This window comes from Myotis nattereri (assembly GCF_964212035.1).
Source record: "Myotis nattereri genome assembly, chromosome: 19".
Lineage (NCBI taxonomy): Eukaryota > Metazoa > Chordata > Mammalia > Chiroptera > Vespertilionidae > Myotis > Myotis nattereri.
In genome coordinates this window covers 13,277,458-13,399,872 of record NC_138095.1, presented here as the reverse complement: position 1 = coordinate 13,399,872, position 122,415 = coordinate 13,277,458, and the positions used below count along the sequence as shown (strand labels likewise).

The following is a 122,415-nucleotide window of genomic DNA, read 5'->3' as shown; positions in this document are numbered from 1 at the left end:
CCTGATAGATAGGGTTAGGGTGTCCTGCTAAACCGGATGGGCTGTGGTTAAAAAAAAAAAAAAAAAGTCGGGAGGACTGTAGAAGAGGAAGGCAATAGATGAAAGAGAGGCACTGTCCTGGCCGAGGCTGGACAACTGCCTGAGGGTCTGGACAAAGGCCAGAAGAGTAGGGTCGGCCTCCAGGAGCCTCCAGGAGCCGAGGTTCCCAGTGGGAGTGGGCCCCTATGAAGTCTCTCTGGAGAAGGTGACGCCCTCACCCGGGGCGGTGGAACAGATGAGGACTTTGGGGGAGCAGGAAAGGCACTCTAGGGATGGGACCATGTCAGTAAGGTCACGGAGGTGAGGTCCCGGGAAGCCAGTGGTCGGGAGGCTGCCAAGAGTTTCTACGTCCGGAAGGAAATTTGAGGACCAGACCCTGCCTTCTGGAGGTGGCTGTGGCCCTGAGAGCAGCCTTCAGCCAGGGCAGGCCGATGCCACGGTGGGTTGCAGAGCCTGGAGCGTGGGAGGAAGCACAGCAGGGTGCAGCCGGGAAGCTATCGTCTCAGGGGAGCAGGGAGTGAGGACAGAGGGTAATGCTGGTTGGAGATCTAGAAAGGGGGCAGGTTCCTCAGTACACTGGAGTGATGGATGAGGAGGGATGAGCCCAAGAGATGGAGAGAGACAGTAGGACCACCCCCGTCACAAGGAGGCTGTAGCAAGAGCAGGTTTAATGGACGACAAGGCTCACTTTGGCCCCAGGCAGGGTAAGGAGTGTGCAGATGTCCAACTAAGGACCTTTCTGGGAGAGTCAGGCTAGAGGTGAGGTTATGGGCTGGAGAAGGTGCACCAAGCCAAAACAAGTATGGGGAAGAGGAGAGTAGGCTGAGGGCAGAGTAAAAGGCACACTGGTTATATATATATATATATATATATATATATATATATATATATATATATATAGTGAAAGTATTACATTTGTCCCCTTACACACTGGTTTTCCACGGGGCACCCAGAGAGCAGGAACCCAGAGAGGGAATGGGAGGAGCGACCTCAAAGGCCCAATGGGGTCAGTTGTGAGGGTGGCCTCAGAGCGTAGAGGAGGCAAAGTCCTGCAACAGAGAGGCTTTTAATGTGTTCACCGGAGCCCTTTAATGGAGTCGCAGAAGCCAGCCTACTGTGCCTGTTGTGAATCAAGGCGAAGACAGGAAGACTGCAGGGGGGTGCCTTGTCTCTGAGATGTGAACAGATGGGACCACCGTTATAGGGGAGAGTACCTTCAGGGGAGCAGGGAGGAGCTAGTGGGTGGAGAGAGCAAGGATGAGTGAGGGGGAGGAGGCCAAAAGTGGTAAGTTCAGTGGTTTTAAATACATTATTTTTTTTCTTCTTCTATTTATTAAATTGATTGGAGTGACATTGGCCAACATGAACATATGGGTTTCAGGTGTGGGTTTCTATGTTAACAAGATCTGTATCCTCCACCCAAAGTCAAATCTTCTCCTGTCACCTTATATTAGGGGCCCTATTCTCCCCCACCCCCTTCCCTCTGACAATCACCACACTGCTGTTTGTGTTCACGAGTTTCAGTTTCATATCCCACATGTGAGTGAAGTCACATCGTTCTCTAGCTTTTTCTGGCTGACTTATTTCACAAGCATAGTGTTCTCAAGGTCCATCCATGTTGTGGCAAATAGCGCTATTTCATGCTTTCTCATGGCTGAGTCGTCTTCCACTGTGTATATGGACCACATCTGCTTTATCCAGTCCTCTATCTCTGGACTCCTTGGTTGTCTCCATGTCATAGCCACTGTGAATAATGCTGCAATGAATACAGGGGTGCATATATCTGTTTGAATACATGATTGAGTTTTTCAGGTATTGGAGCTTCTGTCTTGCTCTGCCTGCAGGAAGTGAGCCACCGTGTCATGGAGACACTAAAGCAGCCCTAAGGAGAGGACTCCATCATACTGAGATCTCTGTCAAAACCAGCACCAACTTGTCAGTCATGTGTGAGCTGTCTTAGAAGCAGATCCTCCAGCCCCAGTCAGGCCTTCAGAGGACTGTAGTCTTCTGAAGTCCAACATCTGCTTGGAACCTTAAGAGAGACTGAGCCTGAACCTGGCTAAATCTCTCCTAAATTCTTGACCCACAGAAACTGTGAGAGATAATATATGTTTTTATTGTTCTTAACTGCTTGTCTGTGGCACTTTCGTTTTCTGTGGTTTCAGTTACCTGTGGTTAACTGTAGTCCAAATATAGTAAATGGAAAACTCTAGAAATAAACATTTCATAAGTTTCAAATTGTGCACCTTTTTAAAAATTATTTTTTTTATTAATTTCAGAGAGGAAGGAAGAGGGAGAGAGAGATAGAAACATCAATGATGACAGAGAATCATTGATTGGCTGCCTCCTGCATGCCCCCCTCACCCCTCCACTGGGGATCCAGTCCACAATCCAGGCATGTACCCTTGACCTGAATCGATCCCAGGACCCCTCAGTCCACATGCCAACACTCTATCCACTGAGCCAAATAGGCTAGGGCTTGTGCACCATTTTTAAATTTTTTTAAAATATATTTTACTGATTTTTTATAGAGAGGAAGGGAGAGGGATAGAGAGTTAGAAACATCGATGAGAGAGAAACATCGATCAGCTGCCTCCTGCACACCCCCTACTGGGGATGTGCCTGCAACCAAGGTACATGCCCTCGACCGGAACCGAACCTGGGACCCTTGAATCCTCAGGCTGACGCTCTATCCACTGAGCCAAACTGGTTAGGGCTTGTGCACCATTTTGAGTAGCAGAATGATACCTCCCACTTCTGGCTTCATCCCACCCAGGAAGTGAACCATCCATTTGTCTAGCATCTCCACACTGTATACGCTACCTGCCCATTAGTCACTCAATAGTTATCTTGGATATCAGATTAGATCAGTGGTTCTCAACCTTGGCTGCACATTAGAATCACCTGGGAATCTTTTTATTTTTTTTTTATTTTTATTTTTTAAATATATTTTATTGATTTTTCTACAGAGAAGAAGGGAGAGAGATAGAGAGTTAGAAACATCGATGAGAGAGAAACATCGATCAGCTGCCTCCTGCACATCTCCCACTGGGGATGTGCCCACAACCCAGGTACATGCCCTTGACCGGAACCGAACCTGGGACCTTTCAGTCCACAGGCCGACGCTCTATCCACTGAGCCAAACCGGTTTCGGCGGAATCTTTTTAAAATTCTGATTTCTGGGCCTCATCCTCCGGAATGAGGATTTAAAAAAGATTCCCAGGTGATTCGAATGTGCAGCCAAGGTTGAGAACCACTGGATTAGATCGATCAGTTCAGCTGTGGTGGTACTGCAGTGCTTGCGTTCAAGCAACCCGTATTTTATTTAATGATGGCCTCAAAGTCATTCACATAACTTTTATTACAGTATATTGTTATAATTGTTTCTACTTCGTTATTATTTTGTTAATCTCTTACTGTGCCTAATTTAAAAATTAAACTGTAGTATAGGTATGTATAGGAAAAAACATAGTAGCAAACTATACTTTATTAGTAATTTAAAAATATATATAGTGTTACCAGACCAAAGTCTGTGTGCATGATGCTTCAAAAGGCCAAACTCAAAACAGCAGAGTTTGAAGTAAAGAAATGTTTGCTGCCCTAGCCAATTTGGCTCAGTTGATAGATAATTGGCCTGTGTACTGAAAGGTCCCAGCTTCGATTCTGGTCAAGGGCACATGCCTGGGTTGCGGGCTCGATCCCCAGTAGGGAGGCATGCAGGAGGCAGCCAATCAATGATTCTCTATCATCATTGATGTTTCTATCTCTTTCTCCCTCTCCCTTACTCTCTGAAATTAATAAAAATATATTTTTAAAAAAGAAAGAGACAAAAAAGAAAGAAATGTTTACTGATCAAAGAAGGTCAACCTAGAAGATGGGAGACCTAGTAGTACCTCAAATCCATCTTTTTTTTTTTTTTTTAAATATATTTTATTGGTTTTTTACAGAGAGGAAGGGAGAGAGATAGAGAATTAGAAACATCGATGGGAGAGAAACATCGATCAGCCGCCTCCTGCACATCTCCCACTGGGGATATGCCCGCAACCCAGGCACATGCCCCCGACCGGAATCGAACCTGGGACCCTTCAGTCCGCAGGCCGACGCTCCATCCACTGAGCCAAACCGGTCCTGGCCTCAAATCCATCTTAAGATAGTACAGAGTTCAGGATTCTATTATGTCAAGGGAGGGAAGATGGGAGGGATGAGAGGTGATTGAGGACCTGCAGACATCTGGGTGCCAGCAGGGTCTAAGGAAGCGGAACACAGAGCATAGTCTGTTGACCTGTTGACCCATCTGGATGTGAGTTCCGTCAAGAGGTTCCTGCGATCATTATTATTTTCTAAAAATATTTTTATTGATTTCAGAGAAGAAGAAAGAGACAGAAACATCGATGAAGACAGAGAACCACCAATCCGGGACTGGCTGCCTCCCACACGCACCCCACAGGGAACGGAGCCCACAGCCTGGGCATATGCCCTGACCAGGAATCCAAAATGCTCAACCACGGCTGGGCAACAGTCATTATTTCTGTACATACTTTCTTTATCTCCTCTGGAGAGGGAGGCACCTTCTGGTAAGGGGCTGTTTTTGTAAAACTCAAGCCTCAAGCAGAATTCCTCTAATGACTAGCATGTTTATACGCAAGACTAAGCAGAAGGTATTAACCTGAAGGCCATGGGAACAAAGCATGATTGAGCATGATGGAGTCAGAGGCTGGCCATTTTACTCCTTTACCACAGTATGTACAGAGTTCAGTACTATCCCTGGTTTGGTTTCAGGCAGCCACTGATAAGGGGAACTACTGTAATTTGTTATGCAACAGCATTAGATAACTAATATCTATAATTGGCAGTAGCTATTTCCATTTAAATAAAGTGCAAAGTGGCTCTAAAAACAATTCTACTCTGGGTATCTATTTTTTTTATTCAAAATGAGCTGTCAGCACTTGGGTATCTATATTGAAGAAAAAACCCCAGATGGAATCAAACCAGCATAGCAGAGGATATATATCATACTGTTAATATAAAAAACAACAACATTGAAACCTGTAAAGAATTTTTGTGAGTTTATTTGAGCCAAACTGTCGACATATGCCGGGAAGCAGAACTTGAAGGAATTGAAGTAATGCTCTGGAGAATGGCGGGTTACATTTGTATTTATACATTGCAATCAAAGGAAAGGGAAGTGGGTGAGTCACGTGAAATCCATTGGGGATAAACTAAAACTAGAGAGGCGGGAGAAAGCAAAGTAGGGAAACTCCTGGGATTGGATAAAAAGTAAAATGATAGACACATCAGGAACAATTAACATGATAATGAAGGCATTTGTGGTATCTGTCCTGGCACCCAGCACATTAGGTTGTGCCCCAAGGGGTCCAGAAAAAGGGAAGTTACAAGTTACCCAGACATTTCAAAGGGCCTGTTATTATAGATGCAAAAAGACAGAGAGGCTCAGTTAAGGTAAAGGTTGACCTGGTCAGTGAAGATACCAGTCTAGGATGTAACTACCCACCATAACTACTTTTAGTTAAAGTTTAATTTCAGACCATCCTTTGTGGTTACTTTGGGTCTCTGAGTTTGCAAGACTGCCATGCAGGCCTCCCCTGAGCTTGTCAGGTTAGCATGTGGCCCCTTTTATCCACAGCAACATATTTTCAACTCTGAAAAAGTGAATGTCCATAAAGTACAGTGCATTGCTTCTGTGGAAGGACCTGCCGTGGGTGATCTAGGGGCTGCGATGTAGCAATAACTCTTAAAAAATATATTTTTTCACTAATCTCAGAGAGAGAAAGGGAGAGGGAGAGAGGGATAGAAGCATCAATGATGAGAGAGAATCATTGATCTGCTGTCTCCTGCATGCCCTCCTGGGGACTGAGCCTACAACCCAGGCATATGCACTGACCAGAAATCAAACCATGACCTACCAGTTCATGGGTGGGCACTCAACCACTGAGCAACACTGGCTGAAATAACTCTTTTTTTTTTTTTTAATATATTTTATTGATTTTCTACAGAGAGGAAGGGAGAGAGATAGAGAGCTAGAAACATCGATGAGAGAGAAACATCGATCAGCTGCCTCCTGCACATCTCCTACTGGGGATGTGCCCACAACCCAGGCACATGCCCCTGACCGGAATCGAACCTGGGACCCTTCAGTCCGCAGGCCGACACTCTATCCACTGAGCCAAACCGGTTTCGGCATGAAATAACTCTTATTAAGTGACAAGGACAGCCCTGGCCAGTCCAGTGTTGTTTAGTAGTTAGAGGGTCAGCTGGTGCACTAAAGAATCGTGGGTTTGATTCCTGGTCAAGGGCACATACATGGATTGCAGGTTTTATCCTCAGCCCTCGTTCAGCATGTGCAGATATGTCTCTCTCTCTCTCCCCCCCCTGCCCCCTCCCTCTCTTCTTTCCACTCTTTCTGAAAAATCAATGGAAAAAATGTGCTTGGGAGAGGATTAACACACAAAATAAAAAAAGTGATAAGATACATAGTGAGTAGATACATAGTATTTATGTAAGAAACAACCAGAGCTTTTAGTATTGAAACCACCCACAGCCTTCAGCTCACTGTCTCCATCAAGATGACTTCTTATGATGCCTTGCTGTTCCAACAGGACTTTATTTGGGAGGATAAAGTTGCAAATAACTGTATTGTTTCTTTTAAGAACTTTCAGGAGAGAATCTATTTATCTGAACAATAGGCTACTCAACTAGTCACTATCAGAGGGATAGTCTCATCTCAGAACAACAGAGGTCAATTGAACACGTTCAGGGTCTGTTTACTCTTCAGGGGTTTCCAACCCTTCAGTTAGAGGTGTCCTTCATTCCTGAAGTGTTCTATCAGGAGCGCTGCCCCGTAATAATCAATTTCCAATATTGAAAGACCCACACCAAAAGCCTTATAAATATAGGGTGAGGCAAAAGTAGGTTTACAGCTGTTCCTGTGGAAAATTATATATATAAAAGGCTAATATGCAAAGTGTCCCCTTGGGAGTTTGACTGGGAGACCGGGAGTTTGACCACTTCCTATGTTATGCACTGACCACCAGGGGGCAGTGCAGAACGAAGGAAGGCCCTGGCTGGCAGCCAGAAGGCCCCAATCGGCCCTGATCACCAGCCAGGCTTAGGGACCCTACCTGTGCACGAATTTCGTGCACCAGGTCTCTAGTTAATAAATAATAATACAAGGATTGTGTTTTGTGTACTCACAACTGTAAACCTACTTTTGACCTACCCTGTATAAACATCTGGCTTTTGACCCCTGCTTCCCATACAATTCCATTTTCACACACAAAATTAACAATAATTTCTTAATATCACCAAATAGTCAATCACATTTCCCAATTATCCTGTACATGTCCTTCTTTGCTGCGTTTTGAAGTTTATTTGAATCAAGATCTAAACCGGGATCTCACATTGCAGTTATGGGATGCCTCTAAAGTCTCTTTTAATCTTTGGGTTCTCCTCCATGTTGTATTTCTCTTCTTGTTGAAGAAACTGGGCCCTTTGTTCTGTAGGTTCACCCAGGCTAAATTTCAGCTTATAATATGACTACAGGCCCAGGTGAATGAATTCCTGCACAGGTGGGGTCTGAATGGCCTGCCCACTGGTCGAATTGGGGTCAGGGAGGGCTGACTGGGGGTGGGTCCGGCTGGGAGGAGGGACCACAGGCAGTTGGTGGGCTGGCCCCGCCCCCTGGTCAAACTCTGGTTTAAGTCCCAGTCGAGGGACAATTTGCATATTACCCTTTTATTATAATACTAGAGGCCCGGTGCATAAAACTTTGTGCACTCGGGGGGGAGAGGAGGGTCCCTCAGCCCGGCCTGTGCCCTCTCGCAGTCTAGGACCCATCAGGGGATGACCACCTGCTGGCTTAGGCCCGCTCCCTGGGGGATTGGGCCTAAGATGGCAATCAGACATCCCTCTGGCAGCCCAGCAGCCCTCGGGGGATGTCCACTTGCCAACAGGGAGCAGGCCTAAACTGCAGTCGGACATCCTTAGTGCTGCTGAGGAGGCAGGAGAGGCTCCCACCACCACCGCTGTACTGGCAGCCATCAGCCTGGCTTGTGGCTGAGCAGAGCTCCTCCCATGTGAGAGCACCCTGACCACCACAGGGCAGCTCCTTCATTGAGCATCTGCCCCCTGGTGGTCAGTGTGTGTCATAGAGACCAGTCATTCCCAGTCCTTCTGCTGTTAGGGTCAGTTTGCATTTTACCCTTTTACTATATAGGATAGAGGCCTGGGGCACGGGTGGGGGCCGGCTGGTTTGCCCTGAAGGGTGTCCTGGATCAGGGTGGGAGTCCCGCTTGGGTGCCTGGTCAGCCTGGATGTGGCGATGATGGCTGTTTGCAGCTGATCACACCCCCTTCAGGGTGGGGGTCCCCACTGAGGTGCCTGGCCAGTCTGGGTAAGGGGCTAAGGACCGTTTTCAGGCTGGCGGGTGATTGAAGCTCCCAACCTCTCCTTTTTTTCTTTTCTTTTTTTTATTCTGGGATTTATTTACCTTCTATGGCTGTCACTGGAGCTGAGAGACAGTTTTAGCTCTGAGGCTTGGCTCCAGCTCTGAGACCTCGGCTGCTGAAAGCAGGTATCTGGGTTTGTTTGGGTTCCATAATTGTAACACTGTTGCAACTCCAGCTCTGAGGCCCAGCTGGCTGAAAGCAGGTTTCTGGGGATTGTTTAGCTTCTATAATTGCAACATTGTTTCTTAGAGTGCAAGTTCAGAGGCCGGCAGCGGCAGGCGGGGAACATTGGCTTCCTCCATCACTGGAGCCAGCAAGCCTCCTGTTCGCTTCAGCTGCCTGGCTGCCGGCCGCCATCTTGGTTGGCAGTTAATTTGCATATCTCTCTGATTAGCCAATGGGAAGGGTAGCAAAGTTACGGTTAATTACCATGTTTCTCTATTATTAGATAGGACTGGAGGCCCAGTGTACGTACGAATTCATGCACCAGTGGGGTCTCTTGGCTTGGCCTGCAGGATTGGGCCAAAACTGGCTCTCCAACATCTCCTGAGGGGTCCTGGATTGTGAGAGGGCGCAGGCCAGGCCGAGGGACACCGCCAGTGCACGATCGGGGCCAGGGAGGGACATGGGATGTTGGCCAGCCGGGAGGGGTCCAGGGCATGTCCGGCCCATCTCGCTCAGTCCCAATCAGCTGGACCCTGGTGGTCAGTGCACGTCATAGCGAGCGGTTGAGTGACCTTAGCATATCAGTAGCATAGTACACTTTAATTGGTTGAACGGCCAACTGGTTGACCGGACACTTAGCATATTAGGCTTTTATTATATAGGATGATGATGATGATAACCGCTGGTGGGTATGCAAACTGCTCTCTTTGAATGACAGGATTTATAATGTTCGGTTCTTATGTTTCTATCATGTATTGCCTTTTTTTGTTGTTATTGTTGTGCTGTTAATCCGATCCCAAGGCTATTTTTCCCACCGATTTTTATAGAGAGTGGAGGGGGAGAGACAGAGAAACACATACATGCCCTTGACCGCCATTGGACCTGGGACCATTCAGTCAGCAGGCAAAACCAGCTAGGGCCCCAAGATACAGAGTTTTAAAAAATTATTTTTGGGAGGATGAGAGCAAAAAAAGTTTGAAGATGTGAACAGCTCTCCTAGTAACATGAGACCTGAAACCTCGTAGGCAAGAGGAGCACTGGGAGAGGTGCGAGTTGTTTGAGCGACCCTGGAGGCACCCGGGATGCCCTCATGTGGCCGGAACTCCATTTCCCATAGGCCCGCACGTGCAACTCCATTTCCCACAATTCCCGCTCCGCTTCCGGCGTGGCCGAGGCGCAGTGGATAGCTTCCGGGTTTGGGCCTGGCGCTGCGCTTGTGGCGGCGGCGGCGGCGGCGGCGGCGGCCGAGTGGGACACGGGAGGTGGGAGCAGGGGGACCGGAATGGACGTTTCGGGGCAGGAGACGGACTGGCGGAGCGCCGCCTTCCGGCAGAAGTTGGTCAGTCAAATGTGAGTAGGGGCCGGGGCAGCGGACGGGATCACCGGACCACCCCCCCCCCCCTGGCAACCCCTCCCCCGCGCGGCGGGCGAGGCCCGGCCTCGACCCCGGGAGACTTAGGGCACCTGGACCCGCGGGGGCTCGAGGGCGCTGGGAGGCCGAAAGCGTCGGGGCCCCGCGTGTGTCCGAGGGCGCGGCCCTCCTGCGGCGATCCTCCTCCGGCGGTCCTCTCTGTTCTCGGCCGACACGGACTGCTTGGTAGCTTTCCTGGGGCCGAACTATGAAAACCACCGAGCCTTGGCTTATGAGTCATCGTCCTGAGCTTTCTTATTCGTCATTTGTGTGCTTTGGGTGCAGACTTTCCCCTGCTTTGAATCACACTGCATGAGAAAAGGAGACGGGACAGCCCACAGCGGCTTTAGCAGGTCTGGGTGCTTTGCGATTCCTCTTCCAGAAAAGCGTATCAGGATGAGAGAAAGATTGGAGGGAGGTGGATGGAAGGGGAGGTTGGGAGGCTAGCGACTTGCGCTGTGGGCGGTGGGCTGCGGGCCCTCCCCCGTCCCCATCTCACTCCCCTTCTGCCCCCCAGAATGGACCTTCGGGAAGGGTGACAGGAAGAAGCTGCCAGGAAGCTAGCGCGGGTTGGGAGGAGGGAGTGAAGAGCTGGGGTTAGTGCCTTCTGCTCAGTGTCAGTTGTTGAACCCCCGCAGTGCATGGGCTGCCAGGGCACCCGAGGCTTCACCCTAGTGGGACCCCAGCCCCGCACCACCCCCAGCTTGTTTCGTTTAGCAGGCTTTTCCTGAGCTCACTGGCATGTTGTGCTAGCCACAGATTTGCCTGAGATAGCCCCCCTGCCTTCAGGGAACGTACTGCACTACCGTGAAGGAACAGTCACAGTGCAGCCCTTCTCTTAGAGCAGCGGTTCTCAACCTGTGGGTCGCGACCCCTTTGGGGGTCGAACAGGGGTCGCCTAAGACCATCGGAAAACACATCTATAATTACATATTGTTTTATGCTTTCATTATGTTCAATTTGTAACAATGAAAATACATCCTGCATATCAGATATTTACATGACGATTCATAACAGTAGCAAAATTACAGTTATGAAGTAGCAACGAAAATAATTTTAGGGTTGGGGGTCACCACAACAGGAGGAACTGTATTAAAGGGTCGCGGCATTAGGAAGATTGAGAACCACTGTCCTAGAGGAAGAATTGACAGCTGGCTTGAACAGGCCAGGGGCAGCTGAATACACTGAGTTCTAAAAAGACAAGTAGGAGTGTGATGGGCCATCCTTTCAAGCTAAGGAGTGTGGAAGTGTGATATTTGCTGTAGGCTGAGCGTTGTGGGGTTTGAGGAATCAGGCGTTTGGGGAGATGATAATGGAATGAGGGTGAGCAGGTGCTGACATGTTAATGCAGCGCTAAGGAATTGAGCCTGTATTGGCATGTGGCCTGCTTTGAAGTGTAGTGAAAAGCCAGAGTTGGAAAGAGCCCCTGAGTCCCAGGAGATGGATCAGGAACAGAGGAGAGAGGCCAGTTAGGCCATTATGAGAGTTTTGAGCTCTTGGGATTTGGGGATCTGCCATTTTTCATCCTTGCATTTCCATTGTTTGATCACAGCCTGTCACATTGCTCCAAAAAGATGGTTGTGCAATGACCTAGTCAGGCTAGGGATTATAAAGGTCTGCATTATACACTGGTAGAAACTGGAAGAGGAAGATGTTTCCAGAGAAAGGGGAGAGTGAGCATTGACAGCCGTCCTTGATGACTAACTGGATGGAGAGGGTGGGTGCAGCCATGTGGAAGGAAGGAAGTGGGGCGGAATGCTGGAAACCTCTTAGTACAGAGAAGGAGTGGGCATTGTAGAGGTAGTGGCTCTGGGCACTGCTGTGGAATAGTTTGGGGACAAATTTGCAGGTATTGAGGAATCAGTGGACATTGTTTTTTGATGCACTGGAGTTATCTATAAGGTGAAATCTTGAGGGATGGCCCACTTCAGGCTCTAGCCAGAAACCCACCTCCCAACCCCGGGGGAAAGATTCCTTTTTGGGGAGCCTAGAATTTAAGAACAGGAAGAATGAGCTGCAACCAAAGAAAATGGGGAAGGTGGGGGGAGGTCAGACGGCTGGGAGGGCAATTAAAGAGTTTCTGGGTGTCAGGGACTGACTGGATACCTCATAATTCAGCTTCCTTTTGCTTCCAGGGAAACTAGGTTCCTTTTTCTTTCCTTTTTTGCCAGATTGCTGCTTGTGTATTTGTTTTCTATTGTTGCTGTAACAATTTACTACAAATATCCTATATAATAAAAGCATAATATGCAAATTGTCCCCTCGGGCATTCGATCTGGAGACCGGGAGTTTGACTGCTCGCTATGATGTGTGCTGACCACCGGGGGTGGCGCAGAACATGGTTGGCGCCAGTGATGCCGTGAGCTGCGACCTCTCGCCAGTTACCTGGAGGCGGGGGTGACAGGGATGGAGGTGCGGTGAGAATTCGGGGTGTCTGCGGAGCTTGCTCTCACTCCCTCAGGTACCCTCCCCCTGGATGCCAGGGCTGTGTGCTGGGGCACTCAGGTACCTGCGTGGCCTCTTTCTGGTGAGCTGGGCTGCAGCTGCAGGGACTGCAGGGGCCTGTCGGGCTCCCCTTGGTTTCGAGCAGGAGCCCGTCTGTGAGGCCAGCTGGGAGAGAGCACACTGCCCGCCCTGGACCCAGAGGCCCATGTTGCGCTCCTGATCATGGCGTCCAGCCGCGCCCAGCACATCTCCACATGGGGACTCGGGCACTGTGACTCAGGCTGCCCTCAGCGCATCTCCATGTGGGGACTTGGACACCGTGACTCAGGCGGAGGGGGGTGCATGGGGACCCTGGGGCCCAGGTGCTGCCCAGGGCCCAGAGGTCAGCTGGGACCTGCCCTTCCACACTAGACGCTCGCGTTTCCATCACCGGCCAGGCCTAGGGACCGCACCCGTGCAGGAATTTCGTGCCTCGGGCCTCCAGTAGTGTCATAAAAACAACATAAATTTATCTTATACTTTCTCTAGATCAGAGTTGAAGGTAGGCTTAGCTGAGTCGTCTATCTGCTTAGGGTCTTACAGGGCTCAAATCAAGATGGTGGCACAGGTGCATTTCTTCCTGAAGGCTTGGGGTAGAATTTGCTTTTAAGCTCATTTGGGTTGTTGAGGAAGTTCAGTTCCATGCAGTTGTCATACTGAGGTGTTCTCATTCCTTGCTGTTAGCCAGGGGTCAGTCTTTGTTCCTCGTGGCTGCCTGCATTCCTTAACTTTCATGTAGCCCCCTCCAGCAAGGGCGGGTTCTTCTGCCACGTCCCTCTGACTTTAGCCAGAGAAAATTCTCTACTAAGGACTCAAAGAGATTGGGCCCTCTGGGGTAAATCAGGATGATATCCCTATTTTGAAGTCTGTAACCTTAATTGCATCTGGAAAAGTCCCTTCTGCCATATACTGTAGCATATTCACAGGTTCCTGGGACTAGACATGGACATCCTTGGGGAATCCTGCTTACCACTGCTGGCATGAGCAGTTTCAAAGGTTGTCTTCCTACCCTGATGTGGGTGTCCTCAGTTCTCAGATTTGTGTTCTCTCCAGGGTTCACTTTGAAAGTTGTGATTCTTGGTGCCTTGATTTATTGTGTTCACAGGGTTAAAAATGAGGATTTGGGTTAGGATACTGGACATATTGTTAATTATAATTTTCTTTGGTGTTTATGCTGTTGTTTAAAAGTTGGCCATCTTGGGAAATGCTTTGAACCCAAGTAATTTATAGCTGAGTGAGGGAATAACGAAAGCGCAATGAAGAACTGAGAAGTTTCAGTGGACGGGAAAGCATCTGTAGCTGGTTCGCTGTCTCTGCTCTTGAGCATCTACCAAGAGAACAATGCTTCAGAGCGCGGGCTGAATAGCTCCCACTGAGAAAAGCCCCAGTGCCCCTGATGGCAACCAGGAAATGATTGTTGAGACACTGATTTCAGAGTCCTGACCCTTGGCTTTCTACTGCCTCTAGACTAGGAGTGAGTGACCTGAGGGATGAAAGTCCTCAGTCAACCAGCTGCTCAGGAGTCTGGGGCTTTCTCAGCAGCAACAACAGCACCTGCCATGTAATGGACGTGCTGTGCCAAGCCCTGTTGCAGGAATTGACATGTTAGCTCAGTGATTCTTCCTGCTTGCCCTTCCAGTGGATGTACTTACTACTATCATTTTTAAGATGAGGAAACAGGCATAGAAAAGAGGCCACTGCTGCTTGTAAAAGTTATACTCTGCATGTTATACTAGTAAATGAATGCTTGCTGAACTGTAGCAGGGCAGGAGAGGCTAACTGCTTTTTAACCTTTGACAGAGAGGTCCCACCTTTTTGGGGTAGAGTGGCAATGGCAGCTGGAAGTTAACCTGAGCCCAGTGCATTGGAAGAGCTGGCTAGAGAAACCTGCTGCAGGTGGGCCTCCTGTTGGCAATTTTAGCAGCTCCCCATTGGGTTGGACTTCAAATAGTGACTGGCCCCTCTGTAACTGTTTGGCAAAGCACTGTTGGCACAGCACTGTCAGCCCCTACAGATATTTGGTCTCTGCAGAGGCTGCAGCCAGTCCCAAACTCCACCAGCTTCCTTTTGTAGGTGACCCAACCCACCGACCACAGCTGCAGCCCTTACATCTATTTCTGACTGTTTCTGCCATTCCTGATGAGGTGGCTGTGGCTAGTCCAGGACCCATGTTCTGTGATGGGAAGGACTATGACCACATTATTATCTGTCACAAAGGACAAGGGGGGTATCTGCTCTCTTTAAAGCATTCCTCTGGGCAATAATATTGGTTACATACCCAGAAGATACATTTTAAAAGGAATTCCAGTGACTTGAAAAATTCAAACTGGAAAATTCAGAATCCTAAAACCAAGTAGTATGGTTAAAGACCCTGTGCCCGTGTACCTACCACTCAGCTTCAGATGGTCGACTCTTGCTAATAGATTCTGCCACCTGCCCCCAATTATTTTGATACTTGGAGTGTTTGGCTGCCCAGTGCCTGTGGATTCAACTCTGAGCCTGGCTCCTTTCTCCTGGCTCTGCACCTGCCTGTCCATCCCACCATACTGTGTTGCCCATGGAGCCTCACAGGAGCCCAGCTCTTTGTCACCCTAGCTGCTCTGTGTCCTGGTTCGTTTCCCTGCTTGAGACACCCTTCTTCCTGGGGCTGAGCACTGCAGTCCCATCCTACTCACCTTCCCAGGACGCTGAGCCTCCAGTTGCTCTCTGCTTTTTAGTCTGAATCTCTCAGGCCCTGAGCATTTGTAATCAGAGTTGATCCCTGCCCACCAGGAGTGCTGTGGCCCTGTTTAGACTGTGGTGATAGTGGGCTAACCTGAAGGGCATTCACCTTAGAGTTGAAGAAAGTGATAGCAGCCCTGACCGGTTTGGCTCAGTGGATAGAGCGTCGGCCTGCGGACTGAAGGGTCCCAGGTTCGATTCCAGTCAAGGGCATGTACCTGGGTTGCATGTACACCCAGTGCGGGGTGTGCAGGAAGCAGCTGATCGATGTTTCTCTCTCATCGATGTTCCTAACTCTCTATCCCTCTCCCTTCCTCTCTGTAAAAAATCAATAAAATATATTTAAAAAGAAAGAAAGAAAGTGATGGCAGCACACATGTGATGACACAGGCATCCTCACAAGCTGCTGCTGGGGCACATAAATGAGGTCATTTTTCTGGAAGGTTGTTTGGCAATCTGTTGATTCCAGTAACCTTAAAATGTACCTTTCCTTAGGTATTTCCTCTAAGGCTATAAGCCGGAGAGTGTTCAAAAAGCCTGGTGGTGATGAGGCTTGTCTCCACATCATGTCAGGAGTGGGACAGGAGAGACAAGTCAGGAGTGGGAGCTGGGTTAGATTTGTTATTGTAGCTGCAGATGGCAGGCTTGGTGCTGCTGTTAAAACCAACGTGGGAGATACTCCATAACACATTGCTACCGAGAAGAGCAGGTTAGCAAGCAGCACACCATGGTACAGGCTGAGTTTTTTAAATAGCTGTCCTTAGCTGATTGAGTGATTTTAATTTTCTTTGTAATTTTTAGTGCATATATGTTTCTGTCAACAATAAACATACATCCTTTGTAATCAGAAATCCTTTGAAGATGAGGTAGACCTGTCTGCCAGTGAGGAGGAGGTGGCTGTGGTCACAGACTGCTACCAAAAGGCAGAAAGTCACCGTGTGCTCTGCCTGAAGGGTAGTGTCCTCTCTCACCTGGGCCCTGAGTGCTAGCACAGCCTTCTTAAGATGATTCTATCCTTTCCACCTCCGCTAAAAAGCATTCCCCTTTCTATCTGAAACTATCCTTCCAGCTGACACTCCCTCTGTGCTGGTGTGAGAGCCACAGCCAGAATGCTCCCTCCTCCATGCATTGCCCTCTGGTCACCATCATGACTGGCTCTTCCTCTGTCATTCTTTCTCTTCCCTATTGGAGGTTTGGCATGCCCTTTACCCTCTTCATGGGGTGATGGCTCAGCCCACTGCAGTTCTTACTTCCTCTTCCGTGTGAGCCTTCATTGGCTGCATCCTGGCGTGAAATGAACAGATGAACTCTTTTCTGCTATCATTATTATTGTTAATTATTTTGGTTTGCAAACAACATTATAAATTCCTTGAGTGTAGGGGCTATTTTATACGTCCGCATCTCATTTAACTCCTAATGCCTTGGCTCAGACAAGAGGTGAGCACAGTAATTGAAGATAGGGTTGTGGAAAGCAGTGCTGTCTTCTATTCTTGCAGCCTGCCAAGATTTTCTCCATTAGTGCTACCTAAACACTGAACCAACCACTTCTCCTTCTGAGCCTTTTTTTTTTTTTAATTGAGACATTTATTTAAAGACAAAGGGGAGAGCAGACTGCTACTAGATGGTTCTGTTTAGTAGATAAGCAGATGAGTACCCAGAGAACAAAGAGGGATGCACTAGAACCTAGGCGGAATCATCTGGAAACCCACCATAAGGGAGACAGTTCTCTCCACTTTAATAATGAACTTCTTTCTAACCTAGGTCGGCGGGGTGGGGGGGGCTGGTAATGAAACTCTGGGATTTAATGAGTTAAGTATCTCGTAGTGGATTTAGGGTATTGTCTTGGATTTTCATGCTTGATGAATGGCAGCCGAGTCCTGTCTCTCTCCTTGTTCCTTCTGGACACTTTGGCCCCACAGGCTCTTTGCATGGGAATCTGCTAGAGGGATGGGAGCAGGTGGGAATGGGTGAGGTGTGATCTGGCTGCTGGTCAGCCTTTGAGCTGAGCAACTTACATCCAGTTTGGGAGAGGGACAGCAAGGCAGGTGAGTGGCATCGGCTAAGGTCCTGGACCAGAGAGGCTCCCAGCCTCTGGGGCTCCTGCACTTCCCAGCCTGTGTACCCCCTACGTCTTCCTGTACAAATTCCAGTGGGCATGGGAAGGCCATGCTTATTGGTTAAGAATGGCTTATTCCTGTCCCCACTGTCCTGTTCTGCTCTCCCCTTTTCAAATTCTTTTCAGCCCTCACCAGAGGTGACGTTAGAAGAAGTTATCTGGCTGCTGTGCTGTATATGGGATGGGGCTCCTGTTATAAAAGTAGAAAGAATGCTGGACTTACCCTGAGAATCCCTGGTGGATCACCCTGGGGCCTTCAGTCACCATAGGTCTGATTTGAGTCATGCCAGGGTGGACTCACGCCTGTGCAAGTGCTGCAGAATCTCTGCCAGGTGCTCTGTAATAGGAATTCAGGCTTGAGGCCGTTCAAGTCCAAACCCAAGGATGGGGCATGGGCAGGATCCTGGGGCCAGGGCTCAAGAGCTCTTGGCTTATCTCACAAGTAATTCTTACTTATTTTTAAAATAGGCTTTTATTGATTTCAAAGAGAGGAAGGGAAAGGGAGAGAGAGATAGAAGCATCAATGAGAGGAACATCAATCAGCCACCTCCTGAGCGCGCCCCGACCCCCCAGCACCAGGAATTGAGCCCACAACCTGGGCATGTGCCCCTGTAACCTGGTGCATGGGTCAGTGCTCAACCACTGAGCTGCACCCACCAGGCCCACAAGTGTTTTTTTTTATATTAAACTAGAGGCCCGGTGCACGAATTCATGCACTAGTGGGGTCCCTCAGCCTGGCCTGCAGGATCAGGCCGAAACCGGCTCTCCGACATCCCCTGAGGGGTTCCGGATTGTGAGAGGGCACAGGCCAGGCCAAGGGACCCCACTGGTGCACGATGGGGGCTGGAGAGGGACGCAAGAGGTTGGCCAGCCAGGGAGGGACTGAAGGAGGGCTCCAGGGCGTGTCTGGTGTGTCTCGCTCATCCCCTATCGGCCGGACCCCAGCAGCAAGCTAACCTACTGTTAGTGTCTGCCCTCTGCTGATCAGTGCATGTCATAGTTACTGGTCAACTGTCTGCCCCCTGGTGGTCAGTGCATGTCATACCAAGCGGTTGAGCGGCCTTAGCATATCATTAGCATATTACACTTTGGTTGGTCGAACGGACGACCAGACTTTTAGCATTTAGGCTTTTATTATATAGGATGCTAGTGGCCTGGTGCACGGATTTGTGCACATTGAAAGGAAATTAATTAGAAGAAATATTTTTTTTTTAAATATATTTTATTGATTTTTTACAGAGAGGAAGGGAGAGAGATAGAGAGTTAGAAACATCGATGAGAGAGAAACATCGATCAGCTGCCTCCTGCACATCTCCCACTGGGGATGTGCCCGCAACCCAGGCACATGCCCTCGACCGGAATCAAACCTGGGACCCTTCAGTCCGCAGGCCGATACTCTATCCACTGAGCCAAACTGGTTTCGGCTAGAAGAGATATTTTAATATCACTATCCACCCTTTATAGCAGAAGTGTCAACCAAATTCACGATTGACAATGACAGATCGAAACACATGTGTGATTGGAGCTTTATATGTATTGCTCATATGTGAGTCAACTTAGCCTTTTATAGATATAGAATAAACTTGCTTAATTAGACCTGCTTTCTGATGTAGCTAAACTTTTTCCAGCCCAGTGAAGCACTTCAACTTCTCTTTTAGGTAATTGTCAGCAACACAGCAGTAATTATCAACACAAACCAGATTATTATTGTAGATCACACAGGGAGAACAAAGGGTAAAACATTTAACTGCAGCAGTGTTTGACTATATTCTGTGCAGTGAGAAAACCTGAAGTCATTTTAAAGGTGCACCATTTCTTCTTTTCAGTCGGGTCGTTTCTAAACGTTCTAAATCTCCATTTTTTAGCTAATGAAAAGAAAATAAGATTCCACCGAGTCTCCTATCTACCTACTCCAGGACTTCTGTGAGGATCAAATGAGATGAGGCATGGGAAATGCTTCGCAGACATTTGGTTAAAGTGTGAAATGCTTGTTTTTCTTTTTGTGTTTTTTTTGTTTTGTTTTGTTTTATTTTTTTAAGTGTGAAATGTTTGCACCTGGCTGTAAAGCAAGTTGTGTTCCTGGGCTGAAGAAACTGCAAGGAGGCTAGTTGTTGCTAAGAAGAGGAAGCCGGGCGTTGCTATGTGACGTCATTACCTGGATAGACACTTAGCATATTAGCCTTTTATATATATAGACTAGAGGCCCAATGCATGAAATTTGTGCAAGAGTAGGCCTTCCTTCCCCTGGCTACCGGCACCCAGGACCCGGGTTTCCCTCGCAGTACTGGCTTTGTCCAGAAGAACGTCTTGTCTGATTAGCATATTATGCTTTTATTATTATAGATAACAAATCTACAGTGAATGATGTAAGGACATGTACCTTGAGCATGATGCCACCAGATGATTGTTCACACATGTAAATTTCCCCAGTACCTGCTTCTTGAACAGGTTTAGCACCCAGTAGGCTTCTTCCTGTGCTTCAGCCAGTGCAGACTCTGCCCCACTCCTCTGACTTCCCCAACCATGGAGACATTTGTTCTTAAACTTCCTGTCATTGGAATCATACTCCATGCAATCTTGAATCTGCCTTCTTTCATTAAGCATCATGTCTGTGAACTTTATCCTTGTAGGTAGCAGTTCTTATTTATCCCTTGTGTCATTCCATTGCATGACTCTACCCCAGATGACATTTCTGTCCTACTCTTAATGGACGTCAAGGTTACTTCCAGTAGTTGGCTCTGTGTATATAGTTTTGGATCATGTTTTCTGATGGGTACATGTGCTTACTCTCTGGGGTGTGCACCCAGGGCTGGGTTCAGGGGTGTGGCCTTTACCTGCAGCATGGTCTGCCAAACAGTTTTCTCAGGGGTACCAATTTATGTTCCCACAAGCCATGTAGGGGAGTTCAGCTTTAGACATCCTTGCTAACACCTGGCAATGTCAGGGAACCTGTCTTCATAACTAGCACCCTGTTGATTTTAAATGCACACTCAAATTTGATACCCACTCAATGCAAGTGACAACAGGAATGGGAAGAATGATTTAGGAGGAGTGAAACTATAAGGAAAGAAGCTGTAGAATTTAGTGACTGTGTGTGTGTTTAAATTCTTTATTGTTGAAAGTATTACATATATCTCCTTTTTCTCACATTGACCTCTCCCCGCCCACTCCTGCCCCCAGCAGATGCCCTTACCCCCCCCCCCCGTGTGTGTGTGTGTGTGTGTGTGTGTGTGTTGTTTGTACATACATGCAGGAAGAAGGGAGGAGAAAGACACATCCTTACCTGAGGATATTTTTCCATTGATTTTTAGAGAGAGGGAAAGACAGAAATATCGATGTGGATGGGAGAGAAACACATTGCTTGGTTGCCTCCTGCACATGCCCTGAACAGGGCCCTGGCCAGGAAGAGCCTGCATGTGAGCCTGCCCTTGACCAGAATCGAACCCAGGACCTTTCAGTCCACAGGCTGATGTTCTTTCCACTGAGCCAAACCTGCTAGGGCCCAAGGAATTTTTTCTTTTATTAAAAATTGATTTAAGAGAGAGGAAGGGAGAGAGAAGCATCGATTAGTTGTCTCCCATACTTGCCCTGACCGGGGATCGAACTCGCAGCCTAGGTATGTGCTCTGACAAGGAGTCGAACCCACAACCTTTTGGTGTACAGGACAATGCTCCAACCCACTGAACTGCCCAGCCAGGGTGACTGGGGAGCACTCTTGGAGATAAGCCTCCTCTAGTCTCCTCTTCACAGTCATCCTGCATGTTTGACGTGAGCATTTTACTTATTGTTAAAAGCTCCATTACGTACTTTTCCAAACATTCACAGCAGTAGAGATAATACAAAAATGTTTCCCAGTTACTTCCAGAGTTAACAACACATGGTCATTGTTTTACCTATCCCTCCCCACCCCTTCCTGGACTGTTTGAAATAACATCCCAGACACTGTATGATTTCAAATGCCAATACTTGAGTGCAGATCTTTAAAAGATAGGGCTTTCTCTCTACTCCCAAATTCCACAAAATCATGTGAGATAAGCATTTTAATAAATTCTTGGGTTGGCAGAGAGTGTCAGCCATTCTGTGTGGTTGCCTGATAGTAATTGGGACATGCTTGGGCCTGGGACGGGGAGCCAGAGTGGTTCCAGGCCTGGAGCCCAGAGGCCATTGCCTGGACAGGGATCAAGAGGCCTCCTGGTTCTTTTGAGGCCAAACCTTAGAGAAGTTTGGGTAGTCTACTGAACTAGCTCAATCAAGTAACAACATGCCCTTTTAAGGCCAGTGGTATCTTCCACGTTTTTTTTTGTTTGTGTGTTTGTTTTTTAAAATTATTTTAGAGAGAGAGGCAGGGTGAGGGCTTAGAGAGATAGAAACATCGACTGGCTACCGCCTGCATGCCTCCTACTGGGGATCGAGCCCACAACCTAGGCGGGAATTGAACCGGTGACCTTTTGGTTCATGGGTCGATGCTCCAGCCAGGCAGACTGTGTTGTCTTCTTTAGGAGTAGTTCTTTTTTAAAAAATATATTTTATTGATTTTTTACAGAGAGGAAGGGAGAGGGATAGAGAGTTAGGAACATCGATGAGAGAGAAACATCGATCAGCTGCCTCTTGCACACCCCTTACTGAGGATGTGCCCGCAACCAAGGTACATGCCCTTGACTGGAATCGAACCTGGGACCCTTCAGCCCGCAGGGTGATGCTCTATCCACTGAGCCAAACCGGTTAAGGCAGTAGTTCTTTCATTGATACAGTTCATTGGGAATTGGGAAATCTTGAGAGCAGAAATTGGAGCACTTAATCAAACAAAACGAAGGTAATGGAGAAGAGAAAATGTTTTAAGTTTCTTGTGTTTATATGATTAAAAAGTTTATTTTTACAAGACTAAAATAACCCTTTTCTACATGTAGGTAGGTGGTTAACTTCTGAAATACATATTTTTATCTTGTTAAAAAAACACTTTTGCCCTGGTTGGATGGCTCAGTTGGTTGGAGCATCATCCGTATACCAAAATGGTTGAGGGTTCAATTCCCAGTCTGGCACATACCTCGTCCTGATGCGTACAGAAGGCAACTGATCGATGTTTCCCTCTTTCACTTTGATATTTCCCTCTCTCTCTCTCTCTCTCTCTCTCTCTCTCTCTCTCTCTCTCCCCACCCTCCCTTTTCCTCTCTAAAATGAATTTAAAAAGCTCTGGCCAGTGTGGAGTGTTGTCCCATCAACTAAAAGGTGGCAATTTCAATCTCTGTTTGGGGTGCAGGTGTGCTAGAGGCAATCAATCGATGTTTCTCTCTCACATTGTTGTTTCTCTTTGTCTCTCCCCTATCCAATAAACAATAAATAAAAGCAGTTTTTTAGAAACCCATATTTTGGGTGGGAAAAAAAACAAAACAAAACACTTTTATGGTTCTTTAAAAAGTCAGAGAACCAGATGCAGAAGTGTGCTAGCAAAGAAAAGGAAGACGTTACAGTCTGGGCTGTAGTTGGGCCAACATGTTTCCAGCTACCTGTGAGGTCTAGAAGGGCTCCCTCCCTGTCGGGGCCAGATGTTTGCTTTGGTTACTGCTGGTGACTGTGTCTCATTTTTTCCTGCCTCCAAGATGAAACCACTTGGGCCCTGGTGCACTAAATCACTGCCTGTTGCAAAATGGGAGAAGAGCAACAGAGGTGCAAGGAGGCTGCTCTGTAGCTATCTATGGACCTGGTCAAGGTTGCTGGACCAGCCTGAAAGGTCTTGCACTGGTGGAGGACAAGGAAGGGGCTTTTCCAACTGTGGGTATGGTGAGGTACCTCCTAGGTGTGTGGGGATGGTGGGAAGATTGCTTTGCCAGTACCTCTCTGACTGTACTCAGACTAAGCAGCCCACTGGGAGAACTGTAAAATGAATGTGTGGTAGTCTTTTTAGGACACTCTTGAAAGTCAAAATTGCTGATGAAATGGAAGCTTCCGCCCTGACCGGTTTGGCTCAGTGGATAGAGCGTCAGCCTCTGGACCGAAGGGTCCCAGGTTTGATTCTGGTCAAGGGCATGTACCTTGGTTGCAGGCACATCCCCAGTATGGGGTGTGCAGGAGGCAGCTGATCGATGTTTCTCTCTCATCGATGTTTCTAACTCTCTATCCCTCTCCCTTCCTCTCTGTAAAAAACCAATAAAATATATTTTAAAAAAAGAAAAAGAAATGGAAGCTTCCTGTCTCCATGTTGACAGAATAATGAAGTTTAGATGGGTGAGGGAGACATTTTTTCCCCCTATCTTTTCTTTTTTATCGCTTTGAGAGAGAGAAAGGAACATCGATTTGTTGTTCCACTTATTCATGCATTCATTGATTGCTTCTTATATGTGCCCTGACTGGGAATGGAACCCTAAACTTTCTCATATCAGGACAATGCTCTAAACAGTTGAGCTATCCGGCCAGGACAGAAGGTAGCTGGGGTTCATTGAGTATTTCTCTATGGCAGTATTTCTTTGTGGCACACTTTTTAGGTGAATTTTATCATTTAACTTTTAATTACTTTCTATTTTAACAAAATGATATATGCACATAAATGTTAAAAGTCAAGGAATTGCCCAGCCAGTGTGGCTCAGTGGTTGAGCATCGGTCCATGCACCAAGAGATTGCTAGTTCGATTTCCGGTCAGGGCACATGCCCGGATTGAGGACTCGATCCCCAATGGGGTGTGTGCAAGGAGGCAGCTGATCAGTGTTGATGTTTCTCTCTCATTGATGTGTCTATCTCTCTTTTCCTCTCCTTTCCTCTCTCTCTAAATAAAAAAAAAAACTAAAAAAAAAATCATGGCCCGGCTGGTGTGGCTCAGCGGTTGAGTGTTGACTCAGAAACCAGGAGATCACCAGTTCGATTCCCAGTCAGGGCACATGCCTGGGTTGTAGACTCGATCGCCAGTATAGGGTGTGCAGGAGGCAGCTGATCAATGCTTCTCTCTCATGGATGTTTCTATCTCTTTATCCGTCTCCCTTCCTTTCTCTCTAAAAATCAATAAAAACATATTTTAAAAGAATCATGGTGGTTCCCTACTCAGGAAGTCCTCCCCTGTGACTCTTCTTTCTTCCAGTGCATGTGCTGCTTTCTCTCTCTTGAGTCATCCCGTTTATGAGTTATATGAATTATCTGTTGACTTTCTGTGTAGCTCCCATTACACGGCCGTTGTCTCCTCTTCGCTCTTGGCCTGCCAGTGTTTTACCTTCTGGCTAAATGGGTAATGAATGCTTATGTTTTATGCTTACACAAATGATGTTCACAGCTGAGCATATTGGCATACTGTGATGTTTGCTTTCTTCTCCCAGAAAAACTTGCCTTCTTAAAATGTGCCTGGTTTGCTGTGTACCTGTGGTTAACTCTTCTCCTATCTTCTAGCTGTCTCTCGGTCAGTTACCCCTGTGCTCAGTGCTGGCAGGCTGTCAGTGCCAGCTTTTCCCCGGACTTCCCCTCCGGAGCCCTCACCGGCAGTGGCCAGAGGTGTGGTGAGGATGGCCCTCAGTGTGCTTGTGTCTCAAGCTGCATGGCTGCAGGACTCTGGTGTTGGTTCTCCTTTTATGTGTCCCGGGCCTTGTTCTTTTGGTTCACTCCTTTGTTCTGGAGAAAGCGCTCATGGGAATTCAGTTTCTGTAGGCTGTGGCAGTTTGCATGCATATGGACTTCTAGGTTGGACGTACTTCCTCAAGGGTTGAAAAGCATGGCCCATTCCACTGCTTTCTTGTTTCCAGTGCTGCTGTTGTGATGGCCAGTGCCTCTTGGTGACTTGCCTTGGAAGGTTCCTTTGAGTCATTTCATGGGAATCTAATTCCCTCCATTTCCTATGCTCACTCTTTGCAGTGTTTGAATGTTGGTCCTTTGGACCATTTTCTTTTTTAAATATGTTTTTATTGATTTCAGAGAGAGGGAGAGAGAGAAACATTAGTGATGAGAGAGATCATCGAACGGCTGCCTCCTGCATGTGCCCTGACTGGGAATTGACCTCCTGGTTCAAGGGTTGATGCTCAACCACTGACCCATACCATCCAGAACCATTTTCTTTATCTTTTTTTTTTTAAATATATTTTATTGATTTTTTACAGAGAGGAAGGGAGAGCGATAGAGAGTTAGAAACATCGATGAGAAAGAAACATCGATCAGCCGCCTCCTGCACATCTCCTACTGGGGATGTGCCCGCAACCCAGGTACATGCCCTTGACCGGAATCAAACCTGGGACCTTCCAGTCCGCAGGCCGACGCTCTATCCACTGAGCCAAACCGGTTTCGGCTTTTATCTTTTTTTTTAATCCTCACCCAAGGACGAGAGAGAGAGAGAGAGAGAGAGAGAGAGAGAGAAAGAAACATTGATTGGTTGCCTTTGTATGTGTCCTGACCAGGGATTGCCAGGGATTGAACCCGAAACCTGGATATGTGCTCTGACCAGGAATTGAATCAGCAACCTTTCAGTGTACAGGACTACGCTCAACCAACTGAGCCATTCCAGCTTGGCCCATTTTCTTTCTTTTTAAAAAATATATTTTATTGATTTTTTACAGAGAGGAAGGGAGAGGGATAGAGAGTTAGAAACATCAATGAGAGAGAAACATCGATCAGCTGCCTCCTGCACACCCCCTACTGGGGATGTGCCCACAACCAAGGTACATGCCCTTGACCGGAATCGAACCTGGGACCATTGAGTCCGCAGGCTGACGCTCTATCCACTGAGCCAAACCAGTTAGGGAGGGCAGTGGCCCATTTTCTTGATTTTATATCCGCTGTTACCCATCTCTTTGTCTTTTAGCTCTGCTCTTTGGGAGATTTCCTCAGTTTTACCTCTGACTTTTCACTGTAACATGTTTTTATTTATAAGAATGCTTTGTTTTTGTAATCTGATATTTTCTATTTTATGGCATCCTGTTCTTGTTCAATAGATGCAATGTCTTTTCTATATGAATAATAAATATAATTTCTTGATATTTTCTTCTTCCTGCTGAGTTTCTGATAGCTCCAAGTAGCATTTCTCATGGGGTCTTTATCTGCCACATTGGGGTGTCTGGGAGCCCTTGGTTGGCTGCTTACTCCAAGAAAGGGGACACTGTGAAGGTGAGTGGACACTGCACATACTGGAGGCTCATGTCGCTTCAGGTTCTCTGAGTCTTTCTTCTAGAATATGGTCTTCCAAATGCTGGGCTGAGGTGAAGGCCTGGGTGCCAGCATGCTGGGCGCTGCACGGGAGGAGGCTGCAGGCAGGTGGGCAGGTGAGTGAGTGGGTCTCAGCAGTTAGTGTGGATCTAGTCATTCGGATGGGCATGCAGCCTACTTCTTTCATTATCCCCCTGTGCCTTCTCCACTGGGTGGGTTGACCCTCTGGTCCAGTGGTTCTCAATCTTCCTCATGCCGCGACCCTTTAATACAGTTCCTCACGTTGTGGTGACCCCCAATTTCATTGTTACAAATTGAACATAATTAAAGCATAGTGATTAATCACAAAAACAATATGTAATTATATATGTGTTTTCTGATGGTCTTAAGTGACCCCTGTGAAAGGGTCGCGACCCACAGGTTGAGAACCGCTGCGTCTAGTCCAAGGATTTTCCATTTTATGCTCTTTCGGAGACTACCTCTCTAGTGGTTTCTTGATGTGGGGGTGGTAACCTAACAGTGTACGTGGGGGAAGGGATATGGGGGGGTCTTTCACACAGGACTCCTTCCGTTCCCCCTTGGTTCTGAGCCATGCGAATATCCGGGCTGTCACCTGGTTGTCTCTTGTCCCACTTTCTTGGTTGGCTTGCTGTGTCCATCACCACTTGGCCATCGTCTAGCTTTTCAGCCTCCAAAAGTGTTGGGGCCACCACTCTATTCTTCCATCTTTGTGGGTTTTTGTTAGAGAAAAACAAAAATTCTTTTTTCTGTGATTTTAGTGGTGTTTTGGGGTAGAACAAAATTAGATGTGTGGGTTCAGTTCCTCATTTGTTGTGGGGAATGTATTTATTGGATCGTGACTTAAGCTAGCTTAATTTAAGTCAAGTACCTCACCCCTCATATGGCTTTGTTCTTCTGTAGATAAGAGTTCCTCTTTTCAGGAAGCCAGAACATTACATTTGGAACTGTATATTTTTCACTGTGACTGGTCCTTTATCAGTCTGGTCTCAAAATAAATTCCTGATTTCAAAAAAATTTGGCCCCTAAGAGAGTATAATATTTGGGGGGGAATAAGCCAAAAAGAAAAAATATTTTTTTGTTTTGTTTTGTTAATCCTTGTCTGAGGATATTTTTCTATTGATTTCTAGGGAGAGTGGAAGAGAGAGGGAAAGACAGAGAAAAACATCGATGTGAGAGACATTGGTTGGTTGCCTCCTGCACACGCCCTGACCAGGGCCTGCGTCAGGGAGGAGCCTGCAACCAAGGTACATGCCCTTGACTGAAATCAAACCCAGGATCCTTTGGTCTGTAGGCTGATGCTCTATCCACTGAGCCAAACTGGCTAGGGCAAAATTACAGTGAAAAACGGATCCTTTCTGAATTGAAAATATGAAACCCATAGATGTGACAAGAGTCAAGGTTCTATTTCACTCTTTTTTTTTTTTTTTTTGTATTTCACTCTTAGTGCTGGTGTGGTAATTTGCTTTCCTTCCGGTGTATCTTCACTTACTTCCTGGCCCTTCTCCTGAAGGTGGGCTCAGGGAATTCCTTGGACCTAGAGCTGGGCAGATGTGCCCAGGTGACATTTAGGGAGGGTGGGACAGTTCTTTTTTATGCTGGCCTGAGCTGTGCCTTACCAAACATAGAGCACCCTGGGCTGCCCCACAAGCGCAGGGAGGTTGCCCCCAAACATGCAGGCCATTGCACAGGTTGGGGGTGAGGGTGGGATGGGCACTTCCCTGAGCACCCTGGAAAGGCAGCAGGGCTGCCAGAGCCTCATCCCTCAAATATCAGGGCTGAGCTTGAGCTGCTGAGGGCCTGGATTATCAGGGCATCTGTTCTTGTTTCTCTTGTAGATAGGTGGCTGGTAAAAGCGTGGTAGAAATCTTTTTTAATCTGGCAAAAAATTTTCCCCTTTATGGTGTCTACTATTTTTTTTACAATTCTTTTTTTTTTAAATTTTTATTGAAAATGTTACACATGTCCCCTTTTTTCTCCCATTGACCCCTTATAGCCTACCCCCACCCCAGGTCTCTCATATGGTGTCTACTTTTGGTAATGTGCTTAGGAAAGCCTTCCTCATCTCACTGTTGCATAACTATTCTCTTGTTGTCATCTGCTACATTTTTTTTATCTGCTACTTTTATGATTGGGTTTTTTACACACACAGGGTCAAGGGTTACAATACGAGCTTCGAGCTCCTGTCCCACGAGCAGGTAGGTGGCAGTTCACCAGGAGGCTTCTCTTGGAGGGTGGGTGGGGCTGGCAAAAACTCCTGCCCCATGAGAAGTCAGTGGGTTGATGGATATTGTGGTTCTCAAATCAGGAGAGGTTTCCTCTGGGCAGAATGAAAGTCTGTCACATGGATGGATGGGCAGAAGGTGTCCTGTGCACCTGAGGTCAGGAGACTCATCTGTGACTCAGGGAGGAAAGAAACTGCTTTAAACACCAGCAGGAGACCAGAGGAGCTCACTCTCCTGGGAACTCAAGCATTCATTCAGCAATCAGAAAAGAAGTTTGACCCCGGAAAGAGGGCAGCGTTGAAGAGGTGACCTCATGAGAGGTGAGAGGGCCCGTGCCTGTGAACCAGGACCGTCAGGAATGGAGTGTGGACGGGGGGAGAGCCTGGCAGCTGGAGGGCAGGGAAGGATATGTGAAGGCCCTTCTTAAGAAATGGGCAGCCCACAGGGGCCACAGAGCTGGGCACCCAAGGGGCACATTTCCAGGTGGTTCAGGGTTCCAGTGGGAGCACCTCTGCCTGAGGGAGCTGCACACGCTCACTGCTGTCATGTAGGAAGGAGGAGACAGAAATGTCATCACTTATTGGAGGTATTTTGAGATGCAGTCTTACTGTGCAGTGAGGTGGACTATTTTCTGACTGATTTATTCAGCACACATTAGTGCTTCTTGTGTGCCGGACGATGTTAGCTTTTGTAATCCTCAGAACAGCCCTGTGAGGTGGGCACTGTCACCATCTTCTCTCTGCATGAGGAACGCAGGCTCTACAAGGTGGTACCTTATCCAGGGTCACCAGCTGTGGGGAGGGCTTGTGAGGGGCCGACTGGGGCATTAGCACACTTTGAGCATATGTTCATGCATACCTTCCCAAGCACACACAGTTTGCTGGTTTTTTGCATTATCCTGCACTGATTCAGATTACAAGGACTAGGACTGTTTCAGTTGAGTTTTCCAATTTGGAGTCACGGGAAAGGTGAGGAAGAGCAGGACATGCTGAGGCTGGGCGTGTCCCCACATCCTGGCCCCTTCTGTCCACTATCCTGGCCACAGTCCCTTCAGAGTGCTCCTTTACGGAGGGGACGCACTTGGGGGATGGAGTTCCTCTCCCAAGACCTAGAGCTGGCGAGTGGCCAGGTTGGAATTTGAGCCCCGATCTGTATATTTCCGTAGCTCAGGCCCTTCCTCCTCTTTCTACTTCCTGCCAGGTCCAGCTGGCCAGCACTTCCGCCTGCCCCAGCATACGCTTTCTCCAGGCCACCCTGGCCTCTGCAGCCTGGATGTGCTTGTTCGAGGTCTGGTTTCCGTAGTGCCTGCCACACTGAATCTCAGCTTCCGCCTGTTATGCCTCATCAAAATACATGCTGTTAACCACTCCTTATGTTACAAATAGCTGATTTTTATCTGACACTGATTACTGCCTGTTAATACAGAGGTGGCTGCCACAGCCTCTTCACTCAAGGTGTTCATAGGACAGGGCAGCTGACAGGAAGCTAGCAGTTCCCACAGAGGAGGTGCCACGGGTGTGGCTGAAGTGACCACCATGAAGTAGGGAGTGAGGATACTCCAGCGGGAGAAACTGCAGGTCCAGCACACACAGCTGGTGGCATAGTGGGCGGTGCACTAGGCAGCAGGGCCTCAGGATATTGAGCAGAGTGGGCGAGGAAGCAGACTCCTAAACTGATGGGCTGCCTGCCTTGAGGTAGGCGTGGACATGCCTGAGTTGCTCCCCACACATACCGCCATTCGTGTGGCTTGGAGAGGTGGCAGGAGGAGAGGGGAGAATGGGATCTGGAGACAGGCTTGTGTGGGGGGGACCATCACAGGTTCAGGGAGAGATGGGGTGAGGATTTGAACTTTAGGGAATGGAGGTCAGAATTGGGAACTGAAGAGGGGGTTCCCAGGTTTCTGGTCTGGGCGATTCTAAGATTGCAGGGTGTTTTCTTGGTGTGTCACTGCCTTCTGCTCCGGCAGGATCTAGACAGTAAGGGCCTCCTCCTGTCCCCGTGTGATGGATCTGGTCCTCCCTCAGCAGGCTCTGGTTTAAACCAGATACCAGTGGAACCCTGACTGGGCAGACAGGTGTAGCTGTGGTAACCAGGAGGAAGCTAGACCGAGGGAGCTTGTGGAGCCCAGGTTGCAGCAGGAGGCTGTGTGCTCTTAGCTGGTGTCAGTCCTCCATTTTTAAAAACATATATATTTTATTGATTTTTTACAGAGAGGAAGGGAGAGGAATAGAGAGTTAGAAACATCTATCAGCTGCCTCCTGCACACTCCCTACTGGGGGTGTGCCCGCAACCAAGGTACATGTCCTTGACCAGAATCAAACCTGGGCCCTTCAGTCTGCAAGCTGGCACTCTATCCACTGAGCCAAACCGGTTAGGTCAGTCCTCCGTTCATTTTACTTTTTGTTGTTGTTGTTAATCCTAACCCAAGGCTATTTTTACCAATGATTTTTTTTAAAGGGAGTGGAAAGGAGGGGGAGAGAGAGAAAAACATAGATGTGAAAGAGACACATCGATTGGTTGCTCCTGCATGCGGTCAGAGCGCATGATCAAGCCTTCAACCGAGGTACATGCCCTTGACTGGAATCGAACCCGCAACCCTTCAGTCTGAGGGCTGACGCTCTATTCATTGAGCCATATCGGCTAGAGCAGTGGTTCCCAACCTTCTGGCCCTTTAAATACAGTTCCTCATGTTGTGACCCACAATAAAATTATTTTTGTTGCTACTTCATAACTGTAATGTTGTTACTGTTATGAATCGTAATGTAAATATCTGATATGCAGGATGGTCTTAGGCGACCCCTGTGAAAGGGTCATTCAACCATCAAAGGGGTCGCGACCCATAGGTTGAGAACTGCTGGGCTAGAGAGAGTCCTCCATTCATGTTAGAGGGCTGGTTAGGCCCAGGCAGCAGCCACCAGACAGAGCCCTTCTGTTGCGGTGCTAATGCCTCTCCGGCAGCCTTAGGTTTGGTGGTGGCTGCTTTGGTATTGGGACGTGACAGGACGGCCATTTAGGGTCTGTCCTTTTGAACTGACACCGGTTTTGCTCCCTGACTGACCCCAGCTGGGTGGCATACTGGGGCTTGCTTGTGTGGGGCAGACCTCATCTTGACCTGTTGGTTCTTTTCAGTCGAGTTCCTGAGGCTGAACCTCTACTCCGCTCCATGTTTGGGGCCATGTCCTTGTTGAATGGCAGTTTACCTTCGTTTAGAGACGGTCGCTGGAAGGGCTTTGTTTTTTGGAGGTGGAGACTGCGGAGTGGCCGTTCAGGCCCAGCTACTCCGTCAGGCCTCTGGGACAGCAGCAAAGCCAAGATTGGGGAGGCTGAAGGGGCTTCTGGCAAGCAGCTGGTTCTGCCCCTGTGCAGGGCTCCTCCCAGCATGGGACTGGGTCCCAGTGACCGCCTCGTACAGTGGACACGTTAGGTCCTGAGTGCAGTGAAGGGACCCCACACCTAAGTACAGCTATGAAATGTGGTGAGACATGCAGTTAAAACCCACATAATGGACAGGTGCCTCAGACACAATGTTTAGGTGACTGAATAGGAAAGGACAGGCTGTCTCCTTGTGGGGAAATGGAAGATACTAACAGAGTATAATCGCCTGGTTTATTTTTTCCCTTATCTTCGGTGTTATGGAGCATGATCTGCAGGCTAGAAATAGGAGCAAACACATTTTTTAAATTATGGTTTGCATAACTGAAAACAGTGCTCAGGGCACCTGTTTATTCTTCAGCCACCAAACACGCTCAGCCTGTTTGGGCAGGCTCTGCGTGTAACAGTGGAGGGGACAAGTGTATGACACGGGCATGGTGCTGCCTCACAGGGCCCTGGTGCCGGCCAAGGAGCAGCCTTTCTCTTCAACTCTGTACTGACGCAGCCGCTTTCATGGTTCATGGGCAGAACTGGACATTTATCCAGTTTCATTTCCTGTTGTTAAGATGTGTGTTCCAGCTTGTCAAGATAGGCCTGTTTCTGGCCTCCCATGTTCTCAGTGCTCCTCAGTCTCTAAGTCACGGACAGATGGTGCCCATGCTGTCCATGTCATCTGTGATGTTGCCCTAACCAGGACAGGATAGGGCTCCTCTAGCAGATCCCCTGGCATCTAGTGCCTTTGGGCCTGGTGAGGTTCCCCCACCTAAAGACTACTACAGTAAGCTGGCATCCGTGTCTTATTTCTGTGGATGTGCCAGGTTCTTTGCTGCAGTCAAGATGCATGGTGTCGGTGGGGCCTGTGGGTCTGCTGACCCTATAAAAGACGGCCAGCCAGCGGTTCAGGAGGACAGCTTTTAGCCCGCCAGGAGCCTGGCTAAGCCCTTGGGGATAGCTGCTTTTGGGCACTGAGCCCATTTGTGTAACCAGTCCCATCTTCAGAGACCTCAGCACCCCTCTCTGCGCTTACACCGTGGCTCCTGCCTTCACTTTCTACCCAAAGCCTCCCCATTCCGTACCCAGTCAGCTGACCAGCAAATGCCCCTTTGCTGTGTCCACTGCTCTGCTCTGGGTCACCTTGTTAGTTCCAGGCTCTGTGGCAGGGCTTGCCACACACTGTTGTCGGAACGTGGCAAGGGGAACATGGTCTGTCCTGGGGGGTGCAGGTGAGGCGCCCTTCTGAAGACAGGTCTGCCCAGTCACTTCTCTTGTTGGAAATGCTCAGTGACTTAGAGCCTCATGCCAGGTGGCATCTCAGCATGTGGGTGCCGGGTCCTCCTGGCCTGCCAGCCTCACTTCCTTATGAGTTGGATCTTGTGTTGTCCTCCTGCATTATTTTTCTCACCCTTTTCTTGTGGTCCTGGTTTTATATTCCCTGTGGGTGCATCTGCTCCACCTTGGGTGCTTTGTGGCAGGAACCTTTTGCTGCCTCCTATGCAGGCTTAATGAAGCAGATGGGGCACAGACCCCAGGCTCACACGTGTTGAATAAATTATCCAGTGGTATGGTTGATCAGCGTCATTTTATCTTTCTTTATGCATTAATACAGACTTGTCCCTCTCTTAGCATTTAGCCTCTTTTCTGGGATTTCTTTAAGGAGCATAAATCTGATTCTGCAGCCCCAATGTGCACACTCTTTCAGTAGCCTGGGGTTTCTTTGTTTGGAATGGTCAGAAAGCTTCCTTGCACCAGCTGGACTGGGCTTGTTTAATACACTTGGGTGAGGCAGCAGAGCCCTGACATGTTTGTTCATTTGTTTATCAGTAGGTCCAGTGCTCGGGAGACCTCTCCTGCAGGGAAGAAGGCAGTCTGTGAGCAGAGGGGCCAGGCCTCGGAACTCAAGCCTGACATGCCCCTTCCTTTCTAACAAATGCACATGTGTTCTTGTGTGTGTGTGTGCGTGTATGTGTGTGTGTGTGTGTGTGAATGTTTCCATCCAAAGGGAGTGTAAGCTTAGCTAATGTTCATAGCTCTGTCCCAGCAGAGTATCGGTATCATAAAAATGTGCGATAGGATCTCATCTTTTATTATACATATTGGCAAATGTGCTTTTAGGATGTTTTCCTCGTGTGTGTGGTCTGTCTCTTTCCATCCCCAGCTAGAAGCTGTTGGAAGTTGGGGCTTATGTCCTGGGTCCCACCTGGGGAACCTGCACATCTCACATAGGGACCTGTGCCTTGGGAGGGACTGAAAGATGGTTTGTTGTGGCCCCTTTGTTTTACAGAGGACAGTGGAGCTGGGATCCCACAAATCTTTTTTTTTTTTTAATATATTTTATTGATTTTTCACAGAGAGGAAGGGAGAGAGATAGAGAGAGTTAGAAACATCGATGAGAGAGAAACATCGATCAGCTGCCTCTTGCACATCCCCCACCGGGGATGTGCCTGCAACCCAGGTACATGCCCTTGACTGGAATCGAACCCGGGACCTCTCAGTCTGCAGGCTGACGCTCTATCCACTGAGCCAAACCGGCTTCAGCACACAAATCTTAATGCCAGAGTTAGGTGGGGACCCAGGCCGTTCAGAAGGCAGGAAGCAGAGGCTGGCTGGCCACTCGGCCTTCCCATGCCACTTTATTTTGTGCTGATTGTGGGTGTTCCCCAGGGCCTGGCCCCTCTGCTCCCTCCTTCCAGGGGTGCCTATTTTGCTTTGTGGTGCCACCTTTCCTGTTCTTTCCTTCTTGTGCCCCTGCCCTCTTACTCCCTTTCTCAGCTGCCTTTCATTGCTCTGCTGAGCACACCTCCCTTGTTGCCTTTCCTGGACCTCAGTGAGGCTGGTGTGCTGGGGGACAGGTCCCATCCACCCAGGGGCAGTTGATGTGCAGGGCTTCTGGCCAGGAACCCTGCAGCAGCAGACTCATAGGATGTCAACATCTCTTCTTTTTTTGTCTTTCAGCGAGGAGGCCATGAGAAAAGCTGGTGTGGCTCACAGTAAATCCAGCAAGGATATGGAAAGCCATGTATTCCTGAAGGCCAAGACCCGGGTAAGGCCCAGGTGGGCGGAGCCCACGGTGGAGAGGCTCAGGAAGGGGTGGGTGTGATGCAGACTCTGGAAGCTCCTCTGCCCGGGGAGTGGAAAAGGGGTGGCTACTCACCAATTGATCATGGGCACTATCAGCTTTGCCTGCAGCTCTCTGTGGGTCTTCCCATGTGTCTATGGTATAGGTACAGGGAGGTTACTGGGTGGACTCCCAGTATGCAGTCCCAGAGTCTGACCCTAGACCTCACCACCAGCATCCTCCATTTGTGGTTAGCACCTATGAATCCTGTAGGGCATTCACTCAGGCCCCAGCTTCTCAGTGTCAGCCCTTGCCTAAGCCCCACACGGTCCTGACATGTGTGCCCAGAAGAGTTTCTGTCCCCTTTTGTTAAGTGATGAAGGTGGTGCTAGTGGAGATTGAGGCCTTGATCGAGGAACCAGGCATAGGAATATTACTGGTGGGGTAGTTGGGGAGGATTTCCAGTGTGTGAGCTCTCATCCTGGGCTTCATGTGACTACCTCCTTCCATATGTGCACTCTCCCTGGGGCAGAGCTGTTTTAGTAAAAATGAAGCAGAATAGGCACAAAGAAACCAAGCTGCTCGTCTAATTCCACCCAGTTTGTGCAAGGTGGGGCTGACGCCCAGGGCTTTTGTTCTGCATCACACCTGCCCTGTTCTCCTTGTAGACCTGACCTCCAGTCCCTCCTCTGACGCATCGAGTGTGCTCTGAGCACCTTGTACCTGAGTGTGGTGTTGGGGCTCTAAGACATGCTGTGTGTCACAAATTAAAAGCAGATGTTATGGCCCTTGAGTGGATACTGGTTTGATAAACCAACTGTCAAGACACCTAGAGCTCAACTGGGGAAATTTGAGCATGGTCTGAATGTTTAGATGAGGTGAACATTTTGTGAAATGGAAAGGTAAAGATGACTGGCTAGAAAAGGCAGGTTCCAGAACAAACACCATCTATATAGTTTGGTCTTAAAGGTCAGAGCACATGAGTGTGTGTTTGTGAGCACACATAAGTGCAAGAAAGAGCTCTTGAGGCAGGAAAGGGAAGGTTCTGTGCCCTGGGTATATGAAAAAGCATTTTCTTTTTTTTTTTCTTCTTTTTTTTATATATTTTTATTGATTTTTTACAGAGAGGAAGGGAGAGAGATAGAGAGTTAGAAACATCGATGAGAGAGAAACATCGATCAGCTGCCTCCTGCACATCTCCCACTGGGGATGTGCCCGCAACCCTGGTACATGCCCTTGACCGGAATCGAACCTGGGACCTTTCAGTCCGCAGGCCGACGCTCTATCCACTGAGCCAAACCGGTCTTGGCAAGCATTTTCTTTTCTTTTTTTTTTTTTTTATAATAACTTTATTAAGATCTTTATATACTATACAATTTACCATTTAAAGTGTACAATTCAGTGATCTTTAGGATATTCACAGAGTTGTTGGACCATCACCAGGATCTAAGTTTTATAACATTTTCTAAAAGAAACTCCAGTTCCATTCTGTTACTCTCCATTTGCCCTAGATCTTTGGTCCTAGGCAACCACTTTCTACTTACCATTGCATGGATTTGCCTTTTTTCATGTAAATGCAATTATATATGTTTTTGTGACTGACTTCTTTCATTAGCATAATATTTTCAAGGTTCATCCATCAACCATGTTGTAGCATGTACTTACTCCTTTTAATTGCCAAATAGTATTTCACTGTATGGATATGCCACATTTTATGTACTCATCACTTGATAGACATTGTTTTCACCTTTTGGCTATTATAAATAATGCTGCTATGAACATTTGTGTACAAATTTTTTATTTATTTATTTTGGATATATATACCTAAGAGTGGAATTGCTGGATCATGTGATAATTATGTTTAACCTTTTGAGAAATTGTCAGACTGTTTTCCAAAGCAGCTGCGTCGTTTTTCATTTACAGCAACAGTGTATGCGGTTCCGATTTCTTCACTCCTCATCAACACTTGTTATTGGTTTTGATTTGCATTTCCCTGGTGACTAATAATTTGGGGCATCTATTCATGTAGTATTGGCCATTTGTATATTTTCTTTGGAGAAATGTTTATTCCAATCATTTGCTTATTTTAAATATATATATATATATATATATATATATATATATTATTGATTTCAGAGAGGAAGGGTGAGGGAGGGAGAGAGACAGAGACAGAAACATCAATGATGAGAGAGAATCATTGATATTATTGATTGGCAGCCTCCTGCACGCCCCACACTGGGAATCGAGCCCGCAACCCCAGCGTGTGCCTTGACTGGGAATTAAACCATGACTTCCTGGTTCATAGATGGACACTCATTCACTGAGCCACACAGGCCAGTTCCTTTGCCCATTTTAAATAGGTTTCTTGGTCTTTTTATTGTTAGACTGTTAGAGATCTTTATGTATTTTGGATATAGTCTCTTATTAGATGTATAATTTGCAAATATTTGGGGGATGGGGTGTTTTAATTGTTTTTAATTTGTATTATAATTAAAAGAGCTTTGTTGAGGGCTTATTGAACTATTTCAGATTTTGAAATGCAGAAGTTGCTGGTTCAGTATTTTTTATCCATCGTTTCATACCGAACTGCCCCAGATTGGTGGCCTCCTGAACAGTGCGTTATTTCCCCTGATTCTGTGCGTCAGGAACTGGAGCAGTTGGAATTGCCTGTCTGGCATTCTGCTGCTCTCACGTGTGACCTAGCTGGCAGCTTTGCTGAGCCAGACGGTCCATAAGGCTTCACTCGCGTGTCTGCACGCTGGTTTTCCCTCCATGTAGTGTCTCTGGCGGCGTAGCCTGGGCTTCTCACTGCATGGCAGCTGGCTTCCATGAAGTAGGAAGTGGAAGCTGCCTGTCCTAGTCCTGGGACATTGCGTAGATAGAGCAGGCCCTGACTAAGGCCAGTGCAGGTTCAGGGAGTTGGAATTTCTTCCACCTTTTGATGCGAGCCGCAGCGTGCGTGTGTGTGTACAGGAAGGCCAGTGATTGTCGGCAGCCCTCTTGGAGACTCACAGCAGCTGGGGAATAAGCTTCTGTCCCAAAGTGGGCATCTGGCAGGCAGCAGCCCCCTCACTGCCTTAGCCTTTGCCTTTCTGCAGCCACATACCAGATCTTAAGTTTCAGTCCCACATCTTCTTGGTGTGAGCGGGTTCTAAATCCCTACCTCTAAAGAGAGATATTTATTAGAGGTGTTAGAAATTTCCTGTGGACTGAAGGGTCCCAGGTTCGATTCCGGTCAAGGGCATGTACCTGGGTTGCGGGCACATCCCCAGTAGGAGATGTGCAGGAGGCAGCTGATTGATGTTTCTCTCTCATCGATGTTTCTAACTCTCTATCCCTCTCCCTTCCTCTCTGTAAAAAATCAATAAAATATATTTTTTTAAAAAATAAAGCGCCCAGAGTCTTTTACTAAGACATAATATACAGTAAGTGGGGCTCAGGAGCATGTTCCCAAAGCCCTTCACATAGAACCAGGACCAAGGTCTCGGAGCCAGGTGGGCAGATTCCAGCACACAGCATTCCCAGCACCATTCCCTGGCCCAGAGCAGGGGCACCGGCATGGTCTGCTCCTGGCTGAGGCTGCTCCACGGTGGAGTGGAGACTCTCTAGGCTAGACCAGGGTGAAGAGGCCTGAGAGGGAGCGAGGAAGGAATGTGACCACTTGGCAGGAGAAACGGGCACAGGACACAGTTAAGTCACGCTGCTGCCAAGGGGCTTTCTTGCGGGTTAAACACGTGTCCAAAATTCTTGCAAAGAGGTTGCATTGGTGGTATAGTGGTGAGCATAGCTGCCTTCCAAAATTCTTGCAAAGGCCAGGTTACTGAGGAACCACTGGGGTTTGCTGCAGGTCTGCTGCAAGCATTCTTTTCCACAGGAGACCCGGGATCTGAAACTCCACCTCCGATCTCTCCGAGGCTGGGGCTGTCATATCTCCAATCCCTAAATCTCTATCTGCAGAGCACTGACATCCTGACCAACCTCCCAGGGGTGAGAATTCCCGACCCCCATCCAGGATAAATCATGGTGCCTTCTACCACAAGGCACCAACCTCTCCAGGACTGCCCCAGGGTTCCAAGGTTCGGTCACCCCTTCTCTTTGGCCTCTTCCACCTCCCACTCCAGAAAAACAGAGAAATCACTCTTCCCCATCCTTTTCCCTCCTCTGAGGTCCCTCCCACCTTTTAAATTCTTTCACAGTCATTCTAATGGGGTCTCAGGTGGGAGAGACAGGTAACAAACATGCTGGGTGCCATCTGACCTCTCCTACTTGGCCACCTTGTTTCCTGAGCTTCCTGTAGCCTCTTCCACACACACATCTTCACTGTTAGCCACGCCCCAAACTGCCTGCCTTCAAGGAGCAGCCTCAGTAGGTGGGCCACGTGCAGGAGCCCTGACACCAGGGGTCCCTTCACTCCCAGCACATGGTCTTTCCTACCAGGATCGGTGAGGCCGTGGGAAACTGGGAGTGTTGACAACCTCCTAAGTGCCCATTGCGCCAAAAGAGACTCTCTCTTTCAGGACCTGCCTCCTTGGGTGTGCTTAGGACCACAGCTTTGCTTTTCCTCCCGCGCCTTCCCCCTTGTAGTTTCCTCTGTTGATTTCCCCTGGCTGAAAAAAGTGATGGGGTGAAGTGTCGTAAGTGTTTCCCTCCACGTCCTGCGTGGTTCAGGGTTCGGGTCTGGAAGAGGAGCCGCACAACAAATGAAAAAGAAAAGACACTAGATAATTTGGGAATATTGGGGGACCAGGCGAGAGAGTCCAACCCAAGAGGAAGGACTTCCACTGTGCTCAGGCCTCACCAAGCTTTTTATAGTGAGCGGTAAACAAGGTAGTGGTTACCAAAGTTACACTTTTCTTGTGAGTTTCACTTGTTTACACCATGGTTATACTTCCTGCACTTCCTCAGCCCATTAGATTCCCAGGTAAGACCTAGGGAGTGTTATAAGGTCAAGCCTAATTATGCTAAGAGGACTGTGCCCTCTAAGCTGGGAATTGTTTGTGACTTTGCCAGCAGGTCAGTCCGAGGCTTAACCCTATATCAGTTTCCCACAGTGAAGCTTGGAGATAGATGAAGGATAATAAAGATTTACAAAGTGTGCTTATAGTTTTACATTCACCTTGAGACCACTTTCATTTTATTTCCTTTTCCCTGGAAATAGTCTTATGACAGGTTCACTGTCTGTCCCTGGGCTCACAGGTGTGTGTCCCGGGGCAGTACCACCACGGCTCTATGTCTGGTTCTAATTATCATCTCGCCAGTCTGCTGCCAAGTGGATGCTCACTCTCAGTGACTTAGGAGAGGAGGGTCATGTGAGCAGCACAGGGCGTGGTGAAAGGCTTTGCCCTTTTGGGGCTGCCTTGATGGAAGGATGGGCATTTTGAGAAGGGAAGGATGTACAGCTTATGTGAGATAAGATTTTAACTCAGGCGTCCCCCTTGTTCACTGCAGGACAAACTCACATTAGTGATTTCCGCGGAACACCCGGTAGTGAGTGTCCTTGGTTGCAAAGAGTACAATTGGTGGAAGGCAGGCCCTGCTGAGCAGTTCCAGAAACACGCAGGGCAGCTGGGACAAAGAGGCCCTCGGCCGTGGCCTTCACCTGCCCCCCTTGAGTGCCCTGTGTCCTCTCCCTGCCTGTGCAGTAAATTCAGATTAACAGGGATCTCCGCAAGCAGAGCCAGGGGCAAACGTCCAGATTTGCATGTCAGTGTGACGTCAGCAGTGAAAAAGCAACAGGCTGGGTATTAAAAGCGAAAGTACTTCGATACAAATAGTGCCGAGACAAAGGCGGCCCGCCCATGACTACTTCTGAAATGCCTTGTGACCTTAGGACAGCTCCTCGTCCCCACTGGACCCACTCTGCCCGCTGCGGAAAGCGGGGGGCCTGAGCTGGCGCTTGGCCCTCTCGGTTAAGTGTTTACAGCAAGGTGGAAGGAGCAGCCGTTTGAAGTCTTGTTTTTCTGTTTCTCGGTGCCTTTTGTCGCCTCCTGCAGCTGAGCACTGACAGCCGTCCTCCGAGAGCCAGATTCCAGAGGAGGCCCAGCTGGGCAGAGCGTGGGGTGGGCCTCAGCCCAGCAGCCTTTCAGGAAGAGCCCTCAGCTCTGTGGCTCAGGAGTGCAAGGGGGAGGGGAGGGGAGCACACGGCTTCACTTCTTCATCTGGGATTAAACTGCTTCCTGTTTTCACTTTTAGGACGAATACCTTTCTCTTGTGGCCAGGCTCATTATCCATTTCCGAGACATTCGTAAGTAAAATTTTACATTTCTGGTTGTGATCGCTGTGAGAGGCTGACCCTGTCATGCGGTGGAGACTTATTTGGCCACAGTGCCTGAGTCAGAATGTCTGTGTAAAAGTGCCTGCTTTCTGGAAAGTTCTTCATTGCTTTGCATTTGATTCCATATTTCTCATCTCCCCAGAGACTCAGCCTGAAAAATGCTGATTTGGGCATAATGGAGATGTTAGCCTCAAAGTGGTTTAAACTGAACTGCTGCTTTTGCTTGTCCATTTAATCTTTTTTAAAAGGACTGTTGGCCGTGGTCGGGTGGCTCAGTCGGTTGGAATGTTGTCTGGACACTGAAAGGTTGCGAGTTTGATTTCTGGTCAGGGCACATACCTAGGTTCCGGGTTCAATCCCAAAGTCTGGGTGTATATGGGAAGCGGCCGATCAGTCTCTCTCTCTCTCTCTCTCTCTCTCTCTCTCTCTCTCTCTCTCCCTCCCTCATTCTCCCTCCCTCCCTCTTCCCCTCTCCCTCTCTCTCTCCATCCCTCTCTTCTTCTCTTCCTCTCTCCCTCCCTCTCTCCCTCTCTCCCTTCCTCTCTCTAAAATCAATAAACATATCCTCGGGTGAGGTTTAAAAAAAGAAACAATTCTTTAAAAAAGAAAAGGACTGTTGCTTTTATCTCCAGGCAGCTCTTCTTAAATAAGCAATTTACTCTGGAACAGAAACTTCTTTCCCTAATAGTTGGTTTTATTGACCCATGGAGGCCTGACCTAAATGTGTGTTCCTGTTAGGCTGGAAGCTTCTGAGGCCAACTTCCTGCCTCGAGCTCCCTGCCGTAGTGAGGGACACCCAGGTCCTGCCACATCCCACCTCCTGATTCCCAGGGTCCTGCTGTGGTTGTCAGCCAGGCCCAGCAGCAGCCATGGCACTCAGAAATGAGTGCACTGCATCCCTGGGTCAGGGTTTTCTGTGTAGACACTGAGTGTTCCTGGATGGCTGTAATCTGTAAAGGAAACGGGCTGCGGGGCGGGGCAGGGCACTCTGTGGTTTCAGCCAACAGCGCCTCTTGCCTGCCTGCAGCTGTGTTTCCACGGGAGATGGGCTCCTGACATAGCCTGTCCTTGGAGTGTGCACTTGGCAAGTCCAGTCGCTGTTCCCCTGTGGCTGTAGAGGCAGCTACAGATTCAGTCTCAGTAATCTTGGGCTAAGGAAGAACCCCAGAGGTTTTGCTTCTTTCCACACGAACTAGCTTTTTACCAGGACAGCCAACAAGGTGAACTTCACTTGATGTCATTTTCTTGCTCTGTCTGGGAAGGTTCTATGGCTTCTAGAACAAGAGGAGATGGAAGTAGGAGCTTGGAGAACGAGCAGCCTGGATGAACCATCCTGCTTTGTCCTGGCAAGGGACTCTGCTTGTCGGGGCTGGGCTGGTCTGTTGAGGAGGTGGCCCTGGCACGTTGGCACACACAGGCCTGTGGGCTAGGGTGTCCACAGCTGTCTCACTGGCACCTCAGGAGAGGGTGGAACTGGTGCGGCAGTTCCCCGCCTGACCCTAGGGCCAGTTAGATCTGACTTCCAGCCAGGTTTGGCCAGCCTCAGTTTCTCTAGAAAATAGAGATGCTGCCTCACGGCGTAGGTTGAAAATGGAGGTGTCATGGAGTTCTCAGCACCATCTGGGCCATCATGGATCCTACAGCCTTCCTGTTTGTTGCTCAGGGCAGGAGCTGAGACTATGGCCCGAGGAAGGAGAGCTAGAGTAGGCCCAGAGTGAGCCTCTGCCTGGGCAGTTCTTTAAGGCCCCAGGTTGGCCCTGGGGGGTTCTGCACCCTCTTCTCCCAGGCCCCCTTGTGCGTCAGCGCTGCCAGGAATGGGACACATACACACATGTGTGAGTGCGTGTGCGCACACACAGACACAAACATACACTGAAGCTCTGAGGTATGTTTTATCTAGTTTCTAGGCAGGGTGAGCTCAGTTTTAGCAAATGACCTCTGGGCAAATGCATATAAACGGACTTACTGTGAAAATATGTGGTTATATAAAACGTTGTTTATTTTGTTTTTGTTTTTTTAAATATAGATAACAAGAAATCTCAAGCTTCTGTCAGTGGTAAGAATTTTTCCTTTTTGAATTCAGATTCTTCCCCCCCTTGGATATGGGGCAGCAGGAATGATATTGTGGATGCCCCGTTTGCCTCCCACTAGAGGACAAAGTTCAGAGCGACCTCTGGCTGGTCACGAGAATTGTGGAGCTGTGCCGCATACTCCCCGTCCTTCCTCTTCCTATGCCCATAAGATGCTGCTGCCCCACTGCATTTCACTTGGATACAGTTTTTGCCCAGCAAAAAGATTATAAAAACTCACATAGTTATTGAGACATTATCTAAAATTTTGCTCTGGGAGAGAACTATTATTGTATATTTAGTATAACAGCATGTAGTAGTTCTTAGAGAGTAGTTGTGGATTATCTTAAGTTACATAGTTTCTTTGCAAGTTAAAAATTATCATTATTTTTTATTTTTTAATTTCAAGGCTTTATCACATAAGGGAGACCTGTCTGACAATTCAGCCTTGATTGATTTCACTGACCGAGCTGAGCTGCCAGTGAAGGAATTGAGATCCAACATGGCCAACTAGACTCCCACCTGTCAGGAGGGGAGCTAGTCTCCCATGCTGTTTGTCTTACCGTAGGCCGCAAAGCTATAAATGCCAGATGCCCATGCCTGCCTCAGATGAGCAAGCTGCACCTGTCCATGTGGGCCCTATCTCCCCTCGGGGTATCTCCATGTAGAGTGATTCTCAGCTAGCGGGGCGGTGGGATCAGAGTGCATGGCCAGGAGAACGTATTGAAGCATAGGGCTCTGTGGCAGGGTCTCCAGGCCAGGCCACCCCTGTTTGCAGCTAGTCATCTGCCATAAGCCTGCACTCATAAATGTGGGTGACGAGAGCATCAGGCTCCTTGTCTTGCTTCAGCATCGTTCACCGAGCTGAGTCTGGAGACCTGGGGGCTTGGTGAGTGTCGCAGTGCTCCTTGGCGCTTTGTGGGCCTTCCCCTCACTTAGCTTGGCCAAGTGATGGTGTGCTGGCCCCGGGTATAGGAGTAGTGTCCGGAGAATGCTCCTCTGTGGGGGTTCTGGTATACAGGGAGCCGTGTAATATCCCTGGAGAGCGTCTGCCTTCACCTTCCTCCCCTCCGCCTGAGGCTTGTCCGTGCGCCCCACCCCCCCCTCGTGCCCTTGTTTACTTGAAGAAGGGCCTTGTGTGCTCACCCGGCAGGAAAGGATTGGACAGCAGAAGGGGTGGGAGCTGCTGCCTTCCCTGAGGGCAAATCTGCCCTTCAATCTTGGGACCCTAGTACAGGCCGACTAGGAGCGCTCCCTGCCCAGGAGGCCCATGGCCCAGAAGCAATAATGAACACGCAGGGCGCCCCGCCCGGGCAGTGACAGGCGGTTCGGTCAGCATTGGGCGGCTTCCAGGACTCGGACCAGTGGGGCTTTGGGGCAGTGCGGCCTGGAGGCGGCAGGGAGTGGTGCCCCGGAGGCCCCGCAGCCGCCAGCGCCCCAGCTGGTCCCGGCGCGTCCCAGACGCTGTGCCTTTGTGTTCCCGCAGACCCTATGAACGCGCTGCAGAGCCTGACCGGCGGGCCCGCCGCAGGAGCAGCCGGGATCGGCCTGCCTTCTCGGGGCCCAGGACAGCCCCTAGGTGGGATGGGAGGCCTTGGTGCCATGGGGCAGCCGATGCCGCTCTCTGGACAGCCGCCCCCCGGCACCTCAGGGATGGCCCCTCATGGCATGGCTGTTGTGTCCACGGCGACTCCACAGAGTGAGTACCACCATTTTCAGAGAACCTGCCATTTTCTTCGGAAGCGGCATGCTTTCTATTCCTTTGCTTAAGGTGGTTGGAGAAGCTCCAAGGAGCTCTGTCTGTATCTTTGTTGGTGTGAAGAGAAAAGGCTCCAAGCCTTCTGTGGGCTCCCAGAAGAGTTAAGTGACACTGAGGCCCTCTTCCTACCCCGGGGTGAGAGTGGGGGACTCGGAGGAGGTTGGAGTGATCTGGGGCTCCGTCCAAGGGCTGGTATTTTGTAGCTGGAAGAGGAACAGTTATGTCTCAGCAGTGTTCTTGGTCATGAACAAGTGCTGCTAGCATCTCACAGCGCCGAGACTGCCCCGCTCTCAGGAGCCGCCTCTCCCAGTGCTGCCCTTGCCCTCCTTGCACTTCTCTGCAGCACACGGCCCCTTGTCTTCTGTACTCGGCTGCCCCTTCCAGGAGCGGGACTGTAGTTCAGGTCTTCCTTTCTTTCCAGGACCCCTCTTGATGGACCTTGGATAAACATTTACTTAGTACCTGGAATGTACTTCAGGACTTCAAAGTGATTCGACACTATTTTTCCTTAATAGAACATTTTATTTTTGGAATACTTGAGTCACAGGAAGTTGCAGAGTAGTGCCGAGTTCCCATGTACCCTTCACCCAGCTTCCCCAATGATAATATCTTAGTACATCATCAAAACTGAGAAATGAGCATGGGGACAGTGCTCAACTCAGGGAGACTATTCAGACGTCAACAGTTCCTATATGCATTCTTGTGCATGCACTTACATGTGTGTAGTTCTATGAGATTTTATCATATGTGGAATTGAGTAACCATCAGCACTGTCAGCATGCAGAACTGTTCCATCACCACCAACAAGCTGTTGTATATCTCTTTTTTTAAATTTTTTTTAATTGATTTTTAGAGTGAGAGGAAGTGAGAGGGATAGAGCGATAGAAACTTCGATGAGAGAGACACAATCAGCTGCATCCTGCACACCCCCTACTGGGGATCAAGCACACAACCCTGGCATGTGCCCTGCCTGGGAATCAAACCGTGACTCCCTGGTTCATAGGTTGTCGCTTAACCTATGTCTCTCAGCTGGGGTATCGTATACCTTTTTTTTTTTTTTTAATATATTTTATTGATTTTAGAGAGGAAGGGAGAGGGAGAGAGAGATAAAAACATCAATGATGGGAGAGAATCATTGATTTGCTGCCTCCTGTATGCCCCCTACTGGGTACTGAGCCTGCAACTTGGGCATGTGCCCTTGACCAGAATTAAACCCAGTACCCTTCAGCCTGCAGTCTGACACTCTATCTGCTGAGCCAGCCTGGCTAGGGCTGTTGTATACCTTTTAATAATCATACATGCCCTCCAACCCTAAGCCCTGGCAGTCACTGATCTGATCTCTATAATTGTGTCACTTTGCCAGTGTTTTATCAGTGGCATCATATAATGTCTGACTTCTTGAGATTGGCTCTTTTTATTCAGCATAATGCCCTTGAGATCCTCCAAGTTGTATTAATCATTCACTCCTCTTCATTGCTGAGTAGTATTCCATGAGTGTCTCAAGGACTGAGTGTGCTAAGTTTACTTATGCATTCACCCTAGAAGGACATTTGGGTTGTTTCCAGTTTGGGGCAGTTATACATAAAGCTGCTGTGAACACTTGTGTATGGGTTGTGGTGTTTCAATGTGTTTTTGTTGTGTATCCCTCATAGTAACCTATGAAGAGGGCAGTGTCATTGCCTCTGCTTTCCCCAGAAGGTAGCATGACCTGTAGCTGGGCTCAAACCCAGGCTGCCTGACCTGAGCGCCCTGTTCTTTGTTGGAGTTACTGTATTAGCATGCCTTGCTCTTCTCAGATGGCACATGTGTTCTCATTCTCACCACTCCTGCACTGGAATCTTCCATCCCCAGCCATCCTCTTCCTCCTCAGGTCTTCATTCTCTTCTCCTTACTGATATCTTGCCATCAGATTCTTAGGTCTTCACTTGGTTCTTCATCTTGAGCTCCTTTGTCCCCCTTTGTCATACCAGCACACCTGATACACACACGGGGTAGCTTATGGAAGAATGTAAAAGAGGTACCGGCCCTGGCTCCTTCTTACATTATACTCTGGTGTACTGGTTGAGGTTTTTTTTTTTTTTAAATCACAAACTTATATTTTATAATAAAAAATAGTTTTAAAATGTGTGAGTTGCGAATGCTCCTATCTATGATTTGTCTTACAGTCTCACACCTAAGACTTTGTCAGAAGTTCAGTGGCAAAAGCTTTCGTATCTTCCCCAATCTGACCTTGACCCACATCCTGTTTTCAGCTTCAGAAGGACCTGGTCTCCTGTGTGGCACTAGAGGAAGTTTGAAGTGGGCTCTCTACTTTCATGTCCTGCTGCTGCCTGTGGTAGAGACCTTCCCTCCCTACCTTTGACCTCTTGCCTGCCTGGTCTACCTGAACTATGTGTCATGGCCCAATGGGCATTTGGTCTCCCTTTCTCACATTTTTTCCAAATGCCACTGTGTGATTAAGGCCACTTCAAGCCATAATCCCAGAGGGCAGGGCCTTAGAGGTTTTGCCAGGGTTCTCAAAGGGCAGACTTGTGATAGTCTCCAAGTGACCCAGGTTAGTCATAAGAAACACAAACTTTGACTGTGGGTAAGGCTGTGGGCTGGGGTACAGGGTTTTAGTGAGACTTACTTGTCCCTCTGAACATTTTTGTTCCTCAATGAATTTTGTATCATGTGCATGTAAAAACCGACTTTAAAATTCAGTCCTATTTCTGGCTGTTTGACAGACTGGGTGCTGAGGAGCCCTCCTTCTTCTGGATAACTAGATCCTGGGTAGGCTGCATTTTGGATTGCTGGGCTGGCAGAAGTAGGGGATGCTCTTTCCCTTGCTGTGCCCTGGCTCACTGCAAGATAGGTGACCTGGGGGCTTGCAGTTTTGGGGTCCCTCCATCCAGCAGGATTTGTGCTAGGGCCCTTGGCATCCCTAGCACCCCCAGAAGCAAGGGCAGATTGGAGGAGAATGCTTCCAAGATTAGTACTGTTGGAATTGCAGTTAAGGTCAAGCATTGAGCACACAATCAAAGATCAGTAGGTATGAAAGGAAGCAAAGGCACCATGAGGAAGAACAGAAACAATAAACAGATGTGGAAATCCCCAGGGACCACACACATAGCCATTGTTGGGTATGGGCTTGGCTGCTGAAAGCATAAAGGATGGAATCCCAAATGCACAAGCACTGTGATACTCTCTGGAATGACCACGCAGATTTGAAAAGGAACCAAATAGAACTTTCAGAAGCTGAGAAATAAAATTCATGAAAGAAAAAGAAGTATGGGTGAGTAAACAGTGCATTAGATACAGCTGAAGAAAGACTTTGTGAACTAGAGCTACATTTAAAGAAATTCTGTAGAATGTAGCCCAGAGAAGCAGACATGGAAAATAGGAGGGTAAGAAATGTAGAGGACAAAATCAGAAAGTCTAATATCTAATAAAAGGACCAAGTGGAGAGAATGGAAGCACAGTAGTATGTGAGGAGATGATGGCTTAGAAAAGCTTAGCACACCCACACCGGTTAAATAAAGCATCCATGTCTTAACCTGTTGTGAACAGAATACCAAAGGCCAGAAGAGTCTCTTAAAAATGGCCAATTTCTGTAAGGAGCAAGAAGCAGACTCAGTGATGGAGTCAAGAAGATAAGAGGTGGTTAGGGTGCTGAGAATAGAGCTGCCAACCACAGTTATGTGCCAGTAAAACTTCCAAGGACTAGGAGGAAACAGACATTTTTAGATAAATAAAGCCTAAGGAACCTTCATTAAAAGGTTTTTAAGGAAATACTTTTATTTGCTCACCATTTCCTCTTCTCAAACCATCCTTCTCAACATGCCAGGTGTAAGATAGGAGAAGAAATATTTTTCATGTAAGGTAGTGAATCTAAACCAGTAATTCTCAATGATTTTGCACCCTAGGGAACATTTGGCAGTGTCTACAGACCATTTTGATATCACAACTGTGAGGTGGAAGCCAGAGATGCTGCTAAACATCTTACATGCACAGGACAGCCCCCCCATAACATAGCATTATCTGGCCCAAATTTCAGTAAAGATAAGGTTGAGAATTCTTGGTGTAAACAAATATTACCTCTATAAAAGAATAATATTCAGAGCTAACCTCCATATGGACCTGCTACATTCCAAGCACTATTTTTTTAAAAATATATTTTATTGATTTTTTACAGAGAGGAAGGGAGAGAGAGAGTTAGAAACATCGATGAGAGAGAAACATCGATCAGCTGCCTCTTGCACATCTCCTACTGGGGATGTGCCCGCAACCCAGGTACATGCCCTTGACCGGAATCGAACCTGGGACCCTTCAGTCCGCAGGCCGACGCTCTATCCACTGAGCCAAACCGGTTTTGGCTCCAAGCACTATTTTGAGTATTCTACCTATAATAGGTTATTTATTAGTCCAGTGTAGGAAACTGAGGCATAGAACAGTGACAGAGTTGGGATTTGAGTCAGGGTAGTCTGGGTCAGAGGATGTACCCCTAGTCATTATTCTATCCTGATTCTTATAAGTCTGCTGTGTGGCCATAAGTTGATAAACAGGGACCAAAATAAATGGAAGTCAGAGGGGGGAATATATCAAGGAAATCAGGTCTATTATGTTCACATAAAACCTACTTTAAAAAATAGGGAGGGTTTTCCCTGGCCAGTGTGATTTAGTTGGTTGGGTCGCATCCTGTGTACTGAAAGGCTGTTGCTTCGATTCCGGTCAGGGCACATGCCTGGGTTGTGGGCTCAATCCCCCATAGGGGCATGCAGGAGGCAGATGATCACTACCTCACTCACATCAATGTTTCTCTCTCTCTCTTCCTTTCCCTACCTCTCTCTCTTAAAAAAAAAAAAAATAGAGAAGGTTCTCAGGTCCTTGTATTTGGGAAAGAGATTAAAATGTGCCTAAACTTTATACTTTATTTAAGTGTACATGAACAGCCCTGGCTGGGGAGCTCAGTTGGTTGGAGTGTCATCCCGATACACCAAGGTTGCAGGTTCAGTTACCAGTCAAGGCATATACAAGAAGCAACCAATAAATGCATAAATAAGTGGAACAACTAATGGATCTCTCTCCCTCCCTCCCTCCCTTTCTTTCTCCCTCCCTCCCTTTCTTTCTCCCTCTCTCCCTCTCTCCTTCTCTCCCCCCCCCCCTTCTTTCTCTCTCTCTTTAAAGTCAATTTTAAAGTTATTACAGCCTGGATGATATTCAGAGAATTATGCTGAATGAAAAAAACTAACCATACTGTATGTCCCACTTATGTAACGTTTTTTAAATGGCAACATTTCAGAAATGGAGGACACCCTAGTTGTTGCCACGGGTGGAAGGATGGGGTTGCTGAAGCAGGTGGCACTCCTAGGGATCCCTATGGTGTTGGAATTGTTCAGTATTTTGACTGTAATCTACTCAGTTGAGAAAATTGTATAGAACTTAATATTCACACCTGCACAGATGAGCACATATTCTGACTGTGTTATTCTGTTATAATTTCACAAAATAGTACCATAGGTAGAAGCTGGTCAAAGTATACAATGGATCTCTCTCCATACATTTTTTAAAACAGCTTTATTTAGATATAATTCACATGCCATATAGTTCTCCCATTTAAAGTGAAACTTTGGTAGTTTTTAGTATATTCAGAGAGTTGTGCAACCATCACTCCAATCAATTTTAGAACCTTTTCATTACTCCAAAAGAAACTGCTCCATAGAAAATCTTATAATAGCCCCAAAGTGGAAACATCCCAAATGTCCATAGTTGATGAATGGATAAACCAAATGTGGAAAATCCGTATAATGAAGTGGTTTCCAATCTTTTTTTGGCCATGCCCTACCTAAGCATCTCTAAGATACTGATGCCTACCCTCCCCCCCACCCCTGTGACATATAAGTCTTTTTTTTTAATAAATATATTTTATTGATTTTTTACAGAGAGGAAGGGAGAGGGATAGAGAGTTAGAAACATCGATGAGAGAGAAACATCGATCAGCTGCCTCCTGCACACCCCCTACTGGGGATGTGCCCGCAACCAAGGTACATGCCCTTGACTGGAATCGAACCTGGGACCTTTCAGTCCTCAGGCCGACGCTCTATCCACTGAGCCAAACTGGTCAGGGCGTGACATATAATTCTTATTCAAAAAATGAACTATTCACATGGAGGAAGCCTAAAAGGCCATTAGCTTGGTCTAAACAAGCTCCCAAAGAACATGACATCCATGAAAGAGAAAAATAAAAGAATGAAAGTTGAAGTACTGAGGAAGAAATCCCTAAGAAATTGTTTAAAAACTAGAGGCCTGCCGAAACCGGTTTGGCTCAGTGGATAGAGCGTCGGCCTGCGGACTGAAGGGTCCCAGGTTCGATTCCGGTCAGGGGCATGTACCTGGGCTGCGGGCATATCCCCAGTGGGAGATGTGCAGGAGGCAGCTGATCGATGTTTCTCTCTCATCGATGTTTCTAACTCTCTATCTCTCTCCCTTCCTCTCTGTAAAAAATCAATAAAAAATATATTAAAAAAAAAAAAAAACTAGAGGCCTGGTGCATGAATTTGTGCATGGGTGAGGTCCAGCCAGCCCACTCCGATTGGGCCGGGGGGGGGGGCGCGGGGGGGGCTGTATGTGGTTGACAGGCCGGTTCCACCCCCTGGTCAAACTCATGGTTGAACTTCTGGTTGAGGGGACAATTTGCATATTAGCCTTTTATTATATAGGATATAGGATAATAATAAGCCTGGCCGGCGTGGCTCAGTGGTCATGGTTTGATTCCGGGTTGGGACACATGCCCGGGCTGTGGACTTGATCCCCAGTGTGGGGCAGCCAGGAGGCAGCCAATCCATGATTCTTTCTCACCATTGATGTTTCTGTCTCTCTCTCCCTTTCACTCTGAAATCAATAAAAATCTTTTTAAAATAATAATATGAAGTGATATGAAAAAAATAGCAAGTAAAGTTTCAATACATAATAGAGAACTGAAATGCATAAATATGTCACAATATATATTTATATACTGTATATGAGGCCCCTAGAGCCATAAGAAATGCAAAAGAATTCACTGTTAATAACTCATTCTCGGATTGCACCCCCTGTGGGGTATGTGCCCCACGTTGGGAACCACTGGTATAGTGGAATCCTATTTGGCAATAAAAATAAATGAAATATTGATATGTGCTACAGGATGGGTGAACCTTGTAAATATTATGCTAAGCGAAAGAAGCCCATCAAAAAAGACCACATATTGTGAGATTCCATTAATTTGAAATGTCCAGAATAGACGAAGCCATAAAGACAGAAAGTAGATTGGTAGTTACCAGAGGCTGGGCTTCTTGGCTATCCAAAAGACTTAGCTCTTTTCTTTTTTCTATACTATTATAGAACAATTCATAATAGTAAGTTCCATAATCCACACAAATGTTGCTCCCATCACATATGTTCAATCCCAGCAGCGGGTGGGGCAGCAGATGGTTTTACCACCCTCCCTTTCTGCACAGCCCTGGGCAGTGGGCTCTGCTGGCCTTGTATAGCTGGGCCTGATTCCGGGTCTGTCTCCAGCCCAGCTGCAGCTCCAGCAGGTGGCCTTGCAGCAGCAGCAACAGCAGCAGCAGCAGTTCCAGCAGCAGCAGGCGGCATTGCAGCAGCAGCAGCAGCAGCAGTTCCAGGCTCAGCAGAATGCCATGCAGCAGCAGTTCCAGGCAGTGGTGCAGCAGCAGCAGCAGCAGCTCCAGCAGCAGCAGCAGCAACAGCAGCACCTGCTTAAATTGCACCATCAAAACCAGCAACAGGTACCAGGGGCTCTTGTTCCTGTACTTGGCCCCTCCCGTGGTGTTGGAGCTCTGGACACGCACCAGCCATTGTGATGGGTGTAGGGACCCAGAGCCAGTAGTGGATCCTCCTGAAACCTGGTGCCTCAGCTTCCTTCTTCATGAGCTTCCCACAGAACCTAGAACATGGAGGAAAAATAGGCCCTGACTTGCTAGGAGGTAACCTGATCTCACAAGACTGGCCTCTCTGCCAGACTTGGGTGTCTAGCTGCAGACCTACTACGTGCTGGGGGCTGACTCAGTGGAGGCTCTGGGTGCAAGCGATTCATATAAGAGTTAGCTGAATCAAGAAGTGAGACGCACTCTCCAAGATGCATGAATGCTTGAGCCATCACGTGGGCTTGTTTGGTGCCTGAACACAGCACTAATCGACCTACATCTAGTGTCCTACAGGGTCATGGCAATGTCACATTAGAAGCCCTGCTCCTAAGAACACAGTCACCCCACCCCCCATGGTTTACAGTCAGCATCAGACATGTTAAGCATCTATTGTTAGGTCCGCTCTTGGCTGAGGGAGGGAATCCCTGAGGGGACCTTCACTTTTCTACCTCCTCCAGGCCTTGGCTCGCTGACTCCTTTTCTCAGTGGCCACCCTCTCAGAACCGACAGTGAGTCTTCAGTCCCCCCTTCATCTTCATCCTGAAAATCAGACATTGGCCATCTTCGTGAGGCTCGTACTATTGACCAGTGTAGGGACCTTGGAGATTTGAGTCACCTGAGCGTTTTTCCCAGCCTCCATAGAGCTGCATCCATATGTTACTCTTACTAAACTCTCCCAATATTTCCCTTGAATCTCCCATCCTCTCAGGTCTAGGGGTAGACCAGCCGGCGTCTGATGGCCAGGGCACAAGTGCACTCCTGGTGTTTCCTCATTGTTCTCTGTGGGAAGTGCTCCCTCTGCCCCGTGTGAGGACAGCCCCGGCAGGCTTCCCGGGGCAAGGCTGGCACAGGGCCCAGAGGCCGATGGGGTGACGGAGTGCTACTTGTTCTGCCCCTAGATACAGCAGCAGCAGCAGCTGCAGAGGATGGCACAGTTGCAGCTGCAGCAACAGCAGCAGCAGCAGGCTTTGCAGGCCCAGCCGCCAATGCAGCAGCCACCAATGCAGCAGCCACAGCCTCCCCCCTCCCAGGCCCTGCCCCAGCAGCTGCAGCAGATGCATCACCCACAGCACCACCAGCCACAGCCACAGCCTCAGCAACCACCAGTGGCTCAGAACCAACCATCACAGCTCCCGCCACAGTCACAGACCCAGCCTTTGGTGTCGCAGGCTCCGGCCCTCCCTGGACAGATGCTATACCCCCAACCTCCGCTGAAGCTTGTGAGTACCCATGACTTGTGGTAGGCCGTGGCTCCTCTCTGGTATCACATGAAGCTTGTGGCCATTAGCAGTTTCTGAAGCTCTGGCTATAGACGGCATGTCCTCTCTTCAAGCAATGGGACTCAGGTGACCCTTTCCCATGTTGGCCTTCATGTCTGGCTCAGCGAGGGAGTGTGCATTCCAAGAGCTGCTGCAGCCTGCACTGGGGGTGCCTGCTGCAGGAGTAGCAGTTTGTCTTCCAAGCAGCATGGCTGATTGTGGTGGTCGCTGTGGCCATTTTAAAATAATGGATGATTTTAGGATTGTTGATGACTAGATAGGTGACAGCACGTGCATTCTCACTGTGGGAAGGACCTGTCACCTCCATTAAGCATCCATGGCGGTTTGCTACTTGCTCAGAGTTTCTGATCAAAGATCCCTGTCATTACCATGTTTTTGAGGAGGGTATTAATATAAAATGTTACTTTCAGTCTTATTATGCATCTCTGTACAAAGCAAAAATCCAGTCAGTGACATTTACACAGAGGACAGAATATTGCCACCAAGTTAGGAGTAGCTACGTCAAGGGGCCATTTTTATGTGTGGGGTTTTTTTGCTCGTTTCCTTGGTTTTCATGGCTTTTTCTGTGTGTGACTCATTGAATGGAGTAAGGATAGGCCATGCCTGAATTGAGTGGCAAGTGAATAGAGGGCTCACAGGAGCAGGCTGAAAGGCTGGGGATAGTTGGGAGAAGCAGGTATTAGTAGACCTGCCACTTAGGAGCCATCCTTCTGCTGGCTGGCTATCCACTCTGGTTTCTTTTGAGGCATCAGGGCTCTGAGTGGGACTCTTATAGACTGTTAGTGTGCTTGGGCCCGAGGTTGAGAAGGCTGGGCTGTGTGGTTGGAGCCATTGCTTTGTTTGCAGGGATAGATGGTGATGACATCTCAGTGGGAAAGCTGTACTTCTCACCAGAGTTAGAGGAAGTGGGACTCCACTGTGCAACTCAAAGACAGGCTGGTGTGGGACATTGCTCATGAGCTAAAGGATAAGGAATGACTATTAAGGTGACATAATAACCAGTGAAGACATAATGATCCCATCCTCCTCATAAGAAGTTTCGAACGTCAAAGCTCCCCCAGAAGTAGTGGGTACTCTGCTCTCCGTGGCTCCAAATCGAATTCTCCCTTCCTCCCCCAGGTCCGAGCTCCGATGGTGGTGCAGCAGCCCCAGGTGCAGCCACCGGTGCAGCAGCAGACAGCGCCGACAGCTCAGGCCCCCCAGATAGTGGGTTCTGGAGTCCAGGTGAGGGCCATCAGAGCCAAGGGCTTCTGTAGTTAGCAGGTGCATGTCCACTTGCGAATGGAGCTGGATTTCCAGCGCTCTGTGGCGAGGGTCCTGGTTGGATCAGGGCCAGGTTGGTAAAGCGTGGGTCTTCTCTTCCCTGGCACTTGGCGAGATGATGGCTTTCCGGGAGCTGGTCCCTGGAGTCATGAGGTAGCCAGCTCTGCTGGATGATATCTGAGTCCCCCGGCTGCATAGTGCACGTGCCAGTCCCACCTCTCCTCTGATGTCCTTTTTCTTACCTCTCTCCTTCTTAGACCACCCAGTGGAGAGGGGAGTGTTGTAGTCTCATGCTTGCCTCACTCTGAGTACGGGGCTAGCAGGGGGTGGACAGTAGAAAGAGCGTGGGAATGGTGGCATCTGGCTCCAGCTGACAGCGCAGGCTTGTGCTGAGGTCCCTGCCAGGCTGACTTCTGGGGCTTACTCCTGTGCTGGGAAGTGTGGCCGAGGCCCACCACGTTCACCCTCTGGGTATTGGATATTGATGGATGGAGGAGGCCTTGCCCTGCCTTTTCGTAGTAGAGACCAGATTCTTGTTGGTTTCTGGGGGTTGGAGTTTGGCCCTGTGACTTCTCCATGGACACCCTCCCTTACCCTTGTGCTGGTGCTGAGGTGGGGGGACATCCAGTCTGGGGCCTCGGTTCTTCCTGTCTCCACCCAGTGGTAAGAGCACAACAGTCCAGCTCAGAAGAGTGTTGGCTTTAGATGGAGCAGACATACTAGTTGATGTGAGGCTAGAGCCACCCGGTGCCACACTGCACTCCTGCCCCGCTCGTTACCCGTGAGTGCGCAGGGCCACAGGTCGAGCACTTCTGGGGTTCGGTGTGTTCCCTTAGTGTCAGATGACATTTCCCTGTGGGGGACGCTCAGAAACAGTCCTTCCTGGTCCCAGCTGCGTGGCTGGAATTATAGGAAGCTGCCTGAGGAGAAGCTAGCCGAAGGGAGGAACCTGCGGTGTTTCGATGCAGCTGAGCCAGCCTATCAGCCTCTGGGGTCACTGCACCCAATGACCTGGCCCAGAGTTCCCCATGGCACCAGCGTGCCCAGACATAGTCCTGTGTGAGACACACAATGAACTTCATGTCTCTAGTGGGGACGGCGGCTGGCTGCCCTGTGTGACGAGGTTGGAGTCCATCTCTGCTGCCACTGCTGTATGCCACTGCTTCCTAGGGCTCCCTGTTCTTGGTGTCTCATGCAGAGAAGGAGGTGCATGGTCAGAACCACGGCCCACCCAGTCCACAGAAGCCACTGCCCTTGTCACAAAGGGACCCTCCCTCCTCTGTCCCAGGACCATTCTTAATGGAAACTTCTGGTTCTCGGGTCCAGTCTAGTAGGAGAGTGAGAAGCTTGACATTTTTTACCTTGCACTGGGCCATCCTGAAGCAGAACTTCTCTCTCCATCCCATTTATTGGTGTTTGGGAATGAGCTGCCATAGGAAGGTTGATGTCTTCCGACCGAGGTCCGGCCCCATCCTGCTGGTTTATTCCTAGGCTTCTTGCTCAAGGAAGTGTACTCCCTGTCGCTTCCCTGGCACCTCACCACCTTCCAGAAGCAGGCATGGTTGTTTGTGCTCAGTACCCTGCATGAGCCCGTGTGCAGCGCTGCTTTTCCCAGCAGTTACTCTGCCCTTTGCTTCTGCTGGAGGTCCCAGTCCAGCCAGCTCGGGAGCTTGGCTGTGGGCTCAGTCCCCTCTAGAGTAACCTTGATTTGTAACCTTCTTTACCTCCAGGTGGAGGCACAAGGCTGCTGGCAGGCAACGCTCAGCGGGGATGGGGCCTCTTTTCAGGAGGGGGACTCGTAGCTGGGGTGGATGGAGTACTTGAGTACTTGTGTGTGGGTTTGGTTTTATAAAGAATGAGCCTTCAGGTTTTCTTTTAGGAGCAGTGTCCACCTCATTCCTGGTGTGTCACAGACCAGCGTCGGGTAGAGTGGGTGAGAGGCCTCACCCTGCCCTGTGTGGCCCATGGTGGGATTCCCGGGTGCTGGCGGACAGGAAGCGTTCTTGAAGCCCAGGTGTGCGAGTGTCTGTGTGTGCCGTGCCTCAGCCCAGACGCAGAACGTTGGCAGGCAGTCCCCTGCCTCTGATCTGCTGGTTCACCTCTGGGCTCCTGGCAGGCAGTGCAGTTTCGTGGAGCCCGGTTGGCTGGCATCCCTGCATTCTATTAGTAGCGGTGTCCCCAGGGTGGACAAACCTTCCTGGGAGAATCTCTGGATTCACAGCCTTCCTTTGCAACCTGGACAAGACAAGGCTAGAGATACTTGGATCCCAGAACTTTAAATATATGTGATGACTGTAGAATGTGGGTAGTTAAGAGAACTATAAATAAGGGAAACATTTCAGACTAGAAGAAACAGTTTGATATCTTTTCTTTCCAGTTCTCACGTAGTGGAGGTCATAGGACATACATAGGATTTTGTGTATGGCTATTATATTACAATAGAGGTAAAACGTTTTATAATGAAAATATCTCAGTCAACATTATTCTGTAGGTAGTGTTCCTTTTATGAATATATCCTGCTGTCCTTAATTTATGTACTGCTCTTGGATCCTGAGATTATTTTCATTTTTTTTACTGTTACCAGGGATGCATGTCTAATGCATGGCTGGGTTTTAGATGGTTTCCTGATGCTTACCAGTGAGTCACTGGGCCATTTTGGTGCCCCTGAATTGTGTCAGCCAGTCGTCTACTAGGGGTTTAAAGATGCAAGCTAGTACTCCTATGTGGTGCCCATGCATTTGACATCAGGACATGGTGACCACGTGCCGCAGCTTTACATATGTGAACTGCTGCTCGCAGGGGCAAGTGCTGGTTCTGTGAAAGAAGTGCTGAGCCTGAGCTTGAGCTGGTAGCCCTCCATGCCTCGTCTCTCAACTCTGTCCCCTCGGCACAGAAAAGAGGTGCCTCGTCAAACACTCCATGGTGGGGTGGCCTGATGAGTGGCCAGGGCTCAACCAGGGGCTGAGTTCGGTGTGTGGTGTGCTACGAAAATTGGTGTGCCCTGTTATGTAGATGTTTGGTTCTCGTATGTAATGTTATTTGTGTAAATGAGAAAGTTGATGTCATTGTCACTACAGTGGGACTTATTAGGTCACACAGGGTAGCTGCACTAACTTCTGTTTCTTTCATAAATGCTACCTGTGACTGCATATAAAACCAGAACAGAATGTGTCTCCATTTCCAAACAGTCCCTATGTTTTTATCTTTCAACATTCTATTTTTTGGTCTATGGAAACTTAATTAGAACTTTTAAAAAATCTTGGTTGAAAGTATTACATAGGTCCTCCTTTTTCCCTCCTTAATCTCTTCCAGTCGCTCCCATCCTCCCCCAGGCCCTCACCACCTCATTGTGTCCACGGGTTGTGCATATATGCATACAGGTTCATTCCCACTCACCCCTCCCCTGCCTTCCCTCGGAGTTCAACAGTCTTAATTATAACTTTCAAGTTACAAAAGCATTATCATCAGAGATACTTCCCTGTCCTAGCCAGTTTTTCTCAGTGGAAAGGACATCGGCCTGGACTGAAGGGTCCCAGGTTTGATTCTGGTGAAGGGCATGTTCCTCGGTTGCAGGCTCGATCCCTGACCCTGGTCGGGACAGGTGTGGCAGGCAACCAATTGATGTTTCTCTCACACTGATGTTTCTCTCTGGCTCTCCCCTTCTCTTCCACTCTCTCTAAAAAGCAATGAAGAAATATCCTCGGTGAAGATTAAAAAAAAAAAAAAAATAGATACTTCCCTGATGTGCCGCCCTGTGTGGACGCTCTCTGTCCTCCTTCCAGGCCCTCCTGCCTACTGACCATGGAGGAGCCAGGCCCGCAGCCCTCAGCCTTAAGGATGGAGCTTGAATTCCTTTCTGGGTGGATGTGTGTTGGGAGGTAAAGAAATGTGGTCACTCAGCAGAATGGGAGAATGAGTTGCTGGGTGTTTGCTGCCTGGGTCATCTGATCTAGTAAACACTACTCCCGTGTTTTCATTAGAATTTGTGGTTAAAAGAAAATGAGCTTTTCCTCCCAGGATTTCTCAGTTACAAGAAAACCAGGCAGCAGCACATTAGATTTAAGCATTCATTCCTTATTACTTCCATTTCTTCATGGAAAAAATTTGCAACTCTCTTGTACCACCTGACTTACTTCCAGATCTTTCTCCCTCTGGCAAGAGCACTTTTTAGTGGCCACTGACCCTAATGTGCAACCCACTGGTGGCTGTAAATGGACACTGTTTACTGTTACCCCCATCTGCCCATGGGCTGAGAGCCGAAGCCAGGACAGAGCTGCTTTTGGCCCCACCCTGGGCTTGGGGAGTAGGTTCGGGTAAGAGTCATGTTTCCCCAGGCTTCCTGTCCTCACACCCTCCCCAACATCCCACTTTGTGTCTAAACTGGGCGGTGAGCGGTGGGCTCTTCAGGACCACCCTCGTGTTTGGCAGACACCAGAATACCTTCCTCGCCCCCCACCCCCAGGGAGTTCTTTTGTTGGGGTGGCTGCAGAAATGTCTTCTCCCAGCCCAGTGTGAGGGCTGCCCCATTCCCATCGTTATTGGAAGGCTCAGGTTGGAACCTGATCCTGCTTGTGTCACCCCCAGCTTGCGGTGCCTGCTGCATGGGACCCGTGAATGTGAGTGTGGAACACAGTTGTGATGCCAGAGATCTCCCCTCAGCCCCTTCCCCTGCCTCTGAGCTCTGGCCTGGCGCCCCCTCGCTGCGTGGACTGAATCGCCATCAGTGCCGCTTCGCTTCAGTCTCATGGACCGGCCCACACCCTCCTGGGACGGATGTTTTTGTTCCCCATGGTCACCCCTCTTCCTTTCTGAGGGGCTGAGTTGTTATAGCTTGGTTTCACCTGAAAAGTTGGGAGTGCATACAGGCCTATTCTCCATCCTAGCCCAGAGTGAGAATGGCCAGGCCTCAGGAGGCCACTGGTTCCCGGCAGTGCAAGCCAGGCCTTGACCTACGACAGTGCTGCCCCGATGTTCTCAGAAGCATAAGTTGATGAGGAGAGTGGTCCCAGGACAGGCTGGAATTCTGGAATTTGGAATCATCTTGTATGTTTAAGGACAGACCTGACCCATGTCCCTGGGGGAGGCATACCTCCTCATGAGCTCGAGACTTTAAGCGGAGGCCCAGGCTTCCCTTGCCCACCTCTCCCTGGTTTTAGTGATAAACTGGTTCCCCGGTAGAAACTTAGCCGCCTGGAGGAGACAGGGACAGTCTGAGTGCAGGCCCTCGGAGGTGGTTGCATAAGGCAGCAGCCTGTTGGGAAGGAAAGGTGAGCTGGCTTACCTGTCCTCTTCCCCATTGTAATGACAGCCGACTTCTGACCAGCTTTGGCGGAGCGCACTCTCTCAAAGTCTGTCCCAGGAGCTCGGTCTCCTAAAAACACCCTTTGGCCATTGAGGTCTGGCCCTGAAGGCTCTGTGGGCGCATCAGCAGGTCAGAGGCTCGAGGAAGGATTGCATCCAACACAATAGAAAGGTCTGGAGGCAGCATTCTTGGCGGCTCCTCTAGATTCCTGATGCCTAGGTGGGCCTCCATGCTGTGGGCTTGAACATGTAGGCCGGACTGCCCCCAGCCCCTGAAGGCCCCTCACCCTTGTCATGGAGCTACTTGTCACGGAGGCTGCACACCCCTCTCCACCTGCCCCTGCACTGAATTTCTTTGTTGCGATCACCTTGTCTGTTGTCCCTCTGTCCTCAAGATGATCGCCGAAGCCTTGGCCCAAGGCGGGATGCAAGTAAGAGCCCGGTTCCCGCCCACCACCGCTGTGTCTGCTGTCCAGTCAAGCTCCATCCCTTTGGGCAGAGAGCCCTCGGCACAGGTATTTACGGGGCGGTGCCCAGGGCTCCTGGGAAGCTTGGGGTTCTCTGAGCGCCTTTGTGAGACACACTGTAATCTCTGTGACTTCCTTCACAGTGGCTCTCAGAGTACCTAACCAAGCTTACATGAGGCCAAACCCGGCTTGTTTCTTGAGGGGATGTGAGTAAATATCTGGGCTTATTTTTATTGTAATATTTTGGATAGTTCTGGCGTTTTCATTTTCTAGAGAATGTGGGAGTAAATATCTTTTAAAAATGTTACTGTTGCCCTGGCTGGTTTGGTGCAGTGGATAGAGTGTTGGCCTGTGGACTGAAGGGTCCCAGGTTTGATTCCAGTCAAGGGCCATGCCTGGATTGTGGGCTTGATTCCCCATTAGCGGGCGTGCAGGAGACAGCGATCATTAATTCTCTCTCCTCATTGATGTTTCTCTCTCTCCCTCTCTTTCCCTCTCTGAAATCAGTAAAAATAAATATTTTTTAAAATGTTAGTGTTCAGTGGTTGAACGTCAACCTATGAACCAGGAGATCATCGTTCAATTTCCAGTCAGGGCACATGCCCAGGTTACAGGCTCAATCCCTAATGGGGGGCATGTAGGAGGCAGCCAATCAATGATTCTCTCTCATCATTGATGTTTTGATCTCTCTCTCTTCCTCAGCCTTCCTCTCTGAAATCAATAAAAATAGATTTAAAAAAAGAAAAATGTTAGTGTTTTAGCCCTGGTGGTTGTGGCTCATTTCATGCACTGAAAGGTCACCAGTTCGATTCCTAGTTTTGGGCTCCCCAGTAGGGGGCATGCAGGAGGTAGCTGATTGATGTTTCCCTTTCCCTCTCCCTTCCTTTCTGTCTAAAAGCAATAAAACATTGTTTCTAAGTTAGTGTCTTAGATAGTTATGCTGTTGTCATTTTCATGGTAAAATAAAACAGAAGCTAAGCAAGTAGTTTGGCTTTTTGGGGCTGTGCTGTCTAATGCTATATAGCTATTAGCCATATGTAACTATTTACATTTAAATTAATTAAAATTAAAAATTGAGTTTCTCAAGTTACAGTCAGTTGAAATTTAATTACATTTCAAGTGCCCGGTAACCTCATGGGGAAATCAGTGACTGTCATCCTGGACACCACAGATCATCAGACAAGTCAGTCCATGGAAGCAAAATGTCGTCAGACCGTGCTGCTGTAGAGTGTGCTGTGTAGAGCATAGAATTTACCACACCCCTCTTTCTAGGTACATAAAGACTTCTGTGTACATTACATGTTTTCAGGGATACGAATTTCTGGTTCTTTCATGATAGGAAATTTGAAATTCTTCTATGGTATATTTGTTTAACAAATAGTCATGTGCATTCCATGGGCCAGGCACCATTTTAAGATTTTGAGAATAAATTGGAGATGAGGTTTCCTTATTTTATGGGACTTTCTTCCCATTTTAATGGGCTTGCTGTTAAAACCTCAGATTTGCCAAAACTTTAGCATTCATTTTCTGTTGTCAGGGAGATACATCTATAGTCCTAGATACATCTATAGGCCCCAGCCTTTCTCTGATATTTCCAGCGTTTAAATCTCTTATCTTCCCACACACATACACGCACACATAGGGCCAGAGACACCTTGGGCATTCAGTTGTTCATGGTTCCAGAATTGGTGTATTTCTAATCCAGTCCCTTCTAAAAAAAGATAGCTTATTCCAAAAATATATCATTAAGCACCGGTCGGTGTGGCTCAGTTGGTTGAATGTTGTCTGGTGCACCAAAGGGTCATGGGTTCAATTCCTGGTCAGGACACTTACCTAGGTTGTGGGTTTGATCCCCGGTCAGGGTGAGGCAACCAATCAGTGTTTCTCTGTTTCTCTCTCTCCCTCCCTCCCTTCCTTCCTCTCTCTCTAAAAACGATTTTTTAAAAATGTGGTGAGGAGCCCAGCTGGCATGGCTCAGTGGTTGAGCGTCGACCTCTGAACCAGGAGGTCAGGGTTCAATTCCCGGTCAGGGCACATGCCCAGGTTACAGGCTCAGTCCCCAGTGTGGGACGTGCAGGAGGCAGCCTATCAGTGACTCTCTCTCATCATTGATGTTTTTCTCTCTCTCTCTCTCTCTCTCTCTCTCTCCATTCCGCTCTGAAATCAATAAAAAAAAATTTTTTTTTAAAGAATGTATTGAGGAGCCACACCTGCTGTCCTAACAAGGGTCTCACCCAAGCTCTCAGCAGCTGACACCTCCTGACCTTGGCATGTCCGTATGGCATGGCATGTGGCTACTGTCAACCCCCGGCACCTGCACAGAGCCCACAGCGGGGTGTGCTTCAGCATCTAGAGTGCCTGTCTGTTTTGTTTACCTTTGGCAACAAGTTGGGTTCAAGAAAACAAGCAGCTTAGAATGTCAGATCCTCTTTCATCAGTCTTTCTTGAGCCGAGGCTCCAGCGTCTCTGCCTCTCCTCCAGCTCATCTCCTGGCTGCATCTTCATGTTGTGGTGCGCATGCTTCAGGGATGTGGATGGTCGTAGCCAAGCAGAAGTCTGTGCCAGACACATGGGTGACACGGCGCCCCCACATGGGAGTCCAGGGGTGACATGGGTTCCTGTCCCAGCACTCCCTTGGTGGGTATAAGCAGGTGGCTCCACAGTGGGACTCACTTTGCTCTAGAGAGTGACTCTGGGGACACATCACGTGCAGGAGACCAGTAACGTGGGGCAGTTCCAGGGATGTCCAGTGGATGTGGGTGGTTCCAAGAAGGCTGGAGTGCATGGTGCTGCCAGCCTCCCCTGAGGTTTCTTTGCAGCACAAGGCTCTCCACACCCACCTTGCTGCCCTCGGCCCCGCCGCCCTTCCGCCTCTGGTTGCTTGCTCTTTGCCTGCTCTCTGCATCCACCTGGCCTTCCATCCGGCTTCTGCAGACCCCCTTTCCCCCACTTGTCCTTGCTTCCCCTGGGCAGCAGATGGCGCTGAGGTGCTTGCGCTCCCCTGCTGGACATGTGACCTTGAGTCGGTCACTTCCACCGGAGCTTTCACTTCCTGTGAGTGATGTGCAGGTGATGGGGTGGCAGCATTCCATGGCTTTGCCAGTAGCTGTGATAGACATGCCCATGTTTGTGGCAGAATGTGCCAGAAGAGAAAGATTCAGAGCTGGAATGCAGTTCTCCCCTGATGAGCCTGGCACAGACTGAGGCAGCACAGCTAGCTGTCTTGCTCTCCTCTGTCCTAGAGGCCAATCAGACCCGGCATGAACCTGAGGACCAGGGCTTACTGTCTTGTTAGCTGCCTCACTAGGCCAGTTTTTTCTTGACATGGGCCTTTGGGTGGCTGCTTCCTGTCTCAGATGTGTTATTGGTGACTCAGGACTCAGGAGTCCTGGGAGCCGTGGGCCTCCCAGCACTGATGCCAGAGAGGCGTCCTGACGGCCTCTGAGGGCTAATGTTTGCCGCCAACAGGAGTTGGGCATGTTTCCAGAGGAGCTGTCAGATGCGAAGATCGGATGTCGGAGGCCAAGGGGTTTCCCTTAGCAGCCTTAAGAGTGTTGACTACAGTCCTGGCCGGTTTGGCTCAGTGGATAGAGGATTGGTCTGCGGACTGAAGGGTCCCAGGTTCGATTAAAAAGAGTGTTGACTACAGGGGCCAGAGGAGCCAGAGCTCAGGGCTGGACATGAGAGAGGGGCTTGGAGAAGAGGCAGCGCCACTGAGCTCACGCGCCCAGCTCAGCAGGCTGTTCTTCACTGTGTCTTAGACCCTCAGTCTGGTGCCTCGGGAGCTGTGTATGTCAGTGGCTCCGTGGAACCCAAAAGCAGAGGATGTGAGCAAAGTGTACCCTATTTCCCCATGTTCTGAGTGCTTGAGGGTGCCTCTTAAAATACAGGGCAGAGCAAAAGTAGGTTGACAGTTCATAGGGAAAATAATACAGTAAATAATAAACAAGAATAAACTTTTGTGTACTCACAATTGTAAACCTACTTTTGCCCCCCTCTGTACAGTTTCAGACACTTAGGTGGGAAGTGGACTGTGAAGTGGCCTTTCTGCTACAGGTGCCTCATTCCCCTTCAGAGAAGCACTAGCTTTAGCCAACAGACAAAAGCCAAACATCTTCGAAGGGACAGCTGCTTGAACAGAGGCTGAAGCACTCTGGGGCAGGTGGGGCGCCTGCGGGGCCCAGGTGGTCAGGGAGAAGCCAGGTGAAAGGGTTTGACCTGGGGGCAGGAAGAGGGTGAGGCAAGGTGCAGCTTCAGGGACTGTAGGGCAGGGAGTGGCAGCAGGTTGGAGTCGGGGAAGGGTTGGGGCTCAGGGGGCAGGTGGGGAGGGGCCTTTACAGGGAGGGTGCCAGGTCTCGGGTAGGGCCCTCAGGCCTTTGCCTCCCCCCTGGCACCATGTGGTTCTCTGAATGGACTTTTCTGAGGCGACCTGTTCACCTTCCTAGTTCTGGGAGTTTGTTGGCACCTGAGTAGCTTCTAGAGCTTATGTTCTAGTGCAGGGGTCATGGGGCCCCAGGACTCAGTGCATCCAGGCCCAGTGAGGGCATCCTACACAGAGGGAGGGGGAAGAAGGGGAGGGGAGGAGGGCAAGAAGCTAAGCTGCTCCAGGCCGTTTGTGCCCTGCTGAGGTCAACATGAAACACCTGGAACCATGTTGTTCCCTTCAAGCTCCCTCACTCCAGTCCCTCCACTTCTGGCTTGAGCTGGTGCCTCTCTGACCCAGCCATGTTGGAAGTGCTGTGATGGGCCTCTGTGCCCCCTGCAGCTCTGTCCCACACACTCAGTGGGTGGGGAGGAAGCTGGAGAACAGGAGGAGAGGCCATTGGCTCCTGGAGCTTGTTCCAGGCAGTGTTGGAGAAAGGGCAGGGCCCTGTGCCTGCCCCCACCTGCCTCATGGGGTAGGTGGATAGGGAAGGTGGCATCCTGTTTTCCTTGTGGGATCTGGGCTCTTTCAGACGTTCCTTCCTGCTCCCTGACAAGAGGACTGGAATGCAGCGACCCACTCCGAGTGGTCCTAACCCAGCACGCCCAATGCCATGGTGGAGGAGTGTGTGGGAGAGGGCAGTCGGTCTGTGGAACTGGATGGTTCAGGAGGCAGGGTGTGGGCTTGGCTATGCCAAGCAGGCTCTGAGGTGGTGCTAGGAGGGCAAGGAGGTTGACTAAGCTGTGGGAGAAGTCACCACCAACCCTTGGGAGTGCTCAGGCTGGCAGGGCCTTTGGGGTGACCCGATGTGTGGAGGGGCCGGGCCTTTATGCCACCATCGTTCAGTATTGGGCGAGGCAGCTCTCTCTGGGGCTTATTCCAGGAGAGGCCAGTTAACCCAGGGCTGGCAGGCAGACGTCTCCCCATAGCTGTCCTCACCACCTGGAACTGCCATTCTGAGCTTTGCAGTGGAAAGTGGTTGCTTCACACATCCTTGTCCCAGAGCCCTAGGGCAGTGGTCGGCAAACTCATTAGTCAACAGAGCCAGATATCAACAGTACGACTATTGAAATTTCTTTTGAGAGCCAAATTTTTTAAACTTAAACTATATAGGTAGGTACATTGGTATTAACTTAATTAGGGTACTCCTAAAGCTTAGGAAGAGCCACACTCAAGGGGCCGCATGTGGCTCGTGAGCCACAGTTTGCCGACCACTGCTCTAGGGCATGTGGTTTCATCCTATGGAGTTCACAGGGGAACAGGCACTTCCCTAGGGAAGACAGCGTGCAGTTGACTGTTGTGTCTCCTCAGTGAGGACTGAGGGAGTAGGATGAGCCCTGGCTCTGCAAACAAGGCAGCAGCTTCTGAGAATGATGCTGAGCCACTCACGGGACAGTGGGACCTGCGGGTCCAGACCCAGAGCCCCAGGCGAGGCATGCTGGTGAGGGCTGGCCTGGGCCACTTTGCTCCCGTTAAGTGAAGGATGGTCTCACCCATCACAGAGCGGGGTTTACAGAGGAGAGCTCCTCCAAGGCCACAGCCTTCCCTGGCCTCCCACTCCACAGTCTCCCACACGGAAAGGCAGGCACATGGGATGTTTGTCTCAGCGCAGAACACCCAGTTCTTCGTGGGTCTCCCGCCATGGAGCAAGGGCTACCCCACCAGGTCTTGGTCACCGTGTGTGTGTGTGCACCTGAGAGGTGGGGCACGTACCTGTATTAGTATTTGAGAAGCAGGGCATCAGAGAAAGACAAGGGTATGCAGTGAGGCTGTGAGAGAGAGACGGGGCTGTGCGTGCAGCCACGTGGGGTCTCCAAGCCTGAGCGGGTGGGAACAAGGGGACAGTGGGAGTGAGAGTGTGTGGCAGGCGAGCAGGCTGAGCCCCCTCCACTTCCAGGTCAGCCAGAACAGCCTCACCATGCTGTCCTCGCCGTCTCCGGGCCAGCAAGTGCAGACCCCGCAGTCGATGCCTCCTCCCCCACAGCCGTCCCCGCAGCCCGGCCAGCCTAGCTCACAGCCCAACTCCAACGTCAGGTAGGCCTGGCCGGGGTGCCCCTCCCTGCCTGGCTCACAGGGAAGGCCCTGCTGGTGCCCACAGCTCACAGACACGCTCCCTTTCCCTTTGCTGCAGCTCCGGCCCTGCCCCATCCCCCAGTAGCTTCCTGCCGAGCCCCTCACCACAGCCCTCCCAGAGTCCAGTGACAGCGCGCACCCCGCAGAACTTCAGTGTCCCCTCCCCGGGACCTTTAAACACCCCTGGTAAGTCGGGTTGGGGATGGGCGTAGCCTGCGACCCAGGGCCAATCCTGTCACCCACATTGGCCCTGGAGTTGAGATGCTGAGGGCAACGCTCTCACCCTCGTGAGGCCTCGCTTGTCAGGGGTGAGCAAACCCGAGCCCCTTGGAGCCCGAGCACCCCACCTTGAGGGTTTGCAGAGTCGGGCCTTGTGGACTGGCTGGGCTCACCGGCCTCTGTCCTGCAGTAAACCCCAGCTCCGTCATGAGCCCAGCGGGCTCCAGCCAGGCCGAGGAGCAGCAGTACCTGGACAAGCTGAAGCAGCTGTCCAAGTACATCGAGCCCCTACGCCGCATGATCAACAAGATCGACAAGAATGAAGGTGAGGGTGGGGCCTGCACGGGGGTTGGGGTGGGAGTGGCAGACTCCCAGGCTGTGTCTTAGTATCCCCTCTTCTGTTCCAGACAGAAAAAAGGACCTGAGTAAGATGAAGAGCCTCCTGGACATCCTGACTGACCCCTCCAAGAGGTGAGCATGTCCTCGGCCCCCAGGGAGGGCGGTGCTACACCCACAGCTCATGGGCGCCCCAGGCTGCTCATTGGCCAGGCTAGGACAATGCAGAGTATAGGGAAGGGCCTGGGGCTCCACTTAGATGTGTCTGCTGAGGCTCTAAGCCCCTCCCCCACCTGTGCCAGCTGTGGGCCAGCCCAGCTCACAGCCCAACTCCAGCATCAGCTTCTGGGGCCCTCATAAGACAGAGCCTTAAGAAGCACTCTGGAGGCGATGGAGTGCCAGGTTCTCGACACAGCGCCAGAGCTGGGCCAGCGCCACAGAACTGCGTGTGGACTGGCCTTCAGGTTACTTCCCTTGGCTCAGACTGTGTCTCCTTCCTGGTTTGCTTGTCTGGACAGAGTGCTAGACACTGTGGGGTTGGCCTATTGGAGTTTGATGGCCCACAGGCCTTCTTGGCTTGACCCCTCATTTGGGCCTCTGGCCTACCTATGCCTTGTTCTGCTGATCAGGACTGAGCAGTTCCTGGGGTGGGACCACCAGGCCCTTAGGCTCTGGATTCCTGTGGATGGTTCCAGTAGCCAAGGCTCCCGGCTTGACTGTCCAGGGGAGGTCAGATGGGTGTGGTTGGATTAGCACACGAGAGCTGCCAGTTCTCCCATCCTCTTGCACAGAGGGTCAGCCACGTACCCTCTCCCCACAGGTGCCCTCTGAAAACTCTGCAGAAGTGTGAGATCGCCCTGGAGAAACTCAAGAATGACATGGCGGTGGTGAGTGGGGTCCTGTGGTCTGGTGAGGTTCTGAAGGCAGCAGGGAATGTCAGGGCTCACCCGACAGTGACTCGGAACCACAGGCTAAGAGCTGCCCTCACTGTCCAGGGTGGGCAGAGGGGGCTCACCACTCAGCCTGGGCACCCTGCTTGGAGTTTTCTTCCAGGTAGGTCTGCTGTGGGTGGTGGGGAGGTGGGAGAAATTGCCCTCCAGCTGTCGCCTGTGGGTGCTTCCTCCAACATCCAAGCTGTGGGTTTTCCTTTAAGCTGCCTCCACACCCTGCCTCCACTTGCCAAGCAGTAGGCCAGGCCCTGGTGGGAGGGGATTGGAGAGACTGTGTCCAGGATTGGCCATCTTTGTGTGCAGGGGTTGGAGGTGGTGGGGAGCCTTGGGAAGTGTGGCTGTAAGTAAGGATGAGGGCCTTGGGCTCAGGAAAGCCTTCCCAAGAGGAGGCTGCTGACCTCACCCCTCCTGTACCAGCCCACGCCTCCACCACCCCCGGTACCACCAACCAAGCAGCAGTACTTGTGCCAGCCGCTCCTGGATGCCGTCCTGGCCAACATCCGCTCGCCCGTCTTCAACCATTCCCTGTACCGCACATTCGTGCCAGCCATGACGGCCATCCATGGCCCACCCATCACGTATGTACAGCCCAGGGCATAGCCTTGAGGTGGGTGCAGGTGTGGGACTACAGGCCACAGCCTAGCCAGTGTGGTCACCACGATCGCCTCCTCCAGGGCACCGGTGGTGTGCACCCGGAAGCGTAAGCTTGAAGAGGATGAGCGGCAGAGCATCCCCAACGTGCTCCAGGGCGAGGTGGCCAGATTAGACCCCAAGTTCCTGGTGAACTTGGACCCTTCTCACTGCAGTAACAACGGCACCGTCCACCTGATATGCAAGCTGGGTGAGTACCGGGGAGGGCAGGGCGGGCGGGGAGCAAGCCCAGCCCCAGGGCTCCACCATTTCTCCGGGCCATGGGGGTGCTAAGAACACAGCTTCCAGGCCTCGCCTCAACTGGCCCAACCCGGACTGTGCACTGTGCTCAGCCTCCTACAGACACCCAGGCCCACACCACAGCCCCAGGCCCAGAGGAGCTGCGCGTTGTCCTCCTTGATCCTTACGCCCTGGCCCGGGACGTCTTCCGAGGCTGGACCATGAGCCCAGCACTGTCCCCTCTCCCCTGTGCCAGGGAAGTCCAACCCTCCTGTCCAGGGGGGGCTCTGCTTGCCTGAGGCCCTAGGGCCAGTGTCCTCCAGGCTTGGCAGCCTCACCAGAGCAGGGCCGTGAGGCGGGGCGGGCGGGGCGGGCGGGTCACGGCGCAGCCTCTTGTGTTGCAGATGACAAGGACCTCCCAAGCGTGCCGCCCCTGCAGCTCAGTGTGCCCGCCGACTACCCCGCCCAGAGCCCGCTGTGGGTCGACCGGCAGTGGCAATACGGTGGGTGAGCCAAGAGGGCAGCTGTGGGAGTCCCTGCCTGGGACCCAGGGCAGGCAGGGTCAGCTCTGAGCAACCAGGCTTCCCCATGTGCCGCCCAAGCTGAGGCCCTCCCTTTCCTCCTCTGGTTCCCCTTTGTGGACAAGAGCACGTTGCCCCACAGCCACTGGAGAAAGAAGGGTCTCTGCCCCCATTGTGTCCTTTTATCCTGCAACTTCCGGGCGTCGGCGTACAGTAGGTGAGGAGTGAGCAGACCCCGGCCCAGCTGTTCAGTGGCCCTTGTGGGCCTCTGCAGGCTCACAGACACGCCCCGGGCCTGCAATCCCCCTGGACTGGGCGGACAGACAGGAGCTTGGGCTCAGGGGAACCCATCTGGGTGACATGGCGCTCAGAGGCCCAGAGGGCTTTGTTGATGAGTCCCCATGAGGCTCAGACGTGGCACACAGAGGACCAGGACTAGAGCCCTGAGGCCATCCCTGAGGGAAAGCCCTGGGTTCCAAGTCCACTCATGTTGCAGTTGTCCAGTGACACTGGGCCTGGGAGACCTGACAGCCACCAGCGGTGCATGGGCGATGGCCTCCCAGGTACCCGTGGCTGGAAGTGCCCCAGACGCCAGCTCTGCCTTTGAGGGCAGGTTCCCATACAAGAGTTGCATGGGGCCCGTTGTCCTGGAGGAGGGCAGTACTCAAGACCCACTGCTCTGTTGCAGACGCCAACCCCTTCCTGCAGTCGGTGCACCGATGCATGACCTCGAGGCTGCTGCAGCTCCCCGACAAGCACTCAGTTACAGCCCTGCTCAACACCTGGGCGGAGAGCATCCACCAGGCCTGCCTCTCGGCTGCCTAGCCACCACCACTGCTGCATCTCGGGCTGCCAGCCCACCAGGGACCACAGGTCGGCTGGCAGCCTTGTTGGGGCCACAGAGGACACACACCTTGTGTCGGACCCTTCTAGGTGTTGGCTCCCTAGAGAGCCTGGGCTTAGGTTAGCTTTCCTGCTTTTATCTTCTGCCTTGGGGACCTACCAAGCGTTCCCCACACTTGAACCGGATGGGACGGGCTCTGGAGTCCTCTGTGGTAGGAGTGGCAGACACGCCCCGGGCCTGCGCTCCTCAAGCTGCTGTCCCTTTGGCACCTGCAGGGCCCCTGTCCCCCCTGACTCCCAGGGAGAAGTCAGGGCCCTGCTACAGCCCTTGTGTGTGTGCCAGAAAACACTCCCCCCGTTTCTGTAGGAAACCCTGAAGACACACACAATTCTCTGCTCAGTGTGGGTTCACACGGGGCCTGCCGTAGGGAGGCTCCCGCATCCAGGGGCACCCGTGTGTCTCAAAGGAAGTCTGGCCTGTGGATAGTTGCAAGTCACCACTACCAGCTGGACCTCACACCTCACGGCATGTTCCCTTCAAGCCCTGGGGCCTGCTCAGCACTGGGGGTCCTGGGGAGCAGAGCATTCTGGGGGAGCCCTGTCCTTGGCACCATGTGCACTAGCTGGGCTCACTTTTGGGTCAGGGTGCCATCCTCTGGACCTGGTATCCTCAGAGCCACTCTGGAGAGGAAGGGCTCCCTGATGAAGCATCAGCCAGCCCTCTGGTTCAGAGGTTCCCTCTTTTGTATGTGCACTACTATACCTTCTGTGGTTCTTATAATAAATTTATTATTCCTGTGTTTGTCATGAATTTGTCACTATGCCCCACCCCACCCCTATGAGTCCAGAGCCTACTATTCAGTGAGGGGTGTTGTCAGGGCTGAGCCAGGTCCCTCAGCTTGGAGGTGGCCATGGATGCCCAGACCTCAGTTCACCCTCATCTGACTTGATGCCTCGTCCTGGTTCACCTCCAGGTTTCTGGCAAAGTCCCTGTTCCCTGAAGCTGGAGGAGGCAGAGATTAGCCCTGAGAAACACCCATGAGATATAAGAGGAAGCTGCTGTTCTGGCAATTGAGGGGTAGATGTGAGGCCCTCAGGGGGTGGGGACATCACGGGGTAGGCCCAGCACCCTGCAGAGGACCATTCTCCTGGGGCCTTGACTGTGGCCCTTCACGGACGACGCTGGGCTCAGCAGTGTGTCTCATCGCCGATGTCAGTGTGGACACAGATGTTGCCAAGGTAGGTGGACATCGTCTTGCCCTGAGGAGTGCTTGTGCCCAGAAGGCAGCTCAGGCAGGAAAGGCCCTGAAGCCAATAAGGGGTGCACACGAAGCTTGTTTCCAGGGCGGCCGCCAGCGCCCTCTCCCCCGCACCCCATTATAGGGCGCAGAGCTGGGGGCCTCCCAGGGCAGCAGCACCTGACAGCCAGCGAGGGACTAGACTCAGTACTGGGAGAAACAAGCTTTATTCTTCAACAGGTGAAGTAATACTTTTAACACGCTCTTGTGTAAATGCAGAATAGCAAAATACTGAGCAAGAAAATAAACGTTTTTCAGTTCTCAGACCAAGGACTTTATCTGCTGTGAGTTTGGTTTATGTGAAATTTTTTTTTTTTGGAATGCTGTCTAGAGAGGGTGAGTGTCCCCAGCTGTGACCTGGGCCTGGCCGGGACCACGGTGCAGGCTGCTCAGGGCAGGCACTCAGAGCACGGAGCGGTGCAGCCGCCGGCTCTGCACCACCTGCAGCCTTTTCTGCCGCTCTGCAAAGTTATTCTTCAGGGTCTGCTTCAGTGCGGGCAGGATGGCGCGCTCTGACACGGGAATCGGGCTCAGGATCAGGCTGGCAGGGGCAGAGGGTGGGCAGCAGAGCCAGGGCCTCCTTTCCACTGTGCCCCGCCCCCTTCTCCTTGCAGGTGCCCCACCCATCCTGTGCCCCTGGACTCACCATTTCCTAGAGACACCCTTGGTGGGGACCTTGGAGAGCTGCATAGCTTCCTGGTCACTGGGGAAGGAAGAGGAAGCAGTGAGCCCTGCACCACCAGCCCCTCCTGTGTTGGGGCAAGAGCCACACTGGGCACTCACTTGGGAGAGCTCGGGGCCGCCTCCTCGGAGGCAGCCTGGGATGACTTCTGGGTCCTTTCCAGGAGAGACCTGAGATGCTGCAGCTGGAAGACAGGGAGAAGGCATGGCGGCCAAGGCTGCAGAGCCGCCAGGGCTGCGCCCCACCACCCGAGCCTCACCTCTTGGGCCTGCAGGAGGTTGGCATTCCACAGCTGGCGGATAACCACTTCACACTGCTGGAGTGAGGTGGGTTTGCGCAAGTGGGGGGGCAGGTTCATCAGGCGGGGCACCCCCATCACCTGCTTGCTCTTGTGCTGGCTGCCTGCCACCGAGGTGGCGTCTGGATAAAAGGTCTCCACTTCATCTCTGAAACAGTCAGTGCAGCAGCCAGAGGTGGCCTGGCTGCCTTCTGCTGACCAGGGTGCCTGCACCGGGGTCTCTGGGGCCAGTGATCTGGGCCCATCTCTTCCTCCCCAATGACCAGGTGCACATGTGTGTTTCACGCTGTCCTGACCCCAAACTTGGTAGAACTGGTCAAGAGGGAATCTAAGGACTGTGCAGAGGGAAGCAGGAGCCTGTCCTGCTGGCTGTACCGCCTGGGGGACAATCGGGTCCCTTTTCTGGTGCAAAGTACAGACTCCCTGCTGCTTTTCAGGGAAGTTCCAAAACCTGGGGTGTCCTGCTGACTGTGCCTTCCAATGGCCAAGTGAGTTTCCCAGGTGGAGCCTGGAAACCTGACTCTCTTCTTGGTGAAAAGCAAGCTTGTTTGGAGGTCAAATTTGAGTAAATGGTTGCAGGGGTCCTCAAACTTTTTAAACGGGGCCATTTCACTGTCCCTCAGACAGTTGAAGGGCCGGACTATAGTTTAAAAAAAAAAAAACTATGAACAAATTCCTGTGCCCACTGCACATACCTTATTTTGAAGTAAAAAAACAAAACGGGAACAAATACAATATTTGTATTTGCATGTGGCCCGCGGGCCGTAGTTTGAGGACCCCTGGTTTAGGGGCTGCTGCTGGCCCCTCTGGTGGGCTCAGGTCAGCACAGGGGCCCTGTAGGACCCCCAGCTTAGTTCATGCTGGAGGCCAGCCCATTAGGAAGGCAAAGCAATGGGCTGGTTCCAGGGTGTGAACCTTCCAAATGCCTTACCTGGAGGGCCTGTGTGCCACGGGGGCTTTGTCCAACTTGCTGCTGTGAAGCAGGGCAGCAGCCGAAGTCTTCTCTTCCAGGTCTGTCTTCTGGAGAGCATCCGTTTTTGAGTCTGTCTTCTTGGAGCTGGGCTGAGGCCTGGCCTTGTTTTGAGAGTTGGCTACAGGTCAGACCCAGACAGGGCCAATTACTGCGGGCATCAAGCATTTGTGCCCAAGTCCTCCAGGATCAGCTGTGTGTGCCCAAGGAACCCCCGCCCCCTGCCTCAGTTTCCTCCTGGTAAGGAGAGATGGTAGCAGAGCCTCCTGCTGGAAAACAGGAAGGAGGGTCTGAGCATGAAGCTTGAGGGCGGAGCATCCTGAACGCTCTGACTCCTGAAACAGGGCCAGTCTCTTCCCAGGCTTCCGAAAACGCTGGGTGTGGGTGGCCCTGCAGCTGTCCCCTGACTAAAGCAGAACCCCACTTGGAACAAAATGAAACTGAATGAGAGGTCCTGATCCACCCCCAGGTTTACTTTCCCGGAACAAGATCCATGGCCTGCCTGGGTCCAACTGAGAGCCGGGGCGGCTCCCGATCAGCATGCCTGCCTCTCAGGAGGCAGCGTGGGGAGAAGAGGCTCTCGGTGCTGCAAAGGGCGCCGGGGCCATCGGACCTGCGTCCTGCCTGCTTAGCGGGGACACTACCAGCCGGGCAGCCAGCTCCCCACCCTGTCCCTGGAAGACACTCAGAGAGGCTGTCAGCACGTCTGCCCACCACCCGCTCCAGGTGGGCCTCGCTGACATCACTGTTTCTGCAGCCTCCCTCCCTCCGGCTGACCCACAGCCCGGTCCCATCCAGCCCAGCCCCCTTCTGGTGGTTTCAGCTCACCACACCCTCTTGGCTCCCTTTTGTTGCCCCTTAACCCTCAGGTCCTTGGGGCCTGGCAAAGGCACCATCTCCCCACCCCCAGGGCTGCCTAACAGTGGGGCACTTGCCCTCCCCCCCAAGCACACTGAGGGTGCTGGCAGGCTCACCTGACATCACTGAGTTTGGAATGGGCTTGACGGCCTGAAAGTTGGAATTGTTGATGCTACCTGTGGGCGAACATGCAGGGTTCAACCCAAGATGGCAGCAAGGATGCTTATGTTCCACCTTCCCCAGCAGCTTCTGCACAGCAAGAGGCCGGGCCCTCCTGCGCCCGCCTCCTGGCCTTGCAGGCCCTGGGCCCGGGCATTCATGCAGAGCCCTCCCCGATGTTCTGGTGAGGCAGCCCCAGATCTAGCCAGTGCCTGAGGGAGCCAAGGCCACAAAGGAGGGGGCTTGGGGCCGTAGAAGTAGGCAGGTCCTGAAGGCATACAACCTCTCCTGATGTCCCTTCGGGGACCCCCGCACCCCCCCCACACACACACACTGCAGGACTGGGGACACTAAATGGGCATCACTGTGTGTCTAGGACAGCTCACTGGAGCTGCTCTGCCCACTAAAGTCAGGCCCCCATATCCCATTCTCTGTGTCCCCCAGGAAGAAAGAACCTCGGGCACCCCCCTGCCCCCCCCCCCCCCGAGACTGGAGCACTCCAGGCTGGCACCACTCACCACTCAGTGTCAGGCCTGGCCCAAATGTTAGTGGGGAGAACAAGCCCAAAGCAGTCTGGGCTGGGCTGGGCTGGGCTGGGCTGGGGGACAGGTAGAGTCAATGTGCCTCAGATGAGGGAGGACTTTGGACAAGTGGCTGCAGGTCTCTGTGTCCTGCACTTTCTTCTCCCAGACCCCACAGTTGCTTCTGAGATGGTAGGGAGGCTCCCAGGGAGTGAGAGGCCAGAGCCACAGGGCTGGGCTGGGCTCCCCAGCATTTCAGAGGGACACAGGAGAGGCCAGAGCAGCAGCCAAGTGAGAGCTCACCAAGGCAGTGAGGCTGGGGAAGGCAGGGGCAGGCCTGGGCACCCCACTGGCAGCTGTTCTGCCCACTGATCCTACTGTTCAGACTTCAGTCCTTGGGCTCCCTGAGAGCGGCACCTGTGCTTGTCACCCAGACCATGGCTGGGTGCAGCAGTGTCTGTCCAGAGCCTCCAGGACCCCTCACCACTAGGACAGTGCGTGGGCCAGAGCAGCTGGGTGGGCACAGGCAGTTTAGAGGGGCTGCTCTTGACAGTGGTAACTTCGCATCGGGCACTGAGGGCCTCAGTCTTACCTCTCTTAATTGACTTCTGGTTCATTATGAGCTTGTAATGGAGCTCTGGAAGCAAGCACATGTTCTCGTCATTTTCAAAGCCACAGCCATTTGAGAGAAGCTTGGCTTGCCCTGCCCTTCCCACCCTCTCTCTGCTGAGTCCCCAAGAGGCCTCAGGGACCCTGCCCCATGGGCCAAGACTTTGCCTTGGGCTCCTTAGGGCTGGGAATGCCTTTGGCTGTTCCCTGAGCCAAAGCCCTGCATGAGAGCCTCACCCAAAATCCCACCCTTCATCCATGACATCTACAGGGCACCCTCTGCCAGGTGGGGGGCTTGGTTCCAAGGGTAGAGGGATGAGTCAGGATGACCCAGCTTTCCAGGAGCCCCTGGCCATGGGTGAGCAGATGTAGTCAGTGCTACAACCAAGTGCCCAAGGCACGGCTGGTATCAGGGAGGGACTGGGGTGAGACTCAAGAAGACAGGGAGAGCTAAAGTGTGAGGGAGGCCAGAGAGACGGGCAGGGTCCCATGGTGGAGGCCTCAAGTTCTGCTTCAGGGGGCTGAGGAGCCTCGAGGGGTGTAAAATTAGGAAGTGGGTCTGTCCTGAGGAGACACAAGGGCACAGGGTCCCAGATGTCTGGGGAGAGGTTGGATGGAGCCCAGGGATCCTGCTGGGCCAGCATATCTGCCCTTGATCTGGGTGTGCTTAGTGTGTGAAAGTTCACTGAGCTACTTTTGAGGGTATGTTTTACTTTTTTAAAAGTTTTAAAAATGAGGTGGGCCTGGCCCTGCCTGCAGAAAAGTCTGACCGGGTGACTGGGAAATGATGCAGCCACACCCGCCCTGCCAGATGGGCAGTTGACCAGAAGGCCACCTTCTATGAAGACAGACCCATGACTGGAGGGGGTAGGGGGGTGGGGCTGGTCTGGGGTAGGGAGCCTGAGCCCCGCGGCAGGACCCGGGGTGGGCTTGCTGCCCGGAGTCCTCCCTAAACCGGCGTGTTCTAGAGTCCACGGACTGCCTCGGTGCTGAGGATAGAGACCAGGGAGGCGGGTCTTCTGGTCTCTCCGGTCCCGCCGCGGGGGCGCGGTGTCCGGCCGCCACCTGCACTCACCCTTGTTCTCCCGCTTCAGGTGATCGATCTCCTCGTGGAGTTTGACCAGCGTCTCCGAGTGCTGCTGCTGCAGGAACTGCAGGCTCTTCTCCAGGTCCAGTACCCGCTTCTGCGCCTCGCCGACCCCGAGCTGCGCGGCCGGATACCCCAGGTTGTGGAGGGCCGCGGACGTGCGATGGCGCGGGCGCTGTGCGCTCCTGGAGCTCGGGGCCTCCGAGCTGGGGGGCGGCTGCCCGGCCGCCGCCCCTGTTGTGTTCATGTCGCCGCAGCTGCCGCCGCTGCTCCTCCCCTCGGTGGCCGGGCAGCCCCGGCCTAATGCCGCGTCGCCATGGAAACGGGTGCGACCTAGTGGGCGTGGCGTTAATGGGCGGGCGGGTGGAGGCGGGGCCTGAGCGAGGGGGTTCTCTTTCTGCCTGGGTGAGTGGAACGTAACTTCAAAGGAATCCGCCCTAGCCGGCTTGCGCAGTGGGTAGCGCCTGGGCCTGCGGACTGAAGGGTCCCGGGTTCGAACGTACCTCAGTTGCAGGCTAAATCCCCAGCCCGGGTTCTGATCGGGGTGCCTACGGGATGTTTCTCTGTCTCTCCCCCTCCCTTCCACTCTTATCCTGGGGTGAGGATTAACAAAAGAAAGGAATCCTTCGGCCTGGCCAGTGTGGCTCAGTGGTTGAGCATCGACCAGAAGGTCACAGTTCGATTCCTGGTCTGGACTGGATCCCTAGTAGGGGCCCTGCAGGAGGCAGCCAATCCCGCGTGGCTCAGGAAGACCCCCTCACCCCCCAAAAAAGATCTTAATAGAATGATGGTCAGCAGTTTTCCATGTGTGTCCTTTCAGGGTTGTGATCTGCACTGATTGGTTGGCCAGCACCAGGGCAGGGTGGTCATTATTCAATGCAGCTGGTCCTGCGGTCAGCCTTGGATGGTTTTGTTGCTTATCTGGAACTGAAACACAACAACAATGGAACAATCCGAGTCACAGTAAGAATCCGGGTCCTGCCGAAACCGGTTTGGCTCAGTGGATAGAGCGTCGGCCTGCGGACTGAAAGGTCCCAGGTTCGATTCCGGTCAAGGGCATGTACCTGGGTTGCGGGCATATCCCCAGTAGGAGATGTGCAGGAGGCAGCTGATCGATGTTTCTCTCTCATCGATGTTTCTATCTCTCTCCCTTACTCTCTGTAAAAAATCAATAAAAATATATTAAAAAAAGAAAAAAGAATCCGGGTCCTGGGTTGCGGCATCATTATGTTGAAGGCAGCGGGAATGGTACTAGGTGTTTGACCGGTGGGGTCAGACCAAACCTGGGTTCACCAACCTCGGTACTTGGGTTCTGGCTAGGAAAGAATTCAGAGCCAAGAACCCAACTGTAAGAGTAAATTGGGTAAATTACAGAGGTAGGAACAGTAATTCCTAGAAGAAGTGGGTTTAGGAAACAAGTTATAGCGGTAAAGGAAGGGCCCTTGGAGCTTGGGAGTGAGGAAGCTGATGGTAAAGTGCCTGGGGGTGGGGGTGGAAGAGAAAGGGAATGGAGAAAGGCGTGGTCCCGGGAGGGAGAGTGTGGCAAACTTTAACTTGGGGTCACTGTGCTGGGTCAGGTCCCCATGCTCCCCACTGGAAGCCGCTGGCACCCACCCCAGCCACCCATTCTGCTCCTGGCTTCTCAGGCACAAGCCACGGGTGCTGCAGGCTATCCTTTCGTACTGCCTGCTCCCCCCAGATACCACCTCCCAGCCCCTGACCACTGGAAGCCAGTCCCCTCCTTGACCTTACCATTCTTAGTTCTTCATGACTTCTAGGCCCTGTACCATGAGGTCTTAGAGCAATGGGTGGTCCTGCCTACTGTATCCCCAGTACAACTGAGGGTGCGCATAGTAGGTGGCTATTTCACAGTTAATAGATGTGTGGGAAAAATAGAGCATTTCATTTTTGCTTTTTAAAAAAATATATACTTTTATTGATTTCAGAGAGGAAGGGAGTGAGATAATAAACATCAACAGTGAAAGAATTGATTGGTTGCCTCCTGCACGCCCCACGGTAAGGATCAAGCCTGCAACGCAGGCGCAGGCACGTGCCCTGACTGGGAATTGAAACGTGACCTCTTGGTTCATAGGTCGACGCTCAACCACTGAGCCACGCCAGCTGGGCTCGTGTGTGCTTTTGAGGGTGTTGGAGAGTGTTTTCAGGTGAAGAAAACAGCGCGAGAGCAATGTGGACAGGAGGGTTGTGCATGGAGATGATCAAGGAGAGGATACCCCGTCCTTGTGGGCAGGGATGGGCTTCCGTCAGGGGGAACAGAGAAGGGGGTGTGGTGGGGAAATGGTGCCGTTGACACCTGACCCCGGCCACCATCTCCTGGGGTTTCCTATCTCTTCTCTTGACTTAATGAGTCTGGTAATAAAACCAGTAATCTGTCAGTGCTGCACTTGGGACATTTAACCCTCAAGCCAGCCTGACGAGATGCTCATGCAGGGCTGCTAATGCACAGTTCCCAGCTGCACGGGACCCTCAGCTTCCAGAAGGCTCAGGAAGTACAACACATGTTCCAGGATCACCAGGTTTGTGTGTGTGTGTGTGTGTGTGTGTGTGTGTGTGTGTGTTTTGTATTAAAGGGGACTCTGACCTGTTGAACAGAAAGGAAAATTCTCTTAGCTTAGGCCAGGGGTGGGGAACGTCTGGCCCACGGGCCGTATAAAGCTCTTGAAATCATTTGGTCTGGCCCTGCCAAGGCATTAGGGGTGAGTTACTTAAATGTTTGACCAAATATAGCAGGCTAATTTTTTATTTTATTTTTTTACGTCTTTATTGTTGAGAGTATTACAGATGTCCCCCTTTTTTCCTCCCCTTTGCCCCCCTCCACCCGGTTCCTGCCCCAGGCCTTCACCACCCTATTGACTGTGTCCATAGGTAAGATCTTTGGTTAATCTCTTCTCACCCCCGCCTCCTCCCTTCCCTCTGAGATTCGTCAGTCTGTCCCATGCTTCCATGCCTCTGATTCTATTTTATTCACCAGTTTATTTTGCTCATTAGATTTCTTGTTCATTTACTTTGATTTTTAGATTTGATTATTGATAGATAAGTATTTGTTACCATTTTATTGCTCATATTTATTTCCTCCTCTCCCCTCCTCCCTCCTCCCTCCTCCCCCCCTCCTCCCTCCTCCCTCCTCCCTCCTCCCTCTTCCCTCCTCCCCCTTCTCCTCTTCCTCCTCCTCCTCTCTCTTTTTTTTTAAAAAAAAATACATATTTTTATTGATTTCAGAGAGGAAGGGAAAAGGAGAAAGAGAGATAGAAACACCAATGATGAGAGGGAATCATTGATTGGCTGACTCCTGCACATCCCCCACTGGGGATTGAGCCCACAACCCGGGCATGTGCCCTTGCCTGGAATTGAACCTGGGACCCTTCAGTCCGCAGGCCAACACTCTATCCACTGAGCTAAGCCAGGTAGGGCTCCTCCTCTCTTCAACATTTCACATAATACTAGTTTGGTGGTGGTGAACTCCTTTAGCTTTTTGGCTCAGCCTCCTGTCACCTGAGCTGGGCACTCTAGGGCAGTGGTCACCAACCAGTGGTCCACAGTTGGTGGACCATGAGGTCTGAAAGGTTGGCAACCGCTGCTCTAGGGTGCCTCTGTGTGGTCTGTGTGCACAGCCTTGTAGTTGAGCCTTGCTGCTGTTGGCGTCTCTGGGAGGAGGTGACCTCCAGGCCAATTGGCTGTGAGGACCAGCTGCAAAGATAGTGGGAGAGCTGCTGTGCAGGAGGCAAGGCCCAGCTGTGAAGCAAGGCAGGCTTGGCTCGTGCTAGTGCTGGTCATAGGCCTTTTATTGATGGGTTTGGGGCATGCTGTCACCAGCTGCAGCTTGTTTGAGAGATTTTTAGCAAAGTCTGAAGCCTGAGCCAGGACAGGACATTCATATGGAAAAGCTGCTGCAAATAGCTTGGATGGGGCTGCAGACTGGATGGGGCAGGACTCAGGGAATCCCCAGGGCGGAGCAAACAGTGTGCTCCAGGCTGGTTGAGACTCAGATATGGGTGCCAGTCAACCCTGCGACAGGGGAGGTCTCAGCACAGGAACAGTGACCCCTGTGAGCACCCCATCTGGGTGAGAGCCACCCCTGAGTTCCTGCCCTGAAGCCAGACAGTCCAGTTCCTCCCTGTATGTGCCTGGGGAGGGCAGGGAGCAGAGGTCAGTAGGAAGGAGGGAGGGGCAGGCAGGAAGGACATGGAATGGCTCCTTTGGTCTCTTAGGCTCGGAACTTGCTGATAAGCACAGGGTTTGCTTCCTTAGGGTCAGCAGCCTTTGGCAGCGGTGAGATTTGCAAGGGGTTTCTGGGTTCTTTGTGTTATTCTTTCAAGTTCTCTAAGTTTGACATTCTTACCCAGAACTCCTCACAGCAGCTTTCTGTCCGTCGTGGCAGGCACAGGGGCTGCCCAGTTAGCTGGGCCCTGTGGGTCCAGAAAGCCAGGTCCAGATGGCGATCCCTGGCCCAGCTGTGGTGTGTACGTGGGACTGTATGACAGATGACGTCTAAGCACAACCTTCCAGGCTTGGGAGAAGGTCACCAAGGTTAACCCTTAATTCCCTTGGAAGCAGGAACCCAGTTGGAATCCCTCCCGCCCTGGGTGACTGAGAATGTGTGTCATCCCAGGAATCGGTGACTTTCGAGGATGTGGCCGTAGACTTCACCCAGGAGGAGTGGGGGCAGCTGGACTCTCCACAGAGGGCCCTGTACCGGGACGTGATGCTGGAGAACTACCATAACCTTCTCTCCCTGGGTAAGAGGCTCCCGAGGCTCGGAGCCTGTGGTCTGGGCACACACCTCAGGTACTACTGAGTCCCCTTCCGCACCAGCCTGGCATGGGGGGTGGGCTCTGTGGTGCAATTGGCATCTGTGCCTGGAGGTGTGGCTGGACACAGGTGAGCCAGAACGAGAGGGAGAGGGTGGATAGGGTCCTGGAAGCCCAACCTGCCCTGGACTTTCTAAGGGAAACAGGGTGGGGGTGGGTGGAGATACCCATGGGTTCCTCAGAATGCATGCCTCAATTTGGGTTCCCATTCTGCGACCCCCATCCTTGGGGACGGCCACACCTCTCAGTGCCAGCTTGTGCTGTTCGGGGGCTCTCCTGCCCCAATGCCGGACAATCTAGTTTCTCCCCGTATGTGTCGGGGTCCCCCAGTGCTGGATCTCAGAAGCGGGACAGTGCACGGGCTCTTTAAGAGCATCAGTGGGATTCCAGCAGCCTGTGTCACGGGGCCAAAATTCCTGCTGTTTTTTATGGCCTGAAGTTACCGGGACTTCTCTACCAGCTCTGGAACCCCGGGCTGGGGGGCTGGGACCCCTGCTTCTCATGGGCAGCCTCTGCAGAGACGATCTCCCTCCCAATTAAAAAGGCGGCTCCCGTGGGAGCTGGGCCAGCCCATCCCGCCTCCACCCCTCCCACCCCCATGCGTCCTTCTCTCCTCTGGTGCAGGGCTTCCACGCAGCCAGCGTTCCGGCGGTTCTGATGGTTGCCCCGCATTTCAGTTGTAATTTTGATGTCGTTGCGGGAGGCGCAGAGTACAGGTGTTTGCCCTGCCATCTCGGTTCGCGCAGCAGGCTCATTTTTAAGTCGGTTCGCGCAGCAGGCTCATTTTTAAGTTGGTAATTTTGTGTGGCCTGCGAATGATGTTATAAATATCCAATGGCCCTTGGCAGAAAGCAGGTTCCCCACCCTTGGCTTAGACCTAGCTTGGGGGCTGTGCTAGCTGAGGGGTGACAGGACACCCAGCAGGCTGAGCCCAGGCACCGAAGACTCAGGGTTAAGAATGGGTTACAAGCCTGGTTGGATTTTTGGTCACAGGTTACCAAATACCACGATATGGAATTCACATCAAAATATAAAACAACACTCCCTGCACCCCACGAGATGGCTGGTTTAAATCCCTCTTCAAAGAGTTGTTCCCTCTGGTGTCATCTGTAAAATGAAAGGTGTGGGACCCCGTGGGAAATTCTGACAGTGAACATGTAATTGTTGTGTAACTTTAATATTTAAGTGGTATCGAAAGGTTACTGTCTTTGCACACTTGATTTTATTGAAGGTACAAACGCTTTTGATCATCTTTGGTTGTAGACCAGAAGCTGGCAGAGGGACCGGGCGGTCCTGTCTGGTCTCCTAGGCCTGCACGGGACGAGAGCCCGTCCTGAAGGACAAGGTGGTGGCACGGGCCACCCCGGAGCGAGGTCTTGCTGACTTGGGGGCTGAGGGAAGCCAGGTGTCCCACCGAGCACCCGAAGAACCCTTTCTCCTCAAAAGCCGGATTGTATGGCCCAGACTTCCCGTCGCTGGGAGAACACGAGGAATAACCCTTGTTTTGCCAAGTGTGGTGGCGGATGTAGTTTGAAAATGAGGGCTCCGAGAATCGCCATTTAATGTTCTCAGGCGTCGCTTTTAGGGTCTTTGGTCCTTCTCTGGAGCCAGAGGCTGAGCTGCTGTCCTGGGGTCACCCAGGGCGGAGACTGAGGCCACACTGCTCGCCTCAGGACAGCGAGGCCGCCGCCCCCCGGAAGCATGGACTCCTTGGCTTCGCATGGCTAAACCCTGAAACAGTTAAAAAGAGAAAAGCCTTGACAGCCATCTTCTTGCGGAGCCTCCAGCTCAGGGAGGAGGAAGGCCCATGGCCGGCCCCGGTCTGTCCCCATCCCACGCAGCTCATGGGCCCTGGACGCTGCTCTCTTCCTGGCCAAGTCTGGACTGTGTGCCCTTCTCCTTCGTTCTTCCGAACGGTTCGGAGGCTACAGGAAAATGCTCCCTGGAAGCGTGACGGTGACCAGGCTCAGGTGCGGAGGTGGCCTCCCAGGTACACGGGAGGGGCAGTGTGGGGAGAGGCTGGCTTGTGGTCAGAGCTGGTGCAGCTTGCCCTGCTCCGTCAGCAGTGTCATGGCCGCAGCGTAGAGGAAGTAGCCCAGCACGAGGAGCAGGGCAAAGGGCAGGGGCCCGATGCGGAACAGAGAGGCCACAAAGAAGGCCAGCAGCAGTGACAGCAGCGTCCGGTAGCTGCCCAGGAAACGAAGGCTGAGCCTGGGGCCCCGGGCACGGCTGGCCACACGCCCCTGCCCCACGGGGCTCAGCAGGTGCCTGTCAGTCAGCCCTGGCTCCATGAGGTGGTATCTACAGAAGCTGCCGAGGAAGTCAGCCCGGGAACACAGGGCTCTCATCTGGCCTGCAAACTAGAGCACAGACAGAGAGGCACAGGGGAGTGGGCAACAGGCAGGGGCCACACTTTCCACCAGCCCCTCCGTGAAGCTCTAGGATGGAAGGGACGCTGAGCTGAGGATGTGGCTTCCCACCCCACTCACCCTGTGGTTGACGGTGGAGGACAGCCGGAAGAGCAAGCGGACCAGGCTGGCAATCTCATAGCTTCGGATGGGCTGCAGTTCCGAGTCCCCCTGGTACTCGATGTCAAACTTCCGCAGCCCGTTGATGATCTGGAAGCAGCAGGAGAGGTGAGCCCCAGGGGACAGCGGGGCCTCAGGAGCCGTCCAGAAAACACACCTTTGCAAACAACTCAGCAAAGTTGTCTCTGATTATGGGGGACGGGGACAGGCTGGTGGGACCACCCGTGTGCTATCTGGAAAGCCCTGGAGAGCCAGGCCCCTCTGGGACATGGGCCTTACCTGGTACCGGCCCAGGGGGGTGAGGATGAGTCCGTCCTCACCCACGATGCAATCCGGGAGCTGCTTCTTGCCGTTCTCATCCTGAGTTGTTCCCATGGAGAGAGTGAGCTGGGCGAGCTGGGCCTCGCTGAGCTGTCAGGGAGAAACTACTGCTTGTTTCCAGGTGAAGGGAGCAAACTGGTCTTCAACCCCTCGGCCTCTAACAACGATGGGACCCAGACAACATTGCAGGCACAGGCCTGCCTCTCCCGCAGGAGCCCAGACTAGGTCCTGGTCTTTGGCTGGTCCCGGGCTAAGCAGTGGGGTGAGGGCACGGGACCAAATCTGGGGAGGGAATGGCCTCACGGCTCATACTCGGAACATCTGGCACAGGTACTCCAGGGCCTTCTCCAGGTACTCGTCAGTCTTGCGGATGCTGTCCTGCCCCATGTCGTCCAGGTCATTGGCTGGGTAGGAGCTGTTTGTGTCCGAAAGGCAGAAGCCCAGCCAGGACAGAAAAGGGCGACTGGCTGTGCTCTCCCCGCACTGGTCAGAGATGGACTTGGCTGTCTGCTTGGCCTGCGTGATGAGCTGAGCCAGGCGCAAGACCTGTGGGCAGATGGGAGGTCACTGAGCTCTGGTGGCCACCTCATGGCACCCAGCCCCCACCAGGTGGTCCCCGGGAAGCCTGCCAAGGGCCAGGAGGGTGGCTTCCACATGACAATGATTTTCAAAAACTAAGCTGCATATTCTAAATGTGGGAAATGCCCAACAAACACTGCCTCTATTATTAGAAAAAAAAATTAGCCTTCACTGAACCTAAAAGGGGAGGAGGGAGTACTAGTGTCTCCTCAACACCTAGTCTTCCTCCTTCCCCCCAGATGTGTGCACCCTTCTTGGCTCACTGTCCCAGAGGTTCAGGATGGCCGTGACTGGCTGAGCCGACTCACTCACCAGTGTCCGGACCTCTGGCCCGAACATCGGGGTGTATTTGCAGTCCTGGCCTTCCAGGCTGTAGACATGGCTCTTCACCTTGAAGGAGGTGTCGGTGACGGCCGGTGGCCAAGACGAGAGGAAGCTGCCGGTGAGTGTGGGGGCCGAGAAGAGTCGGTGCTGGCGGTGGGCGATGACGAGTTCGGGCTCCAGGAAGAGCTGCTCGCCTGGAAAGCAGGACACAAGCCTGGGTTTGGCTTCCAAGGACACAGAATATCCAGTTGCTGCTGGCAGGCTCCCTAAGTGCCTCCTGAGTTCCCGAACGGCAGTGAACATGCAGCAAGGGAGCCCAGGTCCTGATGCTCTGAGCCCTGCCAGTCTCAACAGGAAGCCAACACTCCCACGAGGTAGCATAAGAAGCTAATGCCCAACAAAGCTGGCTCAGACGAAAGCAGGACGGGCACCTGACTGCCACAAGTCACCAGGGAGATAGCTCAGAGATCTGCACCCCGCTCTGCCAGGCACGCTGAGCACGGGGAAGATGGGGTTCAGCCAGGCTCAGACCTTCCTCTTGCTCTGGGCACCAGGATTCCCTACAACACCCTTTGCCAAGGCCCCCCACAAGCCTGTGAGGCACAGACAGGGTCTGCGGGTCCCCCTGGCTAAGGGCTTACCTTTCTGGATCATCTCAGCCAGGTTGGGCTGGGCAAAGACTTTGGCCACTCGGAACACCATCAGTGCGTTCTTGGGGCTGACCAGGTCAGTGCGCAGCGCGCGGCTCAGGAAGCCCACGAAGAGCTTGGTGTACAGCAGCAGGTTCTCCTGCACAAAGGGCGCCCTGGGGACCGGCAGCTACTCAGGGACCAGATCTTCCACACAGAGGTGTCAAGATCAGTGGCTGAGAAGGTCTGGCGGTGTCCAGGGAGGAGGCAGGACAGACTGGCAAGGCCTAGGCCCCCAAGGACAATGGACTATCCCTAGAATGAGGCCCTTTCCGAGATGACCAAGACCATGGCAAAAGTTGGCCAGGGCACCAGAGAGGGGTGCCGACGGAAGCCTGGGGGCCAGCTGGGAGATGGTGGGGAAGTGCGGTGGCTGCTATGAACGAACTGGTGAGGAAGGTTTGGGGGTAAGCGTGAACATAGACCTGAGTGAGACAATAATGGCAAGGAGACAGGGGAAGAGGGTGACCTGCTATTTCCACAGGAAACCAATCCCAGGCGAGACACAGCAGCATCAAGTGGGGCGCGGGTGGCCTGTGCTCCCCCTCAGAGAAGAGCCCCGAGGGCCACGAAGCAGCCCCCCTGGGGGGGCAGGGTGCAGGCTCACCATCTCTCAGACACACAGCGGGCCTGGCCATCACTACCCTGAGGCTGCTTCTCAGGCGCGTACCTCCAGGGCTGCAGGTAGCTTAACCACATCTCCAGGACCTGGCGAGACACGTGGACACAGTGGGCGGTGGGGGCAGGCGTTGGGCCTGATCCTTGGGCCATCTGGCCCAGGAGGGAGCTCAGGGAGCAGGGGCACGTTTCCAGCTGCAGGGCTTTGCTCTGCAGGGGTGGGCAGGGGTGCCACCATCTGGCTTCTTCCTGCACTGCCCTGAGAGGACACACAGGGGTGCTCAGTGCACCCCTTGGATGGTCACTCTCAGTGTCCCCTCAGAAGGGGGCCAAGTGCAGCTCAGTGAGGCTAACAGGCTGATACTCACGGCTCTGAAGGACGCGTCCAGGGGCCAGTGGCCGAAGCAGTGCTGCAGGAAGAGGTAGAGCTTCTGCTGGACGAACCTCGGGACAGCAGCCCTATGGAGAGGAAGTGGGTCACCTCACAAGTGAGCCCAGCGTCTCCTGCTTTAAGGACCAGCTCTGCCAGGAGGGGCACTGGGTTCCCTCTGGGGCTGAGACTTCCTATTTTTAGCCCCATTCTTCAGAGGAAGAAACCGTGGCTCAGAGAGGTAAGGGGACATTCCAAGGATACACAGCACACGTGGCCAATCCAGTGTGGCTCCTGTACACTTGTCAGCTTGGCTCACCACCCCAGCCCCTTCCCTGCCTGAGAAGGGGGAGGGGGCAGCATAGAGCCCAATCTCCTGTGACAACTGAGCCACTCTGCTGAGAAGGCCCTCCTAGCCACTGGCCTTTGTGCCTGCCACTGGAGGAAGGGACAAGAGCATACAAGACAGGGCCTTTCCTGGCCAGCCTGGCTCTTGGCGTATCGGCATGATGCTCTAACCAATTGCAGCCTGGCTTTCTAATGAAGAGGGCAGGCCTGGAGGGACAGGCCATGGCAGCCAGAAAAGCAGCTGGATGCCCCACCCACCTTTGGGGCCAGGGTAGGGATGAGGAGCCAGAGCCAGGAGGGGACAAGGTGAGGCCCCACACGCCCTGGGGAAAGTCAGTGGGCAGCATGTGTGCGGAGCACAAGGAGGCAGGCTGAAGCACAGCAGCCCTGCATACAGCCCCATACCCACCGTTTGAATTCCTCCAGGGGGCTGGTGGCATGGGAATGGGCGGAGGGCGAGACCTGCTCGGGCTTCAGGCTGTTGGAAAAGGCGTGCAGGTGTTTGATCAGCAGGCGCACCACCAGCACGTGCTCCTCGGTGGGCGTGAATGACTCCTAAGGTTGAGAGGGGTGTAATGTCAGGATCCAGGTTTTCTGGGCTTGAACCCCCAGGTCTGAACACATCCCAGCAGGGCCCATCTCACTGCTCTCCCCACAGGATGCATGGGCCAGGCTGAAAGCTGGACCACCTGGGGCCCCACCCATACCTGCCACCCGCTGATGACTCTGGCACTGCCGGGTCCGAGACAAGCTAAGAGTGGCGAAGCCTGCACAGTGTGCCTTGGGAGAGCTGCTAAAAATCCAAGGTCCAAGTGCTTCTCTACAGGCTTCAAACCCCTTTTTCAAACCCTCTGTGGGTGACTTGTCATTGCTGCCCATCTAGGTCGCCAGGGGTCCTCACCTCCTGGCCAGCCAGAGGATGAGGAGGAGCAGGGGGCGGGCAGGCTGCCAACCCACCTGGGGTCTGGACTGGGTATTCCCCTGCCTCCCAGGTGTGTGCAGACAGGTTGCCGTGGCCACAGCTTCCCTTTCCGGGTGAACCTCTCCAGCTCCTCTTCCTGCCACAGCCCACCTTCTACCTGCTCTCCCTTCTAGACACAGTCCTCCCTCTGCTGCTAATGGACCTACTGGTCAGCACCACCCCAAAGACAAGAACACGGTCAATCTTGTGAGCTGGACTTTTGATTCAGAGTCCTGTAGGATCTTTGAGAACCAGACCCAGAGCAAAGCCTGTTCGCCAGCTGTTCAGGGATGGAGTGCAGGGTGAAGCCCCGAGTAGCGGAGGCCACATGGGAAGGCAGGACCCACTGCCCCATGCCCCGCACTCTGGCTGTCCAGACCAACATGCTCCTCTCCCCACACTCACCTGAGCTCTTTAGGGCCGCAACAAACTCAGAAGAGCTCTTGGCAGCCTCATCCCAACCCAGAGCAGTGCTGAGCACAGCCCAGTCACAGACCTCTCATGGGCTGAGGAAGCCAGCCTAATGGACCTTGCCCACATCCATGCCACTCTCTGTCATGGAAATGCCTCCACAGGCCCAGGTGACACCCCCCGCCCCCCCCACATCTAGGGATGATACTATGCTACTAAGGTGATTTCCTTCTGCTTATTTGCATTTTAAAGTCTTTATGCAATGAATCTGCCTTGTTCTGAAGAAAAAAGCAAAAAGCATGGGCTATTTTAGTAATATAAGATTAGAAGGGCATCAATATCAGACCTGAGAACTTCCTGCTCAAAACCCTCCCCCTTCTCCTTCCTGACCTCTCCCTCTTACCTGGCCGTGGACAGGGGAACCAGGATCCCCAATCCCATCTCGACCCATCCTTCCTGGGATTTCTGGAGAGCCGGCTCCCTGCCCGGGCCCCCAGCAATCACTGTAACCCCATCGGCTATGCTCCCTCAAGCCAGTCTTCCAGCTCCACACCCTCCTGAGCCAAAGCCCCGCAGGAATCTCTGCTTACGTGGCAGGGGGCCTCCTTTTAGGGACACTTTTCCAAAGCCCATTCCAGGCTCTTGGCCCTCCTGCTGCAGAGTGAATGCAGCCAGATGTTTCTCCAGGGACCCTCCCCAATAGAGGCTGGAGCGGCACCAACTTCTGTGCCCAGCTGGCCCATACTGAACCTTCTGGAACATGCTCTTCCCTCCTCACTGCAGCTGCTGCTTCTGAGCAGAAACCCCAATATGTGCTATGCACTGACAACCTATCCCAGCAAAACAAAACTTTGCACCTTGTGTTCAAATTCAACGTGTGCTCCCACGGACAATGAGATAGACAGGCTCCGAGCACGGCTCCATGCACCACTCGGCCGTTTCTGCCCAGACTTCTGGCCTCATCTCATACATCAATGAACTATGAGGCTGTCAGTCCTGAAACACCCTACAGGGCTGAACTCCACTTTGCTGGCCTCAACTCTGTCACACTATTCATTTCTGCCGAAGCAGACCAGTCTCCATGAGGTCACAAGACTGGGCCTGTAGAAGGCCAGGCCTGGGTCACCCAAGAACTGACAGCATTTCCAGGCCGGAGGACCAAGCCCAAAGTTCTCCTGCCTCTGCCTCACACACAGGCTCAGCTCAGCAGAACTGCAGCCCCGGGCCTCGTGGCCTCGGTCACTTCAAGTACAGGCTTGAACCGCAGGGTGAGTTGGGCTCTACAGCAAAAGCAAAAATATTTCGCTTCCTCAAACTAGGGCCAAGCATGGAGCCACCACAACACATAAGAACTTGTGATACCTCAACTGGCTTGAGGCATGACCAGGAAGATCTGATGACCCCACAGCCAGCAGGGATCATGTGCCTCACTTCCTGCCACATGGCTGCACATCCCAAACCCTGGCTAGTCTACAAATCCGGAGGCTGGGCCACGCTGAAGGGCCATGGCCACCCTCAAGCCCCAGGGCCTGGCTGTGTGTGGAACGGTCTCTGTATCACCCCCAGCAGGCCCCCAGCCATGCCCTCGCTTTACCACTGCACTGACATGAGCTCTGTGGCCTACACCACAGGGCAGGGGTGAAACGGAACAGATCAAGAGCAGCCAGTACTTGGTAGGCGTGGAGGGCCTGGAGGCTGGGTTGGGCAGGGCTGTGAAGGGCGCTGGAGACACTGAGTCGGTAGTGCAGAACCTCCAGCTGAGACAACAAAACAGAAGCCAGAGAAGGCGGAGGAAGGGGAGGGGAGAGAGGGGAAAAGAAAAAAGTGAGAGCCCAGAAGTAAGAGAAAAAACAAAAACAAAAAACAAAAACAAAAGCATGTCAGTGACAATCCTAATAACCACAGCCCAGCAACCTCAGGCCAGTGCGGCCACCCTCATGGCAACCCAGACCGCCCCTCCTAGCAGCACCTGCCAGGCAGGGCGTGAACAGACCCTTCAGACGACCCGAGGCCCCTCCATGCCACTGGGCCTGAAAGCCTCTCCAGCTCTCCGAGGTCGGCCTGACTCACTTTCCCTCCTGAGGTCCCGCTCTCCCCTGACCCTGAGGGCCCTGTACACGCAACCACAGCCCACGAGGAGCCCAGGTGCCAACAACCAAGGCCCTGAAGGCCAGAGCCTCCGGAGAGAAACTCTTTAGGATCCAATTCTAATGGAGGCCTCTCTGCCAAGAAAACAAAGCTATGTAATTGCCTGGGCTTCGCTGGGTTGTCCTGAGGAAAAACTGACCAGCACAATTCCTATGTGTCTAAGATCCAGTCAGTGTTCTGTCCTGACGGGGGCTGGTTCCTAAAGGCAGCACACAGTGAGCACAGCTCAGCCACCAGGCCCCACCAAACGCCCTCCACACTCAACATTCCGGAAATGGTTAAAGGAGACACAAGCACTCCTTGGATCTAATTCTGGGAAGACCAGCCTCTCTCTGCCTCACAGGGACCCCAACCCTCCAGATACACAGAGCCTTTCATTAGTCCCAGTGGCAAGAATCTGGCCATGGTCACACACTCCCTGAGCCTGGGATGCTGGAGATGACAGCTGAGCTCCCATGCTGCCTGGCCCCACCCAGGACCTTCCACCCTCCCTCCCTGCAGCACCAAGGCCTGCAAAAGCAGCGCTCTGTCAGCCAAGCACAGCTAAGAGCCAGTCCAGGCACACATCCTGCCCTGCGAGGGCCATGCCGTGGGCTGAGCAGCATGCTTCACACAGGAGAGGTCAGAACGAGTGTGCCAGCCTCCAAGGGACAGGCACAGCCAGAGACACGCGGCGCAGGGGTGAGGAGGAGCACAGCAAGAAGGAGTTGGCCATTCACAGCCTTCCTTCAGGCCAGACCTTGGGCTCAGCTGCAGCCCTCAGGAGGAATCAGGGCATACAGTTTTCCTGTTGGGTTCCTGTCCTGGCCAGTGGGGACACAGGGCAGCCTCATACCAGCCTGCAGGGCTGTGGCCATCCTTACTGCCCTCCCAGAAGCCCCACTCAGCAAGCTGGGTGGAATGGAGGCCAGGCCTCCAGGGAGCGAGCATGCACTCTGCACCCAGCCCAGCCCAGCTCAGCCACAGACACACTGGGGATTTCCAGGTGCTACACTCCCTGCCTCCCTGAAACCAAAACTCACAAGAGTTTCCGTATGGTGCAGTGCAGGCAGCATGGGCCTGGATAAACGCTAAGGGGCCTCAGATGAAGCAGACCGCCACAGCTGTCTTTCCCGGCTTCCTACACACCCAGTTGTTTCAGGTTTTGCTTTTCTACCTCAATAGGAGGGAAAGGGCAGAACCTCTCTGATGCCAGGTGAGAACAACCCCCTCCGCCCCCACCCGAGACATCCTGAGCAGCTCTCACACACCCTGTGGTCTGACCAAGAGGAGGAAGCAAATGTGGGGAGAAGGGGAAGGCCCCCCTGCTTTGGCAAGGACAGGCACTGCCTCTTCCCCATGTGGACTCAGACTAGAAAGGCCTTTCTGCCTCGCTATCTGCTGAAAATGAGAGCGGCATGCTTCCACTGGCTCGGGAGACGGAACAAGCAGACAAGGAAGGCAGTGCAGCGATGCGGCCTCTGCAAGACCAAGCCACGTGCACAGGGGCTGAGGAGCCTCCCAGGACCCCTGACCACTGTGCACCAGCCAGGAACATGCAGAGTCAGCTCTGGAAGATGGAAGAGCAGTGCAAGGGCTTTGTGACCTGAGAGGCCCAGGATGGAGTCCCATGTTCTCCTCCTCCTCCTCCTATGTGACACCAAGGAAGCAGACTTGGGGACTTTAAAAGAGCAGCGGTGGGAGGGCTGCACCCCAACCCACCACTGGGCAGAGCACTGGGACCACAGAACTGGTTGCTGAGACTCTGCAGCAGGAGCAGAACCCCCACTTCTCCCCAGAATCACAGAGCAAAAGTTACAGACAGCCATTTTCCATTTTTATAAAAACCATAGATCCTTCATTCCCAAGGAAGCTTATGAGAATTTTTGTCTGGCAGTGACAGAAGCAACCTGGTACAGAGAAGCCTGGCACTGCAGTCTCACGGAGTAGGAGCCTAAGTGCCCATCTTACTAACTGAACAGAACTGTTCTACCCTGACAAGTCAGTCCAGTGGGCTATGGGCCCTGGGACAGCACCCCCAGAGGGTGCCAGGGTCTTGGCCACCTCCACAGCTTTACACACACGTAGCCCAGGGAGAGAAGGGGAGAGGTGAGGAGGAGGAGGAAACAGGCCAGGCCACATGCAGGAGGATGTCAGGCTCCACCCACCACAAAGCCTGCTGATGTGCAGAAGGTGGAGACCCAGGGTGGCCGGGGTCTGTCAGGCACCCCTCAGCAGGAAAGCAGGAGGCGCTGTGATGACAGACATGACAGACCAGACACAGCTCCCAGAAGCATCAGCGGCTCCCTTGCCAGAGCATGAGCACCACCACCTCATCTGTTCCTGCTGCCACAAGGGGGCTCTGGAAGTAGCTCAGGAGGACCCCAGACAAGAGGCCTCCAGCCCTCAGGGTGCAAGCCCACCACAGAACCAAACCCACCTGCTGGTCAGCATCTGAGGGAGGGGTGGTTTCCCACCATCCAGCCCTTGAAAACTGACATCAAGGATAGAAAGCAGCAGGCTGACCAGGCACACCAGGACAAGCGCAGGGGATGGAAAGAAACTATGGCAACGTACCTTGGCGTGAGGGGACTGCATTTTTTGGTACATCTCCAAGGAATAATGATGAAGCCACATTTCAACAAAAACCTGCAAAAGAGTATTAGCTGGTTAAATGAATTAGCAACAGTGTGAAGACTATTCAATGGAGGAAAGGACAGTGTTTTCAACAAATGCTGCTGGGAAACAGGATATCCACATGCAAATGAATGAAGTTGGATCCTTACTTAACACCATAAACAAAAAATAACTCAAAATGGATCAAAGACCTAAATGTAAGAGCTAAAATGATAAAGTTCTTAGAAGCACGGGGAGAAACCTTCATGATATGGAATTTGGCAATTATTTCTTAGACATGACTTCAAAAGCACAGGCAACAAAGGAAAAATAGACAAACTGGACTTCATGAAAATGAAAAACTTTTGTGTGTCAAAAGATATTATAGACCAGTGATGGCGAACCTTTTGAGCTCGGCGTGTCAGCATTTTGAAAAACCCTAACTTAACTCTGGTGCCGTGTCACATATAGAAATTGTTTGATATTTGCAACCATAGTAAAACAAAGACTTATATTTTTGATATTTATTTTATATATTTAAATGCCATTTAACAAAGAAAAATCAACCAAAAAAATGAGTTCGCGTGTCACCTCTGACAAGCGTGTCAGAGGTTCGCCATCACTGTTATAGACAGTCTGGCCAGTGTTGCTCAGTGGTTGAAGGTCGACCTATGAACCAGAAGGTTATGGTTTGATTCTTGGTCGGGGCACATGCTCGGGTTGTGGGCTCAATCTCAGTGGAGGGCATGCAGAAGGCAGCTGATCAATGATTCTCTCTGATCACTGATGTTTCTATCTCTCTTTCCCTCTCTGAAGTCAATAAAAATACATTTTAAAAAGTAATAAATAAATAAAAGATATCATAGAATAAAAAAGCAACTCAAAGAATGGAGGAAAGTATTTGCAATTCATGTATCTGATAAAGGATTAACACCTAAAATATACAGAGAATGCCTAAAACTCAACAACATAAAAACAAACAGCACAATTAAAAAATGGGCAAAAGACTTAGACATTTCTCCAAAGATAAGACAAATATCCAATAGGACATGAAAAGATGTTCAATACCACTAATCATTAGAGCAACAAATCAAAATCACAATGAGATACCACCTCATATCCATAGGATGGGTATCATAAAAAGAACAGAAAATAATGAGTGTTGGAGAGGATGTGAAATAACTGGAGCCTCTGTGCACTGCTGGTGGGAATGCAAAATGGTGCAGCCACTGTGGAAAACAGTATGGCTGTTTTTTAAAAAAATTTAACTATTACTAGATAGTCCAGCAATCCACTTCTGGGTATATACTCAAATGAATTGAAAGCAGGGTCTAGGAGAGCTATTTGCACATCCATGTTCATAGCAGCATTATTCATAATAGTCAATAGGTGAAAGTAAATCAAGTGTCCATTGACAGATGAATGAACAAAATGTGATTATTTACATACAATGGGATATTACTAAATATCCTAAAAAAGGGAGGAAATTCTAACACATGCTATAACATGGATGAACTTTGAAGGTTCACTATACTAAGTGAAGTCAGTCAGTCATAAAATAAAATCATGATTCCACTTATATAGGCACCTAGAGTAGGTCAAATTCATAGAAATAGAGTAGCATAGTGGTTGCCAGGGGCTGGGGGAGAAGAGGAATGAGGAATTATTGATTAGTGGGCACAGAGCTTCAATTTTTCAAGATAAAAAAGTCTTGAGATCAATTACAACAATTTTAGTATACTTTAAAGTGGTTAAGATAGTAAACTTTGTGTATTTTACCATAATTCAAAAAAATAAAAATTAAAACAACCCTCCCGTTCTGTCCTATAAGCCCATGCCTTGGTCACCTGCCCTCCTCACGGCTGGCAGAACCCAGAGCCCACTTAGCTGGGCGCCAACTGAAGCACTGGGCCCCTCAGTGAACAGGGAAGATGATTCCAGATGCCCCACCTCCCAGTGCTGCTGACAATAACATGGAAGTCTCTAAAAACACAGCAACCCCCACGCCAAGAGTTATGTACCAGGTGGGAGGGACAGAACCCCACCTTATCCACTCCAGGTTGCCAATAAGCAATGTTGTGGTTGCCGTCTCAGCCCCAGAATCCTGTGTCAGAACCAGCCTAACCGCACTCTCCACGGTGGGACAGCAAGGCCCGGAAGGCGGCCAGCGCTGCGCTGCAGGAGTGAGCCAGACCAAGCCTGGGGGACAGGCTGACATGGGGCACTGCCACCTCCCCTGTGGGTCCCTAGGACAGAAGGGCCGGGGGCTGCCTGCTGACCAAGGTGAAGGTTTCAAAGGCCCTCTCTATTAAGCATCATAAAAATGTAGCCGGTGCAGGATTTAATATCCACATGACAGTGATCACAGGAACCTTCCCAACCACATGGGAGCGCGTCAGAAAGGTGGCGTGGTGAGAACTTTTACTCAGATTTACTGCAAACTACAAGACTGGGCAGTGATTACATCACCATGAGAAAAACAAAACAAAACCCTGCACAGGAAATCCTGGGATGAAAAACACTGGCAATGAGGTACAGGTTAGATAGGTGGGTCAATTTCTTCCCGCCTATTTTTCTAAATGTCACAGAAGGGAAATATTGACAATTCAGAAGCACCATCCAGCTCAGCGGCAGTCCTTAGGCCTCTGGCCCATGGGGTGGAAAGTGGTGAGCAGTTTATTTTGAAATGGAAGCAGAGCGGAGCTGCCTCAGTTCTCACCTGGAGTAGAGTTTCCGACCTCCAGATCTCATGGGAGGCAGGGTCTGCGTTCACAGATGTCTGATGAGATATATGTCGCTTCAGAAGACTGGGGTGGTGGAGGCCATAGGAAGCAAAAGGCATGGCTGGAGTCCTGAGGAAGACAGAGAAACAGGCCTTCATTAGGGGCAACTTGGACATCAAAATCAATGACCACAACAACAATTACAACCTGTTGAATCGTACAATGACTACCCAGCCCATGTGGATTTATACAAACAAACGGGAAGAGAATGTTCCCTAGTAAACAAAGAAGTGATGACATTTAAAAATTCATCACTTGGCACCATTCCATTAATAACTGATTTGGCCAAGGAGCACCAAGGGATGCTAACATTAAGTGATAAGTATAAAGTCTCACAATATCTTCCCATTAAATTCCTCTTGTTAATTATTATTGGAACAAAGTACTTATTTAACTTTACAGCAGGAAAACATGGCCAACCCCCTGCTTAGCCCAGTGATCAAGCTAATGTCGCCTATAATGGGGCACATGGACACCATGAGTCACCGCCGCAGAGCTCCTACCAAACAATGTCCAACCTGGGCCCGATCGTAAGAAAATACCCGAGAACCCAGGTCCAGGGCATTCTGCACGCACCTAGACTGCATGCTACAATGGTGTCAAGTTGCAGATTGAAGGGGACTATAGAGACATCTGTATGTAATAAGTGACCCTGAGCTGAATCCTACTCAGGTAACTGCCATTGATGGGATAGCTGGTGAAGCCCCAGTGGGGTCTGAGGATTAGACAGTGGCCTGGTAGCAATCCCTGCTCCCTGACTTGGAGAGAAGTGCTGTGGTTATGAAGGAGTGTGCACTCACTATTAGGAGATACACTCTGAAATATTAAGAGATAATGGGCATCATATCTATAACTTACGTAAAGGACCCAGAAAAAACATACAGATAGAGGATAAAAACAATTTAGAAATCTCTGGCTGAAGGGTCTATAGTAGTTCTTTATGTTATGCATAGCAACTTTTTTGTAAGTCTTAAATATGTAAAAATAAGCAGACAAAATCAGGCCCAGAAAACCATTTGGCAGCTGCAGTCTGCCTGTGAGAAGGCGTGATTCTGGCCCACCCCAAAGCCCCCCTCTCCTCTTTCAATCCCCTTTCCTTGGGGGCATCTGTCTGTATTTGTGAGCTTGGGGTATGGCATGTGCCAGATGTGGGGTGGGCTAGCATGTGCAGGAAAGCCTGCCTGCAGCCTCCCAGGGAAGGAGTTGGGCCAGTGAGGTGGAGGAGGGTCAGAGGAGCACAGGCAGTGGCTGTTAGGGCAGGAGGATCTCCTGGGGAGAGCCAGCTAAAGGGCCCCGTTCACCTCCAGGCTGCACAGTAACGGCCTGCTCACTGACATAAAATGCTCTCCATCCCAAGAACTCTGGCTCAGGCCAAGACCTGGTTCTCAAGTCACACAGATTCCTACTACTTCATGGATCACATAACAATGTTTTGGTCAACAACGCTGCTGCTTCAGCAGCACATATACTAAAATTGGGACCATACAGAGAACATTAGCACCTCAGTGTAGGGAATGGATGTTGCATGTGGGGAGGATGCTATGGGCAGAACACAGCCCGTTCTCACAGCAGGGCCATGCAGCCACAGGGCCTGACCACTTCAGGGATGGTCACTGGAAACCAAAACAGACATCCTCCTTACCCCTGCACTCTAGTCTGTGCCATGGCAGCTGGGGTAGGGGCATCTCAGGCATAAGAGAAACTGGGGAGCCCTGGACAGAGTGGGCACCATTGTTGCATGAGCAGTGCTCAATGACCAGGCTACTCCTTTGTAGAATAGCTATTGGCAGGCACGGGATACCTCAGGTACTGGCCAAAGGCCAGGGTAGCCGGAGAGCCTTACCTGGGAGCTGGTGAGGGGCTGGGCCCCCCAGGACTGGAGGAGAGTGGGGGGAGCACGCTGCCTTCTGTGGGCAGGAACCACGATAGGTACCTGTCCACCAGGATGAAATAGGCACAGTCTGAAGTACGAACATGGAGGGCCCCGGGGAGTGGCTGAAAAACAAAACTCGAGTTAGTGGGTCGCGCTGGGCCCCACCCCAGGCTGCTGACCCCAGCAATCACACAAAAGCTTTGGGATGTGGCTGCTTCCCTGAGGCCAGCCCACACACACTGAGGGTGGTGCCAGGAGAAAAGCCCCCATCACAGGCAGCCTGACTAACCCTCAGTCCTACCCATCTGTGACCCCTCCACTCTGCCCCACTGTCTGGTAAGCACCTCCTATGGGAAGCCCCCTGACTGCCACTTAGGGTGCCTGTCACCCGACATCACCTGTCAAGTCCGCCCACCAGTCTACTGCCCTAAGTGACTGGAGGAGGGAGGAAAGGAAGACCCAGAGAAATGAGGCAGGAAGGGAAAAGGAGAAATGGAAGACAAAGCAAGGCTGGCAGCTGGCTCTCAGGCAAATTCCAAGCTCCCCTTGCTGGGTGAAAACAAGAGCCCAGGGCCACGCCCCCCACCCTCTCAGGGGTTTCCAGTAAAGCAAACTCTGTTCAGAGGAATCCCTTCTGTACCTTTTGAGTGATGAGGCTCAAAGCGAAAAAGAACATGTAATACTCGAACGGATCTGAAGGCAGGATCAGGGGACAAACGGCAAGGCAGTTGGGCCACCGCACCCCCACTGACCCCACACTGCTGGCCACCCCAGCCTCCCTACCCACGGGGTCAGCAAAGGATACTGAGGGCCAGGTTCAGGCCGAGGCCCCCGGTGGGAGGGCACTGGACCTTATTGTGGTATAGAGGGCTGTCAGGGACCACGTGCTCCTGGATGGATGCCTTCACGGGGCCCTGTGGAGAGAGGGAGGCAGGCTCGCAGGCAGGCTCTGGCTCAGTGCCCCATGTGTGCAGTCCTTTGGGAAGGCTGCTGAGGAGGCGGCCAGCACATGGACCCTGTTCATGGGAACAGCACTACCTCCTGCATAGTACTTAAGCAAGCTTTCACTTAGAATCTCTCATTTATATATATAAACGCATAAGCGACGGGCTGATGGGCTGGTAATTATGACACGCACTGACCACTAGGGGGCAGACGCTCAATGCAGGAGCTGCTGAGTGACAGCAGCTTTGCAAAGTGCCCTCTCAACATTTTGGGACTCCTCGGGGGATGTTGGACTGCTGGTTTCGGCCCCATCCCTACGGGCCAGGCCAAGGGACCCCACCAGTGCACGAATCGGAGCACTGGGCCTCTAGTATCATCAGAAAGACCCACCAACAGCAAAGGCAGCAGCTGTGCACATTTATGAGCTTAATGAATCCCATCTCCTCTGCTTTTCATACCCACCGAGCAAGTCACCCGTTGTAATCAGTCACATGGCCCTGCCTATCATCTAGCCAGTAGCAAACTGGGCAGCATGGTGCCTTTCCCATTGGCAGAATTTGTGATGATCTTAAAAATTCCAATTTGTGCCGAAACCGGTTTTGGCTCAGTGGATAGAGCATCGGCCTGCGGACTGAAAGGTCCCAGGTTCGATTCCAGTCAAGGGCATGTACCTGGGTTGCGGGCACATCCCCAGTAGGGGGTGTGCAGGAGGCGGCTGATCGATGTTTCTCTCTCATCGATGTTTCTAACTCTCTGTCTCTCTCCCTTCCTCTCTGTAAAAAAGCAATAAAATATATTAAAAAAAAAAAATTCCAATTTGTGATGCCTCCTTGACCCTGAACAGATACCATGGCATTCTCCTGCCCAATGTGACAGCCCCTCTGAGCCCCGGCCCACCTACCACCACTGCAGCCACTGTCTGGGGTCTCTGCCCAAGCACAGCTTTCACCCCAGGGCTTACTTACAGGCAGGTAGGAGACAGGAAAGTCAAACTTATAGTCTTCAGCTTGAAGTTTATATACCAACTTCATCATTGGGCCACTGAGTATGAAATTAAGACAAGAAAAGCAGGCAAATGAACTGCAAACCATCTTGCTTTGATTTGTTTCTTAACTTTGAAAAATACAATAATTTAAAAGTGGGATCACCAGAGGAAACATCCGGCTCCTCAGGTGACAAACCTACCTACCCAGGGTCTAGAAATTCCATCGCGATGCTGTATTCGACAGGGCTCACACGTCCCTGTAAGGAGCGGAGGTTCCAGCCGATGAGAACACCGTCCAAGCTGCCGAAAATGCTCTCTACCAGCCATGGGAAGATGGCATGCAGCTCCTGAAACAGTGTGCGGATGAGGCCTTGGGCAGGCTTGCTGAGGACCAGAGCTCACTGCTGGGCTGTGTGCCAGCTCCGGTCCTGCATCTCATGCTGCCCACTTCCCTAGCTGGACCTGAGCTCTGAGCATGGAGGGCTTACTCCCTGGTTCAAAAGCCCACAGGACCAGCCCGGCACCCACAGGAACCCTGGCACAACAGTCCAACAGGAGAGCAGCAGCCTTGGACCCTTTCATCGTGGTTATGGGGCATATCCAGCAGTATTGTTTTATATGTGGGCCAGTTAAATTAGTCACCATATTTAAAGAGATCTTTACTAAGGGTGGCAATGTTCTTCTCAAAGTGAGCCCTTGAAACTGAGACTTGCTGTCATTTGGTAGTAACTCCTTGTCCAGGCCAGCTTCTTGAACTTACTTACTACTAATTGACAATTCTGGGTGTGATGGGAGCACACATTTTCAGTATTTACACCAGAGTTTCTCCACTTTGGTACTGTTGACATTTTAGGCTGAACACTTCTTTGTTGTGGGGGTTGCCCTGTGCATTATGAGACGTTTTACCAGTGTGGCTGGTCTCTACCACTTGATACCAGTAGCACCACTCCTCTGTGATAATTAAAAATGTCCCTGGACACTGCCAAGCATCCCGTGTGGGACAAAAGCATCCACGGTAGAAAACCCTGGCTTACATGTTCACATGTTTAAATGTATCCACATATGCGACAGTCACAATGCCGGTCAGGCCTCTGTGTAGGGCAGGGCTCAGAGGTGGAAACTAGGGACTATAAGAACATTTTTCAAGGATAGCATGAGACATGCCCCAAAGAGATGCTAGCAGAGCTGTACCTTTGCTGGAAAATCTTCTATGACTTTAACCAAGTCTTGGCACCGCTGTGCAAAGGGCTTATTTATTGTGTCAGCTTTCAGGCTAGCCTATAAGAAACCGAAAAAATATCATGAACATATTCATTTTGCAGCTTTTGATGATATTCTGGCTCGAGTCAAAACAGAAACCCAAGTGATAGGCAGGAGTGAGATACATACCACCAACCTGATTCCCCAGCACCTCATACATTAGGTCAGGCATATGTCAGTGACCTAAAGGATGCAACTGGAAGAGAGGCTGAGGTACCATGCCTTCTAGACAAGTAACTATCAGGCTTGCTTCCCAGCAGCCTCTGTTAGGCATCCCCAGTTACCTCAAAGAACTGCATATTACCAAAATAAAACTGACTTCTGCCTGACCCACAAGCAGGGGGTCAGCCCCACATTCAGGAGAGGCCCCTATGGGATAGGGCTCCCCTCATAGACCACAGAGTGTTCACCAAGTGTGTATGCAATGAACGGTAAATTCCTATAGGACTGCCCACCCATGATTTACACCACTGTGACCATCAGTAAGAATGCCCAATAAAATGAGGGTGTTACTTGTTGCTATTTAAGCCCTTAACTAAAACATCTTTTATTTAGTGAAAATGAACCTACTGAACCTTCATAACTGTAAGAAACAGGCAGGGATCCCAAGAAATCAGAAAACACCAATCAGAAAGAATAAATGCACCCCTATGTTCATAGCAGCACAATTTATAACAGGTAAGATTTGGAAACAGCCTAAGTGCCCATCAGCAGATGAGTGGATTAAAAAACTGGTACAACTACACAATGGAATATTATGCTGCTATTAAAAAAAAAAAAAAAGAACTCTTACCATTTGCAATAGCATGGATGGACCTGGAGAGCATCATGCTAAGCGAAATAAGCCAGTTAGAGAAAGATAAATATCACATGATCTCACTAATTTGTGGAATATAATGAACAACATAAACTGATGAACAAAAATAGATCCAGAGACAGAGAAGGATCAAACAGACCGTGGAACCTCGGAGGGAAGGCAGGCAAGAGATCAACCAAAGAACTTGTATGCATGCATATAAGCATAACCAAAGGACACAGACAGTAGCGGGGAGGGGAATTGTGCTGGGGGGCCGGAAGAGGGATAGTGGAAAGAAGCCAGGAAGAGGTCAATGGGGGGGAAAAGGAGATATATGTAATACTTTAAACAATAAAGAATTTAAAATTTTTAAAAAAAGAAGTAATAGCCGAAGCCGGTTTGGCTCAGTGGATAGAGCGTTGGCCTGCGGACTGAAAGGTCCCAGGTTCGATTCCGGTCAGGGGCATGTACCTGGGTTGCGGGCACATCCCCAGTGGGAGATGTGCAGGAGGCAGCTGATCGATGTTTCTAACTCTCTATCTCTCTCCCTTCCTCTCTGTAAAAAATCAATAAAAGTATAAAAAAAAAAAAAGAAGTAATAAAGACAAACAAAAGGTAAAAAAAAGAAAGAAATAGGCAGGGACCTTGCAAGATGGCAAAATAGGCAAATGCCTGTACTTGCTGCCTCCCACAACCACATCGAAATTACAACTAAAATACAGAACCACTATCATTCAGAACCGTCTGAAAGCTGGTTGAATGGAAGTCCTACAACTAGAGAAGTAAAGAAGAAAGAAAGCACATTGAGACTGGTAGGAGGGGCAGGGGCATGGACCAGGATGGTCTGACACCCACCTGTGTCGCTTTTTTAATTGGGAGGGAGATCATCTTTGCAGAAGCTGCCCAAGAGGAGCAAGGGGTCCCAGCCCCACACCAGAACCCCAGCCCATGGTTCCAGAACTAGGAAGAAAAGTCCCTGTAACTATGGGCTGTAAAAACCAGTGGGGATTGTGTCTAAAAGACACAGAGGCTGCTGGAGACCCAGCTGTTCCTTTTAAAGGGCTGGCGCACAAACACACTTAGATTCAATACCTCTGAACTTCAGCACCAGGCGGCTCTGGAGGACTCAGACACATATGAGGAGGAACTGGACTGTCTGGCATCGGGGCAGGAACCAAGGGTGGCTTTCTCTGAGACGGTGCTTTCAAGGATCATTGTTCCTGTGCTGGGACCTCCCCTATTAGAGGGCTGACTGTCAGCCATATCTAGCAGCCCACACTGTTTGCTCCGCCCTAGGGATTCCCTATCCACGCCCCATTAAATTTGCAGCCCCACCCAAGCTGTTTGCAGCAGCTTTTCCATATGAATGTCCTGTCCTGGCTCAGGCTTCAGACTTTGCTAAAATCTCTCAAACAAGCTGCAGCTGGTGACAGCATGCCCCAAATCTACCAATAAAAGGCCCACGACCAGCATTAGCATGAGCCAAGCCTGCCTTGCTTCACATATGGGCCTTGCCTCCTGCACAGCAGCTCTCCCACTGTCTTTGCAGCTGGTCCTCACAGCCAATTGGCCTGGAGGTCAACTCCTCCCAGAGACGCCAACAGCAATCAAGGCTCAACTACAAGACTGTGCATACAGCACACACAGGGACACACTTAGAGTGTCCAGCTCAGGTGACTAGGGAGGTTGAGCCACTGGGCCCTACAGGACACCTACTACACAAGGGCACTCTACCAATTCCAGGAGACATAGTAGCTCTACCTAATTCATAGAAACAAACACAGGGAAGCAGCAAAAATTCAGAGACAAAGAAACACATCACAAATGAAAGAAGTGGAAGCAAGCAAACTACTGGATACCGAGTTCAAAACCACAGTTATGAGGTTACTCAAGGATCTTCATGAGAGCTTCAAGGGACTAGTGAGACTTGAAAGTCATTCAATGTCATGAAAAAGGGCCAGTCAGAAATTAAGCATACACTAACTGAAGTAAAGAACCACTTACAGGAATTCAACTAGAGGATTCTGAGATTCAAGTCAATGATTTGGAATATGAGGAAGCAAAAAACACCCAATCAGAAGAGCAAAAAGAAAAAAGAATAAAAAAAATATGAAGAACGTGTAAAGAGTCTCTGGGACAACTTCAAGCGTACCAACATTGAAGGGGTGCCAAAAGATAAGAGAGAGCAAGAAATTGAAAACCTCTTTGAAGAAATAATGACAGAAAACTTCCCCTACCTGGTGAAAGAAATAGACTTACAAGTCCAGGAAGCGCAGATAGTCCCAAACAAGAGGAACTCAAAGAGGCCCACACCAAGACACATCATAATTAAAATGCCAAGGGTTAAAGACAAAGAGAATATCTTAAAAGCAGCAACAGAAAAGCAGTTACTTACCTATGAAGAAGGAAGGGGAGGGGGAGGAGGAAGAGGAGGAGGGGGAGGAGAAGAGGTAAGAAATATGAACAATAAAATGGCAACAAATACATATCAACAATTGAATCTAAAAATCAAAATAAATGAACAGAAACCTAATGAACAAAATAAACTGGTGAATAAAACAGAATCAGAGGCATGGAAGCATGGGACAGACAAATCTCAGAGGGAACGGGGGAGGTGGGGGATTGAAGAGATTAACCAAAGATCTTACCTATGGACACAGACAGTAAGGTGGTGAAGGCATGGGGTGGGGTGAGAACTGGGTGGAGGGAGGCAATGAGGGGCAAAAGGGGGAACATCTGTAACACTCTCAACAATAAAGATTAAAAAAAAAAAGGAAAAATGTAAAAAAGAAACAGGCAAGTTAAAATCCACATATGGCTTCAGCCAAGTGCTGACACTAATCATGAAGACCATGGAAAGGCCAGAAAGCATTCAGGACAAGAACTAAGGAAATCTACCTGAGTTCATGGGGTGTGTACCTTGACTACACAAAGAAAAAGAAGCCTCCACACACATGGATGGAGGTCAAGAGGAAATGTCAGAGTTTCAATGAAGAGGGCTTTGCCCAAGGATATCTAAGGCCTTGTCCAGCTTCAAACAAGGGTGGAGTCTATGGGGCCTCAGTCAGAGGTGAAGACTTGGGCTGTGTAGGTCACAGGTTGGATCTGTTGGCTCTAGTGCAGTGGTTCTCAACCTTGGCTGCACATTAGAATCACCTGGGAATCTTTTTAAAATCCTGATTTCTGGGCCTCATCCTCTGGAAATTCTGTTTCTTTGTTACTAATGTTGTGGCCCCACCCCATAACAAAGAAACAGAATTTCCGGAGGATGAGGCCCAGAAATCAGGATTTTAAAAAGATTCCCAAGTGATTCTAATGTACAGCCAAGGTTGAGAACCACTGCTCTAGAAGGTACACGAAGGAAGAATGTCCTTCCAAATAAATGTTTATCTCAAGTATCTTCTGGGAACTGAAATTTGAACCTTTCACCACTGATATCTGTCTTATGCTTAACTTCTCAGCATCATATTTAATATATATATGATAATCCTCATCCAAGGACATTTTTCCCAGTGATTTTGAGAGAGTGTGGAAGGGAGGGATGGATGGAGGGTGGGGGGGAGAGAGAAACATCAATGTGAGAGAGACACATCAATTGGTTGCCTCCTGTACTCACCCCGACCAGGGCCGGGGATTGAACCTGCAACCCAGGTATGCACCCTTGACTAGGAATTAAACCATAACCGTTTGGTGCCTGGGCCACTGCTCTAACCACTTAGTGCCCTGGCCAGGGCTCATGTTTAATATTTAAAGTACAGTCCTGGTTGCCCCCAGCAGAACAGTGTTCCTCCATCTTTCACTAATGACAATTATGACTATTACACATTTGTGTAAGGATTTACAAGACATAAAATTTGAAGGTATATCTTTTCAGTTGCTCCTCCCCATACCCTGGGTAGCAGGGAAAATGGCATTTGAATCATCTCGCCCTGTAGATGAGAAAACCAGGGCCCAGAGGATGAGTGAACCCACGTCCTGCAGAGGCAGAGTCAAGCCTAAGGATTTCAACCCTGAGTCCAGTGTTATTTTCATCACATGCACCTTAAAACAACCACTGGAGCCCTCACCGGTGTGGCTCAGTGGATAGAGCGTCAGCCTGTGGACTGAAGGGTCCCAGGTTCGATTCCGGTCGAGGGCATGTGCCTTGGTTGCAGGCACATCCCCAGTGGGAGGTGTGCAGGAGGCAGCTGATCGATGTTTCTCTCTCATCGATGTTTCTAACTCTCTATCCCTCTCCCTTCCTCTCGGTAAAAAAATCAACAAAAGATATTAAAAAAAACAAAAAAACAACCACTGGAGAGTTCAAGTTGGTGGGAGGAACTCCCAGGTCCCTTAGCTTTGTTTTTTTTTAAAATATTTTTATTGATTTCAGAGAGGCAGGGAGAGGGAGAGATAGAAACATCAAAGATGAGAGTGAATCACTGATTGGCTGCCTCCTGCATACCCTCTACTGGGGACTGAGTCTGCAACCTGGGCATGTGCCCTTGACCGGAATCGAACCCAGGACCCTTCAGTCCGCAGGCTGATTCTCTATCCACAGAGCCTAGCCAGCCAGGGCAGTCCCTCAGCTTTGAACTGACACTCACACGGGCAGTTGATATTTACCAGTAGGAAGCTGGGCTGTTGCAGGTGAGGGAATGCCATAGTAGCCTCTGGTGGAGTTGAAAACGGCCGTCTTAGGAAACCACTGTGGAAAAGCAAATAAGAAATCTCAACATCTGCCAAACACAACACTGTATCGTTTCACAATGCCCAGGAGGACATTTGTAGAACTCATCACATACTGCATTGCCATGTCCCTTGTGTTATAGAAATGCCATTCTCACGCAGCCCCCACAGTGGCCAGCTTCAGAGACACGTTTGCGGTGGCAAATCCTTGGTAATAGGTGGTAACGCTTGTATAGCACTTGCTATGTGCCAGGCCTGGTTCTAGGGCAGCGGTTCTCAACTTGTGGGTCGCGACCCTTTGGGGGGTCGAACGACCCTTTCACAGGGGTCGCGTAAGACCATCGGAAAACACATATATAATTACATATTGCTTTTGTGATTAATCACTATGCTTTAATTATGTTCAAGTTGCAATGAAAATACATCTTGCATATCAGATATTTACATTACGATTCATAACAGTAGCAAAATTACAGTTATGAAGTAGCAACGAAAATAATTTTATGGTTGGGGTCACCACATGAGGAACTGTATTAAAGGGTCACGGCATGAGGAAGGTTGAGAACCACCGTTCTGAGGCTCTGCATATATTTCTCATTTACTTCTCAGTGGCAGCCAGAATTCTAAAGCTAGCCCTCCAAGTGCCAGCCCCTGGTTATCCAATCACAACCATCTGGATATTGCTGTGAATTTTGCAGATACAATTTAAAGTGTCAAGTCAGTGGACCATAAAATACAGAGCAGCCTTGGCTGACAGCCAGCGAGGAAACAGGGACCTTAGTTCTACAACTCCCAAGAACTAGATCCTGACAGCAACCTGAGTAAGCTTCGAAGCAGATTCTTCTCCAGAGCATCTAGATAAGAGCAAAGCACCATGATTTCAGTCTTGGACTGAGCAGAGTGGAAGCTTGCCTAGCTCCAACGATGGGTTACTGCTGGCTTTCCCTTGCACGGCTTTGCCTACTGGCCTGAGTAAGGGCACTGAGGTAGCAACTGACAACTTAATGTGGATGGAGAGGTTGGGTGCAAGGAGACGGTGTAGGCACCTGAGAAGCTGGCAGGAGACGCACATATCTGTCATTTGGCAATATAAACACCTCCACGTTTTTCCCTCAACTCTTAAACTAGCGATCAGTTTCCGTTTTAAAGAAAACTTAAGACAAAACACCTCAGTCCTGAATCAAGTGGTCATGAGAACTATTCCAAAACTATCAACGCAGCATAAAACCCTGAGTTGCTTGCAAAGGGCAGAGCTTTAGGACGAGGGGAAAGCACCCCCTTGCTCAGAGGAAGTCTGGACCAGGCAGGGGCTGAAGGAATGAGGCCAGAGGTGCCAAACGAGGGGTCTTTCCAAGGCAGGCAGTGCCTCTTACACAGGTCTCCGACCCTGCCCTGGTCTGCCCCCCCCACCGCCCCCCATCACCCCTTCTGTGCTGTGCACCAAGCGTCTGCTTCATCCTACCACTTCAGCAACCCCTTTCCTCAGGAGCTGCTTCCGACCTAGTTTTGGGGTTTCTTCTGAGAGCGGCAGCCCTCAGGCATCGCTGATTCTGCCAAGGACTCCCTCTAGCTATGCGGTTCTCAACCTGTGGGTCGCGACCCCTTTGGGGGTCGAACGGCCCTTTCACAGGGGTCGCCTAAGACCACCGGAAAACACATATATAATTACATAGTTTTTGTGATTAATCACTATGTGGGGGTCACCACAACATGGGGAACTGTATTAAAGGGTCGCGGCATTCGGAAGGTTGAGAACCGCTGCTAGCTGCTCTGAGGGGCCGAACAGGATCCCCTTTGTCGCTCACAGCTGCCCTGAGAAGCAGGCACTGGGCACCATGCCCCGTACCACGGAGGAGAGTGGCTCGGACAATGGGAGGAAGGCTCGGGCCGGGACCCACACCCGGCTCTTCTTCCTACACGGTTTGTTGAGTCCAAAGCTCAAGATTCACTCGCAGCTTTCCTTCCTCCAACTCGTTCAACGAACGTTCACCGAGCACCCACCGGGACTGGATGTGTGAGCCGCGCGGGAAGGCGGCATGAGGGCGGAGCCCAGGCCCTAGGCTCCCCCGCCGGCCCGGCCGGGGCAGAGACGCGGAGGCCCGGCCCGGGCTCGCGGAGGAACGAAGGCACCTTCAGCGGAAGCTCAGAGAGGCTGCCGGGACCGTCGGGCGCGCGGCTCCCGCTACTCACCTGTGGAGTCTACAGCGTTCCTCATCTTCAGGGACTGGGGCTACCATTCGGCATCCGGCGCCAAGATGTCGTCATCAAACTGCGCGTCGCGCCGCGCCACGCCCCCCTGGCCTGGCGGGAAACGCGCCGCCACCTCCGTTGGCAGCGACACTAGGGCCTCAAAAGGCGCGTGCGCAAAGCGAAGGCTGGCGGGTTTTAGGGGTTTCCCGGGTGTAAGTGCGTGCGCAGGGGAGGCCTGAGCTCACGCGCTGTAAGCGAGACGAGGAGAGCGCGTGCGCGTAAGGAGAGGCTGTTAAGTAGGGCCCTCGGGGCGCGCCCCCATCGGGGCCAGGGGCCATTATACACTGTGCACTGACGGCCCTTCGTCCCGCAGGCATTTATTTACTGAGCGCCCACTGTATGTCAGGCACTGCGCTGGATGTTGCTCCTTAAGCGAGAACGACACATGCAACCTAGCAGGGAAGTCCTGATCGCCAAGGAGCGGGTCTCTTTGGCCTGCCACGGTATCCACCACGCCTAACACACCGCCCGGCACGTAAATGTGGATCGAATGAAGGAGGAAAGACGGGCTGATCCCTGCCCTCCAGTGTAGGGCTGTCCGGAGGCCAGACGGTGACGCTGCAGGGAGAGAACAGCCGGCGGGGCCAGTAGAGGGCGCCGTGGGAGCGCCCGGCGGGGCGGGACCGAGTGGGGCGCGCAGCTTCCCGCAGGCCCCGCAGATGGCGACGCCGGGCGCTGGACCCGGGCCCGGGCCGGGGCCATCCCCGGGGCTGGAGGCAGCGCTACAGAAGCTCGTGCTGCGGCGGAAGAAAGTGCTGAGTGCGGAGGAGATGGAGCTGTACGAGCTGGCGCAGGCGGCGGGCGGCGCCATGGATCCCGACGTGTTCAAGTGAGCGGGCGCGGGTGGAGGCTGCGCGCTGGTCCGAGCCCCAGACTACCCGGCTCTTAGCCCCCGCCAGGCCACTGATCTGTGTATTAGAGCCTCCCGTCCTTCCCGCGACCCTCTGGGGGCTCAGAGTAGAGTCGGGACCTTGACAAAGGTGGCCCTCCTGGACCTAGTGCCAGTCTGGTAGCCATGCCCGCCCCGGTCTCGCCCGAGCAGACGGGCGGGGGGGCGGGGAGGGGGGACCAGTAGGGCTCACTGCGCACCGCATCTGATCTCACCAGGATCCTGGTGGACCTGCTGAAGCTGAACGTCGCGCCCCTCGCAGTCTTCCAGATGCTCAAATCCATGTGTGCCGGGCAGAGGCTGGCGAGCGAGCCCCAGGATCCTGCTGCTGTGTCCCTGCCTACATCGAATGTGCCTGAGACCCGAGGTGAGCTGGGGTGCTCTCTGCCCCTGTGACCCAGGCGGCGGGGTGGCAGGGGCCAGGAGGTGGGCAGTGCCCGACACAGTGGGCTAAACCCTCAGTGGTCTGGCCTTTCTGTAGGTCGTCTCCCATGGCCCACTGGACCCAACCTAGCGCTCTCCCATTTGGTGCGGTCCCCAGCTTTGGCTTCAGTGCTAGCCTTGAGAGAGCAGGTCTGGATCAGATGGAGGCAGAATGGGTGCCCCAACGTGGCCCAAGCAGGCTAGGCCTCATCTGACCCAGCCTCTTCTCACCTCCTACCTCCATACCACAAATACAGGGACAAGACTGCTTTGGTTCCTGTTCTCATGGTGTGTACACTCTCCAGGGAAGTGCTCAGGGAGTGGGCAAGCAGAGAGGCTTTCCTACAACCCCCTCCCCTGAACCCACCTCACCCAGCTCCAGATCCTGCCCAGGAGTCAGTGTGGCAGTCCTGGCTGCCCTGGGCACTCAGGGTGCAGAGGCTTGAGTGGCAGAGCACTGGGCTCAGGCTTGAGGGGCCTCCTCACGCTCAAGGATTATGAACAGGTGCTGGTGATGAGAATGTCAAGGCAGAGCTCCCTGTGTCACTTCTGCCCCTGATGACTGCCAGAAACCCTCTGTCATGCAGCAGAACCTCCTGGGCTGGCTCCTTGGCCAGAACACTCAGGCACTTACAGGCATCCTGAGAAGCAGCTGACACTGGAGTGGAGGCAGGCTGGCCCCTTTGGGTGGGAGTGCCAGGGCCCTAGGCACTCAGCCCCTTTCCTGAGAGGCACTGGGCTTCCTCACTGACCCATGCTCCACCTGCTCTCTTTGTGTCTCTCTCTGACCTGCAGAGGCCTCCTTTCTCTTTGCCAAGAACTGTAGCCCCCCTGCAAGGGCCTCCTTTTCCTCAGCCCTGCGGCCTGCGGCCTCTCCGGTTCTGCACCACAGCCCGGCTGCCACGCACTCGCCTCTCTCTCCAGGGCCCCCCGGTTCCCTCCGGTTCTCTTGCTGCCTGTTCTCTCCTTTTGCAGGTTGCATTTATTGGTTTATCTCTGGGGGTGGTTGTGCTCTCTTGTTTCCATGGAAACTGCTGTGGCCCAAGAAAGCCAGCACAGCTTCTAGCTGCAAGGGCAGGGTCCTGCTGGCCATCTCTGCCACGCAGCTTAGAGACTGATGACACAATTTCATGGTTTATTAAGAGACAACCTGCAGTACCCCTAACCCCCCAGAGACTAACTCTGCTGGGTGAGACTTGTGCTCTACAGAGGTGCCCCTGCCCCAGAGGAGAAGAGGCTGAGGGGCAGGGAAGATGCTACAGAAGACCTAATTCTGCTTGGCCTGGCCTGGGAGGTGCTATGGCGTCCGAGCTGGGCACTAGCATGTTGGGAGATGCTGTGGGGTGGCGGGGCTCATAGGGATACTTGCACACTGACCAGAATATTGGCATTTGTACCAAAGAAAATGTGGATGACAGTTCTCTTTGTATCTGTTTTTTGTGAGTCACTGGCCTTGTCAGATTTAAAGGCAGGCTGAGTTGACTCAGCTTCACCCCACGACATGCTCCTGTCTGCTCCCCCTCGGCCCTGGGTAACCTGTTATTACCTCTCTGTTGAATCAAGTGCACACAAGCACTTGAGTGTGAAGACCAGGGAGGCGAGGGAGAGGAATCCTGAACTGTCCAAGTTCCAGAGGAAGAACCAATGTAACCCTCCCCACCACACCGGGCAGCAAAGACCCCACTCTCTGAGGAAGTACTTTCCAGAAATTCTCTTAAGGGCTGTCATAGCCCTGCAGGGATCCTGGGAAGAACTTAGTTGTCAGTCTTGGAGAGCATGGAAAGCGAGTCTGATGTTCTATAGAAGCCAGGATCTGCAGTTTCAAAGGCAGGTGCCTCTAAAAACAGAAATGATTTAACAGGCCCCTAAGAAACTTTGTTGCATCTTTTCTCCAACAACTCATAATTTCCCTAAGGCAGGCTATTTGACCCTGAACCCTGAAGGAGAGTAGGGGTCAAGCAGGAGACAGGAATGCTGGTCAGAGCCCACAGGGCAGACCTTGGCTGAAGCTGGCCCAGAATAGAGGGCTGAACTGGTGAGTGAGCCTGGTCCACCAGTACATTTTGTCCCCTGGAGGGTCCTCTTAGTCTTCCTGATGCTGTCAACATTCGGAGCTCAGAGAAGTCAACCATCTTACCTAATAATAGACAAACATGTAAATTGACCGTACCTTCGCTACATTAACCAGCCAATCAGGAGAGTACGCAAATTAACCCAACAAAGATGGCGGTTAATTTGCATATGTAGGCTCCAAGTGGGAACGAAGCCTGACAGCCCCGGGGCTGGAGCAGCGAAGCCTGAAGGCTCCGGGCCCGGCTCCAGCCAGTGCGAAGGCCTGGGTCCCAGGTGCCAGAGGCAAACCGGTGCCAGCAGCCAAGGGAAGGGAAGGCCTATTGCACGAATCTCTTCATGCAACGGACCTCTAGTTTAAAATAAAACTCTAAAGTAAGCAAATTACTAATCAAGGAACAGACCAGTGTCTCCATCCAAGTGTGACTACCTAGTGGTCAGGGCAAGTCTCGAGCAGTCAAGCCTCTGCAGGACCCATCCTGAGTGAACCTGAGAGCAAGAAGCTTGACCACTGGATGTTTGCAGGACACTGAGGGAGGGAGGAAAACAGGAGAAAGAGCTTCCAAGATCCAAGTTCAAAAGCCTGACTTCATCATCTGTTGATGACGCCTGTGCTTCCAGTGTTGTCTGATGGGCTGAAACATGGATAATCCAGAGAAGAGGAGAGTGCCTTGGGGGGACAATGAGGTAGCAGCTCTACTGATAGTGAGCCCTCCTTGCTGCTGGCAGTGGTAGCTAACCACAAAAGCTTCCTAAGGCAGGAGTCATGAAGCTGAACTTCCCTGCCCTAAACTGACCATCGACACTCCCACCCCACCCCTTCATTCTAGGACACCCTCCAGGGTCTCCTGCACTCTGCCAAAGCAGTCTTTGGCATTTGTAGGCAGTCTTTGAGCTTCAGAACCCTGGGCTGAGACAGGGTCCCCGGCTGAAAGTACTGTGCTAGAAACATATTAGATGTAATGTTGCTCAAGAAACAGAGATGGCCCTTGCTGGTATGGCTCATGGACTAAAGGGTCCCAGGTTTGATCCGACCAAGGGCACATGCCCAGGTTGCAGGCTCGGTCCCCAGTAGGGGGTGTAAAGGAGGCAGCCGATCAATGATTCTCTCTGATCATTGATGTTTCTATCTGTCTCTCCCTCTCTCTTCCTTTCTGAAATCAATACATTTAAAAAGATTAAAAAAATAAAGAAACACAGAGATGCACTGTGATTGTGGAGTTTGTCCTGGTTCCTGATGATTGTTTTCTGTGTCTGCTCAGGGAGAAACAAAAGCAGCACTGCTCTTGGTGGAGGCCCCACTCTGGCAGAACGAAGCTGCCGGGAAGGATCCAGCCAGAGGATGCCCCGACAGCCCAGTGCTACTAGGTTGCCCAAGGGGGCAGGGCCTGGGAAGAGCCCCACTCGGAGCAGTACCTGAGCCAAGCAGACCACCTGCTATGAGCTCCACCAGCCTCCTAGCAAAGGTTATGCATGAATTCCCCCAGTTGATAATAAACCTTTTTTTAAAAAATTCATGGTCTATTCAAGATGTTTTCTATCACATTTTCAATATATTAAAGCACAAATATTTAGAATTAGTTCTGTTGCTCATCCTGGTTGTGCTACAGCTGAACTAACCAAGTGACTTAAACTAGTGACTTCACCCTCATGGCCTCATTTCAACATGTTTTGCTTGAGACCATTCTTAGGGTGCTCAGGTGCAACGGGAGCCGGGGTTTAAAGTACGGAGGGGGTAACACTGTCAAGTTACCACAGACAGGACAGGAATGAATTTTTAGAGCTTCTAATCTTCTGTGGGTCATGCATGCCATTGAAGAATCCAATAAAACCTCTTACCCCCAAAGTGCCCTGGCCTTACACATGTGACCCAGAGTTTTAGGGATTCTGTGGACACCCTCCCCCCCTTCCATGGGCTTCAGATTTTAAAACTCCAGTTCTGCCCGGCTGGTGTTGCTCAATGGTTGAGCATCGACCTATGAACCAGAAGGTCCCAGTTCGATTCCCAGTTAGGGCACATGCCCGGGTTGTGGGCTCCGTCCCCAATGGGGGGCGTGCAGAAGGCAGCTGATCAATGATTCTCTCTCATTACTGATGTTTCTATCTCTCCCTCTCCCTGCCTCTCTGAAACCAGTAAAAATATATTTAAAACTCCAGTTCCAAGCTTTTGTACTTTAGTTTCCACGTCCCATCAGTGGACAGGCCTGAAAAATGGCAAATTCAATGGAAAAATCTAACTCAATTTTCCTAGACTTGAGTAAATGTTAATGCTTTGAAATCTTGGATTGGAAATATTGACTGTTTCCCCAAAGTTCTATCATGTAAGCAGTAGCTCCTACAGGTGTGGGTAGTGCTGCACCCACCCAAAACACAACACCCTGTAGCCCAGACCAGGCCTGGCAGGCTATCCACTCCTGTGGGCAGACAGGTTTGACACAGAAACTTTAATAACCAACAACTTGAAACCAGTAGAGCTGAGGGGTGACAAGAGAGAACAGAAGAGAGGTAGACCCGCCAGCTGCACGCTCCCATTCAGTATTCTTCCCCTTCTTCAGCCTCAGCTTCCACGGAATCCACGCCCACCTCTTCATAATCTTTCTCCAGAGCTGCCAGGTCCTCCCGGGCCTCGGAGAACTCCCCTTCCTCCATGCCCTCCCCCACATACCAGTGCACAAAGGCTCGCTTTGCATACATGAGATCGAACTTATGGTCGAGGCGGGCCCAGGCCTCGGCGATGGCGGTGGTGTTGCTCAGCATGCACACAGCCCGCTGCACCTTGGCCAGGTCTCCTCCAGGGACGACGGTGGGGGGCTGGTAGTTGATGCCCACCTGCCAGAGAAGGGGAAAAAAGCGCTGTGTGAAGCTTCCTTCAAACCCAGAAATGGTGGCTACTTTCCCAGAAACGGAAGGCAGGTAGGCACCCTCTGGAGACCTGACAGAAGGCTTAGTTCAATCTGCAGTCTCTGAGCCCTTCTTTGTGCCAGGCAAGAAGGTGATGGTTTCCAGACAAGGAAAGACAAGTGTCCAGAGCCGCTACGCTGGCTCAGTCCCAGCTGCCTGAGGGGCTGCCCAGCAACTATGCCATGTGATAGGCACTGTGGTGATTCAACTGTCTTCCTTCTGAGGAAGGACACCGTCCTGGATTCTTCATAGGTTACTTTCTCCATAGGCTTCAAGAGGAGAACTGATCTCCATGGGGGAAGCCTTTCTCACCTAGTACACAACCGTGATGGTATTGCAAGGGAAGATCATAGTCCTGCTTTCCCACCAAATAATCAGTGTGTGTATAGCAGAGTGACAGGTACACTGCAGGAGGACCTAGAACCACTGCAGGTGATCTGTGTGTGTGCTAAGTCGGGGGGAGGTGTGACATTCCAGGGCTTGGACCAAGGGGAGGCATTCCAGGCTTCAGGGGAGAGAGGGCCAGAGGTATTGGCAGCAGAATGCAAACAGGGTCAGCTAGAGTTAGGGTCAGCAAACTTTGTCTATAAAGGGTGAGACAGTATGTACTCTATGCTGGATGGGCCATGCACTCTGTCACAGCCACTCAATTATGTCTTTGTAGCACAAAAGCAGCCACAACAATAGGCCCCTGAATGAGTGTGGCTGTGTTCAGGTTAAACTTTACATAGTCAGGCACTTGTCCACCAACCACACTGATCCCTGAACTAGAGGAAGAGAACCCAGTGTAGGAAGTCCTAGTTAAGAACACAGCACAGGCTCTGGCTGGGTGGCTCAGTTGGTTGGAACGTCATCCCATACACCAAAAGGTGGTGGGTTCGATTCCCAGTCAGGGCACATATCCGGGTTGCAGGTTCGAACCCTGGTTGGAGAATGTGTGGGAGGCAACCAATCTCACATCGATGTTTCTCTCACTCTAAAATCCTCCCCCCCGACGTCCTGCAAAAGAAGAACCCAGCACAGCAGGCCCACTAGAAGCAGCTGAGGGTCTGAGCCAGAGGAGGCAGCATGAGAAGCAAGGGAAACACAGATCCCGGAGGGAAAGAGTAGACAGGGTTCAGTAATCAAGGACAGAACAAAGCTGAAAACGACGGCAAGGTTTTGTCTCTGTATCAAATGGAAGGCTGGTACAAACTGGGGTTTTAGGCAAATTCAGGCCAGAATTTCTAGGCTTAGTGAGAGAAATAAAAGGCTGTTGCCTTTTTTTTTTTCCCAACAAAGATATTCATAATAATTTTTCACTAAATCAAATACTTCATAGGACATTTAAATTTAGTTTAATTTCTACATACCTATGGAATCAAGTGGGATTTAATGACACCAAAAGTAATATCCCAATTTCAAATATTAACATGAAGTACCAAAATGCCCAGAGACTTCTTATTATAAGAAAAAAATATCTTATTTCTCAGGCTAATAAACATTTCCCACACTAATTCCACCACCTGAACAGGGGAACAGAGACCCTTCAGAAAATTTCAGGTTCTATTAAAAAATATTCTTGCGCCACAGATAAACAGTGTGATGACTCAGGAGGGAAATTAAAAAGACACCACTGGATAAATGATCACTCTGGTACACTAACTGATGACCAAGAACGGGGTATTCTCCACAAGGGCAGCATCCCTTCGCAGGGTCTGCTGCATGCTGAAAGGTAAAACCACTCGTCATCACCCAGTCCTACCTTAAATCCCGTTGGGCACCAATCCACAAACTGGATGGTGCGCTTGGTCTTGATGGTGGCAATGGCCGCATTGACATCTTTCGGGACCACGTCCCCCCGGTACAACATGCAGCAGGCCATGTACTTGCCATGGCGAGGGTCACACTTGACCATCTGGTTGGCAGGCTCAAAGCAGGCGTTGGTGATCTCAGCCACGGACAGCTGCTCATGGTAGGCCTTCTCAGCTGAGATGACTGGGGCGTAGGTGGCCAGGGGGAAGTGGATGCGGGGGTACGGGACCAGGTTGGTCTGGAATTCCGTCAAGTCCACGTTCAGGGCCCCATCAAAGCGCAGGGAAGCCGTGATGGAGGACACGATCTGCCCAATCAGACGATTGAGGTTGGTGTACGTGGGCCGCTCAATGTCCAGGTTGCGCCGACATATGTCATAGATGGCTTCGTTGTCCACCATGAAGGCACAGTCGGAATGCTCCAGGGTCGTGTGGGTGGTCAAGATGGAGTTGTAGGGCTCCACCACGGCCGTGGACACCTGGGGGGCTGGGTAAATGGCAAATTCTAGCTTGGACTTCTTGCCGTAGTCGACCGAGAGCCGTTCCATAAGCAGAGATGCAAACCCAGAACCGGTGCCGCCCCCGAAGCTGTGGAAGATGAGGAAGCCCTGCAGCCCCGTGCACAGATCCGCCTGAGAGAAAGCAGAGACCGTGAGCAATGCCTTTCGAAGCCACACCGCCAACCTCCCACAAGCCTAGGTCACTTCTCTTTGACTCCACAAGGTTAAATGGATCCCAGTCACCCCAGGTAACATGCATTCCACTGAAGGGGAGGCAAAGCAGACACACAGATGTACGGATGGATGCACCGCAGCCACACCGGGAAGGAGGACCATAGGTTCATGATTCTGCCTTGGGTTTTGCCCAAACGACCCTGGAAGGCTTCCCAGCACCTTCTTACCAACTTGCGGATCCGGTCCAGGACCAGGTCAACAATCTCCTTGCCGATGGTGTAGTGGCCTCTGGCGTAATTATTGGCTGCATCTTCCTTCCCGGTGATCAGTTGCTCAGGGTGGAAGAGCTGCCTGTAGGTCCCTGTGCGCACTTCATCTACAGAGAGGACACATGTGCCATGGTCTTTAAGGATGATTTTTAACTCACCAGCATGAACAGATTGGGGGACCGTTCAATTGTATCAAGCACATGCTGTTCCTTGCAGGTGAACAGCATCAGTGTATCACAGGGAGGCCCTACGTAATACACAGAGCACATCTGCAATCTATGGCTCTAGGGAGGTAAACTCAACTCACAGCACAAATACCAGCTTGACCGGTTCCCAAAGAAGAGAACAGAGTGCTCACCCCTGCACACAAGACTACATGTGCATATTTCTTTCACACCAAATGGTATAATTTTAAAAATGGTTCATACTGGACAGTCACTAGGTCAGTGTGCTTTTTGCCAGGCAGTCCTATCAGGGCACCTGTGTGGCCTGGTCTCAGACTTTAGGGTGACATCTGTCATCTCTGGGTGACCACTGACAGGTCTGTCTTTGCAGCTCTCCTCAGGCTTCTAATCTGGAGGGACCCAAGGAATGTTCTCTATTTACCTTTCTGTGTCTGAGATGCAGGTTAAGACTCTTGTGCACCAGCTGAGAGAGTGCACAGCATTAAGAAAGAATGAGTGCCAAGTGCCCTGCAGGCAGGATCGACAGATGCCTGGGCTGAGGCAGTCATGAATGAATGAATCTGTTATAAGCCCAGCTTACTCCTGGCAAAGCCTTTTCTGTATGTTAGGTTTTTCTAAATCAGGAGCCCAAGCCCCACATTTCAAGCACTAACCTTTCAGTTTCTTGCCTAACATGGTCACGGCTTACCTGTGTGTCCATCCATCCTTTCTGCAGAGGAATTCCAAGGAGCACCCTCAGAGATTTAGTGAAGCTCTCCCAGCCTCCCTGGAAAGCCACCCTGCTTGCCCGAGTACTTACCAACCACGGTGGGCTCCAGGTCCACAAACACTGCTCTGGGCACATGCTTGCCAGCCCCAGTCTCGCTGAAGAACGTGTTGAACGAGTCGTCCCCACCGCCAATGGTTTTGTCACTCGGCATTTGCCCGTCAGGCTGAATGCCATGTTCAAGGCAGTATAATTCCCAGCAGGCATTGCCGATCTGGACCCCGGCCTGTCCCACGTGGATAGAAATGCACTCGCGCTGGGAAACAGAACATACATGTGAGGCCCCTGCCCCACCATCTCACAGCCATTGTCACTATATGGCATACAAATAAAACCTGATCCGTAAATTCGGAGTCATATATCCCTTAATGACAGGAATGCATTCTGAGGAATGCACCATTAGGCAATGTCTCGTCATTGTTTGATCATCATAGCGTGCCCTTACACAAACCTACTACACACCTAATTATATGGCACAGCCGACTGCTCTTAGGCTATAAACCTATTACTGTATTGAATACTGTAGGTAATTATAGCACAATGCTAAGTATTTGTGTATCTAAACACAAAAAAGTACAGTAAAAATACAGTATAAAATATAAGAAATGGTACACCTGTATAGGGCACTTATCCTGAATGAAGCTTGCAGTCCTGGAAGGGAGTGAGTGGTGAGTGAATGTGAAGGCCTAGGACATCACTGTCCCCGACTGCAAACTTTATGAACACTGTCACCCTCCTCCTTCCTTCCGACAGGGTCAGAGACAGAACATCGAAGCTGTCAATGATGATGCCCCATATACAGGGATGTGGATCGAATGGAAACCTCAAGGAGAAACTGGCTGGGTAAGGCAATGAACACCATAATAGGGACTGTCAGGAGGAAGTAAAAGGTGGCTGGAGGATGAGTAGGAATAAGAAATCAATGTCGAGACATAAAGGAACACAGGGCACTGTCATGGCAATGTGGCTGTAGCTATGGCGTGTTGGAGCAGCGGTCAGATTAAGGAGCTTTCTGACATTCATGAGAAGAGACGATATTTAACATGGAGAGGGTGTGAAACGGAGCACTCACCGTTTCATTTTGTAAATCTGTTGCTGGTTCTGTTGACCCTATTTGGCACAAAATGCTCCCGCTGGCATTGAATTGGTGGAAGAAATAAAACTTACTAGTATCTATGCTTTACAACATCATTGTCTGAAAATATGTCCAAACTATAGGGACGGGCTGGCACCACACTACCACAGAAAGTTTTTACCATAAACCCTCAATTTTGTGGACCTCAATTTAAAGGAACGTCGGGAATAACGGACAAAATTTCAGGTCCGTTTGTCATGTGAAAAGTAACACATTGTTAATTTTAAAATGCTTTTAACCAAGATTTGCTTATAACTAAATCAACAGGGGTTTCTGTTATGAATTCATTGACATTTTTAACAAATTTTAGCGAATAGGCCATATGTTGAAAAAAACCACTGCAGCAATTTCGCCAACATAAATATCACATATCTAACAACAGGGTGGCGAAGGGGGGTGGGGGGGGCTAGAAGGGGTCAATGCAATACTTTCAACAATAAAGATTAAAAAGTTATTACGACTCTACAACTACAGCCTACATATTTAAACCCAAGAGTCGCCGCTGGTAAGCGTGATCACAGCATGTCTCCCGCAGTAACTGGTTCCATGGCCCCCAGGCATGACTTGCTACAGCAGGTTTGTGTGTTTTTTAAAAATATATTTTATTGATTTTTTACAGAGAGGAAGGGAGAGGGATAGAGAGTTAGAAACATTGATGGGAGAGAAACATCGATCAGCTGCCTCCTGCACACCCCCTGCTGGGGATGGTACATGCCCTTGACCAGAATCGAACCCGGGACCTTTCAGTCCGCAGGCCGACGCTTTATCCAGAGAGCCAAACCCAGGGTGGGGGGTGGGGGTGGGTAGGGTGTCCAA

At 51.1% G+C, this 122,415-nt stretch overlaps 5 protein-coding genes across 18 annotated transcripts; 2 read left to right on the top strand and 3 right to left on the bottom strand.

Moving 5' to 3' along the window:
* Positions 1-9,846: 9,846 nt before the first annotated feature.
* On the top strand, positions 9,847-72,531 carry MED15 (mediator complex subunit 15). Of its 5 annotated transcripts, none has more exons than XM_081113587.1 (18): positions 9,847-10,019; positions 35,077-35,164; positions 41,372-41,423; positions 43,480-43,509; positions 45,009-45,221; positions 52,818-53,047; positions 54,085-54,405; positions 55,585-55,689; positions 61,425-61,544; positions 67,817-67,953; positions 68,051-68,178; positions 68,402-68,536; positions 68,619-68,682; positions 69,368-69,434; positions 69,915-70,075; positions 70,172-70,338; positions 70,772-70,870; positions 71,577-72,531. In XM_081113587.1, the coding sequence occupies exons 1-18, from the start codon at positions 9,952-9,954 to the stop codon at positions 71,711-71,713; spliced, it is 2,322 nt and encodes a 773-aa protein (XP_080969713.1). In that variant the 5' UTR covers positions 9,847-9,951; the 3' UTR covers positions 71,714-72,531. The 5 variants fall into 5 exon arrangements, with proteins under 5 accessions (XP_080969713.1, XP_080969717.1, XP_080969714.1 ...); XM_081113591.1 differs by having other exon boundaries at positions 9,874-10,019; positions 70,772-70,874; positions 71,577-72,527; XM_081113588.1 differs by lacking the exon at positions 55,585-55,689 and having other exon boundaries at positions 9,874-10,019.
* A 647-nt stretch (positions 72,532-73,178) lies between these two features.
* Positions 73,179-78,531, bottom strand: CCDC74B (coiled-coil domain containing 74B). 8 transcript variants are annotated; one of them, XM_081113594.1, is made up of 8 exons: positions 78,202-78,531; positions 77,110-77,154; positions 75,954-76,013; positions 74,941-75,100; positions 73,971-74,157; positions 73,813-73,895; positions 73,676-73,732; positions 73,179-73,570 (listed from the first exon to the last, which is right to left on the bottom strand). In XM_081113594.1, the coding sequence occupies exons 1-8, from the start codon at positions 78,458-78,460 to the stop codon at positions 73,432-73,434; spliced, it is 990 nt and encodes a 329-aa protein (XP_080969720.1). In that variant the 5' UTR covers positions 78,461-78,531; the 3' UTR covers positions 73,179-73,431. The 8 variants fall into 8 exon arrangements, with proteins under 8 accessions (XP_080969720.1, XP_080969724.1, XP_080969721.1 ...); XM_081113598.1 differs by having other exon boundaries at positions 73,179-73,541; positions 78,202-78,515; XM_081113595.1 differs by lacking the exon at positions 77,110-77,154 and having other exon boundaries at positions 78,202-78,484.
* A 5,668-nt stretch (positions 78,532-84,199) lies between these two features.
* SMPD4 (sphingomyelin phosphodiesterase 4) lies at positions 84,200-110,517 on the bottom strand. The gene is made up of 20 exons (XM_081113473.1): positions 110,435-110,517; positions 108,182-108,263; positions 102,712-102,798; positions 101,725-101,867; positions 101,501-101,576; positions 100,396-100,504; positions 100,231-100,283; positions 99,561-99,712; positions 97,654-97,786; positions 94,896-94,967; positions 91,862-91,948; positions 89,229-89,374; positions 88,470-88,560; positions 88,091-88,191; positions 87,436-87,599; positions 86,783-86,988; positions 86,204-86,437; positions 85,850-85,981; positions 85,532-85,660; positions 84,200-85,402 (listed from the first exon to the last, which is right to left on the bottom strand). Exons 1-20 carry the CDS (start codon positions 110,479-110,481, stop codon positions 85,073-85,075), a joined length of 2,574 nt encoding a protein of 857 aa, XP_080969599.1. The 5' UTR covers positions 110,482-110,517; the 3' UTR covers positions 84,200-85,072.
* Positions 110,518-110,695: 178 nt separating this feature from the next.
* On the top strand, positions 110,696-115,391 carry MZT2B (mitotic spindle organizing protein 2B). Of its 2 annotated transcripts, XM_081113422.1 has the most exons (4): positions 110,758-111,323; positions 111,602-111,750; positions 112,602-112,781; positions 115,139-115,391. In XM_081113422.1, the coding sequence occupies exons 1-4, from the start codon at positions 111,154-111,156 to the stop codon at positions 115,294-115,296; spliced, it is 657 nt and encodes a 218-aa protein (XP_080969548.1). In that variant the 5' UTR covers positions 110,758-111,153; the 3' UTR covers positions 115,297-115,391. The 2 variants fall into 2 exon arrangements, with proteins under 2 accessions (XP_080969547.1, XP_080969548.1); XM_081113421.1 differs by lacking the exon at positions 112,602-112,781 and having other exon boundaries at positions 110,696-111,323.
* An 899-nt stretch (positions 115,392-116,290) lies between these two features.
* LOC308534833 (tubulin alpha-3 chain-like) lies at positions 116,291-120,960 on the bottom strand. Of its 2 annotated transcripts, none has more exons than XM_081113419.1 (4): positions 120,498-120,960; positions 119,472-119,620; positions 118,522-119,202; positions 116,291-116,705 (listed from the first exon to the last, which is right to left on the bottom strand). In XM_081113419.1, exons 1-4 carry the CDS (start codon positions 120,616-120,618, stop codon positions 116,409-116,411), a joined length of 1,248 nt encoding a protein of 415 aa, XP_080969545.1. In that variant the 5' UTR covers positions 120,619-120,960; the 3' UTR covers positions 116,291-116,408. The 2 variants fall into 2 exon arrangements, with proteins under 2 accessions (XP_080969545.1, XP_080969546.1); XM_081113420.1 differs by having other exon boundaries at positions 116,309-116,705; positions 118,522-119,057; positions 120,498-120,790.
* Positions 120,961-122,415: the final 1,455 nt, after the last annotated feature.

What these genes read in the sequence shown, in the direction of transcription:
- CCDC74B (XM_081113592.1), bottom strand. Translation starts at nt 78,460, where the DNA reads ATGAACACAACAGGGGCGGCGGCCGGGCAGCCGCCCCCCAGCTCGGAG. An exon ending in TCCAAACTCAGTGATGTCAG is followed by an intron (nt 75,101 to 75,953) that starts GTGAGCCTGCCA and finishes TCTGACCTGTAG; the next exon opens with CCAACTCTCAAAACAAGGCC. An exon ending in AAGGGTGTCTCTAGGAAATG is followed by an intron (nt 73,571 to 73,675) that starts GTGAGTCCAGGG and finishes TGCCCCTGCCAG; the next exon opens with CCTGATCCTGAGCCCGATTC.
- MED15 (XM_081113591.1), top strand. Translation starts at nt 9,952, where the DNA reads ATGGACGTTTCGGGGCAGGAGACGGACTGGCGGAGCGCCGCCTTCCGG. An exon ending in CAGCCCAACTCCAACGTCAG is followed by an intron (nt 67,954 to 68,050) that starts GTAGGCCTGGCC and finishes CCTTTGCTGCAG; the next exon opens with CTCCGGCCCTGCCCCATCCC. An exon ending in CGGCAGTGGCAATACGGTGG is followed by an intron (nt 70,875 to 71,576) that starts GTGAGCCAAGAG and finishes GCTCTGTTGCAG; the next exon opens with ACGCCAACCCCTTCCTGCAG.
- LOC308534833 (XM_081113419.1), bottom strand. Translation starts at nt 120,618, where the DNA reads ATGCCGAGTGACAAAACCATTGGCGGTGGGGACGACTCGTTCAACACG. An exon ending in TGGACCGGATCCGCAAGTTG is followed by an intron (nt 119,203 to 119,471) that starts GTAAGAAGGTGC and finishes GCTTTCTCTCAG; the next exon opens with GCGGATCTGTGCACGGGGCT. An exon ending in GGTGCCCAACGGGATTTAAG is followed by an intron (nt 116,706 to 118,521) that starts GTAGGACTGGGT and finishes CTTCTCTGGCAG; the next exon opens with GTGGGCATCAACTACCAGCC.
- MZT2B (XM_081113422.1), top strand. Translation starts at nt 111,154, where the DNA reads ATGGCGACGCCGGGCGCTGGACCCGGGCCCGGGCCGGGGCCATCCCCG. An exon ending in ATGGATCCCGACGTGTTCAA is followed by an intron (nt 111,324 to 111,601) that starts GTGAGCGGGCGC and finishes TGATCTCACCAG; the next exon opens with GATCCTGGTGGACCTGCTGA. An exon ending in GAATGTGCCTGAGACCCGAG is followed by an intron (nt 111,751 to 112,601) that starts GTGAGCTGGGGT and finishes TCTGACCTGCAG; the next exon opens with AGGCCTCCTTTCTCTTTGCC.
- SMPD4 (XM_081113473.1), bottom strand. Translation starts at nt 110,481, where the DNA reads ATGGTAGCCCCAGTCCCTGAAGATGAGGAACGCTGTAGACTCCACAG. An exon ending in GAACGCTGTAGACTCCACAG is followed by an intron (nt 108,264 to 110,434) that starts GTGAGTAGCGGG and finishes GCTTTTCCACAG; the next exon opens with TGGTTTCCTAAGACGGCCGT. An exon ending in AGCCCCTCACCAGCTCCCAG is followed by an intron (nt 97,787 to 99,560) that starts GTAAGGCTCTCC and finishes TGTCTTCCTCAG; the next exon opens with GACTCCAGCCATGCCTTTTG.